The sequence below is a fragment of the Onthophagus taurus genome, chromosome 11 (assembly GCF_036711975.1).
Source record: "Onthophagus taurus isolate NC chromosome 11, IU_Otau_3.0, whole genome shotgun sequence".
Lineage (NCBI taxonomy): Eukaryota > Metazoa > Arthropoda > Insecta > Coleoptera > Scarabaeidae > Onthophagus > Onthophagus taurus.
Window position 1 is genome coordinate 20,863,064 of NC_091976.1, and position 116,044 is coordinate 20,979,107.

Genomic DNA, 116,044 nt, shown 5'->3' on the forward strand with positions numbered 1-116,044 from the left:
ATATTACTGATATTATATAGCCTTCAAAAATTTACACATTCGCACTAGAGTTTTTAGTTAGAACATGAACTTTTAATTTGAAATCACATTTGCATCACAAGAGCTGGAATGAGAGCAAAACGTTTGGAAGAGTATTCAGTAGAAATTAAGCATAGAGTGCTGCATTCCAGATCTTAAAAAGGAAAAAATCTATGATTTTTAAATTCTACCAGTGTCACACTAACTAAGGAAAAACTCAAAAAATGGTGACTCATGGAAAATAGTAAATTTATGCTATTTTATATGCACAAAAGTTATATATTATGTAGATTTATACTTAGGAATGAGAATCATACCAAGGTATTATGTAATGAAATATTCTGCAAATGTATCCTACATTCGCTTTGCTTCTAAACTTGGTCTCTTAACTTGCTCTCTAATAAAACATATGCAATCATAATAAGAGTGACTTATGAATGTGATAGCAGTGATTTTCAGGTATTCATCTGGAGGTGAAGCATGCTTCGGTTCAATGTGGTTCATTAAGACCACATTGAAAAATCTTACAATTAAAATAGACAGTTCAGCTGTTAATAATTACATAGAATATATCTTTGTTTTTTGCCCACAGTGAGGAAAACTTCAATTTCTGTTCAAATCATTCCGTTACTTTTTTCCATTTCTAGGAAGTTGACAATCTAACAAAAAACGAAGGATTACGAACAATTCAAAGGTTAAGCTAACAAATGATTTCTTGTTTAACAAACTGAGACACAAAGTTATTCGACTAATAATATTGAAGATATGCAGCTAAGTTGTAAACTATACAGGATGTTTCACTTAAAACTCCCAGGACAAGCATCTCTGAAATAGGTAGAGATATCTTAGTTTTGTAAGAAGTTGTTGTTAGAGTACATAAATGACTTCAGTTCTTAAATATTATTATTATTCATTATACAAAAACAAAGATGACGCTGCAGTCAAAAGAAACTCCCTTCATCACAACGTTTTATTAAGTGCATGTGATAGAGCATCAAAAACTGTACAACTTTCCTTATTAACATTGATTTTAAAACTTAGCGGATTCGAAGATATTTAACATTAAAGAAGAAAATAATTGAAATAAAATTATTCATATAAACCGACATGGAACATTCTTTTCTAACATAAACTAAACAATAAAAGTAATAAAGAAAATAAAAAGCAGAATTACATTTTAAGTAATAATTAATTATTTTCGCCATAATAATAATTGGAACAATAAAGAAAAACTTATAAAAACTGCGAAACTACTTCCATTTTCATGCACGCACAATTCGAATCGTCTTACCAATTCAACAATCGTCTTGGATTCTTGCGGTTTAGGTACTGAGTCACTATCTGTGCGTTATGTGGAGGTGCACCATCTCTCTGAAATCACGTCGGTGTTTTTAATGCGTCCAGCAGTTCAGAATGGTTGTTCTGCAGAAACTCCAGGTCTCGGTGACTTATTGATTATAAGGTTGTTTGATTATTTGTTTGTGCGGTCCAACTAAGATTGTCTTGAGACCAATATCGATTGTTTTGCTTGCATACTATTCCATTATTATGAAAACGATTTTCGTTGCACCACAGAATGTTATTGAGAAAGTTGTTTCTTTATGCCAAAACTGAAAATTCAGTCAGGAACTGAAGTCAACGGATATCGTCGCCTAATGGGAAGTGTTGAACAAAATTTACCGCAAAAATGTATTTGTTTTTTAAATTCTATGACTTGTAACACAAATTTCCGTGTTCTTTTTGTAGCCGCAATGATTTATGCGAACTGTTATTTATTATTTGCAAGATCATTGCAGTTTTCATCACCTCGAACTCGTTTGTCTCTATCATTTCTGTTTCTTAAATGTTCTTAAATTGGTAAGGTTTGTGGATAAATTTATGAACGTTTCCGATCTGGAATTAATTGCAGTCTGTATAATCGTAGCACTTCCAAAGATTTAACTTCTCTTTTCGATGTTCGATCACCTAATAAAAACTTTTCATTAAAGGCAAAGTTTTTTTAACTGCAGCACCATCTTTATTTTTGTACAATGAAAAATAGCAATACTTATAAGAACTGAAGTCATTTACGAACTCGAGCACAAACTTCTTACAAAACTACAATATATCAACTCATTCCAGAGATACTTGTCCTGCGGGTTTTAAATGAAATGCTCTGTATATAAACTAAAATATTGTTAACTTTTACAACAAAAGTGAATATATTTAAAGCGCTCTAAAAGAAGATAACATATTTGTACATTGGATGACGCATACAAATTTTAAAAGAAATCGTAATTGTAGACACAAATTGCATAAACGGAATGAAGTTATAAAAGATGTGTAATGAGTCGTATTGACAATTTTCTTATTAGCGCAAAAACATCGCTATTGAATCGAATAACGGTTTAGTCGTTTTGTTACTTGATTTTTACTGCAGCCCAACCTACTATTGTGTTAGACAGCGGATCTGACACTAACCTTGCATGCGCGATGTGCTTTGAGCGTGCAGAGATTGAAGACGGTTTTAGTGAAATTACTACATGAAAAGATTGTTACATGAGATATTACCGCTATCATAATCTACAGTTGTGAATTATTGTCCTTTAACCATGATAATTAATAAATTAATCCAGCCTGCATGGATTCGTTTTAATGTATTCATTAACACTATTCATAAATTTATTTCAAAATTATTAATAATTCATTTATCATATGCCTATTTCAATAATAAAATTGTAATAACTAAATGAAAAATGGTAACCTTTCGGATTTGACGGGATTTGGTCATATATTTTCGATAACACATCGAGTTGAAATAACATTTCTTGTGCCAAGAACAGTTTCGAAACCCAATTTATGCTCATTTTTTAACCATAATTCTCGTTTTCAATTTTCTTTTACAATTTTTCTTCCTCGCAAAGATTAAAAAGTAACTGATCAAAAGGGTTATAGTTGTGTAATTTAACCTTGTTAACACTCCAATTGATCCGTGGAACTCCGACTGTTCTCTGTAATCTCCTTTACAAGAAATTTACTGTGTACGTCGGTTTCGGGTTTAATCAAAAGCTCTGCGTGACGTGAGGTTCTTAAACGAAATGATTAATGATGGATCATCTTTGAATTATAACTTGATCAGATCTTGTTAAATGTTAATCAAATAAAGAATGGATTAAGAAAAAAATTCTTATTTGATTATGTAATGTTGTGTATAATCGATTATGTGGATGATGATTCACGAGAAACGTTGGGTAACTAGCTTCGCTAATTTAGTCCCAGTTGAACTATAAAAAAGGCTATCATCGATATGTAATAGAAACTTTGGTGTCATGTAACCAGTTAAGGGAAGAAAAAAAGTGGTAAAATTTGACGTAGAATTTAAATTTACGAGATAAAGGGGAGGTCGTTAAATAGAATTAACCCTCCTCGTAGTTATTACGAATAATGGGACCCTTTTGGCAAATTTTTTCACTAAACTAATATTTGCTTTAATAAAATTATTAAAAAAATTCTCTTTTATGCTATTTAATGAAAATTTTTTCTTTAACTTTTCTTATCTAAATCGTTTTTAATAAAATTTTGATTTATGGAGATTTTTTTGAGTTGAAATGTATTGCACAACCTGCTTTTTCATCTAAAAATTTCATAAGCAATATTACATATTTTTCAATAAAATAGATTCAATTTGAATAAAACCCTTTTCCTATTCATCAAATAAGAAGTTGAAGTTTCTTATAATACATATTTCCATCTATAACGTATCTATTTTTCAATACATATTATCACTATTTCCTTTTGGTCGTCCTACGCAGGGTGAGGAACGTGACAACCAACGATGGGTGCGTGGGTGGGGTCCAAACGACACCCGTATAAGCGTCGGATCGTCGTTCGAAGGACCTCACTCGCAGGTTGTCGTTCGTCGGTAACACAGTGTGCTCTTAGGAGTCAACGAAGAAGCGCCATAAAAACGACGACGATAACGACAAACTTATATTATTATTAAATTAAGGGAAAACACCCTTAAATCAAGTTGGTTTAGTTTTAACTGGGGTTTTCTTCAGTCTTAAAGGGCGTCTAGACGCCCGTTTTATATTTTTTTCAAAAAAGATGCGGTCGACGACTCTTGTTGTTACCGCTTGTGTGCTTTTGGTCGTTGCCACTTTAACACCATACACAGGGGCTACACCATACTTTCAAGATGAAGGTAAGTTTTCGTTTAATTCTCCTTTTTACAACTATTTTCTTTTCGAAAACTTTTCAAATTACATTGCTTCATAAAATATTGTTTCATAACAAATTTTCTTTAGTACAAGAAAAGTTTTAAGCGGAGTGTCGAAACTAGGTGTCAAAAACTTGTTAACCCGTACTCCACTAAATAAAGTTAACGATAAAGTTAAGGTCGAAGTTATTTATTAAAGATCTTGTTAGATGTTGTTTTCGATCAAGCTCGAATGAAGTTTATTTCCCGTTGAGAGTGCGATTCAATTAACTGTACCAAACATTAACTATAAGGTTTCTCGGGATATTGACAGGATATAAATTGATTCTAGTCACGTTTTATCAGTACAAAGAATTTCTAAGATTCATCAACACTTTTAGGAATGTTAAGAATTTAAAAAAAATAAATTTATCAAAGTTACATAGATAACAAAAAATATCTAAAAATAAAAAATATGGATTGAAGGTTACTTAGAAAGTTCTCCTAGATCATTTTGACAGCGGATTTATCTCTTCCAATTTCCTGTAAGGCCACACCGACCACACAAAGACACTTACCCCCTTGATATATCACATTCTTGGGGTCGGAGTTTCAGTAACAACCCAACAGTGTATTTCGTTCAATATACTTTACTCCGCTCTATTTCGCCTCCTCGTGTATATGACATTGAGAAAACCTTGCTGTTTGCATACTCGTTTCAGTGGCTTTTTCCTATGTATATCCAAGATAACGATAATAAGAAAAGATTTGTTTAAAAACAATTTAATTTAATGTTTGATGAATTAATGTCACCTTTGGATTGACAATAACGATTTGTTTAAAGTTTGAACTATGAATGAGGGTTCTTTGTGTTTCATCAGATAAGACCGTTTTGTCTTCCCTCCCTTTTGGATAATATCCGGGGGTGGATTGAATAAGGAAAGTTGTAGAGTTAACAATAAACCGACGTACGATAAGCTTTGTAGTTTTTTTTTCAGAGAGTTTGTAAACTCCAAGTCGATTCTTTTGTAAAAATTCTTAGAAAAATAATAATTATTTCGCTGGTTTTCTAAGAACTTTGTGAACTTAATGTTAACTAAAATCATTATTAAGTTGACGGCGAGGAAGCATTCTTGGTTTCCAGAAAGAACAAGAACTTGAATTATATTTTTAAATAACGCGATTTACATGGAATTCCGAATTTACTATAATCTAAGTAATTACTTTTAATTACTGTAAAAACTTAGAGAAGGTTGGAAACAAGATTTTGAGAAGGGTTTCGGTCAGAGTGGATAGAAATATCATCAGAATTATTGTATGGAATTAGCAGGATCGTAGAGATAGAGAATTAGCTAGACGAGAAATCGGGTATGATTAATAATAAATACAACCTTATAGCTGAATATCTATAATGTTGGGAAGAAGAAAAAGTAATATTGCGCATCTTCATCTTTTGCATATTGGGCAAAAGATGAAAAAGATTCTCCAAATTGTATGGAAATGATTGGAAAACGACTGATTATATGTTGATCTATAACGAGATAAAATAAAGGGTGGTGGAGTGGGGAAAGATGTTGGGTCATGTAAATTTATGATAATTATATGCATGTGTAAGCAAATAATAAGTGTCGGATACAAAGTCGAACCAATATCTTCATTTTATAACGAGCTTAGAACTTTATATCTTTATAAATCTGGATTGTCTTCCATATCTGGATTTGCAATTACGTCGGACAATATAATATAATATTTCGAGGTATTTGCAGATTAATTGGCAACAATTAATGCTATAAAATCCTGAACGCTTAGAAGAATTAGTTTTTGTTATAAATATTAATGACCATTCTTCTGTCTTCTTAGATGCCCCTCTTCTTTATTTAAGTTTTCTCCATTACATACTTTTTTAACATTTTGAAAGAGTTGTGTCTGGTGATGTGGACTTCCAACTGTCCTTCTAATCTGTCTTTTTGGTGTTTACTGGTGTTTTACTAGTTATCCTTTTAATACTATTCGCGGTAAATTTCGCGGATGTGTTGTCATTTTGGCTTATAACACTTAGTTTTGCTCCTATCTTCCCGTGTCTCTATTCCGTATATTATTATGATCCTTATACTAATTTTATAAGCTCTTATCTTGCTGTGTATTCGCATGTATGGACTTGACCACACGATCTCTCTTAAGCATCGTTATAGAGATCGCTTTATTAATTTTTCCTGGATCATGTCTGTTGGAGATATGAAATCCAAGACAATTGAACTGACTAACTTGTTCGATGGGCTTATTTTCTATCACAAGTTTGCATTTTATTCAGTCTTATTCAGTTGTTACTTAAAAAGCAGAACTTAAAAAGATTATCTTCCGTTTCTACCATAATTGCTGCATCGTCTACGTAGCATATCCCTTACTATCTTTAGTTATTCTATAATTTAATGACTGTATAATTCTGTTCATTATCAGCTTAAACAGGAATGAGTTTAAGCTGCCGTCTTGCCTAATTCTAAGAAAAAATCTCCAATTATACAACTCACATTTTAGATTGTAAGAAAGTTTTTGGAGTTTCCCTGGCCAGATTATGCACTGCTAGGAGAAAGTTAAAAGCATACTAAATATAAAAGATTAATATTAGTCTTCAGTCTTCCTTCATCATTCCTTTATGGCTTAACTGGCTAATTTCCAACATTAAAAGTTACAGCTAATTTTTCTGCAACCAATCATTGCTTTTATTTTAACAACCATCCTCCTGCCCTAGAGCCTTAATAACTACTTTTAGAGACGCTTTTCATTCTATCCTCGGCACCTCCACCAAATGCCTCATTCTCCTTAATCGCTCGATTAAGAAAGCTACATCGATCTACATGGTCCTCGTACACCTGAGTTTTCTCTGAAATCTGACTATCTATTGGAGAGCTACTAAACAGCTTTAATCCTTTCTAACGTTTATGTTTTCCTTAGATCTGTCGAACTAAATCGAGCAAACTTCCCCTTACTTCACACCTTACATAAACCAGTAAAGCAAAGCAGTAGATATCCTACGAAACATGAATTTGGCACTAGGTTTCCTGTTAGTAACAGAATCAAACACCTAGTAATTGGATTTGCCCCAATAAATCACAGAATATGTGTCATAAGATTGAAATTTTTCAATATGAGCAACAAACGACAAGTATTTGTCCACGTCGCATTGCAGAGTACAAAACATATCTTGTTTGGTAGCATTTTTTATGGAAATAATTTTTGTTGATTTCTTAGTGATTCTTGTTCAATAATTCTTAAATAATCGAAGTAAACCTCTGTAATATTTGCTTAATTTAAGGACATATATCACAAAACCAACGTTACGGGAAGTTAACCTCTACATCGTGGTTATTTTGATAAATATGGCAGTATTAGGATTAGCGTCTTAAATCAATATTAGAAATGTGACGTAATTGGTAACCTGCCTAATTTAGATTTTACGTTCCACGTTTGTATATTTCTAGCGTTTGAAATTTAAGATGTGCAAGATTTATTTCTCAAATGTTAATGTTCATATTCGAAAACAACACCTTTTTTGCTCCACTCTCTAGACCTGAAAAAGAAAAAAAATTTAGGTACTAAAATGTTGCTATCTATCTACATGCAAACAATTTTTCATTAAACCTCTTTTGTCCAATTTCAAAGAACCATACTCCTTATTTTGCTGTATTTTCTAAGAACCTCGTTCACTTTTGACGAGACTCTGACGTTAATTTTTCTTTCTTGGAAAATTGTTAGAAAATCAAGTTGTTTACGTAGGCGATTTTAAATTATAATCGATTAATTGAGTTATGAAAATGGTTTACGACGAATTGTTCAAAGTTGTTAAATAAAAAGAACTTTATTCATAAAATGACCTTGTTCTCTAATTTTGTTTTTGATTAAATTTAATGTTAAACACGTTCGATAATGGCTGTAAACGAGGAAACGGAGGTCTGGATGTAATTTCGTTATGTCGTAACTTTCCTTTTTCGCGTGGAAAGCCGGAAATCCTCGTTAAATATGGCGTACCCTCGGTTTCGGACGTAAATCCTATTTGTTTTGTTCCTTTATCGAATACTAAGGAATTAAATGTAATGATACTAAAAAGAAGCTTTTACGATTACAACGCTATCTATCTAATTATAAAGGAGTAAAATATTTAACAAATACTTAAAAGAAATTGAAATAGAAACGATAATCGTTTTCTATATATAACTTAATGGATCTCTTAATGTCGTTTTTTTAATGTTCGATTACTTGTATTATTTATTGGAGAAAATGGAAAGGGTGACATTGAATTTTTTTTCGCCATAAAATAAACATTCGCCGCTCCTCATTCAATTGCAATAATTACATCAGTGTTTTAAAATTCACTCTGTTAAAAAATTTTTAATTATAAAAGGTTAATAAGTAAACATAGTTAAAAATTAAAAAGCTTTTTCTGTAGAAAAAATTCCCTACAAAATAGGAGAAGTTATAAAATATGCTCTTTTTTCAATTATCCAACAGGATTAATTTTGAAAATGTACAGGAAATGTTTCTATTTCCAAGCAGTTATTAAAATTTATGAGGGTTATTAAACGAAAGTCATCATATAGAAAACGATTTTATGACCAACCCAATTTATCGTCATTCCCAAATTAATCCGATAAAACTACGTTTTCTTATTTTGGTGATATCTAAAATGATATCTAATATGTTTAATACTCGTAATAATCGTATTCAAAAAGAAACCATAGATTCTTCTTTATCATTGATTATTAACCAATTAGTCAATTACCCTTAATTAGACCCCTCCCTAGTACCACTAATTATGTTTCTTTACAAAGTGATCGATATCAAAATCGCTCATGTATGTTCCTCAGAGACCCCGGTGACACGTTTCGTCGGAATGACCCTCATGTTTAATTGACTTGTTTACCACTTCCCCCATCTCTTGATTTACGCACACGCTCTTCAAATTCTCCAGTTCCTACAATACGAACCTGTCATGTTGCGAGATTGATGCCGAAGGCCTGACAAACTTCAAAGCAAACAAAGCTTTTAGATTCTGTATGATCGACATTCACAAACACATCTCGTTATCTGTACCATATTTTTCAAGCGTATCTCAATAAAACGATAAAGAAAAGAAAAGTTCGATAAGGTTTATTTTCTTTTTTGATTTATGGTACTTTTTAATTATGTTTTTTTTGGGTATTTTCATTGTTTTTTTAGATGAAGCTTTGCCGTATGACGAAGACTACATAGATAATAATGCGTTGGATCGACTGTTGCAGTCGGCACAAAAGTAAGTTTTTTTTTAAAGAATTTTTAGTAGTTAGTTGAGTTAAAATTACATTGAAAACGCTATTTGCTGTTTTTAGAAGCACCTTTTTAGTGCACCTTTTAAATGTATTTTGTTAATGTTTTTTTTTCTTTTAGAGTATATGTTCTTAGAATAATTGATTAAAATGTCCCTTGAATGTTTTTGTAAATACATAAAAAGAAGTTTTAAGGATTTTTTTAAATATAAATTTTGTAACTGTGGTTATAGGAATAAAACAAAATGAATCATGAAGAAAAATCAATAAACTTTAAAATAAAGAACAATCAATGTTAATTCTTAGGTTATAACTACATTAAACTAAATGGCATAAACATTTCATCAATTATTGGTTATAACAGCTAATAAATACTTACCTTGTTGCTCAATTACTCAATTATTATGATTATAAACATCTTAAAGGATTTGCTTAATTTGAACCACAAGTATATTCAGGACCTCTTAAAGTATCTATTTTGTAAGGAAAGAAATTATTTAAACAAAGTAATGTCGTTTGAAGGTAAGTAACAAGAATACAACATACTCCTACTGGTTGATGAAAAATTTGCAACGTTGAGATTTTGTTAGAGCATATGGAATTATATTATTTCAATTCCCTGGCCATATTACACACCAACCTTTGAAGGTTGGGCCTATTTTACTCAAGCTCAAGAAACGTTCTTTAACATAAAGGGAATAAAATATATCAAATTTTGGCAAATGTTGAAACAACTAAATCAAGCATATGGCAAAGTGGCCACTGTGAACAGGTATATCTTTACAGATGACCAGTTTTCACCAGTTGATGTTTTGCAATCTTCTGAAATAGCTATCAAATCTTTTAGCAATGATAATGATAAAGATGATAATGAAATATCGCCATCAGCAAAGAGGAATCCACATCCAAATGGAATAAAGTTGTGCTACATCTACAGCCAGAAAAGCAGTGGTGGTAACTGGTACTGTGATGTTTCATGATTTTGTGTAAAAAATCAAAGAATATTTAGAATTATAATAGGTATGTTCGCACAACCCAGTCAAACCGGTTCTCTTCTTCTTCTTTCTCTTCCCCAGCGTGCCCCTATCGTGGCAGTGGGGATGGCTTTGGATCCATCTTTTGAAGTTTTCCCTCTCCCCAGCAAGACCTTTGAGCTGCTGTATAATCTTCTCTCGGATGGCCGCAATCTGCGTTACTGTCTCTTACCATTGTCGTTCTTCGGTTTCCTCAATTGTTCTCTCGGCAGGCTGCATTTTGAGCTCTTTTCCAATAAGGCTGCTCCGTACTCTGTCGCGTCATGTCTCTCCTGCAACCATTCAGAGGGATTTCATTTGGCCTGCATTAACGCTACTGATGTTCCTTCTATTTACGGTCCAGCTTTCACTGCCATAGGTAAGTATAGGCACAATGACCGTCTTATAAACCGGCTTACTTTATTCTTTCCAAACACACACCGATTTAGGGTATAGTAAGCATTGGTAACCTTACATTCTATGTGGATGTTATCCACCTTTTTCTCTGTCCTCGTTATCGCCATAACTTGACTCTTCACCTTCTTCAACGTCTTGCCCCTCTCTTTTAATGTTCCTAACCACCATTCTCAAACTGGATTCAAACTTGAACTACCATTATCAAATACGCACATGTCAAATAATGCAAGCAAATGTATTGACATATTCCACAAATTTCCAATTAATTGAATGAGCTCAACCAGCTACCAGAAATATTTTTTGTAATTCCATTGTTACTTTAGTTACTTGTGGCGTGATCCTGACAATATAACAGCCATATATAATTTCTGTTCAACGTCGAGAGTAAATCAATGAAATCAGTTATTTATCAGCAGTTATAGACAGGACTAAATCTGCTGTAACTGTAAGAATTTACCTAAATTGAGCTATTGAAACGCTATAGTTCAACTTTTAATATCTTTTTAATGTCCTAAACCTGCCATATCTAAAACTCTCTAAACTCAGAGGTGTGTTGCTGATTCCAGTCATGTTGGGTCGTTTATTTTCAAAGTTATGAATCGTAAGAACTTTCTGGAAAACATTTCAAAAAGGCTCATTAACAAGTCTCATCTCGTGATTACCAGAATAACACTAGTAAGAAGGATATCGTCAACAGTTGAAAGACTGCTATCTTATTCTACAAGTTGGGGCAAAGCACCTCGATCTCGGAAGTTTCGTTCAACTCTTTCGTATCGACGGGTAAATTGGTGACAGCTTGTCGAATGTTGTTCTTCTGATGAGCCAGGGTCCTAGGATGATCGTTGTAAACAAGCGATTTTAGTTAGATTTTAATTAGATATTCCCATAAAAAAAGTCGCAAGGATCTAAATCAGACGACCAAAACAGTCATTGACACACTTTGTTTGCCGTTGCATTGTCCGTTCGTTTTCTTCAAAAGCTATGGTAGGGCACGCTGATGAAGTTTTCTGGGGTTATCAGGGCCCCAATAGCACATGTTCTGCTTATTTACGGATCCCAAAATGTAGAAGTGAGCCTCATCACTGAAGAAAACAAATGTGTTGCGAGGCATGCACCACAGCCAATTTGTAGGTATGAAACTTTAGTTCTTCGTTAATGATTCATCTCACAGAACGAACAGACAACCTAACAGCAGCTGCATGTTTGCGTGCAGAGCGTTGAGGGCATTGCAAAAAAAGAAAGCCTTATCATGTCAATATTTTGGGGTGACCTTGCTGTTCGTGGAAACCCCAGATTTTTTTTCTTCACATCACCAGTTTTTCTGAAATTGTTTACCCATGAAATAATCGATCACGAGGCGCAATATTGAAATGGATACAGAATGTACGATGTGTGGCGGTGATTGAACGGCCATTAGAAAAGTATGCCTCGATATTGAATGCATGCTTCCACTTCGTCCATTCCATGATTAACGCTACGCCTTCTGGAATTTGGCGCATTTCACCGCGCCAAATTCAACCAAAATAAGAATTTCTATGAATATGTTTTCATTTTTAAACGTAACGTATTGGCGTACTGAATCGTTACTTGCAAGCTTCTTTGTTGTTTCAAAAATTCTATCTTATATTACAACATTGAGAATATAAATTTACCAAATAGACTTGTTTACAATAGACAGTAAACTTGTGGCAGAAACGCACAGATTTATAAAAGGGGATTAATGAGACAATTATGAAAATATGATAATTTTACAAAAAACATTTTAAAATAAATTCGAACTAGCAAATGATACAAGCCCTTTTCAGGATATATTGGTTTAAATTATAATAACATTTAACTTTGAATGCAACTAAATAAACAATGATAAACTAACTATCATAATTAGGTAACAAATACAATCATTTCTGCCTTGTTTATCAAAATTGAAAAATGATTATTATATCAAAGCTGAAACAATTTTATTTAAGTTAATAAAGATTTCTCTGATTAATTAAATTTTCTCTTCTATTAGCGGCTATAAATTTGTGCACACGAAGCGTCAAGAAAAGAGCAAAGAGGATGACGAACCGTAAGGGCTTTTATTAGAGTAGTTTTCTCGCCCTATCTCTTTCCCCCTCTATATCTTCTTGTACATGACTATTTCTATGCGTTATTTTCTTACACCCCTTTTGCTTTTTTCATCCCTTCTCGGGTAATATAAAATTTATTAGATGGAGCGAGGTTGAATTATGAGAGGCAATTTCCGGTAACAATTCCCGGTTAAATTGCGTGGATTTTTTGTTTTTTTTTTTCTGTTTTTCCACTTCTTGTCAAAGCTTTTCACATTTTTTTTTGTGAATGTAAAGCTGATTGTTGGATTTAATTTTTTATTATGAAATATTCGGGACATTTTTGTTGTTGTTTTTTTTATTTAATCTTTTTGATGTTTACCTTTAAAGTTTACATAAAAAAATTTTTCTTGGAAATATTTTTTTTTGTAAATAGTAGTTTTTAAGTGGCTTAGTAGATCGCAAAAAAGGCTGATTGTTAATACAAAACCCCACAAAATACACAAAAAATAAGTCGTTTAGGTGTCCGGAATTTCTTTATAAGCCTTATGTGGTCATAAGAAAATTTCTCTAATTTTTCAGACGTTCTTCCTTAATTTACCTTTTCAGACGAGCTTGTATAAAGCGTGGTGGCAACTGTGACCATCGACCGAACGATTGCTGCTTTAACAGTTCTTGTCGATGCAACCTCTGGGGGTCCAATTGTAGGTGTCAACGCGTCGGACTCTTTCAAAAATGGGGATAAACTTAAATAAAAAGTCACTTAAAAAAATTAAAGTTAAAAAATCTCCTTAATAAAAATGTAAAAAATGTAAAGGTGATTTTTAATCTTTAAACGTTTACAACGACCACGGCTTCGAAATCTGGCTATCGATTTCAGAAGGATTTCAAAAATTATGTTTTAAATGTGTGATGAATTATTGTATTTAAAAAGTACACATTTCAAAATGTTCAGAAAAAAACTCTTTCAGTTCTTTATTTTTCACCAAGAGCTTAAACGTCCGAAACTTTTCTTTTATTTTAATTTGTTTTTCTTGGGACTTTGAGTCTTGGAATTTAGGGGTGAGCCCCTGCCTAATTGGGGGTTATTCCAGCCACACCTCCAAAGAGGCAGTGTATGCTAAAATACCCCTTTCTAAAAATATACATAAATGAGATACAGTCATTAAAGAAACCTGAACAAAAATCCAAAAAAAAGTATATTTAAAAAAAATATATTAAAATTAAGAAAAACGTAACGAGATAAAAAACGAAAGGCATTGTAATATTACTACTGTGTATGTTTGTATAGATGTAATGTGAAACAAAATAAAATTTAAAAAAATAAGAAAAAAAATTAAACTGTTTAAAAGAGGACAACGACGAAAGGGACACTCACGGCACTTCTTCCTCTATCCCCGATATTTTTCCTCGTTAAATAAAAAAAACTTGCATCTCAACGTTTTCGTCGCGGAATCGGAGAAGAATCCGTGCGCCCTTACGTCTCAAAGTACTTATATTTAAAATTAAATATTGTAAAAGTATATATTTACTAAAATACAATTAGTGGATTCGATCCTGTATAAGAATTATATCTTTCTATGTGACAAGGGTACACGATCCAACTGATTCTGTCAATATTAAATATATATCAATTGGCCTAATGTTCTTTTTATTATTCATTTCCTATTTAAAATCCAAAGAAGAAGATTTGAGTAAAGGTAAGTAGAGAATTTGTTTATAACAGAGTTAATTAAAAAAAATCGAATCACCGGTATTTGTAAGATCGAAGAAATTATTTTTGGTGAGTAGAACCTGGATTAAATTTGCTATAAAATGGTATATAAATCGTTTTAATATCTCAATTCGTTGTTGAGATACAATGTTTTAAATCGCTGTTTTATCATTTAATCACAAGTTAAATTTAAAAAGTCGTATCACTGGGGTTTATAAGATCGAAGAAAATATTTTTTGTATGTAGATACTGGATTAAATTTGCTATAAAATGGTTTATAAATCGTTTTGATATCTCACTTCGTTCTTGAGATATAATGTTCTAAATCACAGTTTTATCATTTAACTTCAATTACTATAAGTCAAATTTAAAAAATCGTATTTCTGGGATTTATAAGATCGAAGAAAATATTTTTGGTATGTAGATACTGGATTAAATTTGCTATGAAACCGTTTTTAGATCATCTTGATATCTCAATTATTTTTTCAGATATATTTCTTTCAACCTTGTTGTTCATACACTTAACTTAATACAAGTGAATATGTATTAATGAATTAAAAATATTATAATGTCTAAATTTGTAAATGTAAAAAGATGATTTTTATTTGTTTTAATACTAATTAAATTTGCTTTAAATGGGTTCTTATTTCATGATGATATCGCAATTCGTTCTTGAGATACAATGTTCTAAATCACAGTTTTATCATTTAACCTCAATTACTACAAGCCAAATTTAAAAAATCGTATTACTGGGATTTATAAGATCGAAGAAAATATTTTTGGTGTGTAGATACTGGATTAAATTTGCTATAAAATGGTTTTTATATCATCTTGATTTCTCAATTACTTTTAAAGATACAATTCTTTCAACCTTGTTATTCATACGCTTAACTTGATACTTGATATAATATTATAATGTCCAAATTTGTAAAAGTAAAAAAACGATTTTTAGTTTTTTTAATACTAGTTAAATTTGCTTTAAATTGGTTCTTATCTCATGATGATATCTCAATTCATTCTTGAGATACAATATTTTAAATCGCAGTTTTATCACTTAACCTCAATAATTACAAGCAAAATTTAAAAAATCGTATCACTAGGATTTATAAGATTGAAGAAAATATTTTTGATAAGTAGATACTAGATTAAATTTGCTATAAAATGGTTTTTATATTATCTTGATATCTCAATTACTTTTAAAGATATGATTCTTTCTATCTTGTTGTTCATACATTTAACTTGATATAAGTGAATATGCATAGATGAATTAAAAATATTATAAAGTCTAAATTTGTAAAAGTAAAAAAACGATTTTTAGTTCATTTAATACTAGTTAAATTTGCTTTAAATTGGTTCTTATTTCATGATGATATCTCAATTCGTTCTTGAGATACAATATTTTAAATCGCAGTTTTATCACTTAACCCCAATAACTACAAGCAAAATTTAAAAAAATCGTATCACTAGGATTTATAAGATTGAAGAAAATATTTTTGGTAAGTAGATACTCTATTAAATTTGCTATAAAATGGTTTTTATATCATCTTGACATCTCAATTACTTTTAAAGATCTCGAATTTGATGTCTGTACACTAACTTGATATGAGTGATTATGCATAAATGAAATAAAATGTCCAATGTCAAATTTGTTAATTATTATAATTCTGGAAATAGATTATTTAGTAGTTTATGAAGTAAGTTTTGAGAAGCATCGTTAAATATCAACATCTAATTTTGTTTGCCCAGAAAGAGAGAAAGAAGCAGCATTTTTTTTGTTGATTACAAGGTAAAATAAAAATGATTACTATAATCGTGTAGCTATGTATTCATAGTGTCTTTGATGGTGGTTTTGTACTTAATCGATTTATTGCATTCGTAGCAGATAAATCAGTATATACTCTTTGTGCATGATCGGTATAATATGCCCTATAAACTTCCCTATGTAAATGCGATATAAATATGATGGATACGAATGCCGCCATGTATATCGATATGATATACATACGTTGCTTTGTGGCTATACATTTACAATTTATTGTCCGCGCATCACTTTTCCACTACGAGTATGGCCTTATCTGTTTTTGTTATTTAAGACTTTTGCTGCTGTTTCGTCCGCATACCCCTGTGAAGTTTTTCACTTCACTTGTGTCGTTTATTTTTGTAAGTAGATCCTCCATCAATAAGTTCCAAAATACTAGTTCTGACAGTAGCTTTGAAAGACCAATTGATTTTCTTCAGTCGTTTGAAAAGAGCGTTCCAACGTAGGTTAACAAAAACACTTGATATGAAGAAAAGTATTGCACATATTTGCAGTCTTTAATTTCCTGTACACCTTTAACCTTCTGTGAACTTTTAATTTGCTATAGAAAATCTTGTTTAGGATTTTTCCTGAAAGACAAAGGTCGTTGTTTTTGACATCATGTAACGCGCGATGCTAGAGTGATTCAATTTTATCATTTTCTATCCTGCATCTGGGATTTATTGGTGCTTAAATCGGCGTCACATTAATGATCGAGTCCCGATGGTGATACTATCATAGGCGATGACCTCAATAATAGAAAATTGATCGGAACCAACGGTTTTTTTGTTGTTAGGTGGGATGAATGAGTGAATGAGAAAGTCTAGAATGAAATCTCCACATACTTGGTTAATCCTTTCTACTCTCCAAGTTTCCATAAGAAGAGTCATAGCCGGGATATGGGAATTTTTTACAAAAGCACTACTACGATTCCAGTTTCACCAGAAAGCTCGTCATCTGCCGAGGTATCAAGCAAGAAGACATCTTCAAACCAGGATCAACTCAATAAAAATTCGGGGTTTTATCAATGTTGAAGATCACTACTATAGAGTACGACTCATTTCTTGCGAAATTATCACCCATACCATGTCTTCTCTGTATTACTGCAGAAAATGTGACGAATTCTGGAAAATCCCACAAGGTGATGCTGTTTTTCTTTATAAATAGATTACAACATCATCTGTACATGACAAAGACATTGTAGTATCTTTAACATCTAACATTTGCTATATCTGCTATCTGGCCGTCATTTGCTAAAAATTTTCCATGAACTAAACACTTCTGGCTATTAATGAATCAATTTTTATTAAATGATTCCTTAAAAAAGTGTAAAAATAAAATCTAAATGTTGTGATAACTTTCAACAAAATCTAAATTAAACATTCATAGAATGAGGAAATGAAACCGCCTTAAAATTCATTTAGTTCACGACGTTAAACCAAACAATAGGAAGACTTTATCTTTGCGCTATTGTAGTTACTCGAAAAGATAGGAAATTAAGTATTCGTGAGGACATTAACGAGATTGAAACGATCATTTATTAAACTTAAAAGGGCAAAGACGGCGACGTCAAGTTTCTGTTACTGAAACTATTAATCAAACGGAAAATGTAGAATCAAATTCGTACAAAGAAATCAATCGAAAATAAAAATAATTAAAATACTGAGAAAATAAGTAACTTAACTCAACACAATCATTCAAATGAATTCGAATTCCAAGGTTTAATTACGTGATTATACTTCAAGAATAATAACAGGCAAGGTTTTAATTACGGCGTTATTTGAAATTCTCCCGATAACATTCTATAGAAACGGAAAACCAAAGTGAATCACTGCCAAGAAAATTTTTTTTAAATTCTTCGTTTCTGCGGTTTTGTGTGTGAATGGAATATGAAGTGACTAAAATCATTTTATGAATCACAAAAATTAAAAATTTTAAATAATGAATGAAAATTTTATATTTGAACCTTTATTGACCTTCATAGTTATTAAAACCTTGTGAATTATTCCAGATGTAGGTCGATTCAAGAATGAGTCAGTGGATAAACTGTAAACGATGTAACGATGTCACCGGTTTTCGTTGCGATCTCTATAAGACTTCGTGGATTATTCAAAAAGGTCAAAGGTGTATTTAGAAGAGTTAAATACAGAATTTGACAAAGTAAATTTTAAAGGATTCGTTAAGAGAAGTTTAAATATTAAATAAATCTAAAATAAATTCAAGAAAATTTAAAATTGTTAAAAAGACGAATAAGTTTGTTAAATGTTATTAATGATTGGAATAACCTTTCAATGAAAACCTACATGTATTAATTAGTGCGTGGATAGTTCATTGATTTTGTGTTCAAAGTTTCCAAATAGAAAGGAAATTGGATGATTTAAATCGCCATAAATGGTTTCCAAATTCAATTGGAGTGTTATTCGCTTGAAATTACAAAATGTTGGATAAATCTGTGTTTTGGGGCCCAATTTCACAGTGAAAACAACACGAACACAGGGCCGGATTGAGCGTTGAATTTCTGTATTACCACTCTTCTACGGTGAATATGTGTGGAAGAGGGACTGTTTGGTCAGCGGCTTTATAAGCATACCTAAAACCCACGGTGCATGTGAAACAGTTCGACCGATGTGTCCGGTAACTCTAACCTTGACGAAGAGAGTCGATGACCGCACTTCAACCAACTCCACAAATACTACTCTTGCTGTCTTGTCTCTTTTATTGTTAATTGTAAATATTTTTCGTATTTGTTAATTAAAAACGAATTTTAAATTGGAATATCCCTTTAATATTAGTTATAACTCAGTTTGTACGACGTAAAATAGAGAACGCAAATATAAAATAAATTGCATAGGTCCTCTGTGGGTTACAATCCAACTGCAAAATGAAATCTGTCACTGAAAACCGCCTCAAACAATGCTTCTTCATCTCGGAACAATATCGGGTTATTTGCACCGAAAGTAAATAGAAAGAAAACTTTTCCAATATATGTCACAAAATTTTCACAGGATTTTTGATTTACATCTTTTTAAATTTATTTACATCGATCAATTTTTACCACTTCTATTTTTTGAACAATGATGAAACAATCAATAAAACATTATTTATTTTTTCTTATTTAGAGTATGACATCAAGACAAAATAAAGTTACAATAATATAGAATGATAGAGTTAACCAGGTTTGGCGTGGTAAATCAATACCAGGACGTTTTTGGGTAATACCAGTGATGGGCGCTGGGTAAATACCCGGCGGGTAGGTATTTCTAAAATGGGTATTTATCCGGGTATTTACCCCGACCCAGGGTAAATACCCAAACAGTGGGTATAAAAGTGATACCAGTAAAAATATATCGATTCCAATAAAAGCCCTCTGCGTCCATTGTTGGACATAGACCTTCCCTATTCTGTGGTTTGAATACAATTGTTGGTCATTCTTTTGACGTCTACTTCGTCTGTTCGCTCGCGGTCTTCACTCAAGCAACCATTTTGTCCACTGCTCATTCTTCATTCGCACGATATGGCCCGTCCAGTTCCACTTAAGCTTTGCCACAATGTTGACCACATCATTTACGCCAGTTCTTCTTCGTAGGTCTTCATTTCGTATGTAGTCCCTCAGAGTTAGACCCAGGATCGACCTCACCATCTATCTTTGCGCAACTTGGACCCTCCTGGCAGTGGTTACCATTAATGTTAAAGATTCGGAGCCTTATGTCATAACCGGAAAGACGCATTGATTGAAAGCCTTTCGTTTAGTTCGCTTGTTTGATTATCTCTCGATACACGAACCTCATAGCCAAGATTACATTGCTGTGAACCCTCTCAATCTCATTATCCCCAATGTTGATGTTCTTCTTGTTGATATTTAGCACGACTCTTGCACACACCTCCTTTAAGTCGTTCATCATTAGTTTAATCTCTCCAAGGCTATCCGATATAAGAACTATATCGTCCGCGTAGCGCAAATTATTTAAGCATTTGCAATCAATGTTTATGCCTTCTTGGGTCCAATCCAGTTGTTTAAATGCACTCTGAGGACTGTGATGAACAATTTGAGTTCCAACAGTGTCCCGCCTTGTTTTACTCACAATCAGTACTTTACTACTTTTACTCTCTTCAATACTTTCATGCAATTTTACCGTCATTGTAGCATTCTTGTAGATGTTATAAATAAGTTTGGTATGTCGATAAGCGACTCTGCATTCTTGAAGTGCTTGCAAATCTGCCATCAACTCAATTTAAATTAAATTTATAAATACCTCAAAATACCCATCTTGGGTAAATACCCCCGGGTATATATCCAGGATATTTACCCTTGAAAATAAATACCCGGGTATTTAACAACACTGGGTAATATATAGGATTTAACTTTCTGCTTTGCTATCCATTCTTGATGTCAAGTAGTCAGGTTGACTTCTTCATCTGCTGTTTTTTTGAGGTAGGTTTTGATTGCTAAAGATCTTGTACTCTTTCGTGAGGGTATTTATGCGACGCAGGTTTAGGGGTGATGTATGGCTCAGCATACAACCCAACCCAACCCAAACTTAACTCAACCTTTGCGGTCATTCTCATCGTGTCATTGAGTTGAGCATAGATTCTGTGGAAATGAGGACTGTTAAGACACACTATCAAGTGTGGCTTTCTGTCAACTTTGCTGGTGATTGCTTGAATGAGCCATTTCCGGAAATACCGTTCCAGATTCTCTAGGTTGGTTGACAGGATCTCCTCTTATTCTTCGAACGATATACATCTTATTGCAAGAGCTCAGTTATCGGCGTAGCTTTTTACATCTTGTTTGTAACGATCTTTGTAATAGGCCGTTCTTGACTTTTCTTGATAAGGATTTGCATGAAATAACGCGGAGGAACTTACAGATCCTCAACTTCTGTCCATATAGTGTCATAGGCTGCCGATAAAATGATACTGAGGTTATACATAATTTTTGGACTGCGATCCAGATTGAGGTTCGTGAACAAACTTCATAACAAAAATTATGCGAAGGACTATTGTGGATTTTTCGTGATTATAAAGATGACTGAGTATTATTTATAAATCTACGCATTAACTATACACATAAATTGTTTACTAATGGACGAAAACTTTCATTGTGAAATAAAATAGTCTTTAAAAGTAGTCTCAAAAGCATCAAAGTAGTCTTATGAAATATTCCATAGAAATGAATTCTTCCATTTTATGACAGCGTTTGGAGAAATTTTAAATTACTGCTCCATGAGTGATACCACATAATTAATTTGGGACTCAGGTAATGAATATGTTAAGCCACATATAGATTATAGTGAAGGAGTTATGCTTAAACAACAGCACCTTTGCATTTGCTAACAACTAACAACTATTCAGTACTTACAGTATTTACCTTTCAGTGAATACAAGAGGATCACCATCTCTTTTTGGGGTGGTATATCGCTGCTCCAACACATCTTATAATGACTATATGCAAGCGTGTCAGAACTGGATCTTTATACTACAACGTAAATCACTCAGGACGCTAGCGGGCTTGCTTATAGGCATGATATATTCGTTTTGTATATTGCAAAACCATAATTTGCTCTTATGTTCATCATATTTTACTTCACACAAGTGCAAGTGATGTCAAAAGGGCAAATGGTGTATAAATGAAACATATTTGATTAAAAGAAGTTCACGAATAAATGGCCAAAATAATTACTTAATATTTTATAAGGCAATGATATACAAAATTGATGATAACAGACAGATAACGCAGGAAACTATTGTGGATGAACTAAAAGAAGTCACAGAATTTATATACACAAACATGACCAACTTGACGAAGATGTAGAAAGCTCAATAAATCACAAAAAGGACAAAAACGGTTATATTCGCAATCTTCCTATACTGTGTAGAATCCTGGACTATCAAAGAAGCCGATCAAAAAAGCATTGTGATGTGGTGTTGGACAGACGCACTAACATATCTATACTGAAAGAGCCCGAGATCTAATACAGATTGTCCACTATTTGCCGGCGACTAATTTTGTAATATTTCCGCATATATTCAGAAGAGATGAAAACAACTTAGCCCAAGAAAAAGTAGATGCAAAAGACCGAGGGGAAGATCGCCAACTAGGTGCCTGAACCAATTAAAAGAAATAACAGACAGTTTCCATTAAGGCGCACTTCAAAATGCACAAGATTTATTCTACCAGTTTTGGAAAAATAAAGTAAAAAAATGCTCATAAACATGGAATCTCTACTTCACAGTTATCTATGGACTTATATATAGCATCTATGGATATATTTAATTAAAAAGCACCGTAAACTTGAAGATTTATAAATTTATGATTACCTGCATAAGCTTAATTATGCAAATTGATTGAAATTTAATACCGAATGCGTGAATATTAAAAAATTGTGGAGAGCGGTAAAGAAAACGCAGATGTTATTTATGTTGTGTAACATGAGCATATGCATGTTTTGAACGTCATTTTTATTTAGACTTACAACTCAATCATTAGGTGACAAATAATAATACCAAACAGCTAATGTCAGCTTCACATCAATTCTTTTTTGAAATCAAAGACATAAGGAATAATTTTAAACTGTTTTATTAAAAAACGGCGTTGGTGAAATAAAATCTGATTTTGGCAAACACATTACAACTGAACTCAGTATTCCATCCTCTTTAGATTTAATTCTTCAGATTATTATTGATAAAATTTTGAAGTCCAATAAATTGATCTTAAAAAATCTAAAATGTTTTCAAGTCCAAATACCAATTGATGATCCAACATTGTCTAAAATAACTTATCTTACATAAAAAACGTTTTAACATCAAAAACAAGCTTTATTTTCGAATATAATGTAATCCCATCAATAGAAATCCCACACTTTTATTTCCAAACTTTTCTCCAAATCGAATTGTTTGATCGAATTGTCATCGAAACCTTCACAATTCATACAAATTCAATCGATCCCACGATGTCGCATCGAACGCCGCCCGAAAAGAGAACAATACCGGCAACTCCAAAAACGTCCTTCCTCCTCCACGTCCCGAAATGCAACAACCTCTCGTTGGCATTGTTTTCCGCCCACATCCTCTCTGAACAGCTCATACTGAAGCGTTTCTGCAACGTCGTCCTGTGTATAGAAACCGAGGTAATTCCAATGCAGGACGACATCGTAGCCATACAATTCCCTTTTCATACTGAGTCTAAAATCGTCATCGTCTCTTCACTCAAACCACATGGTACTTGTTATGTTTGCAGCTTGAATTGGTATTGTTTATGGGGAGTGAGATATTGTGCAATTCCTGATGGTTTATAAAGTTAGATGCGAAGTTGATTATAATACTGTATGTGTGTGTCCTAGTTTTACGTGCCGAATTCCTGCTGTAAACAAAAGTGTGTGACCGAGGTGCGGCCTACACGTGCATTCTCCTCCTGCGAAGGCCCCACTACCAGCCGATGAACCGTCGTTGTTGGTTCGCTCGTCGTCGTCGTTGTCGGTTTTAGTGTCTCGCCAGTTAGTAGTCGCTCCGGAAGGTGCTTCAAAAAATCCGGTTATTCTTCTTTTGCCACGACCAAAAAGAAATAATTCCGGCGCGAAAACCCTCTTCAACAATATCCATTCTGCTTAATAATATCTATTCACCTTCTAGTCTCCAATTTTTCTCGAAGTAATTCTTCTTCCAAAGAAGAAATCAAAGAACTCAACAAGTGGTTATTAGAAATTCTTTTTTGCGCGCCAACTTATTCGATCAACGCGAACCTATTGATTTTACCTTTCAGTTTGAAACTAGAACTCGACGTAGCTGTTCGATTTAATAAAAGGAGAATATAAAATAAGTACCGCGACGCGGATCGATTCCATACCTTTCCGGAGTTTGTATCCAAACAAATTTTAGGTGTTGATTCGGAAAACTTTTGTTTTGGTGTTTCTAATTTTTGGTTGTTAAGTTGGATGATAATGTGAGTTCACGCGTGTTAAAAAAAGGGGGGCCTGTGAAGGTGCATGATGGTGTACGAGGAGTGACGAAACGTCACTGTGCTAGTGTGCTATGGCTGATAGTAAGTTCCTTTATTCGACATGCGTTGCCATCCTCGGATTTGTGTGCTTCGTGGTTGGTGCGACTGCTGTCGGTTTACCCGGATGGGCATACTTCGATAGCGTAGCAGGTAAGATAATAATTCAAAAACATTTATGAAAAATTATTGAAAAAATAAATAGTGTTTTAAATTATGTAAAAAAATTGTTTGGTTTCCTCATGACCTTGATTCTGCATTCATCATGGGATTTTAGTACTAAAAATAGAATTGCATAGAACTTTCGAAATTACAACTTAAATGATTGCATTACAAATTAACAAATTACTTCAAAACAAAATTAAACTCAATTTTCAACGATTTTGCTAATTTAGTTTAAAAGTGGGTAATTTTATGGTTTTGGTACGCATTGTGGTGTTCCATGAATCTATTAAATCACACTTATTCTGAATTATCCTTAATATGATGTATTAATTAATAAAGTATTTTATTAGTAATTTAAAATTAACATTTTATTGTGAAAAGGTAGATAGACACATTAATTTTCTACGGAGTTTTTGATTTAATGACAAAATCTAGAAATTAAAAAAACTATATCTCAAGAACGAATTGAGATATAATGATGAAATAACATTCATTTTGAAGCATATTTAACGAAGTTTAAATGTACCATTACTGCGAGCCTAAGGATCTATTGTACCCCGATGGATAACATTATCAAATTTAACCGTGCAGTCCAATGCTCTTAACGAACCTTAATATCTTGCTCTTCAGCCCACAGTTCAATCCTATGTTTGGCCATCGCAAATGATATATTTCGTTTTCGATCCAGGCAGTACAATCTGGTATCGAGCATTAACCACTGGTAGTGAATCCGTCAAATCTGACTGCATATCAGTGTTTATACTGTCTTCTGCAGCCCATTGGTAGGACATGTGAGAGCAGTTTTGAGCATATTGCTTAAACCTGTAAATAGTAGTTCTAGCCACTTTCTCTATATGCAAATGCAAAGAAGATAGGGCAAGCAGAACATCCATTGCTAAAGTTGGCGTTGTGCTTATCGCACCAGAGATTGCCAATCCAGCTACTCATTGAATTCGTGAAAATTTACTGATAACTGAAGTCTGTCGGGCTTTCTTACACCAGGTGCCCCTCTGTATGTGATCATAGGTCTAAACACAGTCAGATCCAGCAGGATGTCAGCAGGAAGGAGACCCCAATTTTTTCCATAAAGACTATTACAAGTCCACAAAGATAATCTAGCTTTGTGTAAAACTCCCTGTTCATTCCATTGTCTTGAATTACTCCTAGATATTTAGCTTCCTCTAAGAAAGGAGTTTCTTCACCTTGCATAGTTGGGCGGATTAGTCCATTCAATTTTCGTCAACGATTGTCAAATGTAAATGTGCCATACACAATATCTTATTTTCCATTAATATCGTTGTTATGATTTTTTAAAGTCAATTCTGCAGGTCAGATTGCTACAACTTTTAATACACAATTTAAAAAAAATCATATCTTGAGAACGAATTGAAATATGGTGATGACATAACATGCATTTTGAAGCAAATTTAATGAAGTTGAAATGTACCATAAATGCTATCTTATTCTCCATTAATACCGCTGTTATGATTTTTTAAATATAATTATAGCTACCTGTTAGATTGTAATACATTTTAAATACAGCAATTACAAATATCGTATCTTAAGAACGAATTGAGTTTGACATTTTGAAGTAAATTTATGTTTATAGATCAAATGTGAAAATAGTATGAATTACAAGTGAAGTTCGATCGGTATGAATAATATATTCGTCGCAGTAGCGTTCGAGTTTTTAAAGTGAGCCATATCATGAGAATACCAAACTAGTCATCATGAATGTTATCAATGAAAAAATGAAACTTTTCTACCACCTAAATGAATACATCGAAGTTACAGAGGTGATTCAAAACGGAACCGCAACAAGCCACCTGTTATCACAATTAGGTCATGCATGAACTGGAATGCAGATGATAATAATATTTATCAGAGGAAACTACATATTAAGAAGGACAGGAATTTGTAAATTGTTCTACCACTTCGAGAAAGAATTTTTTTTTCAAAAACAATCAGTTAAGTTTAAAACTAATTCGAGAAATTCAAATCATTAAGTGTCAAGATGTCGGTCTAAGTCATCATCGTCTTAAATTGTTCTAAAAAGTATAGAAATTAGTTAGATGGTCATCAGTCGCGAAATCCGGACAAAAAGGATATAGCGGCAATTAAATCCGACTATCTAGCTCAACTTGACCGCATTCACGCTGCAATCGAGACGAAAAGACCGCGCAAAAAGAACGATATCTCTTCTTACCACATCATGTCAATCAAACTATAGTCACATTTATGATTACATATACATTTTTATTGTAGTAGTGGCGAATTTTCTAATTTTAGAAATTTAATATGTAGGTTGTTAAAGTTAATAGTATAATCATCTTCAAAACGATTACGATGTTATATTTATATCAGAAACAACAGTGTAGTAAAAGATTTCTTAGATTTAAACATACCACTCTTTTTATTACTTTTATGGTTTTGAAAATCTATTTTTTTCCAACAAAAACTAATACTTTTAACAATGCTATCTATTTTAGTACGCAATTGACACTTTAGTGATGACCTATAAAATTTGACATTTTTATGATAACCTACAAAAAATGTAATTTGCGCGAGAAAACAGATAACATTGTTCAAAGTATTGGATTTTATTGCAAAAGGAAATAGATTTTCAAGCCATAAAAATTATTTGTTGAAGTACATCGTGAATCCTAGTCCAATATCATTTTATTTTCATGTACAGTTTGTGTTCAGAATTTAAATGCACCTTGATTAATTTTGATAGTCATTATTTCCAGTTCTCGATATCACAAAAATAAATGGCAAAGTTTTATCAAATTCAGTATTAGATATCTCTAAAGTTATCGTGCAAAGTCTGGCTAAAACACAATATTGTTTTTTGCTTGATGTTCATTATTGAATTGAAGTAACTTGGTACTATTACTAACTACTAACATAAAAGGAGGTAGGTATATGAAGGACACCGTACTCCAGTGTATTTCAACACTGTCATAATTGTAGCAATATCAGAGAATATCCAAATATTGTGAATGACAAAGAGTGTTTTTCGTGGGTGGGCAAATGTGATACCTTAAAATATCTTAAGAATTGCAAGCCCAAATCTTTAAAGTCTTTGGACACGAATAATTGTTGGTTGTACAACATGTTTAAATGGCACATGGTGGTGCTATAGAAATCAATCAGTCTAGCGACATATAATAATAAATAATATACATATAGACATATAATGTGCTATAAACTGTCAGTAAAGGTTAGGTTGGGTTGGATTTGGTTTAGCTTTGGGGTTTGGTTGGGTTGGGTTGGATTTGAGATTGAGTTAGGTTGGAGCTTGAGTGGGATTGGGTTGGGTTAGGTTGATCAACTGAAGTAAATTCTAAAATGTTGGCCCAATGGCACAACTTTATATGTTTACAACTTTAGACGATATAGACAGAGTTTCAGTTACAATGACAGGAGAATTGTGTAATAATTATCCTCCGCAACAAGATGATTCTATACTATACGTTTATATGAGGCGGTGTCCGAGGACATCAAAGTCTCATCAAGCATTAGATTATTGAATTTAAAGAATGAAGAATGACTATTGGTAAAATTGCGTCTGTCTTTGTCAATTATCAGACATAGAATATAAAAATCCTCAAAACTAATGCTCTTGATATACAGATCAAGAATTGATTCGAAGTGTGCAGATAAATTCAACAAACAATTATCTACACCACTATTGAAGACGCTAGCAGGTCAATGTCTATTACAGTAGTTACAATATCCAACGCCCAGCAAAACAAGTTTCATCCTAACACTATATCATAATTAGCGTTTCTTCAGTTTCTTCGCTAACAACATCAGTCTGTAATATCAGTGTACCATCTTGCGCTTCATTCATATGTAGGAATTCATAGTGATATCTCCATAAAGGCAAACAACGATTCTTCAGCTATTACTCCTGCGTATTATGTACATAAGTATCAACTTAGATTCCAGCAAGTTGTTTACCAAGCCAACACAGCTAAAGAAGTTGTCTGAAGAATTAACACTTCATCTAGAACTAAAAATTAATAAAGCGAATAATTTTTCATGTAACGGACTTTTATCCCGTATTAGTCAGTTATATCGAAGTTTTACTGTATTATTAATATTATTATTAGATAACGACAAAATTTTTGAATTCGATTTTTAAATTAACAATTCATACAAAGAAACCCAGCTTCTCCCTGTCTTACCATTACAAAAGCTAAACGATTTTTTTTAGATTTCTAAATTTACTTCTTCTAAATTAGATTTTTTCGGGTTCCGTATACAATGGATTTTTTAAATTCTCGTTCTGTAAATTCTTCATGCAAATACTCAATTCGTTTAACTTTCACTTTTCGCACTTTTACTTATTTTAAATCCTACTTTTACCCAATTCGCAAATTTCACTTTTGTTAGAACTCGATTTCGATTATCGAGGTGAATCATTAGAAACATCTTACAATTCGAGCGGACTGTATAGTTCCTTACTTGCACTTTACGCTCAATTAACTTGTCCTAATTAGCATAACTTTGTTAAGGGAGCACTCATAGGTAAATTTCCTAAATTGGCTCTTAATTGCATTAAATAGTTAAGTCAGTCGTACTTACTCTGTAATTATTTATTAATTATTTCGTTTAGTACAAATGTTAAAGCGGAGTTTAACTCATTTCTATGTTATTTTTTGATTTTTCTTGATGTTTTCTTATTATCATTGGTGAAAGCTCACGATTGTCCATCAAATAAGATTGATCTGAACTAGTTCCTATTAGAAAGGGATTCTTGTTAACAAGAAACCGTTATAATAAATTATCTAACAATAATAGGTTATTATTATAATCTAGGAATCGTCTAGTTTTAATTGGATAAGAATTTTATTTCGTTTATTTTAAGGGTTGTTTATTTTTCATTTTAATTTTTCTCGTGAGCTCAAATTCATAGTTTTAGAAAGTAGGCCGTTGTGGTAGCGTAATAACGAAAGAGATTTAACCGCTAATAGCCGGGCAGGATTACATACTCTGGAAGGGAAAACCAGTCTCTCTGCTTTAGTATTTTGCAGCTGAGGGGGATTTAAATTTTAAATGGAATTTTATTCCTCCATAGTTGGCGTATTTTCAAATTTTTAATCCCGATGATGAACGTTATAGGTCAGAAAGTCGAAACAATTTATTTATGTGATTTCTTTTGCATTTTGATTAAAAAATACATCAATCATCTTTATAAGGACTCTAAAAAATGGTTTTATGATTGATACGCTCAGGTGTTTCCGACTTCGGTGAATTTGTTTTTTAATTTATTGGTTTTTCCCCTAAAAAAAGACGTTAAATTAACCGTGGAGTTTCCAATATTGCCAATAAGCAAATTTATCGTGGAAAATCGAAATTTTAATCTTATCTACTAAGTTATATTAATTAAACTCAACTAGTTAATATCGTTGTGGTAATATTAGACGCGAATTGCTGCTTAAGATAATGTATCTAAAATACCAGGAGGAAGGAAGAGATTTGATTTCATAAACACCGCCTCGTTTCTATTATAACTAAGTAATTATCCAGGAATCACTTTACCGTTAATGTTTTAACTTCGTATCAGTTAAAGATAGATTTACATCTCACATTCTTTCATTTCTGTGCCCAAAATATTACGACAGAATTACATAATATTGTTAGTATGACTATGATAATTATAAAATACGTCACGTGTACAAGCATTTAATCGTGGCATAACAAACAATATCCTGTGCAACCCAACCCAGTTATAGTCTATATTTACTGGTATAAATTTATAGAAAAACTTAACAGTTAGTAACTAACAACTTTGTCCTGTTACAAGGACAAGGAATTAAAACGGAACAAAATTAAATCGTAATCTGGACATTGAGAAAAATTTTTTTAATAAATTAAAGCATGGGACTCAAATATTTATTCTAAACATGAGCTAATTCGTGCACAAACTAAGGTATACATACAATGTTTGTATGGATAACTGAACTATTAACAAAGTTCTACAACACTTATCAGCAAGGTTAAGGGCATGTTTATATTATTTCCAATTTTAATAGTTGATTGTTTATGCACAACGATCTACCAACGTCACTCATTTCGCTTCTCTCTAGATGAGCAGCTTTTATGCACATTTATTTATCCCAGATGTGCAAGTGTAATGTTTGTAAACGCCAACATGTGTTTACGTATAACCTTAATTTAAAATGATTACTTTTTGACAATCTATATATTTATCAATTAGTTTTAGCCCAATTTAACCTTTCATAATCAATTTTTGATTAAAAATGTTGTAAACAAAAATAAATGAAAACGTTGAAACTGTTTGCAAACATTCAATGTCTACTAATATTTGGTATTTATCAATGATATAGATTAAAGTGAACGACGTAGTTAGGTCGTTTTTGCATCGCCACCAACGAGATCTATTACACGAGATCTTCACAAATCATTTTTGTCATCAGGAGAGCCAAGTTTTCCATAAAACATGGTCTACTGTCTCTTTGTTTTTAAACATTCCTAATACTCCACGTCATCGAACAAGTCTTATGTATTAAGATGCGTCTTTGACTGATAGTATCCAGTAAATATTTCCATTGCAACCTTAATTGTACTAAGAATAGACTAAAGTTATGCTTATTCTCTAGGCTGTAAAAGAGAGTCCTTAAGTGGTAGTGATGCAATCAAGTCTGATGGTATTAACAGAATGCAAGCAACGAAGGCATTGACGGGATTAGAAGATGAACTTTGGATAGGTTAAACACTACCACCATCACTTGAGTTATTGTGGTGCTTACTACACCGAATATCGTCGATTCAAAAATTAAATTCAAAGACGTGATCAATGATCTAACTACAATTATATAAAACCTGTGTAGTCTTTCAGGATTCACCAGGATCCATCAGGATCTTTGTACTTTGGAGAGGGTTTCAAGAAAGGATTTTATCTAGGGTGATTAAATCTCATTCACAAATTGTTTTTGTTCATTTAAAATCATTAATTAATTATTATTTCCTTTTCCTAGCGAAAGGCACAATTACTACAAGTAACATGGAAAACTTTCAATATCGACCTGTCGTAGCCCATATCTCCACATCGGTGGTCTGGATAATAACCATTGGATAGCCAAACAATAAATATTAGAGAACGAAGGATTGTACTTACCTCAACTTGCAGACTGCCATCTCCCGACTTTAAGCTTTTCGTCTCTTTACAAAGTGAACTGTTTATTCCACCTCGCTATTAAAGCCTCCGGTTTCCAGAGATTGCGTCATTGCGTTAGTAAGTTCTCTTTAATGATCAGTATAGTCTAGTCATCAGATTGTATAGAGTTAGTACAGCTTATTTTCCTGGTTTGATAATTACTCTAATGAAGACTCGGGAGATAGTCACACTGTAACGAGTAAGTTGTTAAGGTGTTGACCTCTTAGTGGGGTTTCACTAGAAATGACAAAAGATTTTATTGGTATTTCCCCTATTACAATAATGAAAGAAGAGTTTCTTCCTTTCCAGGCAATTTCAAAGTTTTGATCGAATCAATAAACTGGTCAATGACTGAATGGGTAAAGTTGAGTTGCTAAGGTGACCTTATCGCTTATCATCAGGCTTCCAGAAAGGTGGATCTGCATTGCAAACAACAACATAGCTTTCTCTGAGTCCGTATAACTTCCATGAAGTGGCATAAGACAGCTCAAAGTCCCAGTCTAATATCTTACAAATAAGGTTCTACAAGCTACCTCGTTGTTTCTTCTCTCTTTCTTCTTCTCTCTTTGGGGAATAAATGTTTACCTAAGTTATTACCAGTAGAAGTGCGCCACATGCGGCACATGGTTTCAGTCCTGCGGAGTTATGTTATGGAAGGCAAATTAGATCTCCATTAAGTATGTTAAAAGCCTTATGGAATGGCAGAGATACTAATGAACCAGTAGTTAGTTACGTATTGAAATTACTTGAACGATTGAAAAACATGCAAGAAATTGTAGAAATTAGTATGAAAGAAGCACAGAATAAATCAAAGAAATATTATGATAAAAAAGCAAAGGAAATTATTTACAAAGAAGGGGATAAAGTGATGATATATCAGCCAGCTAGAACGAATAAATTACAAAAGCAATGGGAAGGTCCAAAGAAAGTAGTAAGGAAAATATCAGATACCAATTACATATTAGAAGAACTAACTGGAAGAAGAAAGCAAACCCTTATACATGTAAATTTATTGAAACCTTATTATGAAAGACCTGAAATAGTTGCGATGTACGTAACATCTTCGGGGGAAGAAGAAACAGAAATGAATATATATGAATTGGAAAAGAAAGAGGAAGCAACTTTACTGGCTACAGAAGTTTTACAACAATCAAAGTGAATTGGAGAATTTACAGAAGAGCAAAGAATGGATTTGGAGAATTTAATTGGAGAATTTCCTGGGTTATTTTCAAATCGCCCTGGTAGAACCAATTTGGTTCAACATGATATTGCTTTGAAAGAAGAAAGGATTATCAGAACCAAACCGTATTCACAATCTCCGAGAGTACGAGAAATCATAAATGAAGAAATAGATAAAATACTTAACTTAGGCGTAATTAAACCAAGTGACAGTCCATATTCGTCGCCGATGATTATAATAGAAATAGAAGGTAAAGAACCAAGACCAGTAATAGATTATCGGGCTTTAAATGCTATTTCCATACCTCAACAACACCCAATACCTAACATAGAAGCTTGTGTGGAACGGTGTAGTAACGCAAAATATTTAAGTCTTATAGATGTTGTACGAGCTTACTGGCAAATTGGAATGACTGAGCGTGCAAGTAAATATGCAGCTTTTATAACTCATCGAGGAGTATTTGAACCAGTAACTTTGCCATTCGGACTTCAATCCGCTCCATTTTCTTTTCAAAGATTAATGGATAAAATTTTGGAAGGTTATAATGAATTTGCCGAACCTTATTTAGATGATATAGCAATACATTCAATGACATGGAAAGATCATTTGAAACATTTGCGACTTGTGTTTACAGCTATGCATAAGGGAGGTCTTACAATAAAGGCAAAGAAATGTGAGTGGGGAAAAGCTCAAGTTGTTTATCTGGGACATAAAATAGGACAAGGTTATAGAACTCCATCTGAAGCAAAAGTAGCTGCAATAAAAGAATTTCGACGACCGGCAACAAAAAAAGATATTAGCATCTTTTTAGGGATAACTGGATGTTATAACCATTACATACCAAATTATGCAGAAATTGTTAGTCCTTTAACAGACGCTTTACGAAAAGGAGCCAAAAACAAGGTTGAATGGGATGAACAGAAGGAAATCGCATTTAATAATTTAAAACAAGAATTAACTAGTAGTAAAGTGTTAAAAGCTCCCGATTATAAAAGAAAATATATAGTACAAAGTGATTGTTCAAAACGAGGAATGGGAGTTACTTTATCCCAACGTGATGACGACAATAAAGAATACCCTATACTGTACTTAAGCAAAAAGCTAACTGAGAGAGAACAAGCTTACAGTGCAAGTGAGTTAGAATGTGCTGCATTAGTTTGGGCAGTGAATAAATTAAAACCGTACCTATATTTAACTCATTTTATTATTGAAACAGATCATTGTCCTCTGACTTGGTTAAAACAAATGAGTAATAAAAACGCTAGACTATTAAGATGGGCGCTTACTTTACAAACGTTAGATTTTACGGTAGTTTATAAGCCTGGAAAAATGTGTGGCAACGTCGATTCGTTATCTCGTTATAATGTTGAGATGTAAGAGTTATTGTTTTGTGACTTAAATATTAGACGAATTTATCATGTTATTATTTGCCCAATGTTTTAATTAAGAGACCATAAAACTTTGAGTTGGGCAAATGCTTACTTGTGATGAGAATCAGCCTATTGGATGTCAGAAAAGTAGATTTCTACCATCAAAAGGCTGATTTCACCGGGGGCAAGTTGTTGTGAACCAAAATATTAAAAAAAGAAACTAATTATAAAAAGTGGACTACGACTACTGTATTTTTATAAAAAAAATGATTAACGAAAAATATAAATAATATGAAAAAGTCAATATAAGATTGTAATTAATAAAATTGTTAATAAACATTATCATATTGAAGAAGTCGTACAATTTTCTGATAATTAACATCTAGAGAAAAAGAGTCTTAATAACCTAATAAGTGTAATAAGATGTAATAAGACCTAATGAAATAGTTGTCGTTATTATTACATCTCGCGTAGCAGCAGGAGGAGAACGGAAATCATTTCCAAGAAAGTACACTGATCAGATGTAATACTCTGAAATCAGAACAATATTGGTATTGTTTCTTATAAGTAAACAAGCTCAAGATCTATCCTCACAGCGAACAATTTACTGCAATGCATCCACTACAAAAAGTACCTCCTAAAAAGTGAAATATTTAATAGGCAAATGTGGGTTGTGATAGCATTGGTCGACGTTGTCTGCAGCATTCAATTAAATACATATATACGATTCGACAATACTCTGTACTAAATCCATATTGTTTCTTTATCCAAAAATAGCTCTTAATATAATCTCCATAAATGGGATTTTATAAAGGTCTCACTGAGCTCATGATGTATAAGCATTAGTAATAAGTTGTCCTCATTGATAAAAGACAAATCCTTCATCTTGTTATAGAAAGGCAGGTATGTCCCGTCTACAAGAGCAGAATTTTTAATGTATGGCCCATTAAGTTTCAGTAAAGGGACGAATAGTTGACTTGTGTAAACACATAGTCAAAAGGAAAAGCAGGATAATGGAAATGCTCGTCAAGGACTAGATCCTCGTCGTCATCAATTAAGTAGTTTAACTTGGTAAATATAAGTGAGCCGTTGAAATTATTCAAGACTGCATTTAGTTGACGAAAACTGTTTAGCTAAGTTAGTTTCCGTCATTTTGAACTTCGATAGAGATGAATGATAAGACATTGAAGTTTTTTAACTTCTACCGATAGTTGCTGCTGACATATTAATGACAGGTGGATACATTCCTATCATTTTATCTATGCGCTAATAAATTCGATTTCATCGCTGTGCAGTGGAATTACCACTCTAACAGTGGACGGATTAAAATCTTCCCTATCAGAACCTTCCCCTATCTCAATAACCGAGAAGTCCACTATTCGTTTTTACCAATCGATGTCAATATGTGAAACAAACAACTATTGCATTTGTGAAGTTTTATCAGTTTTCTTAATGCAACTAATGCTACTTGATGCGTTTGAGAATTTAGACCCACTTTTACCACCTCCTGATAAATTTATCCGATAGATAAATCCAGTTTTTAGCCAATGAGAGCGCTTAAAACCGCCGTAACCATGGCAACTATCCTCTAGATAGGTTATCAGGAGGATGGTAAAAGTGGGCCTAAAACGTTTAGGCCCACTTTTACCACCTCTTGATAAATTTATCCTATAGATAAATTGGCGCTCTTAACCAATGAGAGCGCTTAAAACCGCTGTAACCATGGTAATTATCTATCGGATAAATTTATCAAGAGGTGGTAAAAGTGGGCCTTAGTAGAATATTTTGCATCTCGTTGTAATAATACGATGTCCAAATGTTACAACACTGACTTATTTAATGTGTAATTATTTTTATATGATTCGTTGCATATAAAAATTTTTGTTCTAGTATATTTAATGAATCACAGGAGCGAGTGAGTAACCGTGATTCTAAAGTACCGTTTCTTTAACGTTTTAACTATTATTTACGGGAAGAGACAGTGAGACCGAAGAAGAAGGAGGATAACAAAGGACGTTGCTTTCTAAAACGTTATTTTATCGCCCAGCTTAAGTATTCTTGTGGGAAGAGAAACTTTCGGATGAATAAAAAGATAACCACCATTATTATAAGATTATAATCAAATTAGAATTACAAAAAAGTTTTTATTGCAGATAGAATGCTACAACCCAAATTAACCCGCGTTAATTATTCTATCCTAGACCGAAAACGACTATAGTGTCATCCCAGTTCCAATCTGCATAAGATTATACAGGCAATTTGAATGGTTTTGGAGGGCTTGTTGGAGTTAGTTTGGGGTTAGGTGTGAAACATAACATAATTTGTAAAATAGCACTAAATTAAATGCTTAAATCAGACTGGAAATGAAACGTCTACATAGGTCGCATGTTTTAAAACGGAAATAGTTCCCCGCATTCTATCGCATTCCTATTGATAAAACACTACGTTTGTATGAACGCACTGGTTCGATAAATAACTACGCTATCAATGAATGGTTGGAATAAATAGGACTACGATGAATAGTAAACCGTGTTGAACATTGAACTTAAACAATAATATAAAGAATTATATTCGAATTCCGTTTTACCAGTGTTTATAATAAGGAGAATTAAAAATATGTAAAGTTTTGTAGGTTTAAGTTGGCCTTTAATTGAACAAAACAATATGAGTCTTACTAGTTTCGACTAATCGCCATCTTCAGAGACTACCTTTAAGTGATGTAAAGTAGATTAATAAAAATTAAATTTCAAACACGTTTATAATTTAAAATCTTAGAACTTTCTGTCCTAGTACTCAGTATATTTTTCAAATAATTCAATCTGCTTAGAAAATAATATGTGATCGTATAGATGTTGAAGTAAATTTAAATTTTTACCATTTCCGTTTCGTTCTTTTCTATACACACGAATTCTCGTTTTTCCCACGTCATTGGAGAAGCCTCGACGCTACGAAGACCAAACGGTTTTATTTGCATCGCGAGAGGCGGAAGACCGAGCAGGAATTGAGTTTCAAGAGAGTAGTCTGACGTTCATGGGAAGAGTAGACGAAGATGCCATGTTATTATCCGAGAACTTGAAGTCGTGCGGGATAATCCCCCTCGATTCAACCGAACCTTCGTCGAAACTCATTGGAATTTATTGAATTTTAATTACGAGATGCTCTTGATATCTCTTCAATCCGATTGAGGCAAAAGCTAATTTAACTCCATTAAAATTCGTTTTGCTATTTTATTTTAGTTCCGTATTGTTTCGCTTTTTATATGATATAGACTCGAGTGTGTTCCTTAGTTCAAATACAAACCAGAAAATGTTTTCTACGTGTACCATCTGGCTTATTTGCATAGACAACAGGTGCGGCCACCTGTTCTAAAACCAGAAGCTCTCTACTTGGGATACATTGAACTCCCTTTAAAACGTAACAGAAGTTAGTTTTGAAACTACTATCCCTTAAACGATGCCCTTTCAACCGGAAATTTCGTAATATGCAAAGTGTGTGCTTTCAAGCTTTAGTTATGCTCCGTTCGCATGCTGGGGATTCCCCCTGGATCATTAGGATGTCTAACGTTTCTCGTATAGGAATGCGGTAACTGCATTTCCAAAGTTTAAACTCCCCCGAGGTTATAATGCAATTATTATCGTTACCATCAAGTTCTGATCAACATCAACAATAATGAATAAAATGTCATAAAATGTATTCAATATATTTAATTTAAAATGGAGATTTGATTTTATGGGAAATAGAAAAGGGTGATGTTGTAATATGTCAAGGTAAAATTGTATGAAGGTAATAGGATGGAGAGGGGAGTATTAAAATGGACGTGAAATTAATTTCGAAGCCACGCTATGTAGGTGCTTAATTAAAGTGCACAAAGGAAGTTAATTTATGATCCAGGAAGATGTAATTAACACGAGGAATATTGCCATGTTTACTAGGAATTCCGGGAGTAAAAACGCACCAAGAGGAAATGTGTAGCGTTATAGAAACTTTTTTATTTCTTTTTCACATACTTTTTAAGATGAAAATATGTTTAAAGATTACTGTTCTTCTAATAATTAATATGATTAAAGTTAACTTAATTAAATTTTAAACCGTAAAGTATTACATTGTTATACTTATAAATTTGCGGTTTAATTTAAAGTAAATAGTATATGTTAATTGCGTTGACTTCGGGATAAGTTATAATTGCGTTCACTGCAACTAAAACCAAGTTAGGATACTTTAAACCGCAAACGTTAATTAATCAAACGTAATTAATTTCGTTATTAATTGAAACTCGACCGTATTAATACCATTAGTAAAGTAAAATGATTACAAATGAAATTAATAAAAGAAACTGTAAGAGAACATGAAAGTCCACATTTTATTAGACGCGCAGTACCTGGCACTAAAGCGTGTTTAATTGCAAACGTAATTGCATTTTTTTTTCGCCATATCGTGCACAAACAGCAAATTTGATGCGGCTCAAAAGGGGCAATAAGGTCAATTATTACGCTGCATTTACACCCAACTGTAAAATGTTGAAATTAAAACGGTGCAAAAAATGATTGAAATTAATTTTTAACACCTAACTTTATTACTTATATTTTAACTTTTTTTTTAAAATATATTTTAAGAAAAGAAATGAAATCTCTAAATGTGACAACGCCTTAAGAATAATTTAAAACGAGTTGCGACCATAAACGGAATGACTCACGAGCTATCTATACGTCAAGGTATTGTTTCAAGACGTGGTTAAGAAACATACTCAACGTATACATTACGTGCTGTATATTGTTGATATCCTTGGAAAATCTTTTAAAACGCTCGCCAAGTTATTTACATTTATTTACAATTTCCTAGCGTTTCTATTAAAATAGTTAAATAATTTGTGTAAAAGTTATAATTAAATTTTTTAAAACATTCTTAACGTTAAAACAGAAATTAATTGGCACAAAGAGTTTTATTACTCTCATCAGGTATAAATGCAATTTATAAAACTATGTCGTAAAAATGAAACGTTACGCATTTTGAATTATTAAAGAGTAGTTATTTATATGCATAAATCAGATTTAGTTTGAAACTTGAATGTAGGTATCTAGGAAATTAACTTGATATGAAATTAAAATGGTAATAGTAAAATTCCTTTCCATTAAGTGCATATCAATTAGGGTTAATTATATCCATTACAGGTGATTCAAGAAAGGTTGGATTCTTACATGACTCTAAATATAATAATATTATATTTATTATGTATTTATCAAGTTTGATGGCAGCTATTTATGTGTTATTCTGGATTTTGCGTAACTTGCATCACTCAAAATTATAAGTTCATGAAACGAACATAATTTTATTCCGATTTAGAATTTATATGATACTTAATTTCTAAGTTTCTAAATTATTTCTCACCATCAGAATACGTAACCACTTAGATATATTACTTTCTAAACAAATAATTATATTAGTAAAAAAATATTGTTTAAAATGTTCATCATCAATGAAATTCACCGTCTTTCAATCTTATCTCATTGCTGCTTGTTTGATTTTATGGACAAGACACTTAACCAATTTCAATAAATGATGACTTCTAAATTCGTTCTAATTACTGATTGTAATGTTGAGGTTGCAACAAATGTTGTCTTCTTAACAATTGTAGAATTCTGTTATTTCTTTTGAGAACGTTGAATCAAAGAACTACTAACTGAAAGAGATAAGGAGAGATGGAAGGAACATTTCGATGAATTACTAAACATCGTGCACTAGGGAGAAGACTAAGCAAATATAAATAGGAAGTAACGGGGGAAGAAGTAGAGCAAAGCTATAGGAAGGATGTAAAATAGTGATGGAATGGATAGTGATTTTGGTATCCCCTTCGACCGGATATCCGGTTATCCGGCATATCTATCCGGCCATTATGGTTATAATTGCTGGTCCATTTCTGAAGTGATACCCTGTGTTACCACATTATTGCGATATTTGAATAAAAATGAAATTAATAAGAAAGCTGATAAGATATGTCAACTTGTTTGGATCCAAGATACAAAATGATTTTTTCTATGCTGATTTAACTAACGAAGCAACTCTAAAAAGCCGATATTTTAATTAATAATTGGCGATATTCCCACAAGGATCCTTCAAGAAATGAATTTTATAGCGAATTTTGAAAATTATCGATGAAAATTGCAACATCGAAAATTTTATCAAAACATCAAATATTGTTTTCTCAAAAACTAAAAGTTATTTTTCAAAACGTGTTGGACCATTAGAAAGAGGACGCTTTTATTAACATTTTGGGAAATTATCATACTCATATTCCAAGAAATTGATTTTATACGAATTTTTAAAACTTAATCGGCGAAAATTGTAAAATTCGAAAAAATTGTCGATCATTTCAAAAATTTATATCTCAAGAACTGAAAGTGATTTTTCAAAACGGCTTTTTGCATGAAAAAGAGGATGCTTTAATTAATAATTGGTGATATTTCCACAAGGATCCTTAAAGAAATGAATTTTATAGTGAATTTTGCAAGTTATGGTTGAAAATTGCAACATCGAAAATTTTATCAAAACATCGAATATTGTTTTCTCAAAAAGTAAAAGTTATTTTTCAAAACGTGTTGGTTCATTGGAAAGAGGACACTCTTATTAAGACTTTGGGAAATTTTCATACTCATATTCCAAGAACTGGATTTTATACGAATTTTTAAAACTTAATCGGCGAAAATTGTAAAATTCGAAAAAATTGTCGATCATTTCAAAAATTTATATCTCAAGAACTGAAAGTGATTTTTCAAAACGGCTTTTTGCATGAAAAAGAGGATGCTTTAATTAATAATTGGTGATATTTCCACAAGGATCCTTAAAGAAATGAATTTTATAGTGAATTTTGCAAGTTATGGTTGAAAATTGCAACATCGAAAATTTTATCAAAACATCGAATATTGTTTTCTCAAAAAGTAAAAGTTATTTTTCAAAACGTGTTGGTTCATTGGAAAGAGGACACTCTTATTAAGACTTTGGGAAATTTTCATACTCATATTCCAAGAACTGGATTTTATACGAATTTTTAAAACTTAATCGGCGAAAATTGTAAAATTCGAAAAAATTGTCGATCATTTCAAAAATTTATATCTCAAGAACTGAAAGTGATTTTTCAAAACGGCTTGTTGCATTAAAAAGAGGATACTTTAATTAATAATTGGTGATATTTCCACAAGGATCCTTCAAGAAACGAATTTTATAGCGAATTTTACAAGTTATCGATGAAAATTGCAACATCGAAAATTTTATCAAAACTTCAAATATTGTTTTCTCAAAAACAAAAAGTTATTTTTCAGTGTGGACTATTGGAAAGAGGACTCTTTTATTAATATTTTGGGAAATTTTCATACTCATATTCTAAGAACTGGATTTTATACGAATTTTTAAAACTTAATCGGCGAAAATTGCAAAATTCGAAAAAATTGTCGATCATTTCAAATATTTATTTCTCAAGAACTGAAAGTGATTTTTCAAAACGGACAGAAGACAACATGAATTGATAACATCCTGCTGGGAGGAAGAAGGGATTCCCGAGAAATGGAAGATCGCACTACTGCATAAGATAGGAGACAAATCTATATGTGTTAAGTACAGAGTCAAAACCCTCGTCAATGTACGGTACAAAGTATTATCAAACATAATACTCGAAAAAGTAAAAACGTAAGCAGAGACAATACTAGAAGAATACTAGTGTGGCTTCAGAAACAAATTTTCCAAAATAGGCAGAGTTTAGAGAAACTCTGAGCATAGCATAGATTCACTGATTTCAAGAAGGCCTTTTACAGCATTGCTAGAGGAAAACCTAGAAAGCGCTATAAGGCAGGATAGAGGCCAAAACCCACTCCATATTCTAGTGCCAAAAGACAAGGACATACAACCCATTTGACCCTTATGGTTAAATACGATTAAACCAATTTATACTACTTCAACTTGTAATTTCATTGGTGATTTTTACATCATTAGGGGATGGAGTTAATGTTATCAAGTTAGTTTGAAAGCTGGACTATGAAGAAGTCTTATACAGGAATTTTTCGGAGTACTTTGTCCATATCTACCATGTATAGTATCTTTATATAACATCTCTAAAGATCTGAGTTACTTAAAGCAGTAAGGACTTTTATTGTAACAACTTAGGTGATAGTACCAAAATTTATCTTTATCCTGGTTAGTTTCGTCTGCAATTCTTAACTCCAATGAGCTCTAATTTTATAATTATCTCAATTTTTTGATTAACAATTCTGTACGAATATATCCCACAACTTCAGGAGTAGCTTTGATAGTCCGATAATTTAATATGCCCTAATTTCAAATGTTCTTTTTCAACCTCAAATAGTTTCAGTTCTTAAATCCTAACCGTTTTGGCGTAAATAATGTTTTAACCTGGAAGCTTATAATTTGATATAACTGATCTACGAATGTCCCATTGTGATCTAAAAAGTTTCAATTCTTAAATCTTAATCGTTTCGGAGAAAATACGTTTATTGTATTGCATTTTCAGCGAACGCCAAATTAATTAAGATTTTTAAAAATTTATATAAGATAATGTAGTCACCCTGAAAACTTCTAATTTGGCATACCCTAACGTCAAACGTTCCTAAGTGGCCTCAAAAAGTTTCATTCCTTAAATCCTAACCGTTTTGGAGAAAACATATTTATCTATAATTCCATTTTCTGTAAACGTCAAGTTAAATGGAGAATTTAAAAAAATGTATATAACAAAATGTGGCTACCCTGGAAGCTTATAATTTGGTGTACCCCAACCTCAAATGTTCCTTTGTATCCTCAAAAAGTTGCAATTCTTAAATTCTAACTGTTCTTGTGAAAACCAATTGAAAACTGTCAACAAACACAAATTTAAATTGGAGATTTTAAAAAATATGTATAAAATGAATTTTTCACCCTGGAAACTTGATAATTGGTATACCTTAACCTCAAGCGTTCCTTTACAACTTCAACAACTTCTATTTCTTAAATCTTAACCGTTTTTGAGATAACAATTTTTGTCTTTAATTCCATTTTTACAAACGTCAAATTAAATTTGGAGCTTATAATTTTGCACTCTTTTACCTCAAACGTTCCTTTGTAACCTCAAAAAGTTTAATTTCTTATAGCCTAACCGTTTTGGAGAAAGCCATTATATAAAAAAATCATATAAAAAGTGTTAAATATTTTTCGTTTTGGAAAAAACAATTTGGTCTCATTTTTTTGTCAATTTGCAGGATGTTCCGACTTTCTCCATTAGTACGAGAATGTTATTTAAAGAGAAATTATGTATCTAATTATTTATATTAGTTATCTGCATACTAGTTTTCTACTTTAAAATCGAGACAATCTTTGTTTATTAATTATTAAAATATATATTAAAAATTCATAATTGTAAAGTTCGTTCTTGTTAGAGACGGTTGAGTTGGGTTGAGTTGGTCCAAAATTCATTTAAATAATTTTTAATTAAAATCCTCGAATTTGCTCCGCAATCATCTTGTTGAAATTATAACTTAGCCGATTTTCGTTTTCATCATCGACACCCTTAAAATTGATAATTAATCCAATAATATCAGAAATTCACATTATTATAGGCACATTATCGCATTTTCTAGGATAATTTAATTTAAGGTACAAACTACTTTCCTACTTTTGTGGTTTTATCGTATGCGTTTGTGGTTATTTAAAAAAATTGCCGTATTCAATTATTTGAGATCAAACCTATTCAATCGGAAAATTAGATTGCAATTTAGATCGTTCATTACAATTTACGAATGAAATAGTTTTCTTTCTTAACATCATTCTTGCTGTACAGTTTCATTTAAGTAACCACAAAATTGTATTTGATATGAGATCACATTATTGAATTGATTGATTTGGTGTTTGGGTTTAAATTGATATTAGTAAATTACGTAATGAAAGAAATGTAATACGTGTTTATTGACGAATTAAATAAGTAATAGTAAAACTCGTAAAAATTTGACCCCGAACGCTCTTTGATATTGGAAAAACGATCGCTTTGGGAGCTTGTTGCAACCGGGGCAATATCCTTTAATGGCCCGGGTAAAGTACTAACTCTACCAGAGATAACCGCAACATGTTCCTTAGAAAACCACCAACGTATTAACTATTAATGAACGTGAAGGTACTTTCAATAAAAAACACTTTTTTCACTGACATTTTTTCTATGTGGGAATTTTGTTGTAAACATTACAAAAAGGAAACTTCTTACGTGTTGAGATAAACTCGTAACGAGAAGAATAAAGAAAACGACGTGGAGGCGTCCTTTTTGAGCTGCAAAAGGTGAACGAACGGTTGTGCTTTCAAACTGTTACCTTTACGATTTCTAATCCTCTTCACGACAAGTACTACAAGCTTACGAAACCCAATCTAAAAACCTTAAATGAACGAGAACTTTAAAAGTTTTATAATAAAAATAATTATTTATTAAAATCTCGTATTATAATATAATGATATTGCAAAATCCGCTTTATCGAAATTGAACTTGAGTTGTTCATTACGAGATATGCAAATTGTTTTGAAAACTAGTTTTCCCTTCTAGTTCTCTCTTTAAACCGAGTTGCTGTACAAACATTTAGAGCGTGACATCCGGGGTGTTATTGAAACAGATTTATCAAAACAATAGAGAAATAAACATTCCACCATGGTCCACAAACACGTATTCAACGCCGAAGGGAATTTCGTAAGATAGGATATATGTACTCAAATCAAGTTTGTACTCAGAGTGAATTTAATTCGTACACGAATTTAATTTACATAAATCCAATCTACTTAAAGCTTTCGATGCAATAGAATCTAAATAGGGATGTACGTTATTTATTGAATAAATCGTTTAAAATTAAATTTTAAAAAACAATTTTTATAATCCTTTTTTATTTCCAAACATTTTTTTGGTTAGTTACTTAAAACGGGTAGAAACGTCTTTCATGGGTCTAAACTCGGGAGATTTCTGAGTAGGGAAATAATATAAATGCAAAGTAGATTTCCCAGCTTTCGTGGGTGTAGAAGAAAACGCTACGAAGTCACCCGTTTCTTTCCCGATATAACCAAGAAAAATTTTTCCATTTAATGTGAAAAGTAATTTTGCACCTCATTTAAACCGCTCGGAGTTTTGCTTGTCTCGGCAGCAGGAATTTTGATTAACTTGAAGCTTGTCGACTGTAATATTTTTCTACGCTTCAGGCTGTATTACGTTTTTCATCTCTCAATTTCTTCTCAATTACTACCTTATAAAATAGATGTTTATTTATCATTATTTGTGGTTTAAAAACTAATTTGTGACTTATTTTTTTTTTTCTAGGTGGATTTGGGGATGATAGAGGATATTTTGGATTATGGACTATTTGTAAAGCTTTAGCATACAGCAGGGAGAGATGTGGAAAGGATTATTCGAAATTTCGTCCAACAGGTAAATACATTTTTGGTTTTTGTTTCGCTCATAAAAAGCACGAATTCTGTTCAAAACGTAATTTTTGGGTTTAAAATAAAATAAACCGTGGATAATGATAAAATATACTCCCAAAAAAAGTAATAATCAAACATTCTAGAGCGTGATTTAAAATTCGTCCAATTTTTCCAATAATTTTTTTTATTTATGACTCGATTCTATTTTTTGAGCTCAATTTTCAATATTCCAAAAAAAAGGCATAGCTTTTTTATAACGACAAAAAAATAAATAATTTTATTATATCATTCATTCATTTCATTGATAAAAAAATATATAATATAATCAGAGGAAGTTTAGGATTACAGAAAAATAATATTAATTGTACGATGTGGTCAATAACAATATTGATTGCGCAATATTCACCGTATAACCTAGTAGCAATAAAACGCAATAAGATTTACAAACAATATCTAAAAAATCGTCTGTAACTTGTTATTTGTTAGCGTAAAAGACACTCAGATGAATCACCTCGAGTTCGTGGAAGATGCTACTGATTAATTATATCTATATTCGTTGAATATAGTCGAACTTCAAATATAAGATCGATTTCAAAAGGTTCTCTTTTCCATATCCGTTTAACTATGTACAAGTACTTAAATTAACTGATAGAATTATTGATTAGGGGCTAACAATGTACAAATTGTTAAATAATTATCGTACCCGACGTCATCATTGCAAATATGCAACCAACATCACAGTGCAATACGCATCATACGCAAATCGCGTATTGCAATACCAATGCTGTGATATTGGTTGCATACTTATAACGATGTGGTATATTTGATATTGATTTATTGATCAGCTTATCCTCTTAGTTGGAAAGTTTCTGAATGTATTATGCCAGAAAACAGCTATGTTCATACACATCATAACTATCCTTGCACGGCTCGTTGCACTTCAAGCATCATATCAACACTTTCAGAAAATATTAGACTTAGGTTCAAATCCAAAGTACTAAAGAAGTTGCCGTTTGCGTTTCTGATGTATCTGGTACCGATGCTCTATATTTAGGGTGTCTAAACGACGAGGAAGCATTGAATGCAAATGCTCTACATCATCTTTAGTATATTTACAATCTTTGTTTTTCCGCGTAATTAAAAATGGAAATATTTATCAATCTGATGATCGTAGGGATCCTTGGGAACTTCATCAAAATCTTCATCTTCATCTGCTAATATTAAACGTATTTCAGCGAATACCTACATCAGATGGCGCATACAAACATAGAGTTGCGAATGACTTGTACCTTATCAGAACTTTCATACCGTTAACGTGCATTGAATACAACGTTGTTATAACCAAAGCGATTGAGATTCATTCAGCATATTTTTTTATCTGAAGAACCTTTAATTGACCTTATAAGTAATACCACAAATAATCCGGAAAAGAATAAGACATAAATTCCATCTTAATTAGAATGTTGAGAATTTTCTAGTAAATAAACAAAGTAGGTAATCAGATTTCTAAAATAGGTAACGAACTTACGCCTGACCTGTATTTCGGTTTGGTGGATTCGGAAATGGATTCCAAATTAGAATCCATTGATGTCTTACTTAGAAAATATAGGCAGTCTGATTTATTTTCATTTTTAGTCATCTTCTTTCGAGAATCTCGCTATCGACAGTCTCTTGTACGGTCACCACAAACAACCAATTGTATACAAATAAAATTACAGTTCACAATAATAATAATGAATTAATATTAATGATACAAAAGTGAATCAAAAGGAAAAAAGTAAAACTAAGTCTAGGTGATATAAATATATCATATATCAAATATCAAATGATCACTCGATGTAACATACCAATTGCAGCAAAGAGCAGTTTTTTAAATGCATAGAAAGAATTCTGAAACAGATCTATGTTAACACGATTTGCTGATCTGACAGGCATTGGTTCTAGGAGTAGGTGTCATAAATAGAAAGTCAAAGAAAAGTACGAAAAGAAGTGCAAGTTGATTCGTAATCAATGTATTGAACGGAAAATTTAAAACAAAGGTATTTGAGGAATTCATCTCGTTTTGTTACTATTCTATATCATTATTCCTTTTTGTTAAAAACTTCGGTGCAAAACCTATCTTGGGCGCTTCTAACATTTTGGAATCTCAGACATATATACGTAAAGGTATGGTCTTAGTCCTCATTATCCTCATCTGAGTGAGACTAACTCAAAAATCTTTTAATTCTTTACTCCAGTAATATGCCTCATGTCCACCAAAGTCCAATCACATTCATGGAAGTTTTGGCAATCTAGTCAAAAAACTATCTTTTTCTGCGGGAGTCTCAAACGACTTATATCTGGCCATACGGGATTGTTTTGGTGTCGTATGTCGTTATAGAAATTATAGTTATTCAAAGAACAGAATATTGTGGTTGACACATTATAATTTGATGCATCAACAGGGCTTGTAGCACAGCTCTTTATCGGCTGGTCATAAGCATCAACTCTCCATAAGACGAAATGTTATTTTGCCACTCTTCTTATATCCCGATTTTAAATAATATCGTACCAGAGAATAAAAGTAGCCACTCTGTTATTCATAAATAAGCATTAGCAATAAAAAATGCCACTATATTTTAAAACCGTTTTAATAAAAATGATAGAATTGTAAGTTGTAAAAAATCCATGCATTTAAATTCAAGAATTTTTGCTGATTCGGTGAAGAAATGGGAAGCTCTATCTATGGTAATGTGTTGGTACGTTTATTTAAGCTACGAAATGAAGTCTTGTTGTTTCCCTAATTTGAATTGTAATCAGTCAGATGACAAGTGGTTACAACATATCTTGCTGATATCTTTTCGGGTCACAATAAACTGAATATTTCACTTGAATTAATCTCCGTGACAGTACTTTCACTTTATGACAAAATGAAAGATTAGTTAAGATGCAAATTTCACTCCATGAGTTTGTGTCCGAATTACAGATTCTGGATCCAATATCGGATATAAACCTAAATAGAGGTTCTTAAGAAAAATGATAAGCATATACATTCATAATTGTGCCCAACGTCAATTTGGAGCTTTTTGATTTGCAATTTCAACGTGTATACTTCTTTAAATTAAGTGTTAATAACAGTATTTGTTGTATATTAATTAATTATGTGATCTACTCTATCTGTACATAATAATTCAAATACAAAAAAAAAAGAAAAAAACAAAAAGCATAGTTTTTCAATAAACCCTATAAGTAAATATTCTAAGCTAGAATTCAATTGTGATCCACTGAAAGTCATGAATAATGGATATATGTAGGAAAACAAACCGGTTTATTGAAAAACGGTTCACAGAGATTGAGCTTTCAAGGTCTACGATCGAAGCTTTTACGAAAACCTTTCACTTAGCCCGGTTTATTTTTATTTTCACAACACTTTTTATGAATATCTAACACTTTTCATTTTTCTTTTCAGTTGTTGTATGGATCGCCGGAGTCGTCGGAGCAATTTCCGTGGCAATTTTAGGAGGGTTTTGCATCTTAAGCATCATACAAATGGCGATGTTACAATCGAAAGAACGTGTCGTTATGAAATACAGCGTTTTGGTTATTTTAAAATTGGCTACAAGTCTTTTAGCGAGTAAGTTCAAAAAAGAAAGTAAATTAACAAAGGGAAAAGGAAGGAAGGGAATGTTGATTTTGATGATAAATAAGTATTGTCAGGGACATTGTGAAAGATTGTTTTTGGAGGACATTCGTTTCTCTAAAGATCGTTTAAACGATGGACAAAGAGAAATTTATCCTAGGCACGTTTCAGACGGAAATTGGAAACGGAAGCCCTGTTCCGCCAAAAGGAAATTGTGTTCGGTCTATAATTCGTCGTCCATCTCCCATTTCTGTCTCGTTGCACTGAATTGAGCGAAAAAGTGCACAACTTCAAAGGAATATTTTTAAAATATAGAAACGTTTTGTAATTAAACAAAATTAATTTTAGTAATTTGCTTCCGCTATTTATACACTGCTGATTAGTTGAACAACACAACATGAAATTGACGCGATCACAGTTTGCTTTTAAGGATTAATTAGATAATGGATGAAAACGTAACCCTAACCCACATACATTCGCGTTCTATTTCTGTTTCTATTTTTGTTTGTTCATTAAAATAATTAAACTAACTATTTCCAGCTTTACTATCGGTAGCCACAGCCGGATTATTTGCTTTACAAACCGATGAAAATAATACTGGGGGATTTCGTGTAACAAGAGGACCAGGATTTTACGTACAAGTAAATATTGATTCAACCCACTCTAAATTTTATTACTAAATAACATTTTTTGTAGATAATGTTCATAGTTTTAAACGCAATTTTATTCGTAATGTCGCTTTATGATTTAATCTTTTCGAGAAAACCTGGGGGAGATCCCACAAAAGAAGGAATCACTCCAACTGGAGGTGGTACATTAGAAAATCCAGGATTTATTGATTCTACTAGACCAAGACGTAATAAAATAACGCTTATCATAAAAGCAATTTAATTTTTTGTTTAATTTATAGATGGAGATATTTCTATGACTGATGCAAGTGGAAAACCATACGGTTCAATAACAAACGGAAGTATGAATTCAGTGAATACAACCTCGACGACTTTAGGTTCTAATGGATCTTCGTTTACGTTACCGAAAGCTCCAGCGAGATCAAGCTTAAAGAAAAAACCAGCAACGACTACCGATGGTTTAGGAATACAAAATCCGGGTTATTCTGGGTCGTCGCCCACTTTCAATAGAAATGGAAGTATGAAAAAAGTCAGGATTCAAACTCACAGTACAGATGTGTAAATAAAAAGATTATTTATAAATTGTTGAGACAATTTCTTTTGAAACAAATCCGTCCGAAAATAACTGTGTTAAAAACAAGTTTCGTTAAAAAAATTGTTTTGTAATATTTTTGTAAGAGTTGCTTTTTTTATATATATTTTATTACATTGAAGATGTAGTTGCAATAATATACATTAAGGTTTTGATAGTTATATTTTCTTTTTAATTTATTGTGTTGTTATTTCGTGTGGATCTACTTAATTATTATTTTATGGAAATTGTGTAAAATGGCAACTATTTTTTTAATTTTTTTTATAGTAAACTGTAAAAAGCTGTATATAAAAATTCATCTTGATAAAATTGTAATGATGATGAAAAATTGTAGATTATTATTAATAAAGAAGTACTATGTACATAACATTAATAATTAATTATTTTAGAAATAAAATTTATATTGCGGTAAATTTGTAAATATTCGTAAGTCGAATCGATAATTAATTATTTTTTAAATAAAGTTTTAATCGATAATAATATAAAAATTATATTTTTTTGTGATAGAAAAAATTACTTTTATTCTTTGATATTAAAATTCAATTTGGGATTATAATAAAAATATGAAGCAATATTTTACTTTAAATTTTAATCCTTTCAAAACAATTTTTAAGAAGTTTTTTAATTCTCTATTAAAAGTTACTCTAAAATTTCTGCGATAATAATTTCATTCTATTGATAATCTTCTTCAGACATTTCAATCTTATAGACGTGAAAAATAACTTTAATTTAACTGACCTTTATCTCTTTTCAAATAATTCAAATAACGTTGGAAATTATCTATATTTATTTTATCAATCATTTTATTAATTAGTGTAATTTAATTGCTATAAAACTAGGTCATGTAATATTTTGGGTTCTAGAAGTGATTATATATGCGTTTTGTGTCTTTTAGAATATAAGCTCACCTATTTCAAAATGGCTTATAATGAATACGGGAACTGGTTTGAGAATGAACTTTTCATTTTGAAATATTTTAATAACAACAGAAAGAATCTGTCAAACTCTATTACTCTACATTACTCTATACATTTTTTAGGCAACACTATTAAGAAAAAACTTAATATACAGAAATTAGAATTTAAAATTTTTCGAAAATACACCGCTTGCATCAAGTTTCTCCAGTTGACAACTTAAAATACTGTGTCAGATTTTACTTCCGGCTCCTTTTCTTTACTTTACTTAGACAAAACAGCTATTAAATGATTAGATACTAAAATCTAGACAGTTTATTAACTATGTCTATGCAAAAAACTGGAAATTGCTTGAAGATTACTAAATTTTGCTTGAAGAATAGCGGGTATTAATTGAAGAATTCTGGATATTATTGAAAGAATATTAAATACTGGTGACAACAGATTAAATACTGCTACCAGAAGATAGATACAGCTAATGTATGACTAAATATTGCTTGCAGAAAGGTATATAATGTTAATAATGGAAGACTTACCAGTTTCAAATTTTGTGGTACTTCCTAACGCTGGAGTGCTAGAACCTCTCATTGTACTCGACCAAACTGTACGGGAAGTATGGTTATTTTACCTTTAAAATCATCAGATCGCTACCACACAAACATTTCTGTAACATAGCGTACTTTACCCACAAAGCATGTAATCTGCAACCGGATCAATCTTGGATACTAAACTTGCAACGCTTGACATATCAAGCAAAAAGCCCGCCACTAACCCACTTTGCCAAAGCCTTCTTTGTTAACTACATAAATATCACTAGAGTAGTATTAGCACAGTAGTATTACCCTTTTTAGCCGCTTGCTTGTAGTTCTTTAGTATGGCATTTAGAGCATTGGGCAGAAATTACATTGCTTCTAATGTCTCTTACAATTCACCATTCCTTACTAACTCTATTTTAAGTTTGATTGGGCGTAAGATTTGATTAGTAAGATCACAAATCCTTTTAGTGTTGCTAACTCCAAATTGCTCCTATACTATTTGCTGTACGACTTGGGTTGGTTGCAGTAATGTTGTAAACACCAACTCTAAAACAAATGTTACTGAAAATGATAACATCTAAAAAGCAAGGAAAATAAGCAGACGTAGTATATACAAGCTTCAAGTAGAAGCTATGCAAGCTTCGAAAACAAGCAACCTATCCACTCTCAAGAAGATCCTTTTGCACAAGAACAACTTTGTGGAGAGACGTGTGGAGATTGTAATAGTGTATATGTTGGTTAAACAGGTCATAATCACACGAACCTGATATATACGAGAAAGTCTGTATAAATCACGAAACTACGCTGATTAATGAAATTGCGTCTTTAAACAAACAAGGCAATTTCTTAGGTTTATTGTATGCGTTTTCTTCCTATTTAGTGCGTTTTTGAATCTGATCTCAAATCTCTCTCTCTCTCTCTGCTCATTTAAGCAAAAGAAGAAGAGATTCCGTGAGGTTAATATACAATACTTTAATCGGAGATCATTTATATTAGAACATTGGCAAATTAAGTACTAAACATCTCAGAAAGTGTCTCATCTTGTATCGATCTGATATTTCTTTCTTCTGACATTTACTACGTAGACCACAAGTATATTGCAATGTTATCAGATAAAACGTCTAAAGCTGACCACTTGTTTGTTAATATGATATTGATTCCAGAGTCTCGGAGAAATCACATCCATTTCGGATTCTAGTCCACGACATAAGCGGACAGCACCTTACGTAATAGGAAATCATTTTTTTTTGTATATTTACTGAGGGTCATCACAATCATTCAAGTTACACGAAAAGTAGGTACAATCTTTTTCAGCGCAGATTAGTTTTAATGTCTTGTTAATCGGCATCACATAAATTCTCTTTAGAAGAATTCATGATGCATAATTTTTCCATTACACACAAAAGGTGTATTTTTCATTACCGCCTCTAATCTGACGAAAATGTTTCTTGCTATTTGCCATCTTTGCAGAATAAACATTTCTACCGCAATAACAACTTTTATTTTTGATTTTTGGCTACAAGTAGTATCTAACCTGATCGACATTATACATTCAGGATATTCATAAATTGGAAATTGACAATTTAAACGCAGCAATTTGTGAAATACTATTAGGGCTATGATAGTTCCAAATGCGAACTATTAACTCTACATAATCTAGGTTCTGCGACTAAAACTTTTATTTTGTTAACCTCTCTTAGCAATGTGCGATATAGATTACTGCTTCCTAGTCACTGCTACGAAATAGTCTTCTGCAAGCAGATTTAGTCTTCTATTAGCAGTCTCTAGTCTTTTATTAATAATGTCTAGTTTGATGTTACAGTGGGTAAACATCTACAAGGACGACTTAAGATCCAATAACAGTATCTAGTACCTTTTGTGCGGATATTTTATCTTCTGCAAACAGTATTGAGTCTTCCATTGGTCTTCATTAATAGTATATAATGTTCTGTCAGCAGATTATCGTCCTCTGCAAGTAGCATCTAATCTTCTGGCAGCAGTAAGTATCATGACTTCTGCAAGCATCATCTTGTTTTTCGGTAGTAGTATCCAATTATCTAGACCTCCATGAGCAGTATCTAGTCCTCTGCCAGCAGTATTTATTACTCTGCATGTAATATCTAGTTTTATATTAGAAGTTTAACTGATTTGAACGTGTTATATATGTTACTTTCCCTCCTTATATCTTTACTTGTCCTGGATTGTAGCCGTTGTAAACACTTATATTAAAAACAGGTGTTCAGCCTCCTTAAACGATTTACAATATCTATGCTCATTTTATTCGCAAGTATGAATGAAAAACAAAATTCTTTGATAAATTTCGTCTTAAATTTACTTTAGAATAATTTCGATGTAACATGGCCCAATATATTCTATTTGGATTTCAATTTCTTCTCCCCTCTTTTTATCATATAACACACTTCATTGCATCAATCTTTTAGCTTACAAACCCCAATCTTATCTCTTAACGGTTGGTCGACTTGTAATGTGTTACGATTTATGAAAAAAATTCAACTATGTCGTTATGTAGAAGAAAAGAAAACAGGAAGTGGGAAAGAGGATTAAAATAATTCAGTTTTTAAACAATAATATCATTTAATAACTTAAATAAAATCGTATTTTACAAACAAGAAGAAAAAAATTAGTGGTAACCTCATCGTTTTCAACAAAAAAAGAACGCTAACGTCTCCAACAGTATCTAAAAAAATAACTCCATTTCCTTCATAGCTTTTTTTTCAAAATCTTTAAATCCAGCTTAGATATTTATATACAAATTACAATCAACAAAAACACCTATACAATTATAGCAACAATCTCTTTCAATCCTCGATGTTGTCTTTGAACACATTTTAAATTCACTTCGATGGGACACTTGAAATCAGTTCTCTCCTTTTATAAATCCCCGTTTGTGTTTTTTCAGCTGATCCACCCCCACTGTGAGAAGCAGCAGCTGCATCTAAAGCTTCAGCATCAGGAATATGACGCGTTTGATGCCTGGAATCTGTATACCTCCTTTTTGTGTACCTTTTTTTCTCCGTAATTTTTTGTGTGGTTACGGTCGTCGTTTTAACATCAGATTTTGCGATTCGTTCAAAATCTGCAGTTTTTGACCTTAACACCGCATTCCCAATACTTGTAATGCTCGGAGAAAATTTCCTTGCGTCTTTCTCTGGTTGCTTTTCACTGGTAAAAGCAGGAGAGCTAACGCTTTTCGGAATATCACCACCTTTTTGTGGTTTAATATCAATATTTTTTGCTTTTTGAACTTGTTGAAGTTCCGAAGTGGAGGTTAATGTTACTTTTTGTAAAACGGGAGCTTCTTTTAAAGTAACTCCCGTTTTTTGTATTGGAATAATTCGTACTGTTTTGCCGGGAATATCATCTGGGATATAATTAACTGATGTACATTGACTGTCTGGGGATGTAGGTGGTGATGATGCCCAAGATGGTGGTGAGCTTAACGCTCCGGGATCTGCGATGCTGCTTGTTGAGGATGGTGTGGTGTTGTGTGGAGGTGAACTAAATGTGGTGGCTGAAGAACCAACTGCTGAATCATATCCTTGTTGACCTAACGAAATTGAGCCCGTAATAGGTTGGATATTAGAAGCGATTGAAGAATCACTTCCACTAATCGATCGTTGTCTTCTTCTTGGTGGTGGCTGAGGTGATCTTAAAATTCCTTGCGGAATTTGTTGCCTTCCATCTGAATAAATTTGAGTTCCGTCCTCAATGTAAGGAATATCATCATCCACGCTTAAAGAAAGTGATTGATTCCCAGTTTGAACCGGAATTGTTAAACTCGCGGTAATAACTCCACTACTATCCAAAGAATAAGGCGAAGATTTTCTTCTATCGATATTCTGATTATCATCCAACCGTAAAACTCTTGTCACTTCATGTCCATCACCCTGAGAACTTTCTAAAGACGAAGATCTTCCTTTTATTTTAGCCTCATCTTCACGTCTTCTTCGAACTGCTGATTCATCTCGTTTTTTCTTCGACGATCTCTCCCGGTATTTATCTCTTTGTCGTATTCTCATTCCCATATTTGGACCACCCGTAGCCGCTGATTCGTGAAGAAACTCTTCTCTTGAATACATTTTTCTTGGTTCTTGATAATCATCGTGCTGATTTTGAATCGTATGATCAGAATGATCAGAATTTAAAGCTCCGATGGTCCAAGAAGCCGAAATGCTTTCACTATCTAAGTCATCTAACGACTCTTCAGCACCACCACTTGCTTCTTTTTTAACCAACAATTGATCAAGAGCTTCTGGATGCGAATCCATCATGTGAACGTAAACTTCGTCTAATAACTCGGCAGGTACATTGAAAAGTTCTTTGTTGTAATCGATTAAGGTTCTTATTACGTTTATAACGTCCATTCGATCTTCCGGTCTATCACCAGTTCCTTCTTTTGCTCCTGGTTTGATACAATGAAGGATGTTTGGTGCGAAAACTGTTGCTAAATTGTTTGCGTCCATTTTATTTCCAGAAACTTCTTCACCTGTTATTAAAAAAGTCATTTAAAAAGATCTTTTATTTTTGAGTTTAATATTACCTAAAGCATTTTTGTAATCGGAAGCATGTTTGGCGACTGTTGATAAAAAATTTAATAAAGCAAAAAGAGTGTCTCTATTCGACGGTGGTAATAATTGGATTAAATGTTGTAGTGCCTCGAATTGTAATCTTCTATTTCGTATTTCTACAAAAAATAAATACATCATTAATTTTTAATTAATTATAAAATTTTATTGAATATGCTTACTTTGTGTATGAACGAAAGCGTGATATAAATCCCTACAAAGTAAAGGATCGGGTAACTCTCTAAGATACTCTTTAATTAAGGTGGCGACATCGTGAGGACATTGATCTTTATCCAAAGTGGTTTCTTTTCCTGTATCAAAATCTTCGCGAAGCTAAAATAAACGTTACATAACTTAGTTGGATGATTCAAAGTGATGATTAAACATTTTACCTGTCGAATTCTTTTTTTAGAAGTGCTAACCCTAAAAATGCCCAAAGTGCTCAACCCGTGAGCCTCCAGATGCTTGATGCAAGTGTTTAGGATGTTTGGCACAGCTGGTTCCTCTTCAGACCCAGCTGCCGCTATATCAGTCGCCGAACTACAAGATAATTTATCTAAAAGTCCAGGAACGCTTCCGACGATTCTTTCCCTGCTCATTAAATTTTCAAATGAGCCCCTCTGAAAATAAATTAAAAAAGAATGAAATAAATAAATTTAAATAGATACTTAAAAACACATTTTAAGAAAATAAATTTTATGAGTAACACTGATGACCCAAACGTAGGAATCGAAGAAATGGGGGGAAAGGGAGAGAGAGGTTGCTGAAATTTCCCAGTGTGGCCTAGAAAACGCAACCGTAGTTCCGTTTCAGTCTCGTCTGAAACGTTGAACGTCATCGCGTTGAGTTGCATCACCGTATTGACGTCAGGACTGGTTTAGTTGGCAACTAGTTCGTTTTCACGCCGTGTCCATCATACGGGACAATCTATTGCCTAATAGATCTCTCTCGCTCTACCCCGGATAAACTTCGTGACAGGAGAATTTATAGACGGGTATTTAAAATTTTGATCAGGAAGAGTGACGGAAAGTTTATTTTTAGTCATCCAAGTTAAAATAGTTAAATTAAAAATTAAGGTCAAAGAATTTTTAGAAAATGTTAAGAAATCGTTAATTGTAAAAATCGAAAACATAAATTGTGTATATAGTTCACTTCAAGGTTTTGACGTCATTTGGTTCGATTTTAAGACCTGGTTGTATGTAAAATCGGTTAGTTTCGGTTTAAATAAGTAAATTAAATCGTTCAAAACACAATTTGGATTGAATTTCCTAATTATTTTGTAACTTCAACTTCAAGTATATACATGAACTAGATTTTTTATTAAAATCGCATTGAGTTTGCTCAATTTTACGGGATTCTAATCGTATTTTTTCAGGTTTTGTTATACATTAAGTTCATAATATATTTGTTATAGCATGATATACTTTTTAAAGTTAAGGTTCTTTTATTTTCAAAATCGTCGAAAGAAACCTACAGATTCTTTTATACATGAAAACCTTATATGGATCATGTATCCACATTAGAAAAGTTCAAAGACCTCAAACAATGAATCAAATAACAAATAATGAAAAAAATAACAATTATTTTATGTAATAATGAATTTTAGAAAAGATGCTGTTTATTGCAGAAACATGAAAACTAATATGATGTGAGACGTCAATTCAAAAAGGATTGTTTATATGAAAATAATTATGTTTGTAATTGTTTCTTCCAAAACATTTCTTCCAAACTACATGTACTTGAATTACATTTCGTTGAAAATAGGGTGGTGTTGCAAATTCATAATTTATGTTTAAATTTGCATTGTCAGAAAGATTTAAATTACGTCTTTGAAATCTCACATGAGTATTGCAAAGTTAGCTAAACTTTTATCTTCCTCTTTCGACGATAAATCACTGTTCCAGTCTGTAGTAATCGGAAAATCAATATACCTAAGAACCATTTCAAGTCATTTATAAAATTGGAATATTCAAGAAATATTTGAAATAGTGTTTCAGATATTTGCTTCTTATTAAATTTAACTAATTTAGCCAGACAAGATATTATGTCTTTGTATGTCTTCATATTACTATTTATCAACTATTGAATAAAAGGATCTGCTGATCTGTAGAATTCTTTATTCGAGCTAAATTGTATTCTTCCGACTGAAAACCTCTCTAATACTATAAGCTTTAACCTGCTTTCGTTCATCCTCTTCACATGATCGTACCATTATCTTCTTCCTTATCTCTCCCATCTTATCACACCTAGCATACCATATTATTCCTTGATTTTGACATTTCTAACACAGTCTGTTCTAGTGCTACCCAGAATAGTTAGCAAAATTTTCACTTTGGGAACTCTTGGCATATTCTTAATTAGCAGACCTTATGCAAGTTTTATAAATTCTTGCCTTAGTGTCCATTTGCATGTATTGATTTGATCAAACGATCCCTCATAACCATCTTATTGATCTGGTTTTTTAAGTATTTTAAGTCATGACTACTGAGGATATCTAGTTCACGGTGTTTGAACTGACTCACTTATTCGATGGGCTTGTTTTCCATCACAAATTTGTATCTAATTGGTTTTATAATCGATGGATATAGTTATGTTCAGATGTTGGCTTGATACAATTTAAAGAATTGTCTTTGTTGATCTTTTTCTGTTGATATCATGGTTGCTGCATAGTCTGCATAGCATGTCATACTGATTTGTTCATTCTACAGTCCAAATTAAAAGACGACACCTCCTATATTTATATTTCTGTATAATTTTGTTCATTAACGAGTTAAATATGAATGCGCTTAAGCTGTCTCCTTGCCTACTACAGCCTAGTGTCGAAATGTTAGTGCGCTTGTTTTAATCTTTGTCATATTACTTGTGTTTAAGTTCGGGCTACTTTTACAAAGTTGGATGAGGTGTCTTTTTCAATTAATAATGTCAGAATATCTTCTCAGCTCGAAGTTCTTCTCCATATCAACAAAGCAAATATAAAGGGGTTTGTTAAATTCTATTAACAATTTGATAGTTTATTGATAGTTTGGCAGTTTGATAATAAATAAAGAGTCTGTTATTAGGTTTTGTCACGTTTGTTGCCAAGAAGTACGCATCACACCTAATCCTCTGTTCATAGATGTCTTCCAATTTACGATCTGCATCCATAGACAATTTGTTCACATGTTGCACCCCGAAACTGATATAATAGAAGTAAATTACTGCATACAGGCATTACACAAAATTTACCACCATCTTTACATTACCAAGATAATGGTGAAACAGTAATTTTTGCAAGAACACTTTTCCTGGATCTCTTGGAGTTCGTTACTCTTACTATTGTTTAAAGCGATGAAGCGTCTATGTATACAATCAAATTTTATGTAATTGCAATTATTCATCTTTTATTAGTTCTTTTATCTGCAACGTCTAACCTTCTCTATGGTGGAATAACCCTTCCATTGATAGTATCGTGTCTTTCGGTAACAATATCCAATTTTCGGCCAGCAATATCTAACTTTCTACAAGCGGTGTGTAATTTGGTAGTATTTAGCCTTCTGATAACAGCATGTAGTCTTCCGGAAGTAGTATTTAGCCGTTTGTTAGCAATATATGTTCCTCTACAAGCAGTATATATTTCTCCATTAGCAGTATTTAGTGCACTGCAAACAGTATGCAATCTTATATTAGCATTGATCTTCTACCGATAGGTTGTAGTGATCGATTTTACATATTTATTTTATTTTTATATTTATTTTTGCTCCAGCAGTATATAGTTTTCTGTTAGTAGTATCTAACCTTCTACCAACACTATCTAGTCTTCTGGAAGTAGTATGTATACATCAATTAATAGTATCTAGTCTTTTGACCCTCTAGATTTTGATATGGTGTATGTTATGGATCAAATCAAAAATTGAATAAGATGTAACTGCGACACAGATAATTTAGTATATATGTGATCGTAAGATTAAGACTACCTCCAAATGAATCTGAAATTTAATGTTACCGCAAACACCAGAAACATTATTTGGTACTTCTTAAAAACGGTTTTATTCTCTCAAGAACATTTTCTGAGTTTTTAATAAGGATACAAAAACATTCTTAGGCATATATTATTCTATATGCATGTTTTACGATCACTTTATGAGCGATAAGAAACTTTATGAGGATCCTTTCTATACGCCACGTAGCCACATAATTTCGATCCACCATTAACTAATCCCCAAAAGTTATCACATAATTCTCAAACAGTGTAAATCGTCAACTCTATCGCGATTGTATATTTAATGAGTATAAAATATTAAAATTGGATATATTAAATTTGAGATGTAATTTTTGATTGATGGTAGATTCTCATTAATAAGTGCTTTTTCTGATATGTGCAAATGGATTCTTTGTTGGATGTATGAATACAAATGATTCTTAAACGCATACATTTTATAACGAAACTGCTTTGACAATTTTCATTATTAAAGGTTCCAGAGTAACTCCTTGGGTACTAAAAGCTTAATTAAGCTCTTCGCCTTAAATACTCGCCTACATTGTTAATTATATGGTCCACTATTATGATTTTTATAATCAACATTGGTTAAAAATCAAATTAGGCCTTTTAACGAACACCACAATTTCCAAAGACAACTGGAAAATTTGTATAATTATTAATATTAATAATTTTCTTTGTGTTTTGGTATAATTAAATTCTTTCATGATGATGGTACTAACAATAAGTTACCATAGCTGTTGCCTACGGAGTTCACGATAAGGCATTAATCATATCTTGCGAAACGTTGTTGAGGTTTCTCTTAGGTATTCACGCCAGAATTGGTTTTGTTTCCCCTCAGAGACACCGTGATGTCATTAAGTCCACTCTCGATAAATGGGTTGGTGGCGTGAAAATAACTTTCATAGTGTTAATGATTAATTCCTATCTAAACACACAAGTGTTGAATAAAAAAAAATTAAATTGGAATGTAATATAAATTTAACCTATGCGCATAAACTTAATATGTTTTAACTCCCATAGATCAAATTTTTTTGTGCGATAATATTTTTAAAGGAAAACATTAAATTGTTTACTACTTCAGGAAGCAAACGGCGACGTAGTTAAGTCATGTGCTCGGTTTTGACGAAAACTGTTATTATCCCGGCGAGAGACATGGAAGAGGAATGCGGCTGACAGACGACGAGACAAGCAAATTTAACATCTCTCGAAAATTAGTGCTTCATTTTCAAAAAAAAAAAGAAAATACAAACCGAACCGTTTTCAAGGAGAAATACCTGGCTTAGATATAAATAACCAAAAGGTGTCTATATGTGTGTGTTTGAAATCGTATGTTTTTCAACGCTTAATGTAAAACGATGCAACAAAACAAGTAGAAAACTAAAACAAATTAACTTTTCAAAATTGATTTAACCTTGAACTGCCCCTTCCAATTTTCGAATTCAATTTCAATCTTTTTTTGTTTTTTTAATTTTTTTTTCTGTTTGTACATTTCAGTTTATTTTAAGTATCTAAAAACTTGCGTGTGTAGGCGTGATATACGCCGGGCTTATTACTTATTGTTTCGCCCGGGGTCCAAACTTTGAATAACCTTCGAGAGGGGCCTACACACGGCACATTTTTCACCAAATGGAATCCCGAAACGTCTCTTGTCTCGTGAAAAAAAAGAAAATAAAATATTCTTGGGAGGATATCCAAGAACAAGATTTCGGGGATCTTTTATTTCTAAAACAACCGTTTCCTTTTTCTTACCTCGTCCGTTCTTGTAGCATCTATCAGAGAGCTAAAACTCGCCCTACTACCATGTCGACCCAGTTTCGGCTCGTCTGAGCCCGAATATTCACCCCCGCGATTCTGAAACCTTGACTGACGGTCGTTTTTGATACATTGAGATAGTGGGATTCCAAACACCAAACCTGCATTACCATCTAAAAAGAAAATGCGTAAGATTAATTTTTTTATTGAAACGATTTTTTTTGGTATTATTACGGTAATTAACGATATGTTCGAACTGAGAATGGTATTTTTCACCGAAAAGTACACAAATACACGCACGGATCGTCTTAAAAATAGCACGAGTGTGTTTATTTCAGGAGGCCAGTGGTTTATATTTAGGCATTATAATAGGAGACCTCGAGCGCTTATTCGGCAAGAGCAGGGAGGATGATCATGAAGAAAATTGATCTAGATATGTAAACTATACACAACATTTATTGTTAGTAGAAAGTGAAATTGAAAAATATTAGAAGGATAGTGATTTCATAATCACTTTTAATTTAACAATCTATGAAAAGTTCATTTCTTGCTGAATCTTTTTTGATTTGTTGAAAAATGTGGTTACTTTTTAATAAATAATTCCGATTTGTAAAATCACGTTTCCATGCGTTGCTGAATAATTTCGATAGCGGCGAATATTGGGCTAACTTATTTCCAAAAAGAGCTTTGATAAAGTTTATGAATTTCAAGTAAACATACTTTTAGAGTTAGGTCATAGTTTCAACGAGATCCAAATTTATGGATCGTTGCAGCACCGCAAGATAGGAAATGTCGTAATTAACTTATGCAACGTTTCTTGTCCATCACATCCATTACAAATGAAGTTATCCGTTAAAAGTGACACTTGAAGTTCAACCAAATGAGGTATTTTTATATTCTCCAGTAAAGATTGCTTGAACGTATAGAAGACGACTACTATTTTGCATTAATCCAAACTCGATCAAATTAAAAAAAAATAAGTTTTACAAAAACATCATTATTCCACCTTTTTATAGTTTTATTATCGATCTAAAAGAAATATAAAGCAAGTCTATTTACACTATTCAAAGGTGACTTGCATTTAAGTGATTTCTGTAGCTTTCAGAAACTTTTGCATCTTTTTCTTGTAGTTTATTGTTTTTCTCACTATTGCCACTTAAGATCCTTTCGATCTTTTGAAAATGTTCGCAACCCTCTTTTCAATTTTCCATATTAGCAAAATTATGTATTAGTATAATGTATATAATTTATTACTGTATTAGCTTATTTCTGTGCAATACATTTTACAACACAAGTATTCGTATTGATGCAACGTCTCGTTCATAGAAGTCTGGGATATAACGGTGAATTTCACACTCAAGAACATGAAAGTGGTTATCAAGGCCCTCTCTTAGATTATCCATATGTTTCATTCTTGATTCTTCAATCTTGTCGGACAGCTGTGCAAATGTGGCTATGTTTTCTAAATTTGAAACGATTTGTTTGAGTTAAATAATTTTCGTGTCGTTAATCTATGATTCAAATAATGTTTGTCTAGGTAATTAAGAGTGTCACATAAACAAGCTAATCTTTGGATTCTAATATTATTGTTAAAATGTACCATAAATTTATGCTTGCCTTTCATTTCTACGAACACTTTTTTCCAATTCGTATAATTATCTAACAATATATCTTGTTCATGGCTAACATAATCATACATTATGACTTTGTATGCCGTTTTGAACAAATGAATTTTGTTTAAAACAATAGATTTCATTTACTTGATAATTGCCGTCCAAAGAGTTGAGGAAGTCCAAAGAGTTAGTTAGCTAACCATGGCTATATTGCTTGCAATTAATACCATATAATTTTTAATAAATCATTATATTTTCACTTGTAATATATTTAGAGTTCCACAAAACAAAAATTCTTCTTTACTCTTTCTGTGTCTAACGAAAAAGAGTAAGTGGAAACATGCACTAACATCGGTGGGCATGAAAGGTTTCTAAAATTATGTGATAATTTATTTTCACAGCCAATTCATCCCCACCGGATCATCAACTTGCTTTGTAGCACATTTACTACCTGGATAAAAATGCTCCAAGTATCTTGAAGAACTAATCTATCGAATCTATCTTCATTCCCACTATCGTTGCTGTTATCAAGCTACAATGCCATTGTTGCCACGTCAATATTCTTCTTATAGGAGGTCTTCCGGTGGTTTGTTTACTTTTGGGAATCCATCATTGAGTATTCTTGGTAATCTTGAGGCTTCCATACGTTCAACATGGTCTTTCGATTCCCGTCTTCTGCGCGTCCATCTCACAATGTCCTGGATATAGTATATTTTCACATCTTTTATTCTAGAGTTCTCATTGCAGTGTAGTCACTTCTTCGAGATTGCTTCGTCGGAATTCTAGTATACCATAAATGTGCAGTGTAGTTCCAAATTCCTTCATAAAGTAAAAGTCCTGTAGCAAGAGTTCTGTAATGTAAATATGTAGTGTTGATTTATGACAGTTTTTCTTGGATTCTGAAATCTATGCAGTATCATTTCAAACTTTTTCTTGTAATTTGGTCAGTATAATTCCAGATTTCGTCATGTAATTTCTAACATTTCGAACCATTATGATATATGTTAGACAAAGGTGTTGCGTTATTAAAATGAAATTTAAGGACTCATAGCATTGTAAAGATTATGTTAATGGGGGTTGTTAGAATCATTTACACAATCTTATCACTGAGGCTTGGCTCTTGGCGCTTTTTATGCATTATTTAGGGAGTTAAGGATTGTAACATCGCTTCTATATCAGTATTTTATGTGAGTTTTTTGCCGAATATCTGGTAAGTGCGTAGACACCAACATCTCCCCTTGGCCCCTTTGGCATTTAAACCCTGGTCAGACTTATATGCCTTGAGATGAGTTGTTCATTGTTTATAAATACCCAATAGATCTTCAGATTTCTTATTGATTTCGTTGACGTTCCATTTAAGAAGTTTCATGCTCTGAAAGGAAAAATCGTTTAGGTTTACTTCCTATTTCTGATTTCATCCACTATCATCAGTCGATCCAATCCTTAAATAGTTGTGAGCAGTATGTGGGTCAACTTTTAGTCTTTGGCGTCTTCATCTTTGGGCAGGTTCCTTCTTTATTGATGATAATTTATTTACATAGAACATTCCTTTTTAATTGCAGATTGATGTTGATTTTTGGTGATCTTCACCAGTATCAATATTGACGCTGTTGAAATGGGATTCTCTTTCCCTGATGATATTCGTAGACTCTTATTGATTTCTTCTTTATCGTTGAGATTTTCACAATGTTTGTTTTCTTTTGCCATTTTATGATCATCAAATAATTGACCAATCTTAAGAAACACAAAATCTATTTGATCTTTTAGACTCAATAACACATCAATCAACTCTCTATAGTTATTTAGCTCCTATAATAAGCACTAAATCAAGTAACATTCATATTTCTGACTAAAAGTTATACATTTCAAATAAAAAGAATTGAACGTTTTTTTATGTTTTGCTCGCTATAACACTGTTTTGGTAATAATACTTTGTAAATTAAAGTATTTCTAATAAAAAAGTAGTGCAAAAATGCGAATTATTCCTTATGACTTCACGAGGTACACAGAGTAATAATACAAATTCTTGTAGTAAAGTTTTACGAAAGATCTTGGAATTGAAACAGTACAAAGATCTCGTTGGTTTTCAGTTACCACTTTGATGTCGAATTTAAAAGGCTTAAAAGAAGTTTTTGTCCGTGGTTGTCCCCTCAAGAACTCGACGCGGTCCGCATTAAATATACATCAACTTGGTTCAACTGAAAACCGCTGAAAAGGGGACTTTTAAAATACCCGAGTTGCAAATTCGAGTCAAATATTTAATCGTAACGCAAAGATTTTAAGTTAACTAACAAAGTTTTTATAAAATTGTTTTTACCTTTTTCTTTGTCACTTTCTTTTCGACTTGTATCAAAAATGCCTGTTGTTCTAGCCCTTTTTAATAAAGGCCTTTTTGGTTTTGCAGTAACAGTGGTTACGTTATCTGTGAAAAAAAGATTAAATATCATGAATAAATTATAAATACATAATTACGAGTTCGTTGTTCGTTTATAACGGGAAAGTTTTCAATTATAAACTAGTACAAACTTGACATTCGCGGACCGGCTTAACAATAATATCCCATTTATAATATAGCACGAACCCGGCCAAAGCAGGCCGCCTGTTTTCGCTCGTATCTCCTAAATATAGCGGATTAATTTGGCCGATACCTTACCGCCTTGAATATCACGTTCTCTACGTGACATAAAATGTATATCCTCTTTTTGCGTCAATATTAAAGATAACGAAAATAAAATTCTTCTTGAAAAAACGTTTTAAAATGAGATTTAAAAAATTATCATTTTAAACTCGCCTTTTTAACTTAAATCATTAATCATCTTTTCTTTGTAGCCGTTTAAGACTTTTTTTTACTTAAAAGAAATCCCTTAAGGAGACTTTTAATATAAAAAGGATCCCTGATTAATATTCCCTGGTAAATCTTATTAGAGCACCCCTGGAGTCTCAAACAAAAACAAACGCTTTATATACAACGTTGGGATATAATAATCCGGGTGGTCACGTTATTTTCCATTAAAACTTTCCATGTTATAAACATCACGTTTTGATGTCTCATCTAACTCGTTTAGTTATATAAGCTTTTAATGTAACTGATCTACTGACCTGAAGGTAACTTCACGGACACGCCTAAATTTAAAGCTTGCAACTTTGCTAAGGCTACTTTTTGTAGTACTTTTCTTTCAACTTCCGTTAAATGAATCAAGTTAGATTCATTTAATAAAACTTGTTTCCCACTTAGACTATTCCAAATACACGAACCCTGAAACAGAAAATGAATTAAAATTTAATAAATCATAAAAATAATAATGGTAATAAAACGATTAAATATTCTCGTCAACCAGCGATATAAACGAACGTCTTTTCCTTTCAAAATAAGATTGAATAACCGCAGCTCAAGTGTGAAATTTGATAAGCTAAGCAGATTCGTGTTCGTGTTAAAGGAGAAAACCCAATAGCTAGTTGTGGCGGACTCTATTTTTGAAAACGATATCAACGTCAACGATCGTATATTTTATATAACGATAACGTTTTGATTTAAAAACCTTTTCCAAAGTTCGTATCAAAAATTCGTCAACATTTGTAATGTTTCATTTAATCAACATCAGTTTGACGAAAACTATAAGTGTTTTATGAACTTCAAGAAAACAATCAACTGTAACAGCAGAAGCTTGCAGTAAATAGTCTGTTGTTGGATTTTATGCATCGAAAAGTTATAAATAACCGATGCTCATTATACACAGAATTAAGTTGTGTTGAAATGTAAATGCTGTTCAATGTAATTAAAAGTTTCTTATGCAACAGAAAATACCTAATATATAATAATGTTTTTGTACGATAAAAGAATGTTCCCATATCAGATACCAGGCTTATGGGCACACTGCTACGAAGCATTCAAAAGTGAAAAAAGATTGCACACGCAAACTACGTGATGATAAAGAGGTTGGCATCATAAGCCACAATGTATTCGGCCTAGAGAGCAACAAGAAGACTGAAAAGTATAGAACAATACACATTTGCCTTTCTTCATATGGATGATATTCTTGCCAACTTGTATTCTTCTGATGGTGTTGTCAGAAAGAAACCCAAATCATGCTCATGTCTTGGTTTATATCTTCACACCTAAATATGTTTTGGAGTTTTCTATATCTTGGCTGCTCCAGCACCATGAGGTAGAATGACGTCACAAGAATTCATGTAATAATTTGATTTTTTTCCTTTCGGTTTTTACAGTGTTTCAATTATTTCTATAAAACTTACTCTTAGATTGTAGTCTTCTTATTATAGAATCACATTCTAACCAAGAAGGATTTCGGACAGAAAAACTACGTTATTAATTAGTGTGTCAGAATTAAGTTTTGCCATATAACCAATCCATAGTATGGAGACACTGCTTTCTTTGTCAGTATGGGAGACCAGAAATTGAATTGAACTGTCATTCGAAATAGCTAATCCACACCGAAATGTATTGGAGGAAAGAACACACGAAAAGACATATCAATTAGCATTCTAGTCATCCTCCTAGCTATCCACACAGTATATGCGTAAATTTTAAACTTGGATGGTTTTAAGTTACTCCTATGTGAGTAGATTCTCCTATGTTACTCCTATGTCGGTGATTATTCCCATAAAAAGTAATAAATTTGTAGGAATGTTTATTTGAAATAAAACAAAATGTGGACTTTTAGCTTTAAAATCATATATTCTATATAATCATAACTATTTTTATTGTTGAGATATTGTAAAATTTAACATGTTGAAAAATTATTCAAGTAATATTGACCGTGTTTATTTACTATTATCAGAAAATCTAATAATTTTGGAACAATATTTATTTGAAACAAAATATAATATAAACTTTTAACTTTAAAATGATATTTTCCACATTGTTATAACTATCTTCATTGATGAGATATCGTTAATTTCAAATGTGACGTTCTTAGAAATTATTAAATTAATTTCTACCGAGTTTATTAATTATTATCACAAAATCTAATAATTTTGGAATAACATTTATTTGAAACAAAATAAAGTATAAACTTTTGGTTTCAAAACGATATATTCCACATTATTATACCTATCTTTATTGTTGAGATATCCTAAAATTTAACAATAACATTTTTAGAAACGATTTAATTTAATTAATTTCGACTGGGTTATTAATTGTTATCTGAAAATCTAATAATTCTGGAACAACATTTATTTGAAATAAAATAAAATATAAACTTTTGGTTTCAAAATGATATATCTACATTATTATAACTATCTTCATTGATGAGATATCGTTAATTTCAAATGTGACGTTTTTAGAAATTATTAAATTAATTTCGACCGAGTTTATTAATTATTATCACAAAATCTAATAATTTTGGAATAATATTTATTTGAAACAAAATAAAATATAAACTTTTGGTTTCAAAATGATATATTCCACATTATTATAACTATCTTTATTGTTGAGATATTATAAAATTTAAAAATAACATTGTTAGAAATTATTATCTTAATTTCGATTGGATTTATTAATTAATATCACAAGATCTAATAATTTTGGAACAATATTTATTTGAAACAAAATATAATATAAACTTTTAACTTCAAAATGATATATCCCACATTTTTAGAAATGATTTAATTTAATTAATTTCGACTTTGTTATTAATTGTTATTAGAAAATCTAATAATTTTGGAACAACATTCAGTTGAAACAAAATAAAACATAAACTTTTGGATTCAAAATGGTATATGCCACATTATTATAACTATCTTCATTGATGAGATATCGTTAATTTCAAATGTGAAGTTTTTAGAAATTATTAAATTAATTTCGACAGAGTTTATTAATTATTATCGCAAAATCTAATAATTTTGGAATAATATTTATTTGAAACAAAATAAAATATAAACTTTTGGTTTCAAAATGATATATTCCACATTATTATAACTGTCTTTATTGATGAGATATCCTAAAATTTAACAATAACATTTTTAGAAATGATTTAATTTAATTAATTTCTACTGGATTTATTAATTATTATCACAAAATCTAACAATTTTGGAACAACATTCATTTGAAATAAAATAAAATTTAATTTTAATTAATTAATAATTTAATTTATTGATGAGATATCGTAAAATTAAAAAATAACATTATTAACTTAATTTCGACTGGGTCATTAATTATTATCACAGAATCTAACACAATGCACACAGTAAGCAGCTGTCATAATATATAGTGGCATAACAGTAAGTATCGAATGTCTAATAAGTAATTTTATGCAAGTTATTATCCAGGCACTCCTTCCAACAAACTGCTCGCAGCTACTGAAAGAGCACCTTATAATCTTAGGTATAATAAAATTAAATTTCTACAGACATATTTGTAATCTTATTATCCTTTTCAATGAGGGATGTTGTCACAAATATTCTTTTCAAAGAATATTTCTGTTTCCTATTTAAAAAATAAAACTATATATTTATATGTTAAGTTATTTATATGTTTAACAGAAATGCTATAAAAATAATTTTTATTTTATTAGATTAAAAAATAAAAAAACAATAATACCCAATATACCCATATTAAGTTCATAAAGTTTACAAGTTTATCAATATTGCAGAATTTGTAGATTTTGCTTAGTTAATAAATACAGTTCATAAACAATAAATAACCGTTAAACTCGGAAGCCAAATTTGCATTACACTTTGATGTTATTCGTGCCTCCGTAAAATCGATGTAGGTCAGCAAAATGTTCGCGAATTTAACCAGCCATGAAATTGTGAACATTATGTACTTAAAATTTTTATTGTACACGTTTAAGTAGCACTAACAAGAAAGTTGCAAAGTGTTTTTATTATACGCGATTTATTTTTCAATTGGAAATAGAATTTTTTATTAAGGCATAAGTAATCATTTTAGATTTACGAAAATTTAATTTACACACAACCTAAATTTGAAAATCTCGTAAAATGTATTAAAATACGACCGACACAAATAGTTTGGACAAGAACATCATAAGTAGGTGTCGGTTAAAAACCGTCTCTGAGGTGCAACGATTTTGTAAATATAGAGTCAGGCCGAAAGTGAGTGCAAGAAAATTTAGCGCAAATTGTTTTATAAATATCCCCCTTTCAATAGAAATAGGATTAGGAAAATTAAAATAGACTTCGATATTCAAAATTCGTAAATAGTTTGGAAACGATTTATAAAAGTTTCTCCTTCATGGTTCAACGAGCCTTGTCCCAAAAAATCATTCATTTCCGTAATTACACTGATAAATCAATGCGGTGTTCCTCTGGAGATCGTCCAGCAGATATCTTTCATGAACCGATTTGATTGTAGGTTACGAACGACGAAAATACGCGACGATCTTGAACGTTCACAACTTCAAGTACAATGCTTCCGAGATATAAATTTTACAAAAAACATTTTTTAAATAAAACAAAAAAATAGACGGCGTCAATTATTAAAACTTGGAAAGGTTAGTAGTTGTTAAATAAAAAAAAATGATTCCAAGCTGCGCCAAAAAGTAATATCTACGCGTGAGTTGCACATAGAATCAAAGTATGACAACTATTTAGAGTCGTTATCGTATTATTGTGGGCGTACCAAATCTCTAAAAATCATTTTTGAAAATCTTTTTGGTTTTTGTATGCAAAGTAATAATTTCTAAAATTCCGCTGCTCGAATTAGAAATTTAATGTTACATTTACGGCCAGTTCAAGTTTCAAACAATTTTGATTGGGTTTTCCGATTTAGAACCACTTCGGTTTTAAGTTATGCCAAAAGTTTCCGCTCCAATAAAGTCACTTTTGAATTTTAATTTCGGTTAATTTTAAGTTTAAACTTTACGGCGAACCGTTGATTAATTAATTTAAACAATAGGGGCGAATTGCGAGCAATAGTTTGAGCGTAAATGTCGAAAACGTGATTTGTTCATCGTAATGATAGGATCGATCAATCGATTTGTTAATAATTAAACTGGAGGCTCGGTGTTTTAAAAAGAGCCAGGTTTTTTTCTTCGTTTACCCACTAAAAATATTTACACTATATTTTTTTGGCAACCATCTCCGACTAACTGGCATTGTAAATAAATTTCCATGTGGATGGGTGAAGATTCAAGCAAAAAAAGTTTTTATTTTAAGATCAGATTCTGATTAAAAAAATCTCTATCTACCTACTTTTCTGTGTAGGTCAGTAGTTTTTGATATATTTTTCCTTCAAAATTAAACATCTTATTTAAAAAAAATAATTAAATACATCGTCTTAGAAAATCAAGTGGAATCATTTCCGGTTAACATTTCTGGAATTACCACGGTGAATTATGTGTTGACAACCAGAGAAATGCATTCGATTACACCGAGACATCTTATAAATTACTTTAACTCGAAGAGACCCAATTTAAATACGTGCTAAATTTAAATTAAAAATAAATTAAGGGGAATAATTTACAGTCTAAGTTCTCATTCATATATCATCTTAAAACTTCAATGAAAGTTTCAAGTAGTTGTAATTTCCAAACATTTTCTTTTGGAGATTTGAAACGTCAGCAAACCACTTTTGATGTTCTTAAGAAAGAGATAAATAATTTAATGGAATTATTGCGAGTGGAAAGAATTAAATTAGGACTTATAACTTGTAGGGAGGAATCGTGCTACAGAAAAAAAATTGACGGTTTGTAATACCTTAAATACTTTGAGTCTGAGACTGGATAGGGGCTTGTTACCGGATGGATTGCCTTCGAGACGCCTTTGGAATCCTTAAATAGTTCTTTCCCCACACTTTTCTGATAGATATTAAGCTGAATTTACTTTGATTATCTCAATATTTACTCATCCTAATACGTAGGCGGGCCCTAAATACTTAATAGTGATGAATATTGATTCCAAAATTACAAATTAACTTCTTTATTTTTTTTATACGGAATACGTGAAGATATTTCTCGATATTATGAGATATCTAGTGGGTTACATATGTATTGACAGTATTAATTCTCACACTCTCACAAATATCTCCATTAATTTCTGTGTTTTGCTGTTCTTATCCATTCTTTCCCCGCCACACCTTTCAAATCATTGATCCACCTCTTTTGTGGTCTTCCTGCACCTCTTCTACTTTCTCGTGGTCTCCAAAAAGTTATTCTTTGTGTCCATTTTTTGTGTTTTCTCTTGCCACATGTTCGATCCATTGCCACTTAAGTCACGCTACTCGACTCATACATCTCCCACTGGTGTTCTTCTGCGCATGTGGTTATTTCGAATCTTATCTATCAGAGTAAGTCCCAGCATTGCTCGTTCCATCGCTCTTTAGGTTACACTAAGTTGTTCTGCAATTTCCCTTGTCAAGGTCATAGTTTCAAGTCCGTGCGTAGTCACTGGCAGTATGCAGCTATCATACACCTTTCCTTTTAGACTTCACGGTATTTCTTAGTTTTCAGTATAAAACTGAGTTTTCCAAATGCTGCCCACGACAGTTTAATCCATCGCTTTATTTCGGCAGTTTGATTTTCTTTGCCAATTTTAATAGTGTAACCACGATATATGTACTGGCTTACATTCTCTAAGTAGACGTTGTCAATAGCAACATCATTTTTGCATGTTGCTCATTCTTTTAGTTTTATACAGGTTCATTTATAGACTTATTTTCTTTGAGTGTTCTAATCTTAAGTAATTCAAGTGTACAGCATCCACATTCAGAGCCATATTTTCTCAGTCCAATTGTTTAAACACTTTTTCCAAGTACAAAACTTGGGCAAAATAGTGCCTTTACAAACGGGAATTTTCTCTGTTTTTGTATCCTCATCTATTTTGATGTGAAAGGTCGCTTGTTCATAGATATTTTTGAAGATGGCGGTATATCGCGAATTTATTCTAGCATCTTCTAGAATGCATCTTCTTTTGCTGCCAGAAATGACCAGACCTCAATCCTATCAAAGGCGTTGTTATAGTAATTTTCAAACTTTGTGTTGTTTTTTATCTTTCGGCAGGCATTTATTTAAAAGCTTTTTTGGCTTCCTTTTTTTACTACCTCCAATGTTTATCATTTTCAAAGTTATAGAATCCTCACCGGTAGTTTTTTTATTCTCTCTGAACCGACATTTAGAACCTTTCCGATTTTGACATGACAGAATTGTATAGCTTTTCATAGAATGTTTGGATTTTTTTTACAATTCGTATTCTTTCTTTGGTTATATTACCATTTTCATCCTTTATTTTCGTTATCTTTGTTTTTCCTTTGGCTACATTTTATCTTAGTATTTTCATATTCTTGTTATTTTCTATAGTTCTAATTTATATAGTTTAATAGAATTTGTCGAAGTTAAATAACTTACAACATTTAAACGAAGAAAACAATATCAAGGGAATTTTTAGGTGATATGATTGAGTTGAAAAACCGAGTGAGTCGCGAAGAATAGAAAATGCCACAATTGGAGAGACTTTATACCAAAACATATAGACACAAACATCGCTAGCAGAAATTGAAATCGGTAATTCACAGCTATTTATGATAGAATTATTACCAGAGTAAATGCTCTAATTAACAATTAACACTTACTTAAAACTTAATAGAGACATTACAAAAGTATTTGTAGAAAAAATTCAGAGATAAAGTTCTGTTATACAATAAGAATTTTTATTTTCATGGACGACGCCGAAGATTGTTGGCGAAATTTTTTTATATGAGGCGTTTATTACACCTAATAAATTAATGTGGCAATAAACATTTTTTTCCGAAAGTCAATCACATAAAATCTCAAAATTGGATGAGTTTTCTGATGCCGATGTTGAGATAAACACCACCAATAATAATAGAGAGGTTAAGAAATTAAAAAAAGCTATTAAGTAAATTAATTTATGAAAAGAATCATAATCGAAATCCATTTTACCAGTTGTTGTATAAAAAAATTGTAATTATTATGTACACAGCCCGAATCTAAAATATAATCCTAATAGAATAGCTGAAAGAATGTTGGGATAAAAATCTTCTCTTTATTTTGTAAACTGAAACTTAATGTAGCAAAAATTAAAATTAATCATCACTGTGGTATTACAGCTCTCACAAAATCAAAAATATTGGAAAGTTAAATAATTATCATAACTGTAAGAGGCGCAAGATTTATCATCATTCCCCAATTATATGCCAAAGTTCCATAACATAATTTGTTACATAATCAATCCAACATGTTATTATAGCTGCTTCCAACTTACACAATAGTAATCCAGATTATCCAGATCTTAACCTTTAAGTTTTCTGCAGTTTTGGTACGTTGAGCTTACGGCTATCTTATTTGTTTTTGTACTAAGTAAAAGAGATTCCCCATAAAACCACTTCACTCTAGCGGTCTAACCGTAGTATGACTTATACATGATAGAAGCTACAAAATCGAAGTTGTTTATAATATAACACAGCTCTTTGAAGTACCTTCTACACCAATATTTTTGTTTTTGAAACACTTTCGTTACACACGCATGTTGAGAGAGCCTCGATTTCACCGATTTATCCATAAAAAAACATTTGTGATTTTATTGAAACCAAAGCGAGTAGAGTATTTCTAAAAAATCCACGATTTGAGGAGATAATTCCTTAATGTGGTCACAACGAGATTCCAAAGGCTGTAATAAGCCATTCTTGAGAAACAGTTCTTTGAGTGTCTAAAGATGCACCGTCTGAGCAATAGTATCGATTTCATCCAACTAACTCGTTCACGATTAGAAAAATGGTTCAGCCAAATGATGTCCATAAAATAAACAATAAGCAATTGCAATGGTAGACAAATTATCCAATAAAATAAAAAGAAGTTTGAAAAAGTTTTCCTTCAGAACGATGACACATCAGCAACCCTAAAACACTCTTCATAAATAATATTCGGAACAAATTGACTGGAAATATTGATAAATAACGACACCAAATTGAAAGAGGCTACAGTGTATTAATGGGTAATTGCAAGTCTTGAATCTTTTTACCGAATTGGGATCTTTGAATCTGTATATTATCAACGTACTCTTTAACGCTAAATCACATTAAAAAACCAGTTGATGGTTTGGTCGGTTTAATTTATCCACATAGTGGACCCAAAACCGTTGGCTAATCAATGATTGTCGTCTCCACATCAAAGAAGGCATCATATAGTTTGAGGAGATGAGAAATATAAGCAACCAGAACTAGAGCCAAGAAATTTTAAATGTCCATTTAGACAAAGTGATGTATTTATTAACTGCCTGTTTTTGACTCGTTATGAGCTAGACTTCTTAGTTGTTGAAATTTCCCAATTACTACCTCTGACTTTATCAAAAATTCTTTTATTTGGAATGAAATCATTAAGTGCAATTTAGTCTACAGTTACAACTAATAAACTAACTAAAAAGTAAAAGCCCAGTTTGAACTTGTCTCTGATTTTTCTGGTAAGTGCAAAAGTGTTGTGTGAAGGTACCTAATGATATTCCATAAAAATAATTTAATGCTTAAGTTAAAACTATAACCTTCAAGATAAGGAAGTAAATTTTCGATAACCCACAACACAGTTAAATATTCTCTTCGTGATACTTAGTGACTCTTACGTTCTTGAGGAATTAATCATCGACTCTGTTGTGTTTCTAACGCAACACACAATTAAAATCAATCATAATTACAGTGAAATCAGGAGCAAAGAATTAGTACCAAGAAATCATTCGCCGTATTTCCAAAGCTTTTTAGGGACCAAAATTTTTTAAGTCAACTTAATCATACCCACATCTCTTCTCATAATCTCATAAAGTTATTATAATGATATAATCTGATTAAAATTTGCCATACTGCACTAATAAGATATATAGGTAGACATCATTCAGATGTTGACTAATCAAAGCTTCTTCATGATCCACATGAAAGAAACAAAAACTTTAAAGTTATCCACTAAAATTAACTAAAATCTCATGCATGCCTTGTATGCATGAATTCGAATGCATGATTTCGAAATTGTATAATGAATGAAAGATTTTCTCAATGAACAATTTTCAAACAAATCTTTAGAATATATTACACAATAACAAACATTTAAAGTAGAATGAAAATAGTGACCAAACCAAGAGTTGTGACGTTATCGATACCCTTACATACACTTACGTACACGATATTTTCGCTGGATTAACACGACGCATTTAAAGCCGATACGAGAGCGGAGCGTGAATCTCCGTTTACACATTCTGAAAATAAAGCAATTTATATCGCCGGTAACTGGAAATAAATATTCCACGACCGGCCAAAGTCAACACGATCTTCTGCTTTTTAACATCGCGTTTTACAAAAAAAAACTATGTAATCTCAAACAGTGCAGGAAAAAAAATGTAATTACTAAAATAAATCTTACCTGTGGTGTCCATGTTGATGTAGTAACATTCGGTCTGGTTTGACTTTTGGAACGTGATTTGAAAATTTTCGTGGCAAGTCTTTGCTTCCCATGATGAACGCTCGAACTGGATTTTGACTTCTGCATCATGGCACTAGTCGCAGACGCTGCAGAAACAGATTTATCATGACCGTGTTTATTACCGTGTAATAAATTAGAGAAGAATGATTGGCCGGATGAAATGAGACCGGAAGTCGGAGAAGCTTTTTCATCTACGATCACACCGATATCGATGCTACTTCGACAGCTAGACCCGCGAGATTCGCATTCGGAAACCGGATAATCATCAAATTTTAAATCGCGATAATTTACGATCCATTCTTCAACTGTTTGACAACCTTTATTTAAACCATCATCATCGCCGGGTTTGGTGATTTCCCCTTTAGCTTTGATATTTCTTAAATTACGATCATAATTGACCCTTTTAAATCGATCAACTTTATCTGAATCAACACTTTTCTTTCTTGCCATACGTAGATATCTTTTTATGGTATCACTAACCGATTGTGAGATATCATCGTTATCGACACTACTTCTTCTTCGAAAACTATGTTTTGAATCTCGAATTTCCTCTTCTCTTTCAGCCATAATTTTTTTATATTCTTCCTCAGCTTTAGATAATTCATTCTCGGTTATTGGGAGAGTTTGGGTTCCAAAATTTTGATAAGTTATTTCCACTGTTGGTTTTTGAATTTCGATTAATGGAGGTGGAGCACTACTTTTTGGCGACATTCCTTCACCATCAACATTTGAGTAACCTTTCAATAACGATGGACTCCAAGCTTGATTTTGCCCCGAATAAGCTGCGTCTTTAACACGACTTCTAAAACCTTTCGTTTTTCTCAAATCAAAATATAATTTTTCTAAAGCTTTGCGATTTGTTAATAAATCAGAAATTAATTTATCCCTATTCGAGTACTGACCGTAATATCTACTGAGTGTTTCTGATAAACTTTTTTGGACGTGATCCCCATCGAAACGCACCCTTTCAGTTGAGCCACTAAGATTTGTTGTTGAGGAATTGGGTGAAGGTGCGCGAATATCTCTGGATGATAATGTGAGGTGTCTTTGGAGTTTATCAACGAGTTCTTGGTAGTTTAGATCCGTTCTGGGTTCTGATTTAGCTGTTGATACTGTTGATGGTGGAACGTTGAGATTTAGATATTGCTCGAGCATTTTTGCTAATTGTTTTTGTTCTTCGAGTCGTTCCTCGTCGTAGTCTTTTTCGGGGGTGGGTGGAAAAGTTTCTTTATTTTTTAAGAAAGTTCGTGGACTTGATGGTGATGGTTTGTTTAAGAAATCGTATTTCATTTTATGGATGTCAAATCTCCCACCAGATGTGGACATAATCGCCAAATCCGTTGGTCTTTCTGGTTTTACCACGTCCACCTCATCCGCGGACGTTGCTTTTCTACAACTTCCACCTTTTAAACGTTCGCGACGCTTTTTCTTGAACGATAAAGCCCCGGGATAAGAATTTTTTCTCCACAATAAAAATTTTGCTTCTTTTCTACAAACTTCTTGAAAATAAGCTTCGATTTTTGGGATATCTTCCGGGCGATTTTGAGCACCATCCGGAATCAATTTTCTTCCGGCGTCAGTCATGTATCTCCACGTTTTTCTTGTTAACAACCATCGTTCTTTTGGTTTCTTCGGTTTTCTTTTAATCGACTTACCCATATTGTTAGGTTCTGATGGTCCCTCTGAACTTTCAGCTGAAGCACTTCGTATCAGGCGATTCGTACGCCTTTTTATCATTCTTTCTGCCATATCTTATCATTAAGATTGATCCATTTCAAAAATAAATTTGGTGAATTCGATGAGTACACAAAAAAAACTTTCACTTAAAATAAAAAAACATTTTTGATGCACTTTATGTGTGGTTTTTTGATGATTTAGTTTGATGAAGGTAGGTTTCCATGGCTGAAAGTTTCGAGAAAAGTGGCTTTTCGGCGCGGAGAGAGAGCAAATTGGCGCGTTTGACGAAAATCCTACTGCGCTGACCACTTGAGCACTGTGCACGACACCGCTAGAGGCGAGTACTTGGAAACAAAAATATCCTATTTGGCAAGAGACACTCTGCAGGCCGCGAGACTGAACACAACACGGGCGATTATTAAATCTGTGAGATACCGATTTGGTACCGGTTACAAAAATTTTCTTCCTGACATTTCTTTAAATCAAAATTAATAAATTTGGGAATATTTTTTTCATTAATCAAATAAAGTAAATAAGATGAAATAAAAATAGTTTGAAAATTTGAACACGCTGCACGCGCATCTAAGCTTCTAATCTATTTCTATTGGATCGAAAACGAAAACTTTAAACTCAAAAATCCCCAACGTGGCGGTAGCGGTATTTAGATAATGCGATTTCGATTTAGATAGGGGGGATAACAGTTTATAGGAGTCTTGTAAATATTGTCGACGATTTAATCGAATGAACGGCTGAAAAAACAACCCGCTTGGCTAAGCTCAGGTCTCATTAAATTTTATTACGACTATTAAAATTATAACATTAAAATAATTATTTTTTTTTGTATATTTTATTTCTCAAAAAAAACTTCCTCAACATCGTCATAAAAAAAATAAAAGAATCCTTTTAAAATAATTAGGTCTTTGAAGTCAAACGAAAAACAACATTTTAAGTAGGAAATAAACTTCATACCTGATATATCCACGAAAAACACTCATCCATCTTACAAAAAAGCACCCAAGTTATAACGAACGCTGTCGTAAATCCAATTTAACCCAATGCACTTTTTTAGCTGACCTGCATATCAATCTTTTTTATGGAGTTTTTTACAATTTTCATCATCATCCGGCTTTTAAAAAATTCTTTTCTCATCAACAATAAATAATGATACAGTTTTTAAACGACGATTCGCTTTACGATGAAGTTATTTTATGATGTTTAAATCAAAACGGGCTTCGCTGTAAAATCAGTAATGAACCAATCGTTAAAACTAAGTAGTTTCAGAACCGAGGTTCTAATATATTATCTCGTTAGAGTTTTCCTAATGGCCTCATAGCGATAAACCTCGGTTTTATTCTTGCGTTTACCTTCGCTTTTTAATATTGATATAAACGACGCAATATTTATTATATTTATTTTGTTAATATAAATTATAAAAGAGATTAAATTATTATTATATTATAATTTTATTAATATTATTAAAATGCTGTTTCAGCGATTTTTCTCTAAAGATTTCAGTGCTTCCATATGCATAAAGCTACAAAAGTGACCTATTTCTATGTGCCAAATCACGAATTCCGTGAGACGTTGCTAGTTCTCCATTGAGTGGTTCTCCAGGTGACGGATAAGGAAATACTTCCACATATAGGTGGTATCGGGGAGATGAAATACCCGGGATTGACCAAAACTAGCACAGCAAAACCTGATCCAGAATGGGACAAACAGTGTCTGAACTGAGATTGAGCCAGATTGAGATTATTCCAGCTAGTGAGAGTAGCTGGAATACACAACTCACCAACTCGTCCAGTCAGCGTAGTGTTTGAAGGCTAAAAATCCCTTCTGGAAATGGAGATGTCAGATGGAATAGTGTAACTACCCCAGGCAAGTAGGTTTATCTCTGAAATCTTGCATTGATAAATTATCAAACTAGTGTATGTCATTCCGGGGCTAACTAACAACTAGCAAAGATAATAAATAGCTCTGCAAAGAGGGCTATACATCGGAACATATAACCTCTCACGTGCTCTAACGTGAGAGGAAAGAATTGCCGAACTTGAACACGAACTAGAGAGACGAGGTGAACAACTGATAAACATATATCCAAAGTTTCTGTCACAATGGAAATGCCAACGAGTCCCTGGAACGAACTAACACATCAAAATTATACAGATCTATGCACCAACAACAGACCACGATGATGAGGTGAAGAGTGACGAGGAAATAAATCTAAACTGGGGGAGATAATTAAGACAGAGGTTAATACGAAGAAATAACGAGGGCAGACAGTTATCAGAAAATGAGAAACATAAAGTAAGTCCCAAGCAAATGATACAAAAAGAAGAGAGATGAGTGGTGTAGTGCACACTGGAATAGATGAAATACGAGAAATAAATAAGCAAATATCCAAAACCATTAGACACAACATTCGAAAATGTAATCAAGAACAAATACAATTGACTATTGTAAATAGTCAATACGATAAAAGTATGAATATACTACAAAGAAAATTAGAAAAGAGTACAAGCCAAATAATTAAAGTCAAAAACGAGAATGGATTGTTAATTACAAGAAAAGATGAGATCATTAAGGTAGTTAAAGACTTCTACAAACTGTTGTTTAGCCAAAACGAAGAAAACATCATAGGAGAAGAGGAGCCAGAAATTCTTAAAAAAGGGCGTTACCAACCAATGATCGGAAATATAGCGAGATATCATACTGTGATATGAAAATTAAGAACAACAAATCAAATGAAATGTTTAATATGTGGGTTTCTAACAGTGTTCCAAATAGATGGTCTTCACAGTCACTTTCATAATCTACTCACAAGAATACTAACGACTAAACTTGAAATCAAACTAGATAGATAGAGTATCAACATGATAATCAAAGTATCTAGTACACTTGTTATGGTTTTTGTGGATTTCCATAAAGCATTCAATACAATAGAGTTTTATTCCATTCTGGACGAACTTCAAGCATGCAGCATTGACTATATGAAAGCACGGATTCTATCCAAGTGAGTAAAGGAGTACAATAAGATGATGCGTTATTGGCTAAACTGTTTAGCGTAATACTGGAATCTGTATGTAAAGAAACTCGATTGGCAGAAAAAAGATCATACATATTGAGTGACAGAGATTAACACATTTAATGTTGATATACGCGTTCAAGACTATATGCTTGTAGAACTCAAAATCAACACAACCAAAACAAGACATCTCATCATGACGAACCTAGTTCCCAGTGAAAACATCAGCATCGAATCTTGCCAATCTATCTAAAACACAAAACATTTAACCAATGCGTATTATCACTAATGATGTAGATATGGTGCTGAAAATTGATACTGCATGCAACAACTTCTAAAAAATTTCAAATTCTACAGAGAAAAATGAGAGCTTAATGAACGCGGATCTAAGAAGACGAACGGGTTACTAATTACTGATGTGATTATCCCATTGCAAAACTCAAATGAAATTGGGCAGTACGTAGCCTTAATGGATGGAAGATGGACAAAGAAACTGCTCGAATAGAGACCGAGAATGCATAAGAGAAGAAGAGAAAGATCTCTGAGAGAACAAGATTCGAGATACATAGATTGTGTATTTGATCTTCAACACCTTCATAGAGTACCGAGGTTTAGTTTGGCAACTTTCTCATCTCAAAAATTTTTTGATTCTTAAAGAGTTGTAAGCTAAGAGTTATGGCTCTTGACTTCTAAAGCACACCTCACTTTCCCCATGAAGACAAAGTACTTTGCCCACCCGCGATTTTTTAGTTGTGCAATTACGCATCTCCCATAGTTAACTATTATCCTAGAGGAAGTTCCTTTACAACAAGTGTAAGACTATTAAGACGATATTATAGACTAATATACAATCAATTAGCATATCGTATATACGCTTCCATTGGGCAACGTCCTTTGTCTACATAACAAAGAACTGTAGTCACTCCAATGGATCGATGTTGCACGGTCAGGCGAGACCTTAATTATGGTACATCAAAAACTGTTGTAATGGACTACATGTAAAGCACTAACTTTATATCTAATTAGTATTCGAAATACTTTATATCTTTAGTTGAGACCAATTTAGTTTATATCTTTAGTTACATTTAAAAGAATGATACAGAATGCAATGGCGTATTTACATATCACTTTGTACCTTTGATGAAGTTATCGGTTGAAATATTTTTGTTTAAGGATAATATGTTAATTAAACAGTGTAAGCTTGGATAAAGTTAGACGATTGGTGCGAATTTTTAAGATCTGTGAATATAATCAAGAAACTTTAAGTTAATAAGCAGGAAAGGGAAGTTTATAGTAAAACAAAGGCTTTGGCAACAGCGAAATCGAAATAAAACTATTCTTATGAAGAAGGAAAATATATAATGTAGTAAAGAATATAAACTTTAAAAACATTTCGGATCCAATTACCTTCTCAAATATGGTTTTATATCATAATTATTTACGAATAAGTCACGTGGTAAAATATTGTAAAATTTATGTATTACTAAAAAGATTACTGAAATCAATCAGTCAAGCCCATCTCGCATTCAAGCCCATTTAGCGACAATCGTTTATAAAATTAGATATACAAATCAGTTTCTTTGTTAGTTTTGTTTACCCATTGTCTCCCATTGTCTCATTGTAGTCGTTTCATAAAATATATTGCACAATATTGAGAAGAAAAATTGTTTAACCAATTTTTCTCCTCTGATTGTTTTTCCAATTATATTATTATATTAAGAAGCCTTTTATGTTTCAGGTAAAGATTTATTACGTAGCGAATTATTAACTCCCCCAATCATTTTGAAATCATTAAAAACTAGAGTATTAAAACCTAAAAAAGATTTTTATGTACCACTTTTATTTTTGAATTTCTTTTAACAATTTAACATTTGATTTTCCTTCATATATAGTAACCTGTATTAAACAGACTAATAAAGGACTAAAATTGCATACAACTGGGCACAACAATAGAACTAATTCAAGTGACTGGACACTGGACACAACACAAAAAAGATTTAAATTAGCTCTTCTTGAATTGTACGAAATACAAAAACATAAAAAAGAAAACTACAAATTGCTTCTCGACCAAATTCAGATAAACTATAAACGTTTATTCCCCAATAAAGTTATTTAACATATTATGAGACATTTTCGCCGTTTTTTGAAATATGTGCTTGCTATTTACGATCGGAATGTGTTTTGGTTTACGAGACCATTTTATCAATCACGAAGTTTGCTTGCTTTTCCATCTTAATATTTTGATGTGTCGCATGCTGTATGTTTACTTTTCGGTTTTGTTCATTGTTTATTTTTTTAATAGCGGAAGGTTGCAATTTTAACGTGTAATATAATGGTCGTGCAAAGAAAATTTATCTTTTTTATGTAATTTAGGTTTTTAAAGATTTTGAACACTCATATTTGTTTATGTCTTCAAGTAAACCTCTTTCTGTTTTAGTTTTCCCCTCTTCTCATGTTGTATCTAAGCACACTACAACTTTGTCATTAACAAAGCATTGAAAACAATCTATTCACATAAATATTAAATAGTTGAGGTCGCAAAATAGACCATATAATCGGTCCTAATTAACTGAGTCAAATTTCTTCGCTATGTTCATGAAAGTTGCTAATGTAAGATAATTAGTATTTTTTAAGTATTTATTAAGTTTGTGATGTCATCGGTGGTTAACATAGCTGTTTTAAATCCAAATTGTCTTTTCAGGTTTCCTTGTAGTCGTTCTCCCTTCTTGTATTTATTCAAATATTCTCTGCATGGTAATCACCCATAGGTTCTCCACTCTTAGCCTTTTTAAAGACTATATGCAAAACTGAGTCTAATTACCTTTGAAAATACATCGTTGTGTACTCGTCCAAACAGGCTTTATATGTATTTGCACGATTCAGAATTTGTATAAAACGTGAATATGTAATGAATGCAATTTAAATTCCGAGTAAATTCCGTCGAGCTAATATTTAATATAACTTCATAATATTATTTTGTTGTTTTTTTAATATAATTCGAATACACATTTAATTAACAAAATATCTACATAACTCACTCCATATTATTTCCTCTTCACTCCATATTGTGATTCAGTACACGAAGAAACGCAAGAAAAAACTGAATTTTGTGGCAGTTACATAACTTGATAGTAAACTGCATTAGTTACGTTCATAAACATCCAAAGTGCTAATTTTAGAAAATAATTGGCAGCTTTGGCATTTCAAAATTTCCAAATTATTGTTTCAACTTTCAACACTAAATCAAATCATTTCCATTACATTAACAATACTTTTTAACTTTGAAAGAAAATATAGGAATAATAAAATAAATAAAAATCATAAAATTCCAATAATAAAAATTGGAATTTTTAAGTGTGATTCACTATTTTTAAGATAGAGTGAAAAATCCGAAAAAAAAATTAGAAGGGAAATATCAAGCCACATGTTGAACAGTTCCGAAAATAAACCGTACGCACATCGTCCAAAAATTTCAATACCAAAAAAAAAAATGTTGTGGCAGATTGAATTAGAGTGTGTGTGTATCTATGGAATTGGAAACTGGACGGCGATGATGAGGTTTTTCCGATTATAAACAAATTTTAACAGCGCGTCCTTGAGTGGCGCCTATCACGGCGGCATATTTTCAGATGAGTCTAGACAACAAAAAAATTTTCGATTTCATAAAATCCATTTCATTACTTTCCTTTGAAAAAAAGAAAACTTTAAATTTTAATCGAACATTAAACTCTTTGAAAAACTTGTTCTGTAATACCTCGATATAACGAATCTCGTTAGAACGGATTTCGGATATAACGAACAAAATCTGCAAATAATTCATAGATTAACTCGGGGCATTCCCCGAATTGCCTATACCATGTATAAATCAAGACCGGTAGTTCTAGTTTATATTTAGGTTGTATTTTTATTGAACTAAAAGTAGAACTAACACTAGACCTAGAATTAGATACATTCGGGTTTAACCATGCGTCTCTTAAGACGGTTAAACCCGAATGTTTCTAGTTGTAGGTCTAGTGTTAGTTCTAGTTTTAGTTGTTATTGTTGTGCTAGATTGTTGTATATTTTTGATTTAACTAAAACTAGAACTAACACTGAATTTAGATCTAGAATCATTCGGGTTTACTCGTACATCTCTTAAGACCGATAAACCCGAAAGTTTCTAGTTCTAGGTCTAGTGTTAGTTGTAATGCTAGTGTTAGTTCCAGTTTTAGTTGTTATGCAGCGTTAGATTGTACAACATTTTTTATTGAAGTAAAACTAGAACTAACACTAGACCTAAACCCGAAAGTTTCTAGTTCTAGGTCTAGTTAGTTCTAGTTTTAATTGTTATTCAGTGCTAGATTGTTGTACAGGGTGTCCCGTTAAGGGTACGGAGCGGCTGTATCTCGACAACGGTAAAGCCTACAGGTTTGGGAAAAAAATCCTTATATGCAAAGTGGGCAAGACAAATAGCTAGAAATTATTTTGAAGTTCGTAATTCGGCCGCTAGGAGGCGTAAGATAGAGTCATAGAGAAATATAAAATTCCCGCTATCTCAGTAAATTAGACGATGAGTTATAACTTTGACATCATTTCGAATGTTTACATTGTAATATCTCCTAGACCATTCATGCTCCTAGGCATTTCATGCTCTTTTAAAAGATATTTTCAGTAAGACCGCTTGGTTTAAAACAAATAAGCTAGAGAGAAGCTACATATTTTTGTGATTTTTGAAAAAAAGTTAAACGAAACGGTACTATTTACTTCACAGACCCTTAGTCACCATAAAATTTACTAAATATTAATAAAAACTGCATCTCGATATCTCCATCCATTCTCGAATTATGAAAGAAAATGTTAAAAATTCGTATATCTTAATCGGATCAAGTTACCTTAGCAAACAAATAAGAAAGCACAAAAATGTTATTACCTTCCTTCACATTGTATCCAAGCTTAGAACTGGTTCAAAACTACTTTTCAGGCGAGTTTAAAAGCCAACGGATCAATGAAACATTAACAATGATAATAAAACAAAATAAACCAAAACACTTAGAATTAGTTAAATTTTTGGCAGTAATAGCTCACAAATGTTGAAAATGCCTTCCATAAACCTCGATGCAGTTATTTAATTTTTTTCGACGGAAGTCTTCGCCCTGGACACGTTTTTAATGGCATTTAGCGTTTTGTCATATTTTTTCTGGTTATTGATTATTCTTGAAAAGTCAGGTCGTTTAATTTACCCCATAGAGAAAGGGGTGAAAGCAATGTGGGTTTTGCTCGAACCAAGAATGCATATTATGCAAGTTTACACCAGCTTGTTGAGAGATGCTTCATGCATCCATAGCATTTGTGATAAAAGGTTTGGATTTGCCCGAATAATATTTAAAAGTCAATGATAATAGTTCAATCTGTTATCATAATCGGTATCTGACAAGGCCTGATGTAAAACAATGTGGTGGAGATATTATTCTCTTGAGGAATATTGTGGACTATTGTTTGCGGGGTTCCTAAATTATGTGAGATCGCATTGGGCACCAATTCATAGAGATGTCTGAATGAGCTACACGATGCCAGTTTCCCATAATTGCTAAGCCAATCTTAAAAACATTTCTAGAGAAAAATGTCTTTCTTTGCCGTAACTACACATTTTTGCCATGCAGTTGCATCATATTCGAAACATTGAAAATAAATCATCATACGCTCTATCATACACTTCTGCGTTAGTAAATGACAATGTTAATAAATGATTTTTCTCGTTGAGGTAATTGGACCCGATTGATGACACTCGAGTTTTTAACATTTTCTTCTATAATTCGAAAACGGATGGCGATATCGAGATGCGGTTTTCACTAACATTTAGCAAATTTTAAGGTGACTAAGTAAATAGTATTTAACAATTTTTCAATTTTTCTTCAAAAACCACAAAAATATATAATCGCTGCAGAGAACGCCCTCTAGCTTATTTGTTTTAAACCAAACGGTCTTACTGAACCTTTAACATCCTTTAAAAGAGCATAAAATTCTCTTTCAAACAAGACCAAAAATATTCAAATCGGTTGAATGGTCCAGGAGATATTAAAATGTAAACTTTTGAAAACGCATTGGTCTCCCCCTCCCTTATTATGACAGATATGAGAAATATCGCAAAACAAAAGCGATGCGGTATTATCCAAACTACTAAATAATGTTGTCAAAGTTATACCTCATCGTCTAACTTTCTGAGATAGCGGGAACTTTATGGTTCTCTATGGCAGTTGCGCTTTGTACCGGTCGAATTACGAACTTCAAAATAATTTCCGGTTTAGCCGTCTTAAGAGCCGTAGGGCTAAACCCGAATTATTCTAGTTCTAGGTCTAGTGTCAGTTGTAATATTAGTGTTAGTTCTAGTTTTAGTTGTTACGCAGCGTTAGATTGTACTATATTTTTAATTGAACTAAAACTAGAACTAACACTAGACCTAGAACTAGAAACATTCGGGTTTAGCTGTACGTCTCTTAAGACGGCTAAATCCGAATGATTCTAGTTCTAGGTCTAGTGTAGTTCTAGTTTTAGTTGTTATTCAGTGCTAGATTATTGTATATTTTTCATTGAACTAAAAGTGGAACTAACACTAGACCTAGATTTAGAAACATTCGGGTTTAGCCGTCTTAAGAGATGTATGGCTAAACCTGAATGAGTTCTTGGTCTAGAATGAAGAATTTTGTTTCATACAGAATTTTTGAGATAATGTAATAATTTTAATTTGAAATATTTTGTATAAAATCGAAGTTTGTAGAGTTATTTAAAAGATATAGATGACAGTTGTGAAGATGAGGTTGTGTTGATCCTAGCCATAGGACTTTTACGCACGGAGACGCGTTGTAAAACGCGTAAATTATAGTTACCTCCATCCAGACATCAACATATGACGTTACTAGCGGCCAGTCGCCACCACTACATTGCACGGCATCGCTTTTTTTAGACCAAAGCCAAAAAACTCTCCTCCTCCTTCTCTCCTGAAATATTCCTGACACGCCGATACATTGTTTACGTTACGACCCTCCTTGGTCTGGTTAATATTTTCAAAAAGATACTCTGAAGAGAATCTAAGTATTCTATTCAAGAAGAAAAACTCCGTCACGTGTTGAATATACCTGAGCATGAAGGTTATTTAACCCACTTCCACTGCGCTTAGAATATCAGAGCGTCGAGTGAAGGCCAGAAAACAAATCCATCTTCATTTGAGAATAGCGGAACCGAGTATTTAACACACAAAAATAAATAAGCAACCCTCTTTGCAGTAATAATTGTTTTCCAAAATACATTTAAAATCTGACGTTTATTTTAAAATTTAATTAGAAGCCAATTTAAAATGCACGTGCCCTAAAAGCTAACGATAAGATTACAATACATTTATTGTAATTACAAAAAAGAATATCGTGAACGTATTTTTTGGCGTTCGTTAAAGTTGGTCGATTAATACCCCTAATTTGTAATATTAACGACTTTGGCTTGTAATCGTTTATGTACGATTTCGGAGGGGGCTCCAATCACGTAGACGACGGGAGACGTCGAAATGGCGAATCTATAATTGTAACCCCGTGCCGCAAATACAGGATCTATTTCGGGTTGCTCGGTGCATGAATGCGGATACTGCATATGTAGTAATATATGATGAGGTCGTGAACGAATCTCTAACTATATACGATTTTCAGTCACAAATATCAGAAATTCAAAGCAAAAGTTTATTTAAAAAAACTTTATTTAACACAAAGATAAAATTATAAGCAACTAATGCAAAATATTCAATATTATTACACGTAACAATAAACATTAGGAAGTTATTATGTTAACTTTTAGTGTTATAAAGCCTGTGTTATTAATAAATACGAAACAATAACTTAAGTTATTTTATTAGTCTCATCCTATTTTCTTGCATATCATTTTCAATATTTATATAACGTGTTGATATAAAATGTGAAGCCTGTTATAATAAAATTGGGACTTTGTTGAGTTAATAACTTACTGTATCAACTGAAAATTATAACTTTTTTGTGAATAATTAATCATGATTTTGCCACTAATTTCTAATAACAAAACAGAATATACTAAATAAATCCCTTCCTGCATTATAAACTAAAATTAGACTAAAATACAAAGCCCTAATAGAGTGGGTAGACGAAGACACCTGTCTGCACACAGAATAATTAAAACAAATTGATTTCCCAAATATAGCGAGCTTTATTTAGATGAATCAACTGTGTTTTTGGTTAATGGATTCCAACGTGCATAAAACTTTTCCAATATCGAAAATTTTCATGAATTTGTGTACTAAAAGCTAATTCTACAGAATTAACGTGTTATCAGCAAAAGCCAGAAAATTGTTCATTTATGGGCTACATATATGAATATGAATGTATGATATATGAACACCATAAGAGCGATAAAATCGCAACATTAAACTGATCTTACTTAAATCTAAACTATTATTATGCAGAAAAACGTAATCGAACCCCTAAATTTCGAAAATATTTTTAAATCACCAGGTAACATCAGCAAGCTTTAAACATTTCTAAGAATATTCAAGATAATAGAGTGATTTCCTTTATTGTCAAAGGATTTGTAATTGTATCCAAAGATATCAGGTATTTTTAAAGAGATTTTCAAAAATTAGTAAGACCAGAAAATGATAAACAAAAATAGTCAATGATTCTTTACGTTTTCCATGATTATCCATGCTTGTCTAAGACCTTCCACAGATTTGTAACAAATTCATGGAATTTTTAATCTTTGCTAAATATCTCTGGTTACTTTAAAATGTGCCCCATTAATTTCTAAAGATTTGCCGAGATATTTAGCCAGATAAGTCATAGATATTCTACCAATTTCCAATGAAATTCATGGATTTCTTACGATTTCTAAATATTTACAATAAATGCTAACACTCAAGGAATACCAATGATGTCCAGAAAATGTATAAGAATTTCTTTAGATGCCAAAAGATTTCTAGCGATTTCCAAAAACATGTAATGACCACCTGGTTTTTTTAAATTCTTTTCCCAAAGAATTTGGACAGTTACTCCAAGAATTACTAAGACCATCCAAGATTACTACAATGAATTTAAGTATTTCTAATGATTCTCGCAGACTTTTAATATATTCCAACAACATTTTTATGATGGCCATAGAATTAAAACAAAGTTAATGAAGTGATCCAAAAATTTTCAAGGATATACTAGAATGTCTAGAATTGAAAATGAAAGAATAACTGCGTTTCGGAAAAATACACGAAATGGTGCGTTTGAAGGAAGATAATCAACACCTGAAAAGTTCACATGTATTCCACAGTTTAAACACATACCTAAATCGAAATAGAATTACACCACATGGATTTTATTCTCGTTTTTCCTGGAATGTAGCAATTAAAAAGAATGTGAAACAGATGTGAAAAACGAAGTTCATGAGCAACGTTAATCAACAAAATGCCGCTTTAAAAAAAAAGGACTCAATCAACGAGAAATAAAAATATTTTGTTCGTTCGTTGGCGTATATTTATAAATGTATATCATAAAAAAATGCTATCATACCTATACCAATTTAAACTGTACAGTTACTAAAATTCGACAAATTTGGACAGAAAGACTATGTCTATTTATTGTTATTTTTTATTTTTTCTGTTGCAATTATGTTTTGTTGGCGTGAATAAATTTTGTTTTCTCTCTCTCGACATATTTGTAATCAAATTATTAGGGAAAGTTTCCATGATTCATATTTAAAACTGACCACACACATTTATTTATATTTAAATTTGATCCTGTTTCGTTCATAAAATACCCACGTCTCCGCCTTCGTAAGTTTTTTTTATAAAGTTAACAGCTGTCAATAAACTATAATAGCCAAAAGATCACGTTTAAAAAGAAAGATTTTAGAAAGAAGAGATTTTAAAAATAATAAAGTAGGTATACTACATAAATAAATATATAGTTTGACAAAATGCGCAAGAAAACTTGCTTCATAAATACTTCAAAAGCAACCAAACTTACCCATTAAATATTAAAGTTGCGAGGTGTTTTATTTCGTATGTTACAAAAACAACCTACGAGCTTGGTTGTAAATTGAAACGTGCGGTAACCGGAATATGTAGAAGTTTTTATATTTTTATTTTTTAATAAAACCACAGTAAATTTATGATAGAAACAGATTTAATTTACGATATGTACAACTAAAATCCTGATTGTATTCATAAATAATGGTTATATATAACAGGCTTTCAACAAAAAATTAAATTGGCTTATTGTAATTATACAGTAAAACCTTGATATAATGTGCGTATAGACGTGCGTCTGAAGACGCACGGCTAAACCCGAAACTTTTTAGTACTAGATTTTGTGTTAGTTTTAGTTTTACACTAGAACTAACACAAGACCTAGAACTGGAATCATTCGGATTTAGCCGTCTTAAGAGACGTCCGGCTAATCCCGAATGATTCTAGTTCTAGGTCTAGTGTTGGTTCTAGTGCTAGTGTTAGTTCTAGTTTTAGTTGTTATTTAGCGTTAGATTGTTGTATATTTTGCATTAAACTAAAGCTAAAACTAACACTAGTGTTAGTTCTAGTGTTAGTATTAGTTCTAGCTTTAGTTGTTATACAGCGTTAGATTGTTGTATATTTTTATTGAACTAAAAGTACGACTAACACTAAAAAGTAAGAAACGCACGGCTAAACTCTACGGCTAATAATTTTTTATATAACAGACTTTTGGCTATATTGAATACTCCGTTTCCCGTATTAGTCCATTATATGGAGGTTTTACTGTACTACACAGAGTGTTTTGATTAAAAAAAATCTAGGTCACAAAGTTAACTTTTCATTACAATTTTCTAAGATTTGCCCTAACATTATGTTTCCTCAAGAGTCCTTTCTGCACACAGCATTAAAGTAGAACAATATTTCCAACAGTTGTTACAAACTTTATTATTTGTAATAAAAGAAAACAACTTTATACAGATTATACCAGGGGTATTCAATACTAAACGTTTTTTCTCGAACTAGTCCAACCACTAATTAGTTGTTTTTGTTATAAATGTTTATAACAAATTTAATTTGAATTGTTGGAGAAAAGAAATATAATAAAATAGACGAAATTTAAAGCTTCCATCGAAAAAAGAAATTTTTTTGCTTTAATTCATATACAAAGTTCGCCAAGTTATACAAAATTCCTGGAATTTATTTATTTAGAAATCCCACGTCTAAAAATAACTAACCATTTTTTTATTAAAAAAATACAACGCTTTATCTAAGCGACATCTATCGCGCGACGACGTCATCTCCAAAAACGTTTTACGTTTTCGCAAACGCAAAACAGACGTCTGTATAGCTACTACGTTTTCGTAGGAAAAACCGTTCGTAGTTAGTTGGAATATGGTTCGAGGCGTCGCCGCCACCGGCGCAGACGGCAGCACCATCCAAAGCACCTGGTTTCCTAATGACGTCCAAAACACGACGTCTATTTTCAAGCCAAGACCACCAGAGAGCGTTTTTACCAAGGAAATCTATAACATCACTATTGTGTTTTAAAAAAGTGGGTTAATTTAAAATTTACTGATTCTATAAAATTAAAAAGTTGATTTCTTTGATATTATTTATAAAATTTGAAGGTGTACGTGATTGTGAATTCGTATTAAAAAATCTTGTTTTCTAAAAACCCAAGGCTGCCGTAAACCGTTTATTACCACATTGTAACATGTTTTCTATTCGGGGTTCGTTAAGCCGGTGCCAAATTCGCGATCGTTAACTCAGATAACCGCCAAAATAGTGACTTCTGGGAACTTTGTTTTAACCGGAGACAAGTTGTTTTAAGTAAAACTATGGTCTAGTCTTTTACGCAAGTTGATTTCTTAGAAAAATAAATTTAAAAAAACACGCGAATAAAAAGTGTTGCTACTAAAATTCTTTTTTGAACTTGTTTCAGATTTCTTATAAATAAAAACAAGAACACTACGAAGATAATATTTACTATTACCATTGACGTAAAACTACTCTTCTTCTACTTTCGATTAGGAATGCATCCCTGTTTGTTAAGCCTTATGTTTAGAGTTTACTCCGCAGATGAGGAGAACCAGCTCAGTGCCCATCTCTTGAGCGGTCGAATATACATACATGTATATTCTGGCCAATCTCCTCTCATCCATTCTTTCCACATGCTCCTTCCACCTTTTCTTTCTTATTTTTGTCCATTTTGCTACATTCTGTATGTTACATCTTTCTCTGATAGAGGTATTGGTCTGCCTATCTCGCAGTATCACATTCAACATAGATCTCAAGACTTTCATCTCCATCACCCTCATCCTCTGTTTAGTCTTCATTGTTTCTGCTGTCGTCTCGGTACCATATGTTAGTACGACCCATATACCATGGCTTTATATATTTTCCTTTTTCCTTCTACATGCATGTATTTGTTCCATCATATAGTGTCCCTTAAACAGCCTGGCACTTGTGTAACTTGTGCTTGTGCTTGCTTACATAGATCTCGATAGCTTGCAATTTCTACACCTACATGTTTAACATGCATAACTTGTTCTATTATAGTCTTCAACTTGTAGTTTACAGCGTCTTGGTTCTTTGAATATTACCATACATTTTGTATTTCATATTGTATTCCTTAGCTGCTGTATTCCTTAGTTGATTAACATCAAACTATGTTAATATTTTGAGTACCTATGAAGTAAAACTAATAATAATAATCATTCAACTTCTTTGTATTGTTGGAAATTAGTATTAGTAGTCAAATGAAAAGAAACCCAAGAAAAACGTTGGATTCTAAACGTTTTATAAAAAGATAAAAGTTCTGGAACGATTTCTTTGTTTTTACCTTATTTGTTTCCTACGAGAAAATTTGGACACAACATTGTAAGAAGATTCTGTTACCTCCTATTCAGCTTCCAGATTCAATATATTACGCTGGAAAAAAGCATGATTGTTTCGTAACTGGAAAAACCCAACAACGTTATTAATGGAACATTTCATGATATGATGTAGGATCTCGATGATTAATTAGTAGTGAAAATGGGAACTGTTTATATCTTGATATTATTATTGTCAGGACGCTTCGCAAGGTTTGCAGATTTTTCTGAAAAGTAATTTTTCAAAAAGCTATTGATGTGGAAGATGAACACACGTGTCCAAGAGTAAGATTTTTTTGTCTTGAAAAATTCTTGACAATGTCAAAAAATTTCAATGTATCCACAATACTCTTTTTCTAACTCCATCAAAATTTACTCTGTAGGAAGAAAAGTCCATTGCGACAGAAAATGCTAAATCTGATTTAGGTTTGGCAATCAATCAAAAATGATTGTCCAACTTTTCGAGTTCAAAAGCTGCAAGTATCATAATTTGCTTTTCGACAACCTATTTACAAAAGAGGCAAATATAGTATCTTAATAGTTGTTTTCATTTCGGCGCCTGCTTTATATTATTGTATTTATATTTTAACAGAACGCCGTGACAAAATGCTAAACTTGCATTTGCGATTGGGAGTTGTTTAATAATTTCTTCGTAGTTATCAAAAAGCTTGATTAAACCATTCACACCGCAGTCTTATATCAAATCTTAGCAGACACAAAAAAAAAACAATTTTGATATAATTTGGGAACTCCAAATAACACTTAATGATGTCTGGAATAACGAACTGCTACTATTGCGCCAACGAGCACAACTCGTTTAAAACCATTTTTTATTTTGTGAATTTTTAACTGTCATAAAACACCAGACATTAAGTTACATGGGATATGTTGTCAGAAACCTGATGAACCTCAATATGGTATTATTGACTACATATTTTGTAAACGGATTATTTCCAAAAGCATGTTTATTAAGATTTTTTACCAGACTCAATCATACTGTATGGTCTTAAAATATCATGTATATCTTGTTTATGGATAAACTTTATGCAAAAGCTAGGTATCAGTCAAAATATATTTTAATGAATATCTAAAACTCAGAATAACAATTTGTGTTGTGTCCAGTATTATGGGATGTTTTTAAAGTTCTGTGAAATCCTTTTAAAAAATATTACTTTATGATATGATACTTTCTGATACTTTATTAGAAAATTCAATCAATCCTTAGTCATGAGTTATTTGATCTTTAATATTTAAAAACGTAAAAATTAACGAACTAAAAGAATAAGTTAATAAGAGATATAAACCAAAGTGTAACATAAATGTTGTGGTTTATAGATGATAATAACATCAATGAGTTGCAAAGTTTTGGTCAACATAGGTATTATGAAATATAGGTGATAAAAAACGAAGAAACTACTTTTGAGGACACCTAATCTTTGAAGATACTAAACATAATGTGGAGGCCAAATTGTTGAGCGGTACTTTAAAGTGCTTATTATGAATGTCTTGCATTGAAGAAACTCATTACATTAATTCACCTCAAAAATGTAATGAAAAGGATACGATTAGATTTCTTTGTGAAAAAGGTACCACACTTAGTATAATTTAGCAAAAACATAGCTCAACCCAATATTTTATCTTCTCTAATAATGGTAAATGATCAACTATGTTGAAGACTAACTTTCAAAAATTAATGTGATCATGGTAGAAACAGATACCTGAACCAGCCAAGTCGAGTGCAACTGCCTCGTCTAGAAGGATTAAAGGTGGAAGGAAAAACTTTGAGTACCCCATTGACTGGAGAACCAGAAAACGAGCATATCTCCCATACATGGATTCCGTACAGTAGTTCTTACCCCCGAGGATATAGCAGTAAATTCTACGCCTCTAAATAATAAAGTTGTTAATATTGATAACAAACCCAACGTAACATACCAGCGATACTGGAGAAAGATCACGAAAACGAATATCTCGAAATGACCAAAATACTAATAATATCTTAAGAGAAAGCCTAATTAGTAAGGATTTAAACGTGGTATGTCTTGTACCATTCCAATATCTTGAAATTTTTTAATCAAGTTACACGTTTTAGTTCAATATAAAAAAAATACGGTAGATATCACTGGCTTAGATAGCTACTGGGAAAATGAAGATATATCAATGTGTAATATCTTAGAAGAAAGCTTAACTAGTAAAGAATCCAACACAACATGATATGCACATAATACATGCACATATTGAAATCATTCAAACTAGGCTTACAGTCTACCATCGATGGATTTTCTGACAAATTGAGATATTTGCTTAAGTGACACATTACTACAAAGCTTAAATAATAAACATTTTGGGATTTGGGTGGTTCATTTTCTAAATCGAAAAAAATATTTATAAATTAAAAAGACTTTTTAGCTAGTAATGTAGGTTTCGTCAAAACATAATTTCACTTTTTCCAATTTTCGAATTGACGCAAGATGATCATTCAACACTTCTTAATCACCAAAAAAAATCAAAATAATTAAACGTTGTCTTTGATGTTAATCTATTTCGTTCAGCAATCTTTAAACGTTGTTAAGTCGTAAAAACATTGTTTGAATTTCAATCTAAAATTGTTGTGGTTTCCGAAATAAACCAACATATTAAATTTCAAAAAGAAATGATTCAAGATTATTTATTCGTTAGTATAATATTTTAGTGCAAATTAATTTTGGCACTTAATAAAGAATAATTGATCACTTTTTAACACTTGTATACGATTAAGTGGACTAATTTACAACTTTAAATGAAACCTCGTCAAAACGACTAATCATTTTTCAGCGCGAACTTTGTATCTAAACTGACAGGTTCTAGGTCTGGGAAAATTCGTTGGCACAAATTGTAAAGAATTTTTAAGTTTTCTCAGAGGTGCAACACTTCCAAGAAATTACAAATCCATATTTTATATTAATATACATGCATTTTTAAAAATAGAAAATATTTAAAAAACCCGACAATTTTTAAATAAATTAAACCTAAAAGTGTTAATATAAGCTAATTTATCAAGGCATTTAATAATAAAGCTTTTCAGATATAGTAATAAATCTTATTATTTTCTGATTTAACCCAACTATTGTATATACAAACAAAAGCGATTAATAATAAACCATTTTAAGAGATGCTAACTCATCCTTCTCAACCTGATGATACTTCTCTGGAAATCCAAACGATATTTATAACCACTTCTACGAACAAACTTGCGTTCTTCGTGTTGCAATACAACAAGGAGGTGTTACTGACCTGTACAAATTTAGTTTTGTACAAAGAAATCTTTAAATAATACAATTTTTATGACCTCGTTTTGATATCAATTTTCATGGAAAAAAAAGGAAAACAAAGAAAAGCTTGTGTAATGGATCCTTGAAAATTATTTAAGAAATGAAAAGAAATGTGAAAATTAGTTGAAAATAGCTTATTAATCACCCAAAATACGAAAAACTAGACGAAACAGACAAGATGCGTCTAGATATTTTCCGAAAATTACTTACCGACTGACGTTTTCTAAAAATAAACTAGGTTTATTAAAAGATGGTAAAACCATTAGACACGGTCTCTATTCGTCATCGTTATTATTTTTGGAATCAAGATCTAACAAATGATTCAAATGAAAAAAATTTAAACAATCTTTTTTATTTTAATTTTTGATCATTAATAATTGTTATTTAAAAGTTTTATTTGGATGCGGTAACCGTGAAGTTTCGGGTTAAAATTAAATCGTAACAAACGTGATTTCGTGGGTGACAAAGAGAGCCAGAAAACTATACTAGAACGGAACGTATATGTTATAAGAAACGTTGCCAAAACGAGAGAATGCCAACGAGAGAGTTGGTGTGCATCTCTCTATAGTACGGAAAAAGTCAGGTGTCCTTTTGGCACTCAATTGAAACGAATCCCACAAACGTCATTAAACCCCAACACTTTTTTGATCATAAAAACTAAAAACGTTAATTACAATTTTTAATTTTAAAACTTTTTTAAAACAAATATATAATTTGTTATTGATGTAAATAACACATATATCGTCGGTATATTTGTTATTGGTAGTATCAGATTAAAATTACATTTCTTAGTTACTTTCATTCATATCCTATTTTACAATTTCCAGGGCAAAATAACACAACAAATCAATAACTGCAATTCTTCCAGTAATAGGGCATTGGATTGTTCTCCCAGATCTGGTTTTTGGATCAATTGAGAAGATTATCAGAAAAATTCTAATCCAAGAGAAGGCTAAGCTTGCACAAGTAACTTCGTCCAAAATATACAAAATCACAAGTAAAATGAAAGTAAAACTGTAAAAACTTTACAATAAAATAAATAATTTATAAAAAGTTTTAATTTGTTTATTTTATTGTAAAGTTTTTACAGTTTTACTTTCATTTTACTTGTGATTTTGTATGTCCCTACGCTGTGACCTTTTTTACGACTGTAAGCTAAAGATTTTCTGATATTTTTAAGAAATACATATATTTCATCATAATGTTCTTCTTCTGTGATCTGATGCTTTGTAGATTTGGCTGATGATGACATGTGAACATGTCGAAACCGGTACCATGTAAATAAAATATAATAAATATATTATTTAGAGAAGAAGAGGCCTTTTTAGTCTTTATTATTATATAGCATGAATTTTATTCATTATGCCTAACACACTGCTTATAAAACATCAAACTGATACCAATTAAATCTATCAACAGGCTATTTTATGCTCTTTTAAGCGATTCTGTGCAATCTAGCAAAGCTTAGTTTGAGCTTCTCATGTAGGTATGTTTCACTAGAAGCCTGGCCATTAGAAATAGCGATTATGAGTATTTAAATTTCCATAGCGCCGTTATATCTGATACATGCTATCACCACCATTCCACGTCCGAAACTACAAATTCGGTTAAATTTATTCTTAATAATCCGATGGATATTATCCAGAAATAAAAGATCATGATTTAAATCTTTCCCTTGCTTGGATTGGTGCATTTTATATCGTAATTAATACAATACAAGATATTGTGATAATATCTTGTTAGAGCTGCACATGACATGATGGTTGAATCAACCAACAGTATACTACTTGGTTGACAAACTCAATACAGAGCTGATCAACATTTATTGTTAGCTGCAACAATCCAAGTTTTTAACATTACGCAGTTGCCATAGATACTAAAATGAAAATATTGTACGATATTATTAAAATATCATATCCGTAGGTGATTAAAGAGTAAGTGTTAACGTTTTTAATATTAACAATATACATGAATTGGAAATATTTAATTTCATTCAAAGGTTTTAAAGAATCTCATCAGCCAAAACACTTCTTTAAAATCTCAAGCAGTTTAGACAATAAAGAATATTTTATAGCATATCGAATATTCACCACGTGATACAACTTTATCGAAATATCGAAACACGTCTTTAAAAATGCGGAAGATACAGTTACATCAAAGTATCATCTTTTAGTTTTATATTTCTCTGATATCTTGGTATTATTTATGCTAATAAAATAATAAATTTAAAAATATTATCTTTTAAAAGATAAACTGAGAAAAAAACATTAAAACGGACAATTGAAAAGGTGTGGGTGGTTAAAAGGAAACTTTCCCGTTTCATGTATTGGGTTTAGTTCTTTTTAGTTTTTTTTTGCTTTTAATTTGAAAATGGACTACAAACGGTTTAGGAAGCTTACATTTACACGGACCGTTGCTTTTATATCTCTCACGTACTTATTTCGATCGGGTTAACTGTGCCAAGAAACAAAGTTTTTATTATTATTTTATTATTTTTGTGGTTACTAAGATTATCCTTAAAAAAATAATAAAAAATAACACATTACAAAATACAATCAATTTTTTTAACAAATTAGAACATTATTATCTGAAAAAGCTGCATCTCCTTGGAGATAACATCTCAATACACGACCACTTGTAACTTTTCGAGGTGTAAGTGTTCGTTTAGAAATGTTTATTTAGACAATATACACCAGTATCGTTTAAATCGATTTTGAGTCTTTTATAAAGTACTCGGATTAAAATTTAAAATTCAATTTATTAATCAAAAATATGTATCTTAGAATTTAATTGCTAATCTGTAATTTCCTAAATTGGCTTTTACATAAAAAATTGATACTTGTCTCTATAAACCCTTCAAATTTCATAACAATGTTCTAAGACATTAATTTTTAATGATTTATTTAGTTATCACATTAAACACCATGTGATTACCGACTATGTGTCATAGACTTAGATTATGCGAAAGATCAAAAACGAGATTCGATGTTGAGAGATATAAGTGATGATATTCCAGAAAAAATGTGGATAATATGAATAAATGATAAAGAAAACGTTGAGGAATTTCAAGATAGTGTTAAAAGATGTGAGGTACTATGTTAAGATGCGATATTAAAAGATGTCATAGACAATATTGTGGAAAACCAGAGACGATACTACGAGATATCAGAGATGTTGTTGAGAGATTTCAAGAAAGATGTCCCAAAATAGAGATGATATTGTGGGATATCAAGAACGATATTGATAGTTAAAGAAATTAAGATAAGCAAGATGTTGAGGTAAACAGTAACAATATTAAAAGATAATCGAGACGATCCCCTTTGACTATATTATATCTAAACCAATATTGACAGATGACAGAGAAGATGTAGAAGGGATACCATGATAACATTGGGGCATAATAGGAGTTATCGTTGAGAAATATCAGACATGATGTTAAGAAATATCAAGATCGATCTTTCAAGATATCAAAGATGATGTTGATAGATGAACAGCAAGATGTAGACGAGAGAAGACTATGGATAATTAGATACATCAAGAAGAATATTAACACGTGACAGAAAAAATGTTGTCAATGAAGACATTGAGGATAAATAGGAATGAGGTGAGGATAGTATTAAAGATGTTAAAAACATTCGATGATGTTAGGGCCGATGTTGAGATGTGCCGGGGACGATAATTAGAGATATCCATGATGATGGAGTAGATGTTGGGCGAGGTTGGGATAAAATTAAGAGATTAAGAGAAGAATGATGCTTAGTAGTATTAAGATATGTAAATGATTATTTTTGATGCTATGACTAATCTTGCCAGATATCTAGATGAAAACAACAACGACTACGTTAAAAGATAACACGGATGATGTTGAGTGATATCAAAAATGTAATTATACCAATGAGAATATAGATAGATAATGAGCAACATGCTGAAAGTGATTTGAATAATCTTGGATAATGTTAGGAATTATTTTCTGAGATGACAGAAAGAGAATTAAGAATTGTCATAAGGAATAATAACAGAAGAATGAGATATATTAAGAATCTAATGATAAAGAAGAATAATATAGATAGATAATGAGCAACATGTAGAGGTTGATCAGAATAATCTTGGATAATGTTAAGGATTATCTAGTGAGATGATATAAACTGAGTTAAGAGATGTCATAGAGAATGTTAAGAAAGTCCGAAAGGATATAAGGAACGATATTGAGAGATGTGCTTGACCAATGTATAGCGATATCAAGGACTATGTTGATAGGCTATGAAAAAGATGTTAAGGGAGAGTATTGAGATATTTCAAAGGAATTTTAATAGTATAAATGATTTTCAGAAAGGCCTGAGACGATATTTGAAAATAACAAGGACGATGTTAAAATATAACACGAATGATGTTGAGATATATTAAGAATCTAATGATATCGAAGAATAATATAGATAGATAATGAGCAACATGTAGAGGTTGATCAGAATAATCTTGGATAATGTTAAGGATTATCTTGTGAGATGATATAAACTGAGTTAAGAGATGTCATAGAGAATGTTAAGAAAGTCCGAAAGGATATAAGGAACGATATTGAGAGATGTGCTTGATCAATGTGTAGCGATATCAAGGACTATGTTGATAGACTATGAAAAAGATGTTAAGGGAGAGTATTGAGATATTTCAAAGGAATTTTAATAGTATAAATGATTTTCAGAAAGGCCTGAGACGATATTTGAGAATAACAAGGACAATGTTAAAAGATAACACGGATTATTTTGAGAGATATCAAGAATCTAATGATACCAAGAAGAATATAGATAGATAATGAGCTACATGCTGAGAGTGATAAGAATAATCTTGGAAAATGTTAGGAATTATCTTCTTAGATGTCAGAAACAGAATTAAGAGACGTTATAAAGAATGTTGAGAAAGGCAAGATATAAGGACTTGATATAATATATCAAGAATCTAACGATAATGAAGAATAATATAGATAGATAATGAGCAATACGTTGAGAATGATCAGAATAATCTCGGATAATGTTAGGGATTATCTTGTGAGATGATAGAAAGAGAATTAAGAGATGTCATAGGAGATGTTGAGAAAGACCGAAAGGATATAAAGAACGGTATTGACGGATGTGCCTGTTCAATGTATAGCGATATCAACAACTATGTTGATAGGCGATGAGGAAGATGTTAAGATAGACTATTGAGATATTTCAAAGGCAATTCGAAGTGGAGGCTAACTTATTCACAAAAATGGCGCCAACAATCTACATATATAAAATATGGTAAATTGTTAACGCTTAATCTCAAAAAAACCAAAATATTTAAACTTTTTTATACATTTTCATTAAATTATCCTGTAGTAGGTGTAAATGATTTATAACCGATTTAAACACATTTAAGTTTTATATCCCCCTTATTTTTTTCTAGTAGCTTTTAATTTAATCACACAACACAAAACAGTCAATAATATTTAGATAATATTTAAATAATATTTATTTCTATTCGGCAATAAATTATAACTTGAGTAAGATGTAAATCAAACCGAACATTAAATCTATAGAATGAATTGTTTGAAATTAGGGAGACTAAAAATTTTAACGGGTTCACATTGTTATTGGGAAATTGTAGGAAATCATCGAAACGTCTTAGATGTTTATTTATACAGTTAAAACATGTTTTCGTTGGGATTTTCAATATGCATGGAATACAAGCATCCATTTCGATTATAAAACAATGTGTGGAAAACTATTAAACACATCAAAGACGTTTTGAAATCTAAAATTAAGTAGATAAATTTATAAGTACTTGATGATTTGATAATTATAAATAACAAATTTTGATTTTTTTTAAATAAATTTTTTAAAATAAATTTTTTTAAATGAATTTAGCAGATTATTAATTAAACCTACTAATAACCGTAGCCATAACATAAACGAACGATATACCTAAACGTTTATATTCTGGTTTGTTAATAAATACAAAGTTGAAAAATTAATTTGTTTACACCACCGAAAGTGATAAAATCGCTTTCGCGCAGTTTTTTTTCAAGGAAGAATCTTTTGAGGATTTTTAAAAAGGATGTGGGTGATTTTTCAGATACTAAACACGTAGAAACGGGGCGTGGGGCCCCCGAACTTGATTATTATTATTTCCCTGTGGTTGGCGTTTAGAGGGGCCCTCCTAAATAAAAAAATATATTGCTCATAAAGTTTTTTTAAAACTGGGCGAAAGCAAAAATTTACTCGCTACAGGTATAATGTATACTTTTAAAAATAACTTTTGATCGCCTCTGTTAGACACTGAAAAAAATTTAAATCTTGTTTTAGTTAAGAAAAATGATATAAATTGTTGAAATTAGAGAAAACAGTTTCCGCTCCAATGGCATTTGAAGCATGCACTGGTAAAAATAAATCAGAAAAACTGGTACGACGTCCAAAGAATTCGATGTTTGAAAATTTCGGCTTGATTGCACGTCCGCGAAAACGGCCCACCTTCCATTTTGACCGAAATATTAATAACCGTGAGTTTATACGGGAACATCAAAAGGGGATCAGATCAAACGGAAGGTTTCCCCTTCAATAAACGAATATTAAATTTTGATTTCAAACAGAAAAAAGTTTTTCTCACAATTTTTTATCTAATAATTGATAACTCGATTTCAAATTGAAACCACGAGTTATATGTTTTCTTAAAGAGAAAGTTTTAAGCTTTAATTTGATATAAAAGTCATTTTATTATTTTCAAAAATAAGACCTCCACGATTTTTTGAATTTGATTATTTTTTTGTGATTCTCCTAAAATATAAAAACGCATCATTACATTGATTTTTTCTAATGTAATCGATTTCAAACTAAAAAATAAGTTATGTTTTCTTAAAGAAGAAGGTTTAAGCTTTAATTTAACATAAAATTCATTATTTTATTTGCGATTTTTTGAATTTGATCTTTTCTTTGTAATTCTGCTAAAATATAAAAACGCTACATTATAATAATTTTTTTTTGTAAAATCGTTTTTATGCTAAAGAAATAACTTTAATATTTCCTAAAAGATGAAGATTTAAGCTTCAGTTTGGTACAAGAATTATTTCTTAGCTCCCACAATTACGAGGTGGGCGATTTTTTAAAAATCAACATTTCAGTTACAACCTAAATGCGCACGATTTTGTTTAAATTTTTTTTGATGGAATCGATTTCAAATTGAAACAACGAGTTATAAGTTTTCTTAAAGAGGAAGTTTTTAGCTTTAATTTGATATAAAAGTCATTTTATTATTTTCAAAAATAAGACCTCCACGATTTTTTGAATTTGATTATTTTTTTTGTGATTCTCTTAAAATATAAAAACGCATCATTACATCGATTTTTTTCAATGGAATTGATTTCAAACTAAAAAATAAGTTATCTTTTCTTAAAGAAGAAGGTTTAAGCATTAATTTGACATAAAATTCATATTATTATTTTCAAAAATAAGAGGTCCACGATTTTTTGAATTTGATCTTTTTTTTTGTGATTCTGCTAAAATATAAAAACGCTACATTATAATAATTTATTTTTGTAAAATCGTTTTTATGCTAAAGCAATAACTTTAATATTTCCTGAAAGATGAAGATTTAAGCTTCAATTTGGTACAAGAATTATTTCTTAGCTCCCACACTTACGAGGTGGGCGATTTTTTAAAAATCAACATTTCAGTTACAACCTAAATGCGCACAATTTTGTTTAAATTTTTTTTGATGGAATCGATTTCAAATTGAAACAACGAGTTATATGTTTTCTTAAAGAGGAAGTTTTAAGCTTTAATTTGAAATAATAGTCATTTAATTATTTTCAAAAATAAGACCTCCACGATTTTTTGAATTTGATTATTTTTTTTGTGATTCTCTTAAAATATAAAAACGCATCATTACATCGATTTTTTTCAATGGAATTGATTTCAAACTAAAAAATAAGTTATCTTTTCTTAAAGAAGAAGGTTTAAGCATTAATTTGACATAAAATTCATATTATTATTTTCAAAAATAAGAGGTCCACGATTTTTTGAATTTGATCTTTTTTTTTGTGATTCTGCTAAAATATAAAAACGCTACATTATAATAATTTATTTTTGTAAAATCGTTTTTATGCTAAAGCAATAACTTTAATATTTCCTGAAAGATGAAGATTTAAGCTTCAATTTGGTACAAGAATTATTTCTTAGCTCCCACACTTACGAGGTGGGCGATTTTTTAAAAATCAACATTTCAGTTACAACCTAAATGCGCACAATTTTGTTTAAATTTTTTTTGATGGAATCGATTTCAAATTGAAACAACGAGTTATATGTTTTCTTAAAGAGGAAGTTTTAAGCTTTAATTTGAAATAATAGTCATTTAATTATTTTCAAAAATAAGACCTCCACGATTTTTTGAATTTGATTATTTTTTTATGATTCTCCTAAAATATAAAAACGCATAATTACATTGATTTTTTTAATGGAATCGATTTCAAAGTAAAAAATAAATTATCTTTTCTTAAAGAAGAAGGTTTAAGCATTAATTTGACATAAAATTCATATTATTATTTTCAAAAATAAGACCTCCACGATATTTTGAATTTGATCTTTTTTTTGTGATTCTGCTAAAATATAAAAACGCTACATTACAATAATTTTTTTTGAAAATCGTTTTTATGCTAAAGAAATAACTTTAATATTTCCTGAAAGATGAAGATTTAAGCTTCAATTTGGTACAAGAATTATTTCTTAGCTCCCACAATTACGAGGTGGGCGATTTTTTAAAAATCAACATTTCAGTTACAACCTAAATGCGCACAATTTTGTTTAAATTTTTTTGATGGAATCGATTTCAAATTGAAACAACGAGTTATATGTTTTCTTAAAGAGGAAGTTTTAAGCTTTAATTTGATATAAAAGTCATTTTATTATTTTCAAAAATTTTTTTGTGATTCTCCTAAAATATAAAAAAGCATCTTACATAGATTTTTTTTAATGGAATCGATTTCAAACTAAAAAATAAGTTATGTTTTCTTAAAGAGGAAAGTTTAAGCTTTAATTTGGTATAAAAGTCATTTTATAAATTGTATTTTTTGAATATATTTTTGTATTTAGAAATCAAATAAATTTGTTAAAACAACAAAGAAAAATAACAACCCCTCAGGAAGTACAATACACAAACAATCCATGTTTATAGCATATTTAACTGCAGTTACAATTAAAAATAGACGTCGAGTGACGTCAATCACGATTTCGAGCGACTTTTCTTCAACAGAAAAGTTCTCCGCGTGTGTCACAAATCGTTACACCGTGGAAATATATTACAGAAAAACGAAATTTTCCATTCGATTCAATTTCAAATTGAATTCTTCAGTTTTGGTTTTAATTTTAGTTTTCTTTTCGCTTTGAATCTGATTTCTAATTTCGTATCTAAAGTAAAGTTGAGTAAAAAGTTATATCCAAGTCGTAATTAGAGGTGAATTCGAAAAGTTTCTTTAAACAGGAAACCAACGATGGGTTTCTATTTGGATCGGAGACACTAAAAATAAAGTCGAATCCTCTTTGAAATGAAATCCGGAAGGTTGGTTCATTTTAACTTTTCTTCTGTTTGATGGAAAATAATGAAATAAAAGTGAGAATTTATATATGTATAATATGAATCACGTTTACTTTATAAAATTTACAAGCTCCCGCACAAAATCTTGGCCACTGTAATAATAGACACTATAATAATATCACAAACGATGCGCGTCTCCGGGTCTTCCGATCTCAAATCGTACAATTTCATTCAAAATTATAGTAATAAATTTATTTCTTATCTAATTCGTTTTAATTTAAGTGTTACTTTTTATATCTTACCGACAGCATAGGATTTTTCGACGAACTGAAGGGCGGTTTGCAATCCCATTTGTGTAGTGTACCTCATGGAACTTCCAACAACCTCCACATGGTTCCTCACAATCGATACCATCGATTAACACAATATCCACCCCGAAAAGATCACATTTCACATCAACAAAAAAGAATAAACGCAAATTATCACTTAAACACACCACCGGCAATAAATTAAGAAAATCAAACTTCATCAATATTAATCTAAAAAGTTTATTTTGAAACAAACATTTTAACTCTTACTGAAAAAAGTTTATATCTCTTTAAATATTAATGTGGGATTAAAGGGATAAAATTTTATATACTCGACACGTTTATTTAAGTCGGAACTATTTTTGACGACAGGATACGTTGCACTGAATGTCCTATTCCGTACTGGCTGAGCCAAGTTAGTCAAACACACTTAGCGGCGATCGTGAAGCGCGAACCGCGAGGAGAGAGCGAAGGGGGAGTAAGCACCTTCAGTGTATTTATTTTAAATATACCGCCATAATTTATAACTTTGACGCGAATTTTAAGTTCGCATCAATAAAGCCCGAAGCGTTTTCAAACGCACTGTGAGGAAGAAAATATACTTTCCTGCGATTTATATCAAAAATCGATAAACAAAACGTCTACTTAACAGGAAATGATCAACTTTGTAAGAAAACATAAAACTAATCTTCAATATTTAAAGAAAATTCGATTAGATCATAACATTTTTTTCTATTTAATTAACTTTATCTGAATTTATCTGAAAGAAGATCATAATGTAACATTTAACAACGTTTAAAACATTCTGAACTCCTATGATCGACTAATTAGAATGCCATCATATATGAATACATGTCATGTTGTTTTCATTCTCAGATGAGAATTGTGGCAGTAATCTTGCTATTATAATGCCATACATGTGAAGATTACAATGTTGTTTATATGACTTATTCTAACTCACAACATGATGCTTAGACGATCGTCGAATTAGAATAAGATGCAGGAATCATGCAGGAAAATATTATGCATACAAATTCATTTAATCATTCCAAACAACTACGGTGTGTAGAACTATCAGGTCTTGAGGAAAAAATACTGATTATCACATTGCATGTTCCGACAATATTTCAATCTTTTTGGATAATCAGCCAGATTTCTAAATTCTACAACTGTGAAATTGGTAAAGTTAACCCTTCGTTCTTAAAGTCTCAAATTGGTTGGTTATATCTGAAGTACTAGTATTACTATTTTCTTCATTATACATTTTAAAATTCTTACTTTTAATTTGTTAGTCCTAATTGAACTTAGGTAACTTTTGGTCACAAAATTGAATGTTCTATGACGAAGTTGAAACCTAACTAACATCTGGCATTTGACTCGAGCTTAACTTTGTTACCGAGTCATGTTGGGTGCTTTGAACCCTGTATGAACAGCTACAAATAAGGGAACTAGAAAATGTGCCGACAAAACTTGAATATTGATTTGTAAAGATGTGTAATAACATAATTTGACAAGCAAAAAACCAAAAATTTGTATGTCATAGTGGTGAAACGGATATCCGGCAACTATCCGGTCATTTTTTAAAAGCCGGATAATGGATAATAGCCGGATACCGGATAGTTACCAAATATCCGGCTTTGGCCAATAAACCAACCCTTTTTGAAAAATACCTTTTAGTTTTTGAGAAAACAATATTTGAAGTTTTGATAAAATTTTCAATGTTGCAATTTTTATTGATAACATTCAAAATTCGCTATAAAATTCATTTCTTGAAAAATCCTTGTGGAAATATCACCAATTATTAATTAAAGTATCCTCTTTTTAATGCAAGAAGCCGTTTTGAAAAATCACTTTTAATTTTTGAGAAATAAATTTCTGAAATGATCGACAATTTTTTCGAATTTTGCAATTTTCGCCGAATAAGTTTTAAAAATTCGTATAAAATCGATTTTTTGGAATATGGGTATGAAAATTTCCCAAAGTGTTAAGAAAACGGTCTTCTTTCCAATGAACCAACCCATTTTGAAAAAGACCTTTTAGTTTTTGAGAAAACAATATTTGAAGTTTTGATAAAATTTTCGATGTTGCAATTTTCATCGCAAACTTTCAAAATTCGCTATAAAATTCATTTCTTGAAGGATCCTTGTGGAAATATCACCAATTATTAATTAAAATATCCTCTTTTTAATGCAACAAGCCGTTTTCAAAAATCACTTTTAGTTCTTGAATTAAACAATTTTTTTGAATTTTGCAATTTTCGCTGATTAAGTTTTAAAAATTCGTATAAAATCCAGTTCTGGGAATATGAGTATGAAAATTTCCCAAAGTGTTAATAAAAGTGTCTTCTTTCCAATGAACCAACCCATTTTGAAAAATACCTTTTAGTTTTTGAGAAAACAATATTTGAAAGCAATGAAGTAGACCAGAAAAAGAAATAGAATGTCACGTTGAAACAATGGTTATAAGTTATAACATAACAGGTTTGTATTGAATCTATAGATGATGGTCTGATTAAAATCCGATTAGTTACAAATATATCGTAACAATATTTGTGTTATCTTTGTAATATGGATCCTGAGTGGTAGCAGCTCAATGCATCACAGCTTACATAATATGGTGCACGTTTCATTATTTACAAATACAACTACTAGAAAGTTAATTAGAAAAAGAATTTAAATACGACAGTTAGTATAGTGGTCAAGACAGTCAAGCCGCTCTCCAGGCGCTGCAAGCCGTGAAAACGGTGTCGGCTCTGGTTAATGATTGTAAGAGAACATTAAACACACTGAGTTGTGATAACAGAGTCTCTCTGATCTGGGTCCCGGGTCACTCTGGTGTTGCTGGCAATGAAGCGGCAGATAAGCTAGCACGAGATGGCAGCGCTGAAGCGTTTGTGGGACCGGAACCAGCAGTTGGTGTATCATTTGCGATGGCCAAATATAGGATTGGACTGTGGGCTGAAGAGAGACTTCGCCTACTGTGGACCAGTTCTCCTGGAATGAGACATGCTAAGGTGTTTATTAACATCGCCACTGTCAAACCCGGGAATATTTTGGGACTTGCCCGTAGTAGCATAAAAGTTCTAATGGGTGTTTTTACTGGGCACTGCCGATTAAAAGCACACCTCAACTTGTTGGGTTTAGCCGACGATGTTGAATGCCGACTATGTGCGGAGGAAGCAGAGACGGTTGAGCATGTTTTATGCCACTGCCCTGCCGTTAACCGTATCAGATTCTCGATTTTTGGGTCGCAGTTTATCTCTTCAAAAGATCTGAATGACCTTTCGCCGAGCAAGGTATTAATGTTCGTTAAGAGCATTGGACTGCACGGTGAAATTTGATAATGATATCTATCGGGATACAATAGATCCTTAGGGTCGCGGTGCAAGGTTGGTTGGTCCGCCTACCCGATATGTATTCTATGTAATGTAATGTAATGTAGTATAGTGGTTACAGAGTAGTTCATTTGGGCCTGTATATCCGCCACCAATGGTAGAAACTTATTGACTAAGTAGTGCTGAATCGCTATGACCTCCAAAATAAATTAACAAAAAAAATGTCATGTCAGTAACTACCTAAATGCGTATCATTAATGATATCAGCGAGAATTCTGCAATCAGCACAGCGACTTGGTTCCAACGTGAACTCGAGAGGTAACTGCAGCGCTAATGTGAAGACAGGTTGCTTGGGACAAGAAATGTTATAATATGTTATGCAAACAGCTCTTTAGCTGTAACATGAGTGGGAAATTAAAATTAATAATTTACAAAACCCTTATACTACCCGTGGTTATGATGCGGAGACATGGCCAACTAGCAGGCCTTCTGTCACTTCGTGAAGATGATCTTTCACACGATTTATAATGCGATATGTGAGAACGTGTGATAAAGCTTTTAATTACACCAACTGTTTGGAAAGCATGAGGAAGCAGATGTCATTACTAGAATTAAGGTCATACGATTCCAATGGACAGCATGTGAAACGAGTACCAAATACTAGGTGCCGAAGAGAATCAAGCAACCAAAACCACAAGAAAGGCTGGAAATCTCAACTGGAAAGACTCAAGAGGGTCATTGAACCGTTGAGGCAATTAAAAAATTATCAAAATTGTTAATTTCAAGCGCATCGATAGTGCAGCATATCATACAAAGATTTCTGCACTAGATCAGAAAAATCAAAAGTAAATCCAAATTTATTGACTCTAAAACTGTGATAAAACCTAATTTCTTATGTCAAGTAGCTCGCAACAAGTTTATAAACAGAAAAAAATAGCTAAGTTAACATAAGGAATTGTATGCTTTTTGTCTGTAATATCTATGCCACGTGTATGTCTTCTTTTAGTGCGATTTTAGTTGATGGATAAGAAAGAATTTCGGAAGTATGAAATGTTGTGAATTATAAAAAATCTACAATAAGGTTATCACACTTAGCTAACTTTGAATTAATTGGATGGCATTTCAGAAGGCATAATCCACTACTTTATTTATCCAGCGTCAAACGAACCTCTTTGATAAATCATTATCTACACAAGATTACTTAATTAAGCCTTAAGACCTATTGACTTATTACATTCGTCATGATTTACTTAGTGTATTGCAAATCCAAAACAACTTATCATCAATTCTCTATTATTTGCCAACATACGATCATTAACTTAATTTCAAAATAATAATCTCAGATGATGTCCTAACCTAAATACCTATATTATGATTCTTCATTATCAAACATTTACTCGCAACTATCACTAATTTGGATTGATTACCGTTTAGATCAGTTGCTTCAACATTTTGTTTATCACCGTCAGTTGTCGCTGTATCAAGAAAATCTTCATCGTTCTCTTCTTCACTCTCAAAGGTTTTCGATCGTTTCTGGATTCGTCACTAGCACGTCCTCACTTGAAAGTTCCAAATTCAGAGCTATATTTTCTAATTCTCTTGAGGGAGGAATCGCTTCGTTCCATTCGCCATTCTGTAAAAAAATGTGCTCCTGAGATTGGAACATTCATAACACTGTTGGGACGAATAAGTCTCACTGAAAATAGTGTTACAGAGTAGTTTTAACACTATATTTTTTCACGAACAAACTGCATATCTTCATTATTTGATTAATGTGTAGATGAAATCAGTAAATATTTCTTTATACTTACGTTTATATGTATACGTAAAATGAACTGTATTTGAAATAATCGCTATCCAAGTAGGAAATATTGTAGCACGTATGGCGACGAACCTCGAACTAACACCGAGAAGATTAAACATGTTCGAATATACTAAACGAAGCTGTGTACATATGAAAGAAAGAGTAGGTTCTGTTGTTCAGAACTGTTCAGAAATCTATCATGAGGGATGACAACACCATCCATAGAGTATTTAAACAGAGTCTTCATTCAGTGAGACAAACTCTGACCTGTTATGTCAGCTTCCTGCAATTTACCACATGCAGTAGTAGCTATGGCTGATGTAATTAATATAAATACTAAAAACTGATTGATAAATGAGTCAACGCCCACGCATGATAATTAATTCAGAACACAATCTCAAGAGATAATTAGAAACATTTGGTGCCAAATAGGGATCACAATGTTGCACATTAATGGAGCACATTAATTGCAGTCTTAAATATGTATAAAAGCTTCCACGACCATTAAACGAAAATTTCTAGTTTTATTTCGCATTAATACAATAATAATTTACTATCTAATGCAATCTTACAAAATTGCAAAGAAGCTATGAGAAACTATACGAAGGTATTGGGTAATGTGATCTATTCATAGTAATTCCCAGTTGTTAAAAAATATTAAGAGTTAATGTAAGCATTGAAAGATGTTTTCATAAACTAAAAATAACTACAAATTTAGAACTATTTGATGTAACTTTGGAGTAAAGAATAATTGAAAACCATCTTGAATGAAACTAATAAAATTTAATTTTATGTACTGACTGATTCTCTTAATACTTTTCGCATTGTGGATTTTGCAGATTTCGAAAGCGTAAAGTCTGGAAATGTTGGATAACGAAATGCCTAAAGTTCTGGCGGAACATCTTCGAGTAATAAATGGCGTAATAAATTAGTCATAAGTAATCCTTTGCGTAAACATAGTACAGAACGAATGATAAACGCCTACCGGCTGTAAGTTTTGCACTTTACGGCCACTACTCTTCCTCTTTTTTTTTTTTCTTAACAACTCAGTTTCTAATTTAGATTAAACAGAGGGTCTTTATAAATTTAGATTAGTTCCCGTTTACTCATATCCGTTAACAGAAAAATTTATTCAAAACAATTACTCATTTTTCATTTGACGACAATTTGAATTATTTAAAACGTGTACATGTTAATTATGTAAGTTTTTAATTATTATTTTTTCTTTAAATGGTTTGTTTGTAGGTGTTTGAATCATTTTTGTACTGCGTCTCTAAGAAACAGTGTTTGATTTGAAAACAGTGTGCTGTTAGGAAACCTTGAACACAAAACACCACGAAGGTTGGCGTTGTTGATAAATAGATTACCTGTTGGTTATTGATCGCTTCGTTGGAAGTCGTAGGCTGTCATTGCAACCATTTTCTTTCTGTACGGTTGCCAAGTGTGTTATTCTTTGCCGCCGGCGTTAGGTCATTGTATATAAATAAAACCAAGTGGAACAGCCGCGACAAGTAATTTACAACTTAACCGGAGTCAATCTCTTCCAACGAATCGTCAATTCCAACCAAATTTCGTTACAAAGACACAAAAAATAATTTCGATTCATTTTTAGAATATTGAATCATCTAAAAAGAAACTTATATCTAAGTAGTTGAAAACAATACGAGTGTGTATCTTTTGGCTAAAACTTCTGGTTAAGTTTGTTGAAACTGATGCCAATGAAAATAAGATGACGACTTTGCTGACCGCACGGAAACGTGACGATCCCAATTTAATGTGGCGTCACAAGTTAGCACGTGGTGGATGAGATTTATTTTTGAAATTGGCATTTACTCGTCCAAATTGGTTTCCGATCGACGAACGTCCCGTTGGCATTTTAAATGGAACACAATAGCAATTCTATTTACTTGAATACTATTTCTAAAAATATTAGGAGGCAAACAAGGATTTATAATAAACTCGTATTGTTGTTTGGGGACTTTTTAGAACAATAAAATATACGAGTAAAATTTAAAAATCTACCCGTGTAATAAAACGTCGCGACGCCACTGATTAATGTAGTCGTGAATAGATTTACGCTGGATTACCGTCGTTGTTTATACGTTTCGAGTCTTTTAAATTACTACTGTAGTACGGCGATATCTAAATATTTTAAGTTTAAATAGATGTAGAAGTTCATTGTATTGTTTGAGAAAATAAAAAATTCTAAATAAATATTCTAAATCAGCGATTCCCAATAAGGGGTGCCTGGACCCCTAGGGGTCCATTGCCACAATACTGGGGTCCAAGGCGCATTTGTGAAAAATAATGGAGGCAAATAAATTACAAAAAAGTAAAAATTTAAACTATAACATACGAAATTAACTAATTGCATATATAAATTGTATTAAAGATTAATATTACTCTCATGTCAGAAGAAATATGTAACGTTTTCTAGGACATTTTGGGTGTGGCAGTTGGTAATATTACTCATTTGGGGGATTTTTTAAGTTTCTTATTTTGTTTCTTAGCGATTACTTTGTCGTTATAAGTTAACACTTCTTTCTGTCCTCGGAATCTGGCAAAACACGATCGCAGTGTGTTATTTGCAGCCAGGTTCTAGCAAATGATTCTATGAAACCAGCTAAGTTAAAACACCATTTTGAAAAAAAGCACCCAGAGTTTCAGCAAAAAACACGGATTCTTTTAAAAAGAAGGAACAACAATTAAAGAACATGCAAAGAACCGTGTCCTACGTTGCCATACCAGCATCAAACAATTCAGC

General features: G+C 31.9%; 3 protein-coding genes across 6 annotated transcripts; 2 read left to right on the plus strand and 1 right to left on the minus strand.

Annotated features, from left to right (window-relative positions):
* Positions 1-3,894: 3,894 nt before the first annotated feature.
* Positions 3,895-14,159, plus strand: LOC111414382 (U8-agatoxin-Ao1a-like). Of its 4 annotated transcripts, none has more exons than XM_023045701.2 (4): positions 4,015-4,201; positions 9,410-9,482; positions 12,937-12,993; positions 13,583-14,159. In XM_023045701.2, exons 1-4 carry the CDS (start codon positions 4,105-4,107, stop codon positions 13,716-13,718), a joined length of 363 nt encoding a protein of 120 aa, XP_022901469.1. In that variant the 5' UTR covers positions 4,015-4,104; the 3' UTR covers positions 13,719-14,159. The 4 variants fall into 4 exon arrangements, with proteins under 4 accessions (XP_022901471.1, XP_022901470.1, XP_022901469.1 ...); XM_071200689.1 differs by having other exon boundaries at positions 4,018-4,201; positions 13,556-14,159; XM_023045703.2 differs by lacking the exon at positions 12,937-12,993 and having other exon boundaries at positions 3,895-4,201.
* Positions 14,160-23,948: 9,789 nt separating this feature from the next.
* LOC111414421 (uncharacterized) lies at positions 23,949-50,704 on the plus strand. Its single transcript, XM_023045762.2, has 6 exons — positions 23,949-24,631; positions 45,703-45,810; positions 49,255-49,419; positions 49,966-50,066; positions 50,122-50,281; positions 50,336-50,704. The coding sequence occupies exons 1-6, from the start codon at positions 24,514-24,516 to the stop codon at positions 50,614-50,616; spliced, it is 933 nt and encodes a 310-aa protein (XP_022901530.1). The 5' UTR covers positions 23,949-24,513; the 3' UTR covers positions 50,617-50,704.
* Positions 50,705-54,671: 3,967 nt separating this feature from the next.
* On the minus strand, positions 54,672-79,419 carry LOC111414422 (Rho GTPase activating protein at 102A). The gene is made up of 8 exons (XM_023045763.2): positions 77,364-79,419; positions 67,126-67,282; positions 66,344-66,448; positions 62,411-62,586; positions 57,075-57,302; positions 56,865-57,015; positions 56,658-56,801; positions 54,672-56,603 (listed from the first exon to the last, which is right to left on the minus strand). Exons 1-8 carry the CDS (start codon positions 79,170-79,172, stop codon positions 54,952-54,954), a joined length of 4,422 nt encoding a protein of 1,473 aa, XP_022901531.2. The 5' UTR covers positions 79,173-79,419; the 3' UTR covers positions 54,672-54,951.
* Positions 79,420-116,044: the final 36,625 nt, after the last annotated feature.

Coding starts and splice junctions, on each gene's coding strand:
- LOC111414422 (XM_023045763.2), bottom strand. CDS start 79,172: ATGGCAGAAAGAATGATAAAAAGGCGTACGAATCGCCTGATACGAAGT. Junction 62,587..66,343: donor AGAAAGTGACAAAGAAAAAG/GTAAAAACAATT, acceptor TTTTCTTTTTAG/ATGGTAATGCAGGTTTGGTG. Junction 56,604..56,657: donor CGATTACAAAAATGCTTTAG/GTAATATTAAAC, acceptor TTTTAATAACAG/GTGAAGAAGTTTCTGGAAAT.
- LOC111414382 (XM_071200689.1), top strand. CDS start 4,105: ATGCGGTCGACGACTCTTGTTGTTACCGCTTGTGTGCTTTTGGTCGTT. Junction 4,202..9,409: donor ACCATACTTTCAAGATGAAG/GTAAGTTTTCGT, acceptor TTGTTTTTTTAG/ATGAAGCTTTGCCGTATGAC. Junction 12,994..13,555: donor AGCAAAGAGGATGACGAACC/GTAAGGGCTTTT, acceptor CTAATTTTTCAG/ACGTTCTTCCTTAATTTACC.
- LOC111414421 (XM_023045762.2), top strand. CDS start 24,514: ATGGCTGATAGTAAGTTCCTTTATTCGACATGCGTTGCCATCCTCGGA. Junction 49,420..49,965: donor GGCTACAAGTCTTTTAGCGA/GTAAGTTCAAAA, acceptor AACTATTTCCAG/CTTTACTATCGGTAGCCACA. Junction 50,282..50,335: donor TGATTCTACTAGACCAAGAC/GTAATAAAATAA, acceptor TTTAATTTATAG/ATGGAGATATTTCTATGACT.